A 110,921-nucleotide genomic window follows, 5' to 3' on the forward strand; every position below is an offset into this window, starting at 1 on the left:
ATATCACTATTTAAATGGAAGCAGGTTTTTTTTTAAACAAAAGGTCAGATTTTGGATTTTTCCTTGAGGCTCACATCATCCAATGAAGAAAGTATTCAGATGAAACTCGTGAACATGCAATCAAGGACTTTGATCCATGCCAGTTTGAGTGTGCACAGTCATTAAAGGGGGAAAAAAAGAGATAATAATAATAATAATAATAGGAGGGGGCGGCACGGTGGTGTAGTGGTTAGCGCTGTCGCCTCACAGCAAGAAGGTCCGGGTTCGAGCTCCGTGGCCAGCGAGGGCCTTTCTGTGTGGAGTTTGCATGTTCTCCCCGTGTCCGCGTGGGTTTCCTCCGGGTGCTCCGGTTTCCCCCACAGTCCAAAGACATGCAGGTTAGGTTAACTGGTGACTCTAAATTGACCGTAGGTATGAATGTGAGTGTGAATGGTTGTCTGTGTCTATGTGTCAGCCCTGTGATGACCTGGCGACTTGTCCAGGGTGTACCCCGCCTTTCGCCCGTAGTCAGCTGGGATAGGCTCCTGCGACCCTATAGAACAGGATAAAGCGGCTAGAGATAACAATAATAAATTCTGAAACTCATGTCCAGTAAATATTTCCAAGATTTGACTTTTTATTCACGTTGCTATGCTGATAACATAATTTGTAACAAAAAAATTTTGCATTAAATTACAAAAAAATGCAAAACAAGCCTTTTCTCTTGTGGTCTCAGACATTTGGACCTCATTGCATTTCTGTTAACGGTTATGATTTCCATAGCACCTTGATGACAGGGGAAGTGATATAAATGCAATTTGTTTTGCTAACCTACTCCTTAAGGTTACATTTTATTATGCATGTTAGTTTCCATCAATAATAAATGCACTTGATTTAAATAAATGGTGAATCAGGCGTTTACTAGCTGTTTTGGGGTACACCTATTTTCACTAGGTTATTAACCAGGTGTGTTCAAGCAGGAAAATCAGGAACACAACAACATTTACTTTAAACTTTGACCACAGATCAGACTCGATGCTGCATCCGTCCAATCAAATGCCTGAAACGTTTCGGTTCACATCCTGACTACATGGAAAGCAAGAATCGGCACAATCTCAATTTCTCTCTCAAGACAGTATGCAGTTTTTGTCCTTGTCTTTGTCCTTCGCACTGAAACTTTGTGTCCTCCTCCTCCTCAGACTCCTTCTCTTGCTTTTTCCCTCTGTCTCTTGTGTCTCTCCCTCCCTCTGTCTCTCCCCGGTCAGCTGAGGAGGTAGAGGAATCCGCTGGCCAAGGAAAAAGCCCTCTTCTTCAGAGTCGGAGGAGGACGAGCAGGTTGAGCAGGAGTCCTCGTGTCTGTAGTGGGTGGAGTGAAGCGTTAAACGGGAATTTCCAGCTTCAGGGGAGGTGATGGAGGGTGTGTGTGTGGCGTGCTCTCTCTCTCCTCCTCCTCTCCACTCCAGAGAATCTAGGCGAGGTCTGTCGCGTCGGGAGCGACGGAAGTGTTTCTCCGTGCCCAGGTGGAGGGGGGAGTCCGAGACCACGCGGCTTCGTCCAGGTGGACTTGTGCGCCCCTGCCGGAAACTGCGACGGTACGAACCGTCTAAAAAGAGGAACAGAAGCATAAAAAAGTCAGTCATTCATTTTCTGACTCTCTTTAACACCATTTTTATTACGCCTTGTCACTCTCAGGTTAAAATATCCACCCACAACTACATTTTGTACTACAAATATGATTTTCAAAATGCGATTTCATGTCCACTAGAGAAATTGAGTCAACCTGTTGATAAAGTCTGCTTTAAATTTTTTTTTTTGCTTCTTTCATCAATTTTTATTACCCAAAAGGTCCATCTGAGGCGGCATTCCAGCTTGATGGTGTAGTCTGTGTCCCGGGCCTCCATCAGCTTCATCTTCTTCTTGCTCTTCCTGTTCTAACTCATCTTCCCTCTCTATTTCAACCCTTACTTCCTCTCCCTCCTCCTGCTCCTCCTCCTCCTCCTCCTCCACTGAGTAACTGGAGCTGATTGGCTCCCTGAAGCTGACTCTGGCTGTGCCGCTTCGCCCAAATTGGGGTGGAGGGGGCGAGGGATGGCGCTCATCAGGCGGGGGCAGGATTGGTAAATCATCAGGGCCGATAAAGACAGGGGGTGGAGGTGGTGGGAAAAAGTCTGCGTCTTCTAGCGAGTCAAGCTCAGGTGAAGGGTGGGGCTGAGGGAGTACTCCTAAGAAAAAAAACATGAAAAAGAAACATAGTGAAAAAGGAGGAAATATGAAGGTGTAAGTTCTGATTATTTGCTTTTATGTCCCTCATCAAAAACTTCCCATGCAGGGATTGGCCAAGGATGGCTCATGTGACATAAAATAGTTCCACCATTGATTAAGCAATGTATCTCATGATGTTAAAATAATTTTTTTAAAAAATGGGTATGATGAGAGTCAGTCATGGTATATCCTGGATATACCATGAACTGATGTCACAATTTCAAGCTATATGGCTGACTCGAGTCCCTGAGCATTTCTGTGTGTGTAGATCTATGTATCACGATCATGCCTAGCGGGGCAGGCGATAGCATGGTACACTGTGCAGGTCGAAGGTCGCGCCGACGTAAACAACAAACATGGCTGCCTCCAGTGAGTTTATGCCGAGGTTCAATCTTAACACTTTTAGTTTGGAATTTTTTGATGAAGGATATAAATCTAATATACCATGCACTTAGCCTAGTAAACTAGATCCAACCGCCTAGCGGCCAAAAATATTTTTTGCCTAGCGAGTGGGTCTAGCCTCGCAGCATATAAACAAAAACACCCCGGGCATCAAATCGTGCCCGCCAATCACAACGCAAGGTTTTTGTTTGGATTCTTTGGGCGGGCTTTTGCAGGAGTGACGACAAGGCTGAGCGACGCTGGAGAAAGCACAGCAGGAAAGATGGCTATGGCTATTGAACAGCGCGCGTTTGACTCCGCTTTGGAATCAGTTTTAGAAGAATTAGACTTGGAGTTTTCGTTGAAACATGAGCAGGAAGAGGCTCTCCGCTCATTCCTTTTCAAGAAGGACGTTTTCACTGTTTTGCCGACCGGCTATGGCAAAAGTCTGATCTACCAGCTGGCTCCGCTCGTAGCCAAAAGGATGGGGCTAGTTTGTGCAGTGCGAAGAATTAATAAACAGCTTTGAAACATTACTTTTTGATTGTTTCTTATTTTCCCGTTATTTTAAATTTAAGGGAAATTATTTCACCAAACACCACTAAATAAAAACTCTCAAAAACAGTTTAAGCAAACCCTTGAAAAACACTTGGAAAAAAAATGAGTGTATGTGGTACAGACTCCAAACTTGTGGTCATTATCTCCAAACTTCTTAATATCTAGAACCTGTTTATTAATTAATACACATTTTGAAAAATTATTTATTTCAAGGTCTCCCCCACTGCTTTCTGTCGCTCTGACTACGTCACAGTCACTGTTGCGCTGATTGGTCAGAGCGTTGGCCTATACGCACAGAGACAGTTTGAAAGACAGCGGTTTGTTCCTCCTACCCGCTTCGGAAATGTCTACGGATCGAGGTCAGACTAAATATTCACATTTAGTCTGGCTTGCCAGGCTACCATGCACTGAGAGGAACCAGGAATTATGGATTCTCTTCGGTGACTGGCGTAGTACTGTTTTCTTCTTCACAAAAATAGTACTATACCAGTCACCGACCAGAATCCATAATTTCAACCGGAGCCTCTCAGTGCATGGGATATTTGATTAATATTCATTCAATCATACTTTTGTGTGTTCGTATGTATGGGACTAGAAATGAGTTGAACTTGCCTGAGCTGCTCTCCAGGCTCCCATTGTCCTTCGCTGTCGAGGTTCCTCTGGAGGTACAGCTGGGTGGAAAAGGCCCAAATTCAGCGTATCCATTCAGCTCCACCGTGTACTGCAGCCCTGAGTGTTCATCCGTGTTTGTTTGGTCTCCGTTTGGGAGCGGATCCCAACCATTGGCTACGACAGGAGAATGTGAGCTTTGAGGTTCAGTTTGTCCATAAGGTGGAGGTGAAGGGCCACCATTTTGTAAATGGAAAAGTGTAGTGTGCACGCCTAATAAACAAGACAGAACAAAATACCTTACCATTACATCTTTTCTGCAAGCAAATCTAAAAATCACAAAAAGGACATGACTTTTAAAAAAAAATAGATCAAAACGTCAAGCTGAAGTTTCTTTGTGCAAGTAACAAACCAGTACTGGTTATACTTTATACCTCTGCTTTCTGATAAAGGGGCTGTTTTGGTTGCAGTAGAAAGTTTAGCAGTTGCAGTGGTGAGATTGCTGCCCTCCGGTGGACGCAGAGGTGAATTGCGTCCTTGCTGCTGTTGATGTGCGAGTTTGTGCGAGGATGGTTTGTACTGCAGGGCGGAGTCACAGGAGTCAGAGTTATTGGGGTCTTCCCCCAGTGAGCAGGGTCGGGAACAGAAGATGAGCCCCCCACGAGGGAGGAAGGGTCTGCCAAGCAGGGGTAGATGACAGCGGGCACAGCAAAAACACGCCTCGGATGCGTGCCAGTGCTGCCCCTCGTACGTCATCTGCCCCTGATCTATACCTGCAAATAAAACATGTTAATGTAGCTGCTCATGAATACGGTTACTATACACAGGGCCCTTCACAATTATTGGCACCGCTTGTAAAGATTAGAAAAAAAAATCCACGTTTTGGTGAAGTCGTTTCATCTCACACTGAAAAAAAAAAAAAGAAAACCGTAACCTTTAATTGAAAAATTTATTCAGAGAAAAACAAATCCCTCATTAAGAAATCATTATTTAAAAAAAAAAAAACGTATGCTACTATTTTGGCACCCCTGCATTTAATACTTTGTACAACCTCCCTTTGCCAGTAAAACAGCACTGAGTCTCTCCTAGAACATTTAATTAGGTTGGAGATACAGAGCAGGGCATCTGAGACCGTTCCTCTTTACACAATCTCTCCAGATCATCCAGGGTCCTCGGCCCTCTCTTGTGCTCTCTCCTCTTCAGCTCAGCCCAAAGGTTTTCAATGGGGTTCAGGTCAGGGGACTGAGATAGCCAGGGCAGAAGCTTGATTCTGTGCTCAGTGAATCATTTTTGTGTTGATTTGGACATATGCTTCAGATCATTGTCCTGCTGGAAGATCCAATGACGACCTGGTTTTAGTTTCCTGGCCGAGGCAGCCAGATCTTGATTTAAAATATCCTGGTATTTCACGGAGTCCATGATGCCATGAACCTTAACAAGGTTTCCAGGGCCTTTGGAGGAAAAACAGCCCCAAAACATCACAGAACTTCCACCATATTTTACAGCTGGGATCGGGTTCTTTTCATTATAACCATCCTTCTTTTTACACCAAATACACCTTGAGTGTTTATTGCCAAAAAGCTCCATTTTTGTTTCATCAGACCATCGAACACGGTTCCAGTCAAAGTTGTAGTAACATTTCACAAACTTCAGGTGCTTATGTTTGTGGTTAACGGACAGAAAAGGCTTTTTTTCTGGCAAACCTTCCAAATAATCTGTTGGTATGGAGGTGGCATCTGATGGTGGTTTTGGAGACTTGGAAACCCCAAGATTTTACTTTCTCTTCTAATTCACCAACAGTGATCTTTGGGGGATTTTTTTTTTTTATTTGCCTCACTGTATGTTGGGCAAATTAAAAAAAACTTAGGTCCTCTTCCAGGCGAGTTTGTAACAGTTCCAGTTGGCGTCCAATTTTTTTTAATTGCCCTAACAGTAGAAATGGACATTTTCAGGTGAGTAGCTATTTTTTTAATAACCATTCCCTGATTTATGAAGGTCAACACACTACTCCTTCATTTGGTTTGAGTGTTCTCTTATCGTTCCCATGTTGATGGATGACTAAGGGAATTTGGCCTCTGTCTCACCTCATATTTGTACCCAGTTAATCAGGACGTCATGGATTAAGGCCCGGTCGCACAATAACTATAACTATACAGTGGTGCTTGAAAGTTTGTGAACCCTTTAGAATTTTCTATATTTCTGCATAAATATGACCTAAAACGTCATCAGATTTTCACACAAGTCCTAAAAGTAGATAAAGAGAACCCAGTTAAACAAATGAGACAAAAATATTATACTTGGTCATTTATTTATTGAGGAAAATGATCCAATATTACATATCTGTGAGTGGCAAAAGTATGTGAACCTCTAGGATTAGCAGTTAATTTGAAGGTGAAATTAGAGTCAGGTGTTTTCAATCAATCAATGGGATGACAATCAGGTGTGAGTGGGCACCCTGTTTTATTTAAAGAACAGGGATCTATCAAAGTCTGATCTTCACAACACATGTTTGTGGAAGTGTATCATGACACAAACGAAGGAGATTTCTGAGGACCTCATAAAAAGCGTTGTTGATGCTCATCAGGCTGGAAAAGGTTACAAAACCATCTCGAAAGAGTTTGGACTCCACCAATCCACAGTCAGACAGATTGTGTACAAATGGAGGAAATTCAAGACCATTGTTACCCTCCCCAGGAGTGGTCGACCAACAAAGATCACTCCAAGAGCAAGGCATGTAATAGTCGGCGAGGTCACAAAGGACCCCAGGGTAGCTTCTAAGCAACTGAAGGCCTCTCTCACATTAACTAATGTTAATGTTCATGAGTCCACCATCAGGAGAACACTGAACAACAATGGTGTGCATGGCAGGGTTGCAAGGAGAAAGCCACTGCTCTCCAAAAAGAACATTGCTGCTCATCTGCAGTTTGCTAAAGATCACGTGGACAAGCCAGAAGGCTACTGGAAAAATGTTCTGTGGACGGATAAGACCAAAACAGAACTTTTTGGTTTAAATGAGAAGCGTTATGTTTGGAGAAAGGAAAACACTGCATTCCAGCATAAGAACCTTATCCCATCTGTGAAACATGGTGGTGGTAGTATCATGGTTTGGGCCTGTTTGCTGCATCCGGGCCAGGACGGCTTGCCATCATTGATAGAACAATGAATTCTGAATTATACCAGCGAATTCTAAAGGAAAATGTCAGGACATATGTCCATGAACTGAATCTCAAGAGAAGGTGGGTCATGCAGCAAGACAACGACCCTAAGCACACAAGTCGTTCTACCAAAGAATGGTTAAAGAAGAATAAAGTGAATGTTTTGGAACGGCCAAGTCAAAGTCCTGACCTTAATCCAATCGAAATGTTGTGGAAGGACCTGAAGCGAGCAGTTCATGTGAGGAAACCCACCAACATCCCAGAGTTGAAGCTGTTCTGTCCAGAAGAATGGGCTAAAATTCCTCCAAGCCGGCGTGCAGGACTGATCAACAGTTACCGCAAACGTTTAGTTGCAGTTATTGCTGCACAAGGGGGTCACACCAGATACTGAAAGCAAAGGTTCACATACTTTTGCCACTCACAGATATGTAATAGTGGATCATTTTCCTCAATAAATAAATGACCAAGTATAATATTTTTGTCTCATTTGTTTAACTGGGTTCTCTTTATCTACTTTTAGGACTTGTGTGAAAATCTGATGATGTTTCAGGTCATATTTATGCAGAAATATAGAAAATTCTAAAGGGTTCACAAACTTTCAAGCACCACTGTAAATAAATCGGTCCCCTGCAGTTTATGTGGTTGGTGGTCACGCCAGCCCGATAACGATACCTATAGCCCAGGCCTGGGTTTATCCGTATCGGTGAGATTTGCTTCTGGAGCCATTTTTCCAAGCCTGGACCTGATCCGATAAAACATCTGATCTGACCAGTCAGGTAATTGTTTACATGTGACATTGTCTGAGCACGTGCTGTTTTTCCCCGGGCATCTTTGCACATCCTTGTTGCATAATGAAGTCACGGAATACGGATTCACAGAAAATAAAAAAATAAAAAATACAAAGCATGGAGCTTTTATTTCACGGATATGTGATTTTTTTTTCCGTGAAATATCAATAGTAAATTAATAAAGTAAACATATAAATGCAGGTAAGATATTTTAATTATGAACTTCGGTAGTCCAAACATTTAATTGTTTTAGACTTCTTAATTTATTTTACCTGTGATCTGTATGAAATCGGCAACTGATCTGTAAAATACTGAAACATCCGTGACCAATCCGTAAATTATTAGCATCCGTGATGCATCCGTATGAAAATCCATAACCACGCCGTATTTTGTATCCTTTCTTTCCCCCTTATATTTCCGTAGGGGCGGCACGGTGGTGTAGTGGTTAGCGCTGTCGCCTCACAGCAAGAAGGTTTTGGGTTCGAGCCCAGTGGCCGATGGGGGCCTTTCTGTGTGGAGTTTGCATGTTCTCCCCGTGTCCGCGTAGGTTTCCTCCGGGTGCTCCGGTTTCCCCCACAGTCCAAAGACATGCAGGTTAGGTTAACTGGTGACTCTAAATTGACCGTAGGTGTGAATGTGAGTGTGAATGGGTGTCTGTGTCTATGTGTCAGCCCTGTGATGACCTGGCAACTTGTCCAGGGTGTACCCCGCCTTTCGCCCGTAGTCAGCTGGGATAGGCTCCAGCTTGCCTGCGACCCTGTAGAACGGGATAAAGCGGCTACAGATAATGAGATGAGATATTTCCGTAGTCTGTGACCTACCCGTATTATATCAACCACCGGAGCATGTGTATGGGTTGTTTTGAAGTCCAAGCTGTACAGTATGACCCGGAATAATGTGCTACTACTTGGAAAAAACTTCCATGACTATTCCTAAGCTGCATGTATTTATTACCCTGAATGGCAGGACCAAGCGACATTATAGTCGGGGTTATAGTTGTGGTGTGACTGCTCCAGACTGGAACTAAATTCAGGCAGAGGGATTATCAGAATTGTAGGTATAGTTATTGGTGTTGTGGGACTGGGCCCTTTCAGTTTGAAAGTTCCTACACACTCTAATTAACTCAAAAATGTACAATTTAAATGGGAAACATGCTTCAGTCACAGTTACGTTGTGTTCACAATCATTTCCAGGGCTGCCAATAATAATGACACCCCCCCCCCCCTTTTTTTAAACCAATCTTTACTGGGGTGCCAATCATTTTGGAGGGCACTGTAACCTTACATGTTTACTGTATACTATAAAATAGTATGCAAATGAAACAGAAATGAAAGTCTGGTAACGGTGCTGTTAATTTGCTAAGGATCCTCTATCGAATGGATTTTAGCATTCAAGAGTTCCTCAGAACATACAGATGTTGCCTGGTATGACGTCGTTTATTTTAAATACAGAAAACAATACAACGTAGCACATGTAAAATTTATCTGAAGATGTCAGCTCCGATACTGCAGCGTTGGTGGCGTAATACTGTTGTTTTAGGTTTCCTGACTGCATTACACCATCATACTGATATCTTGTATAGTGTGCGTGTGTGTGTGTCTGGGGTGGGGGTGTGTTTCCATTCCTGGAGCTCTAGAGCATTACAGAGTTTAATTCCAGCTCTAATCCAACACAGCTGATCCGGTTCATCATCGGCAGACTGTGAACATTAGATCCATGTGTGTGGGGAAGTAAACTCTCTACGGTGCTGGATCTCCAGGAATGAGGTTGGACGTCTTTAGTCCTGTGCATTAGATTCTCGTTCCTTTGTCTGAGCTCATCATGTGTGCATCAGCGCGTTTACCGATGTGCTCTCCGCAGGTATCGCAGTACTCGGCGTACAGAGACTCGTAACAGGTACAGCAGTACGGCCGGCTCTCTCTCATGATGTAGCGCTGACCGCCGAGTGCCGTCTCGCATTCAAAGCAGCAGAAGTGCCTCATGTGCCAGTGGCGTCCCTCCGCCTCGGTGCACTCATCCGCTAGAATGATCTAATCATAAAGACAGGGAGATTGGCATGGTTTGGAACTCATCACTTCATGGTGCTTGGTAAAACGAGTTGAATCAGGAGCATTATTGGGTTAGGGAATTACGGCTGACCTCATCACAGGCCTGACAGCGCGGTTTGATGCGCTCGGCGTGGTGACGTCCGCAGTAGATATGGCCGTCCTGGTAGAAGTAGATGAGGTCGACTAGCAGCTCGCTGCAGGTGGCACATTGGAAGCACTGAGGGTGCCAGCAGGTGCCATGACCCGCACGGGACGCAAACACGGCTATATCACCTCCATAAATCTGCCTCCCACACTGAGGGGGAACGGAAAATAAAACAAAAGGCATGAAATTCATAGCTGCTTTTTTAAAACAATCATACAGGCATGCAGACGATCCTAAAAGCACCCGATATTGGCAGAGTTTTTAGTAACTAGGGCTGTCAATCGATTAAAATATTTCATCACGATTAAATCGCATTATTGTCCATAGTTAAGTCATGATTAATCGCAGATTAATCGCACATTTTGTATCTGTTCTAAATGTACCTTAAAGAAATATTTTTCACGTTTTTGGGGAGTGGGAGTGGACAAACTATGCTTGCTTTACGCAAATGTACGTGGCTAGGTCAGGAAGGATAAGGCTGGACACAGCAAAAATTATTTTTGTGGGTATTTTATTCCCCCACTGCATTTAAAAAATAAAGCAGTGTTAACTTCATAATTTGGAGGCTTTAGTACAATTCAGTGTGAACAAAACAATATAGTATTTTCCTTTAGTTACCTCACCCGGGACAGAGTCCACCAGGGGGCGGGGTATTGTTTTCGGTGGGGTTTCTTTGTTTTTTTTGTTAGCAACATTATGGGAAAACGGCTGGACCAATCGTCATGAAACTTTCAGGATAGATGGGCATTGGTCTCAAATGCCCCTTTTCCACCAAAGCAGTTCCAGGGCTGGTTCGGGGCCAGTGCTTAGTTTGGAACCGGGTTTTCTGTTTCCACTGACAAAGAACTGGCTCTGGGGCCAGAAAAACCGGTTCCAGGCTAGCACCAACTCTCTGCTGGGCCAGAGGAAAGAACCCCTTACGTCAGCGGGGGGGGGGGGGGGGGAGTTGTTAAGACCAACAACAATAACAAGACCGCGAAAGATCGCTATTTTTAAGCGACGAGAAGCAGCAGCTGTACAAACACGAAGTCATCCATTATTATTATTATTGTTGCTGCTGCTGCTTCTTCCGTGTTGTTTTTGCTTCAATATTCGCGCCAACGTTTATGCAAACGTAGCGACGTAACTGACGTATACAGTGACGTAACTGACGTGTCGTGTCTTCCCTTAGCACCGCGAGCTATGGAAAAGCAAACTGGTTCTCAGCTGGCTTCCAAGTTGAACGAGTTGTGAACCAGCACCAGCACTGGCCCCGAACCAGCCCTGGAACTGATTTGGTGGAAAAGGGGTAAAATAGGACCTCCAACATTTTTAGGGTCATCCGGTCAAGGTCACCAAAAAGATCAAAATCTTTTTTTTTTGCGATATCTTCCTTCATCTTCATCATATTTACTTCAGCTCAATTCCAAAATGTTCATCTTTCGATTCTGCTTCTATTGATATGCTACATGATTGGTATCGCTCATAGTTTTCTTTCAAACTTTCATTTGTTTGTTTGTGTGTGTGTTAACAATCTAGTGTCTAGACGGTTGCACCGATTGACTTCAAATTTTCAGGGTAGGTGGGCAATGGTCTGTAGATTACCTTATTAAATTTGGGGGGTAATCGGGTCAAGGTGAAGGTCAAGGTCAACCTTTCGGTCAAAATAACATTTTCCATTATAACTCAAAAACGGTTGCTGATGGACAGATGTTTACTATTATGAGCATATAGGAACTCCCATATGGCCTTTCATTTGGCACCATGATCTTTGACCTTGAGTGACCCTGAAAGGTCAAACTCAAGGTTACGGATTTTCAGAGGGCTGTAACTTGAAAACGGTTGATGGTAGACAGATATTTACCGTTATCAAACTTATAGGAAGTGCCATATGGGCTTTCATTTGGCACCATGACCTTTGACCTTGAATGACTCTGAAGTGTCAAACTCAAGGTCATGGATTTTCATAGAACTATAACCTGACAGCTGATGATTCAGAAATATTACCATTATCAACATATAGGTATAAAATAAGTGCTGGCGGGTGAGGTTTGTTTTGCCTGGCAACACTTGTTCTGTATTTAACTTCCAGCCTCAAACTATGCAATAAAATAAACTAAACACACTCGGTGATGACAACAGTACTGGCCATCGTTAAATAAAGAGAATAAAACCACAAAACCCAAAGAAAGACATTTGTTAAGCCACACAGCTCATAAAGATGTTTTCCAGTAAAATCCAATAACTCAATGCGAAAGACAGAACATTCATGAACAAAAACTGCATTTATAAACACTTTTATATAACTCGCACATTTTTTAGAATAAAACAAGAACTGTCTCACTCCAGTGTGCAGCCTGTGTGCTTACACACACACACACACACACACACACACACACACACACCTGGACCTTAACACGTCTTCTTTTCTCTCCTTTGGATCATCAAAAGCATATTAAAAAAAACCCACACATTTTATGTAAAACAGTAAAAATGCAACAATACAAGTTGATTCTGTACATAAGTGCACGTCATCACAACTTATGCCGACCAGCTACTCACTACATCGCTCGCTCACGCTATGTCACTTCCTGATTTCCTAAACTATAGTGGAGGGAGCATAGAACATCCAAGCATTAATCATGCATCAAAAAAAAAACCTAGTGGCTTTAAAAGGAATTTGCGTTAACACGTTATCATCGTGGGCGGCACGGTGGTGTAGTGGTTAGTGCCGTCGCCTCACAGCAAGAAGGTCCAGGTTCGAGCCCCGTGGCCGGCGAGGGCCTTTCTGTGCGGAGTTTGCATGTTCTCCCCGTGTCCGCGTGGGTTTCCTCCGGGTGCTCCGGTTTCCCCCACAGTCCAAAGACATGCAGGTTAGGTTAACTGGTGACTCTAAATTGACCGTAGGTGTGAATGTGAATGGCTGTCTGTGTCTCTGTATCAGCCCTGTGATGACCTGGCGACTTGTCCAGGGTGTACCCCGCCTTTCGCCCGTAGTCAGCTGGGATAGGCTCCAGCTTGCCTGCGACCCTGTAGAACAGGATAAAGCAGCTACAGATAATGAGATGAGATGAGACATTATCATCGTGTTAATTTCAGCAGCCCTATAAGTAACAAGTTAAAATATGATTTAAAGCCAAAATACCTTGTGTCACTTAAGGCTCTAAATAAAACTATCCTGTTTATGGCACGCTTTTTCCATGTCCTCCTTTTTAAAATGATGCAAATGGAACAAATAAAATGTTTGTCCCAGAACTGATACTGTATACAAGTAGGTCATTTCTCACCAGACACCTAGAGTGGTTGTTACCTGTGGTCGTATCTCAAATGCTCATCTATTGGGTTCAATATGTAGCGAGCACATCTAGTGAATAGAAAACCAATTGGGACTTAGCTAACTTTGTGTTACAATCTTAAAAAAAAAAAAAAAAAACCTTGACAGATACCGTAACTAAAGTCACAGTAATTTGCGCTAGCTGTTACAAACCGGAACGTCTTGTCCCCGTACCCTATAGATCTGGAACGGTAAGAGATAGAGAATGACGCTTAGTGAGGAAAAGTTGCGCCTTGCTGCCCTGAACAAAATCTCATCTCATCTCATTATCTCTAGCCGCTTTATCCTGTTCTACAGGGTCGCAGGCAAGCTGGAGCCTATCCCAGCTGACTACGGGCGAAAGGCGGGGTACACCCTGGACAAGTCGCCAGGTCATCACAGGGCTGACACATAGACACAGACAACCATTCACACTCACATTCACACCTACGGTCAATTTAGAGTCACCAGTTAACCTAACCTGCATGTCTTTGGACTGTGGGGGAAACCGGAGCACCCGGAGGAAACCCACGCGGACACGGGGAGAACATGCAAACTCCGCACAGAAAGGCCCTCGCCGGCCACGGGGCTCGAACTCGGACCTTCTTGCTGTGAGGCGACAGCGCTAACCACTACACCACCGTGCCGCCCCTCCTGAACAAAATAATAATAATAATAATAAAAAAAAACCTGATTGAAAAAAGCATGAAAATTGACAGGGTTAAAAGTGACTGAAAAATATCCCGTTTTTCATGGATCATTCAGTCTAGTCCATTTATTTATAATTTATAATTTATAGTCATAAAGCAACAGAGTGGGGAAGTTTTTATCAATGGGGTTTAAAAGTGGGCGTATGCAAATAAGGTAAGTAGTGATCCAATCAGCATGTTTGTGGGCGGGGTCTTTCCGAGGCAGCAGTCCTACAGTCTGAGCTCAGAGTTTTTCTTTTTTTTTTTTTAACCTTTTTGGTTACCATGACCTTGACGTTGACCGGATGACCCCCAAAAATTTGGAGGTTCTACTTGAGACCAATGCTGAAAGATTCATGAAGATTGGTCCAGCTGTTTTCCCGTACCATTGTTTACAAAAACGAACCAACCAACCAACAAACAAACCCAACCGAAAACAATACCTCGCCCCCTGATGGACTCAGTCCCGGGCGAGGTAATAATAATAATAATAATAATAATAATAATAATAATAATAATAATAGAAGAAGAAGAAAGTAGAAAGATCCTGAGTGAGAGTAACAATTTGCGCCAGTGTTGCTAGCGTAAACTAACGAGTTAAAAATGCTCCAAGATGTTTACATGGATCAGTAGGTTGTTGTTTCGCATGTCAACTTTTTTGTTTTGTGTCGAAGATCTTCGATATTCTAATACATACGTCTTAAGCAATTTTGTCAACACTAATACACAGTGATGAGTATGAACACATTCTCAGATTTATTACAAAACAAATCTGAAGAAAAACATCAAATCCAGTTGGAGTACTATAGCCTGCTGTCTGAATGTAACCTGCACGCCACAGCTGAAATACGTTCTTGCGAGAGGTAAATAATCCGCATTACGACTTCGCTTATACTTAACACAACACTCCCACCCTTTTAAATGTGCCCTTGTAAATGTCACCTGTACAGCCTTATCACAAGTCAACTTTAAAGCCGAGAGGAAAAGAAAAAAAAACCCCTCTTTCGGCTTTCTAAGACTTAAGAGGTCAAAATGTTCCTTTTATGAACACTGAAATGACTCAAGCACTCACTGCTCTCCGGTTTGTTTTACTCCACCTGGGTGCAGATCAGTCAAAGTCACATGCGTTTGCTAAATCCATAAATCAAGACCAGAGGAAACAAACAAAGCGTCCCGCCCAGGTTCTGACACACCCTCTTGGCAAGAATTCATCAGTGAAAGGTGCGTTCACAGGGCAATGGAACGTGGCACAATTCTTCAAATGCTGTAGCTCGGGCTGGAATGTAATGTACGCATATCGTTTAAGGTCCTCAATCGTGTCCACTCAACAGATGAGTCATCTAATGCAAGGCTTTTCAAAGTGTGGGGCGTGCCTCCCCTGGGGGGCGCCAGAGTTCTTAAGGGGGGGCGCAACGTGAGGAAAAATAAACCAGAATAAGTTACTATTGCGGACATTTAGCGAACTTCAGCTAGCCTTTACCAGAGACAAAATGGATCGATTTTTAGTACCTAAAGCTACAGTGAGTGAGGAGACAGAGTCTGGGCCAAGCAAAAAAACAGAGCCTCTAGGATGTTGCGATTTGCAACTTCAACGCAAATTCGACCAATCCCCGTGAATTCAGGGCGGTGTTGCAATTATATCCAATCACCGCAACTTTCCCGCAAATTTGACCAATCGTTGGCGTCGTCTTGAGGTGACATCGACAAACTACCTTCCGCCTTACTTCCGTGTATACGTTCAAGAGAAGCAGCATGCGCGCAGTGTTGCCAGATTGGGCGGTTTCAAGTGCATTTTGGCGGGTTTTGAATATATTTTGGGCTGGAAAACACAGCAGTATCTGGCAACATTGCATGATGTATGAGTCAGTGTTTATATCGGCTTAAATTCTGTTACTTAAAGTGTGTTATGTTTACAGTGAAGGACTGTGTGCACTTTACATTATTTTTTTTTACTTAATACAAGAAATTAATGGATGCCAACATTTTTGCCAAAATGGTATTTTATTTTCCATTGTTTAGGCAGCTTCAGCATCATACTGTGAGATTCTGTTCAAATTGTTTTTTTTCTTCTATGAAGCCTGAGCCATTTATTTTATTAGTTTATAATTATTGTTTAATTTAGTCTTCAGGAGAGACTGCCTGCACACAGTACTAGTATTAATAGTTTTTTTTTTTTCTTACATGAAAGCTGAGGCATTTATATTATATTTTAAGGTAACTTCATGTTGTGCTGTGAGGTTCTATGCACTTTAACTTTTGAACCAACAGGTGCATTTGGATAAGTAAAGCCTATTTTTCTGCATTTTTGTAGTCCTGGTAATCTTTTATATTGGTAAAGTTGTTTATAGGACCATTTCTCAGTGTCTTTGTTTTTTTAATCAATAGTTTTTCGGTAATAACTTAATATTTAACATATCACTCAATTTTAATCACAAAAAGAGAAAATCGCAACAATTTCTCGCAACTTTCACTTCCTCCCGCAATGTAATCGCAACAAAAATATAAAAAACACCGCAACTTTCATGGCAATTTTTTGGAAACCCCCCCGCAACATCAGACATTTTAGCCCGCAACAATCACAAAAAAGGCCCGCGGAATCCTGGGGGGACTGAAAAAAGAAGGAAGTATGACCACGATTATTTAAAGTTTGGATTTTCATGGACTGGATCTGAAGATGCTCCACTGCCACAGTGTGTTGTCTGCCAAGAGGTGCTAGCTAACGATGCTATGAGATGTTTAAAATGTGTAAAACAAGATGTTTTAAAAAGCACAGATGTTTAAAATGTGAAAAAGAAAAAAATAAAAATGTGTACAACAACCATTTTTTAAAAATACGAATGGAACATTAAGTAGAGCAACAACAAAAATTGTAAGGGGGGCGCTGTTGTTTATTTGCTCTCTGAGGGGGGGCTGACTCTCCCACACTTTGAAAACCCCTGATCTAATGGTTACAACCTGTGTATGAATGCTCGGTATTTGGTGCCATTTTTCAGTAACTGCTCAGAATAATAAACAAAAAAGTTCTGTTTTTGAAAGAGCCACCTCTTCTCTCGTTCCCTGTGTACCTGTTGGCAGATGGCGCCGGTCATGGTGACGGGAAAGAGGCGCACAATGCCGCGGCCGAGGTTCTCTCTCTTCCGCTGCTGACTGAACAAGCGCAGCTCCTTTTTCTCCTCCTCATCCAGAGAGTTACAATACTGCGGCTGCACAAAGACACACACAGAGTTACAAAAAATTCACACTTCAAGTATTCAAAATCACGCTCATCATACGGACACTGGACAAATTCAATACGTTTTCAGGTGCAAAAATAGTATAAATAAAAAAGTTTTGTATTCTTGCGAGGTAAACTTTCCTCTGGTCAAGTTCATCAGAGGCTGAATAATGGGACGCAATCATACTGCTATTTCTATAAAGATTTTAAAGGTACTGACTGCAAAGTCATCTAAAATTACATTTTCTTTTTTAAATTGTGCATGGCATTTTCCTACGGTATGTCCTGCAAGAACAATATCATGTAGACGAGATGTGATCATTTTGATGTCCTGTGGGTCGCTTTTCTCCGTTTTGGAACCGTTTTCCTCCCTCTTGAGGTAAACAGTACAGCCCTACGGAAACAGCAGAACGCGAGGAGCTTTAACTAATTAGCATAACTATGGAGCTGCGTCACACTAAGATGGCGACACATGGAAAACATCATGACTCTGCATCGACCTCGGAGATTTTTGAGTCGCGGGGATGTTAATTTGTGGTCGACGTTCGCGAATAGATCCGTGAAACAAAAGCTGAATATACAGTATCTTTTCTCTGTTACTGCTTTTGTGTTCTCGTTTCTTTCTCCGTAAGATCAAAATATTAGGTGTTTAACTCCATACTCGCTACTGTGGAGTCGAGCCCATGCATTCGAAGGCTAAGATAGCTAAGCGTTAGCTAGAATGATTTAGTTATCTGTCCAGGAAAATGACACGTCATCATCTAACCTCGCTCTAGCTTGCAGTTGCAGTCACTAGGCAGGCTTTCCTTTTCATTTCCGCTGGCAGGAGAGCCGAGTCCATCATGTTTGCCCACGCCGACTTGTTTTGGTTAAAAGTAGATTAAAAAAAAAAAACACGCCCCACGGTAGTTGTTGCGGCGACCTGCCACAAGGAGTGCCTGAACGCAGGCTCACATGATTGACAGCTGCCTCCGCCGCTTCCTGCTACGCTGAATCGCTGCGCTACCAGCACACGCACGCTGCGCTGAACAGGCAGCCAATCACAACGCTAGTTAGCAGGGCAGCCAATAGCAGGACAGCGGTCGTTCTAGAACGCTAGGCAGAATTAACCCTGCATTCATGTGCTCTGGGAAGATGATATTTTCCAGTTGGGAAGTGGTATTTACCAGTGTGTTGTGTTCACATGCTTTTGTTGTGGTTGACAAATTAAAGATGGTGGACCAGATTCAAGTTAGCAATAGTTAGTTAGCTATCGTTAGCAATAGCGTCTGCTCTGGATAGGTAAAAACAAACCATAACAACGCATTTTTAAAGGAAACGGATTTCTAATGTATTATATTACACTTGTTAATGACGCAACATTGCATAGACACCAAAAACTACCCACTAGTACTAGTAAAAAAAAAACTTTAGTAGCGTACAATGCTTAGCATTCAAGTGTCTTGTACCGCTCGCCGCCATGTTGAAAAGGTTAAAGTTCATCTCATCTCGGCAACTCGTGTATCAAAATTTTCTACGAGTTGCCCAGTGGAAAATACCACAAGAGGGGGCGTTCATGTGTGTTTTCCATGTCGGCGTTTGGTATTTACCATAATTCCCATAGCACATGAACGCAGCATAACATTCAGTTTGTAACGAAGCAGCAGCGCAGCAGCTGCAAAGAGAATTCGCTACTAACACAAACTTTACAGCACATCAGGGGAAAAAGGACAAAAAAGGCTACCGGTAAACCCACTGAACTTTTTTATATGCAAACGCAGTAATCCATGGGCATGAGAAATGTTTGTTCCTTACCTGTGATTGGTTAAATGATTTAAACTTTCTTTATCAGTGGCGTGTAGTAAAATATCTTCAGTTAAACTGTCTGTGAAAGGGCTAATGGTTAAAACAGTTCTTAGTTTAAAACTGGTTTTCTGTTCATTTATTTCGTTCAGCAACATATTACCTGAATGATTAAAAATGGTAAAATATACTTAATTTACCTTATACATAAATATTTATATATTGTTGCCTAATTAACTTGGGCTTAGTTATAGAAAAACAAGCATTTATTCGCACATGCTTTGTTGTAGAAATACAGGCATTTATTCATACATTTATTTTATGTTTGTATGTTTAAAGGTTTTTCACCTTCTAGCTTCGGCTTCAAGCTCCAAGCTTCTACTTCTGATTCTACCTCTGATTCTACTTCTGATTCTAACGTCAGTTCCACTGAAAACCAATAAAATACAAGAAGAGTGGAATCCTGTGTCCAAGTCCTTCCCTTTCAAGTGTGGGAAACCCTGATGCTCACATACACTTGACAGTGAAAAACCGATGCACCAGTGGAAACTGACGACTGCCAGACGACTGCCAGTGAATCACCGCTGCACCAGTGCATCAAACCGAAACCAGTGACCAAGAAGCAAGACTCCACTCGTGCCACAACCCAACAGAGAGGGAAGACACTTCACCTGGGGGCCTGGAGGATAAAGCTAGAAGTCATCTGGAAAAAGAAACGAAATGGCGAAGTCATTAGAAGAACTGAAAACAGAGCGAACCACAGCCAAAAGACTTTTCTCCCGTCTTGCTAACTGCATTGCAAGAACACACTCGGAGATGACTGTGGAGGAGCTAAAGCAAAACTTAAACAAGCTTACAGCAGAAAGCTCGAGACTCATGGAGGCGAACGAAGAGATTGAGGCCGCCTACATGGCAGAAGCAGCCGCTGTAGAGGACCTGGGCGCCGAGAAGAAAGCCGACCTGGAGAAGATAGAGGCATACTGTAAGCAGAGGACTAAAGAAGCAAAGCTCCTAATTCAACAAACACTCTGGGAATCATATGGGGAGAAAGAGCTGCCCCTTGCTCTATACATCGCTGAAGCTGACTGCAAGAATGTCTCCTCTGCCCAGCTCGACGTGACTCTGGAGGCATATGAGTTCATGCTGAAGCACTTTGAGATGTTGGTGCTGAAGGCCAAAGAAGCGCACCGTGACTGGAACCGCTGGGCTCCCGCTGCAGAACAAAGAGACTTTGATCACCGCATGACAGAGCTCGAAGTGCAACTTCCCCAGCTGGTGTCGCGCAAGGCCACCTTCATCAAAGCTGCAAAGATCAAGACAGAATCTGAAGAGCCCACTGTCCACCGTACAGCTCCAGTGCCAGCAATAAAACTGAAAGCCACAGCCCTTCCAAAGTTTGCTGGCAACCAGCGAAGTTACTACAGGTGGAAGAAGGAGTGGGAAGCTCTACAGAAGCAGGGTGAACCAACAGGGTCTAGAGAGGTCAAGAAATTCCAGCTGCTCGAAAGCATCGATGAAAAGGTGGCCGGAAACCTACACCTGTCGACCTACAGCTCCTCAAACGAAATCTTCAGAGTCCTGGATAACCGGTTTGGGAACCAAGCCAACATTGCTCTCGAGATCATTGAAGATCTACAAGCAACTCCTGCAGTCAAAGCCGGCCAGCCGAGAAGAGTCATCGAGCTCATCCAAACAGTGGAAAAAGCTCTCTACGACTTAAATGAACTGGACAATGCCGAGGCCATAAAGAACCCCATTGTGACCAAATCCATTGAGGGCAAGCTTCCAGAAACTTTAAAGAAAGACTGGCTCACCTATGCTGCTAACATGAGTAACGCTGTGGACCATCACAACCGCTTTGACAAGCTGCTGGCTTACCTAAAGTCACAGGAAGCCATATATGAGCAACTTGACCAACTGAAAGATGGCGTTGAACCTGCCAAGGACAAGACCAAGTTCCTGAAGCAAGCCAGAACAAAAGCAACCAACAGTCCGGCAGTGTCATCCAACGGTGACGCAGCAGGCTGCATCGTCTGTGGTGACCCAAAGCACAGAAGAAAACTGTACTTCTGCAGAAAGTTTAGAACCAACCTAAAGCCATTGGAGAAGAGGGATGCAGCACAACAACTCGGTGCCTGCAAAAGATGCCTCGAAGTCCACGCTGGTGAAAGCTGCAAGAAAACCACTTACCTGTGCAGGAATCCAGAATGCAAAGATCAACACCACTACCTCCTCTGTCCAGTTACCAGACCCCAGTCCCAAAGAACACCCAAGTTCAGTCCAGCGAGGGCTGAGGGCAGAAGACTCACTGAAACCCAGGAGCAGTTCCTCTCCAAACTCACACCAGAGCTGGCACAACAGTGTCGAGATGCCTTCTGCAACATAGCGTCCAGGGCATTCAACTCCAGTGCTGCTGAGAGAGGTCTTCTAGATGAACACTGCCTCACCGAGTACCCAGTCATCCTAATGCTCCTCAATGTCACTGCTAATGACGGACAGAGTGTCGGGACCCTCATCGACCTGGCATCAGACACAAACTACATAACGCACAAAGCTGCAAGCAAGTTGAACCTGAGAAGTGAAGACGTTACACTGGTGGTTCATGGCGTTGGAGGGATGAAGGTGTCTGTTGCAACCAAGCGCTACCTGCTTAAGATACGTGTCAGCACCCCAAGAGGGACACTCAAAGCACACCAACTCATCTGCTATGGACTTGACAAAATAGCGGAAGTCCACAGACATGTCCCGGCAAAAAAACTGCAGAAAATCTTCTCAGACATCTCCCTGGAAGATCTGGCAAGACCAAAGGAGATCCAACTCCTCATCAGCCACAAAGAAGGGCAGCTGGTACCCCAGAAGGTTCGTTCCGTCGGTGACTTGGTGCTCTGGGATGGCCCGCTTGGCAAGACCATTGGAGGCACACACCCGGACCTCTTTGAAGAAGTCACCTTAATGGCCCACAACTCCAAGACTCATTTTGCAAGATCCATGCGCACTGCAGCTGTCATTGGAGACAAGCCTGCTGGTTGCATAGCCCAAGTTGCCATGCGAGAGACTGCCAGCCTGCCTTCATTCAACCACTTCAAAGAGGAGAGACGTGTCCTCGAAGAGGATGCCCATGTCGATGACATATTGACTTCCCACAACAACCTCGACCACCTGAAATGCCTCACATCCAACATTGAGCAGATCCTTCAAGCAGGAGGGTTCTTCATGAAGCCCTGGATCTACTCGGATCAAAGTGGGAGGAGCGAGTCGAGAGGTGAGAAGATTGAGTCAAACACCATGATCCTGCCAAACCAACTCACCGAAGAGGATAACAAAGCCCTGGGCCTCGGCTACACCGTCGACAATGACAAGTTACATGTCATGGTTGCAGTGAACTTCTCCAAGAGGAGGAAGAAAATGCGCCTCGGCCAGGACTTGTTGAAAGAACAAGTGAGAGAACAAACCCCCCTTGACCATAAAGGTGACCCTGTGAAAGCAGAAATGTGCGGAGCAGTCTTTGCAGCACGGCTGAAGAATTACTTCCAAAAGCACTGCCGAATCGAGGTCAAGAGGTGGTATCATCTAGTCGACAGCCAGACCATCTTGGGTGCCATACAGCGTGAAAGTTATGGATACCAAACCTTCTACGCAAACAGAGTTGGTGAGATCCAGAGCAGCACTGACATCCGAGATTGGTGGTGGATTCCAGATGCCGAGAACATTGCAGATATTATCACCCGAGGGGCCAGTCCTGATGACCTAATCGAGAAATCCAAGTGGCAGTCAGGTCCGCAGTTCCTTCAGCTTCCTGAGAGTGAGTGGCCAAAAAAGTCAGCGAAAGATGTTGCTGCACAGGCAAGAGACAACGTCATAAAAATGCAGAAGAAAACATTCACTGCTGTACTCACCCGAAGTCAGCTGAAGACACAAAGCCCAATTGCAGTCCAGGACGAAGCACAATCCAAGTCCAGAAACCCGCCACCAACAGTAGCAGCAGTCCAAAATCTATTGGACGAAAGGCTCTTCAGCAGTCTAAGACGGCTGGTCGGGACGGTTGCATGGATTTGGAGGGCGGCTAAGAAGTTCTTGCGTGCCAAGAGGGGAGATGAAGCAAAGTGGGAGGCAATACCTTCATCTGGCGTCATCACTGTCAGCGAAAGGAAAAACGTGTTCCTGAAACTATGTCTGGCAGCGCAAGAAGGTGTGAACTTCCCAAATACAACTACTGACAGGCTTGTTGTATACAAAGACCAAGTAACTGGGATCCTGATGTGTGGAGGGCGGATACAGGCCTTCAAAGAGGACCATAATGCTGTTCCCCTGCTACCATACCAAGCCTGGGTCTCCACTCTCCTGGCCCGTGAAGCACACAGTGAGGGACATGACGGAGTGGCAGGAACCCTGCTGCGGATGCGAAAGAGAGCCTGGGTGATCAGAGGAAGAATTCTGGCCCAAAAAGTTGTCGACAACTGCATCATCTGCAAGAAGGAAAGAGCAAGAACCTGTCAGCAAATCATGGGTGACTTACCTGAAGAGCGTGTCAATCCAGCTACGCCATTCCAGTTCACATCCGTCGACCTGTTCGGACCATATCAAGTGAAGGATGACATCAGAAGGAGAGCAAGCATGAAAGTATGGGGCGTACTATTCTGCTGTATGTCAAGCCGAGCCATCCATGTCGAACTGGCAAACACTCTAACAACAGAGAGCTTCCTCCTTGCTTACCAGAGGTTCACTTCAATCCGTGGTCATCCGCAGAAGATCTGGTCCGATCCTGGAACAAACTTCATTGGAGCGAAACCTGTCCTGGAAGAAATGTATACTTACCTGAGACAACTGAACAAAGAATCACTTGAAGAGTATGCTGCCAAAAACGGTACCTGCTGGACGTGGAAAATCCTTCCAGCTGACTCACCCCACCGGAATGGTGCTGCCGAAGCTGCTGTCAAGGTCACCAAAAGAGCTCTGCAAAGCCTTGGTGGCGGAGGAGGCCTTACCTTCAGTGAGTTCCTGACAGTGCTTAAGCTAGCTGCTAACCTTGCCAACGAAAGGCCAATCGATGCCAGAGCTCAGAGCCGTGAGGACCGCATCAACTACGTAACCCCAAACACACTGTTGCTTGGCCGAGCCACACAAACTGGAGACTTCAAAACAGTAGACTACACCACCTACCCCTTCAAGAGACTGCAAGAAATGCAAACACAAGTTAGCCACTTCTGGAGGTCCTGGAGCCAACTTGCAGGTCCGAACCTGTTCATCCGCAGCAAGTGGCACACTGCAAAAAGGAATGTTGCCGTTGGAGACATAGTGTGGCTCTGCGACCAAAACGCACTGAGGGGGCAATTCAAGCTTGCAAGAGTGGTCAGCGTGAATGCAGACTCCAAAGGCATTGTCCGGGATGTCCATGTGAAAGTCCCCCTAGGTGGACGTGCTCAGGTGAAGACTCCAAAGCCAACCGAAAAGTCCTGGGACCCACAGGGTACCACACTGCATCGGGATGTGCGACGCCTCATTGTCCTCCTCCCAGTGGAGGAACAAGTCAGCAGAGACCAGCTCGCCTGATGGGTGCGATCTTCCCGTGTCGCGCCACACCAAGATCGAGTGGGAGGTGTTGCGGCGACCTGCCACAAGGAGTGCCTGAACGCAGGCTCACATGATTGACAGCTGCCTCCGCCGCTTCCTGCTACGCTGAATCGCTGCGCTACCAGCACACGCACGCTGCGCTGAACAGGCAGCCAATCACAACGCTAGTTAGCAGGGCAGCCAATAGCAGGACAGCGGTCGTTCTAGAACGCTAGGCAGAATTAACATTCAGTTTGTAACGAAGCAGCAGCGCAGCAGCTGCAAAGAGAATTCGCTACTAACACAAACTTTACAGCACATCAGGGGAAAAAGGACAAAAAAGGCTACCGGTAAACCCACTGAACTTTTTTATATGCAAACGCAGTAATCCATGGGCATGAGAAATGTTTGTTCCTTACCTGTGATTGGTTAAATGATTTAAACTTTCTTTATCAGTGGCGTGTAGTAAAATATCTTCAGTTAAACTGTCTGTGAAAGGGCTAATGGTTAAAACAGTTCTTAGTTTAAAACTGGTTTTCTGTTCATTTATTTCGTTCAGCAACATATTACCTGAATGATTAAAAATGGTAAAATATACTTAATTTACCTTATACATAAATATTTATATATTGTTGCCTAATTAACTTGGGCTTAGTTATAGAAAAACAAGCATTTATTCGCACATGCTTTGTTGTAGAAATACAGGCATTTATTCATACATTTATTTTATGTTTGTATGTTTAAAGGTTTTTCACCTTCTAGCTTCGGCTTCAAGCTCCAAGCTTCTAGCTTCTACTTCTGATTCTACCTCTGATTCTACTTCTGATTCTAACGTCAGTTCCACTGAAAACCAATAAAATACAAGAAGAGTGGAATCCTGTGTCCAAGTCCTTCCCTTTCAAGTGTGGGAAACCCTGATGCTCACATACACTTGACAGTAGTCATGTGATATTGCTGCTCACTTGCTTCGCCAATCTCTGGAGTCGTAAAATGCAGGACGTTTATCTCGGCAAAACATTTACACATAGGATACACGGTGTGTGTGTGCAGCAGCGAAACATCTCGAAACTCCAATAGAAATAGAACATTTTGCCCAGAATTAAACTTTGCAGTCGGGACCTTTAAACTATTTTTATTTTGATGGTAGAATATATGCATCCCATCCAGGGTATATTCCACCCAGTGTTCCTTGGATAGACTCTGGATCCATCATGATCTTCCTGAAGATCAAGGAATATTGGAAATGTGGTTATTTGTATTACTTCACATTTCATTTCATTTTTCTTCCCGTTTGTCATCTTTTGTGCTTGATTTTTACACATTGTGTAACATTCGGAACTGGCTGGTAATTCTGATGATTGATCACAAAAAGTGTGGATCGAAGGTGTGACCAATGTAGCCTCAGAGTGCTGAGATACTTTTCTGCTCACCACAGCTCAGCTCATCTAATCTCATCTCATTATCTCTAGCCGCTTTATCCTTCTACAGGGTCGCAGGCAAGCTGGAGCCTATCCCAGCTGACTACGGGCGAAAGGCAGGGTACACCCTGGACAAGTCGCCAGGTCATCACAGGGCTGACACATAGACACAAACAGCCATTCACACTCATATTCACACCTACGGTCAATTTAGAGTCACCAGTTAACCCAACCTGCATGTCTTTGGACTGTGGGGGAAACCGGAGCACCCGGAGGAAACCCACGCGGACACGGGGAGAACATGCAAACTCCACACAGAAAGGCCCTAGCCGGCCCCGGGGCTCGAACCCAGGACCTTCTTGCTGTGAGGCGACAGCACTAACCACTACACCACCGTGCCGCCCCTCACCACAGCTGTAAAGAGGAATTATTTGACAGGGACGGATCCAGACCGATGCAACCGATGCATGTGCATTGGTCAGAAATACATGTATATGTGCACCACTTGGCATCGGTCACGGGGCGTTTGTTTACTTTACCGCGAGCCGGCTACATGGGCTACATCCACGCTCAACCAACAGACCAATGGTTCAGGATCGGACCACCTGTGGTAAGCAATGATGCTTACCTGACCTCATCTCATCTCATTATCTCTAGCCGCTTTATCCTGTTCTACAGGGTCGCAGGCAAGCTGGAGCCTATCCCAGCTGACTACGGGCGAAAGGCGGGGTACACCCTGGACAAGTCACCTGGTCATCACAGGGCTGACACATAGACAACCATTCACACTCACATTCACACCTATGGTCAATTTAGAGTCACCAGTTAACCTAACCTGCATGTCTTTGGACTGTGGGGGAAACCGGAGCACCCGGAGGAAACCCACGCGGACACGGGGAGAACATGCAAACTCCGCACAGAAAGGCCCTCGCCGGCCACGGGGCTCAAACCCGGACCTTCTTGCTGTGAGGCGACAGCGCTAACCACTACACCACCGTGCCGCCGCTTACCTGACCTAATTACCTGTATTCTTACGATGCTTTGTATAGCATCACCCGAGACAAAGAATCTAGGACAAACCAATACAAAATGCTCCAGAAATTCGCCATGAATAACGAGCTGAGCTGTGGTCATAGCGGGTTGAGACCTTTCGAAAGGTGTCGAGGAAAGGTTATGTTGCCTGTAAAGTTTGGCAGGGCTCGGACTTATGGTGGCCGAGTTATGAATTTTTAAATCCCCGCGTGCGCGGCTGGAGCTAGGGCTCATATGAAAGCACGGCGAGTCACGCTTGCGCAGAGCTTCAGGGGTAAATAATGAGCCGAGCCACGGTCGTAGCGGGCCGGGGCTGCCTTCTTCAGAAAGGGTGTGCTCTATGCCCCTGTGAAAATCCACAGTGATCTGGTAAAATTTACTGAAAATATTTCGGCAAACGTGCATCTGTCAGATTCTTGGGCTGGATCCATCCCTGTTTGAGGAGTTTTGCTGTGAACTTGCGCTAATCTGGCTGTTCATCATCATCGTCATGCCATCTCTTCCCACGATGGAACATTTTTTGTTTTTCACACCATTCTGTAGGACTGTTCAGACCGTCGTGAGTGAAAATCCCAGGAGATCGGCAGTTTCGAAAACCACCTCATTTGGCACCAATAACCGTGTCACAGCCAGTCAATGAGATCATGAGACACCCCCCACCCCACCTCCGTTTTGATGCTTGATGATGAACATTAACTGAAGCGCTTGACTTCTTGATTACTTTCATGATTTTACACACCGTGGTGCTGTGACATGTGTAGAGGTGTTCCTAATAAACTGGACGGTGGTTGTGTAGTACATCTGGAACGGCAATTTGCTGATCCGTGTTAACCGACACGCTAACTTGGTGCTAAATTTGAAAGTGATTAAACTTAACTCTTGCCCATCAGGCCTGATTAATATGCAGAAACTCCTGATTAACATGAAGCCGAAGCTGAAGGCTTGGATTAGACCCAAGAATGTCAAAGCGTGATGCTCTGGGGTGAAGAAGTGGAGAGGATTCTGACCTCACTGTCATGGGCTGGGAGCTGATGAAGGAGCTGTTTAATGCGGTATCTTTCTCCGGGGCTGTTCACATAAGGTACCTTGTCCTCAGGAATACAGCTGAAGTACTGATATACCTGCAGACACAAAGGCATTGGGAGAATTATATACAGACGCAAGCCATTATTAAACGGTGGGCAGTAAAGGCAGCGTGTAAAGGCAGTGTGTAAAGGCAGACGAATAATGAGAATGTTCAGCACACTGTAACATGAGTCTTCTGCCTCTGTCCATACAGACTGGCTCCGTGAAGAGAAACGTGAGCTCTGAGAACAACACACAATAGACAATACACACTCGCTGGCTCAGTTACCATCACTACACTGTTTTGGCTTACTACAGACTTCAGACTGTTAGCACACAGCATACGATAAACTGTCCTCGCCATCGAGCTGCATGGAATATTAGAATTGTACACTGTTTATATTATATTTATATTATTTATTATATTGTCCTCTTTTGGCGGATGCTTTTTCTGTAATTGTAAAGCGACCCTGGGTGTCAGACAGGCGCTATATAAATTAAACAACTACTTCTTCTTCTTCTTATTATTATTATTATTAATATGAAGACGTACCGTATACAGTACGACAGGACAAGTTCCAAAGAATAAAAATACCGCATTAGAGTCGTTTTCTTGTTTAAGGTTTTGGACTGAATCGAATTATTTTCGAAAAATGCACTTGTATTTTATTCACGTCGATACGTCATAAATAATCCATCCATAAGGAAATTAAGCTGTGTGTTTGCTGCCTTGTAAAGCAGCCTCGAGTGTGAGAAATGGCCTACACTTAAAACCTTATCACTGAATACACAAAGCAAGCATTAACAAAGCAAGATCTTTACCGTCCTTCTGGTTAAAATAACATCTGATTTAAACCATTAAACAAAAGGTTCTCTTTGATTCATTAAAAAGGCTCATATTTTAATGAAATTCACTTCGATAAATATAATAATACGTCCAGTGGAAGATAAAGATTTCTATTTGTAAAGCAACCTCGAGGCTGAGGAATGGGCTAGAACAACAACATACCGAAAGAAACATTTATTTAAAAAGAATCAAATCGATTCTGATTCAGAATCGATTCGGATCCTTTACAAAAAGGAAGTTTTTTTTTTAGTAACATACGGTTGTGCTCATAAGTTTACATACCCTGGCAGAATCTATGATTCTTTGACCATTTTTCAGAGAATATGAATGATAACACAAAAACATCTTTTCCACTCATGCTTTGTGGTTGGGTGAAACCATTTATTGTCAAACGACTGTGTTTTCTCTTTTTAAATCATAATGACAACAGAAACTACCCAAATGACCCTGATCAAAAGTTCACATACCCTGGTGATTTTGGCCTGATAACATGCACAGAAGTTGACACAAATGGGCTTGAATGGCTACTAAAGGTAGCATCCTCACCTGTCATCTGTTTGCTTGTAATCAGTGTGTGTGCATAAAAGCTGAGTGAGTTTCTGGGATCCAGACAGACTCTTGCATCTTTCATCCAGCCACTGACGTTTCTGGATTCTGAGTCATGGGGAAAGCAAAAAATTGTCAACGGATCTACGGGAAAAGGTAGTTGAACTGTATAAAACAGGAAAGGGATACAAAAAGATATCCACGGAATTGATAATGCCAGTCAGCAGTGTTCAAACCGTGATTAACAAATGGAAAATCAGGGGCTCTGTTAAAACCAAACCACGGTCAGGTAGACCAACACAACTTTATGCCAAACAGCACAGAGACAAGCCTCAAAACTTCTGGAACAAGGTAATTTGGAGTGATGAGACCAAAATTGAGCTTTTTGGCCACAACCATAAACGTTACATTTGGAGAGGTGTCAACAAGGCCAATGATGAAAGGAACACCATTCCTACTGTAAAGCACGGAGGTGGATCGCTGATGTTTTGGGGATGTGTGAGCTACAAAGGCACAGGAAACTTGGTCAAAGTTGAAGGAAAGATGAATGCAGCACGTTATCAGCAAATACTGGAGGCAAATTTGCACTCATCAGCCCGGAAGCTGCGCATGGGACGTACTTGGATGTTCCAACATGACAACGATCCAAAACACAAGGCCAGGTCGACCTGTCATTGGCTACAGCAGAACAAAGTGAAGGTTCTGGAGCGGCCATCTCAGCCTCCTGACCTCAATATCATTGAGCCACTCTGGGGAGATCTCAAACGCGCAGTTCATGCAAGACAGCCCAGGAATTTACAGGAACTGGAGGCTTTTTGCCAAGAAGAATGGGCGGCTTTACCATCTGAGAAAATAAAGAGCCTCATCCACAACTACCACAAAAGACTTCAGGCTGTCATTGATGTTAGAGGGGGCAATACACGGTATTAAGAACTGGGGTATGTAAACTTTTGATCAGGGTCATTTGGATGTTTTTTGTTGTCATTATGATTTACAAATAGAAAACACAGTTGTTTATCAATAAATGGCTTCACCCAACCACTAACCATGAGTGGGGAAAAAAGTTTTTGTGTTATCATTCATATTCTCTGAAAAAAGGCCAAGAAAGCAAAAATTCTGCCAGGGTATGTAAACTTATGAGCACAACTGTACCCGTTCACTTATACACATTATAACTATTACATACACTCCCCGGCCACTTTATTAGGAACACCCATCCACCTGCTGTCTGATGCAGTTCTCTAATCAGCCGATCCGTTGACAGCAGCACAGTGCATCAAATCGCGCAGATCTTACAAATCAAGAGCTCCGGTTAATATTCGCTTCAAACATCAGAATGGGAAAAATTATGATCTCAGAGTGTGACTTTGACTGTGGTGCCGGATGGACTGGTTTGCGTATTTCAGAAGCTGCTGATCTCCTGGGGTTTTTCACACACACAACAGTCTCTAGAGTTTACACGGAATGGTGCGAAAAACAAAAAACAATGAGTGAGTGAGCGACAGTTCTGTGGGTGGAAATGTCTTGTTGATAAGAGAGGGTCAGAGGAAAATGCCCAGATTGGTTCGAGCTGCCAGGAAGGATATAGTGACTCATAGCAACCCTTTACAACCGTGGTAAGCAGAAAAGCATCTCAGCATGTAACAGTAGAAGAACACATTGGGTTCCACTCCTGCAGCCAAGAACAGGGACCTTAGACTCAAGAACAAGTTCCTATTAAAGTGGCCAGTGAGTGTATATACAGATAGAAAAAACCTCTGGTGATTGCTGACACTACTTTGTATTATCATTAAAATAGCACCTTTATATATTTAAACAAAGTAAGCTTTTTTTTTTTTAATAACCACTGTCAGTTTGTGATCTCATTCCTTTGGTGTCTCTTTTAAGTAATCATATTTCATGTGTGATCAAAATATCAAGAGTTCAGCTGAGGTCATTTATTTGGTTAATGTGAGAAATACATTGTATTGCGTTAAATCACTCTGTGATATATACTTTTATTTTTTTCGCAGTCCGGTTTCCATCAAATCGTGTGCTCTGATTGGCTCGCGAGCGGTCTGGAATCCTACGATCCGGACCCCGGTTACGGACCTTTGGCGACTCGGTCGTTCACAACAACAACAAAGATAGTAGCAATTTTTTGTCAACATTTATTTTCGCATTTCTCAGTATAATAGCATTAATTTTATAGCATGGATAGCAATAACGACAGTGTTCACAGCGAAAGTGAGTTTACTACCCTGATGAAGACGAAATAAAAGAAAACATTTCAGGAGAAAGCCGAAAACGAGCTTGTAGCAGATTTGTTCTAAATATGGTTTCCCTTTCGGGCGCTCTCATTTTCTGTTAGAATTTGGTAAAGAAAAAAAATATATATATTATTTACCAGCTTAAGGTCGGTCCGTATCATGAAATACCGTGACCTCGGCCTTGAATACTGACCTCGGCCCAGAGGTCTCGGTCAGTATTTTCAAGACCTGGGTCACGGTATTTCACAATACGGACCTCCCAGCTGGTAAATAATAGATATTTATTTTTTTCGCGGTCCGTTTCCATCAAATCCTGCGCTCTGATTGGCTGGCGAGTGGGTCCGTATCCTACGGTACAGACCCCAGTTATGGACCCCAGATACGGACCTCTGGCAACTCGCTCGTTCACAACAACAACAAACATAGTAGCAATTTTTGTCAACATTTATTTTTGCATTTCTCAGGAGAATAGCATTAATTTTACAGCATGGATAGTGATAAGGACAGTGTTCACAGTGAAAGCGAGTTTTACTACCCTGAGGAAGAAGAAATAAAATAAAACATTTCAGGAGAAAGCTCAAAACCTGTAATTTGCTAACGCCGAGCAAAAACATGGCTGAATCCTGAATGACTCAATTTTGTATAAATAGGGGACTATATAGGTGGCAAAATGTAGTTTTTTTCCTGCCATGGAAGTGCACTTGTATACCGAGGAGGAAGCAATTTGCATTACAGCCGTGAATGAGGATTCAAAATGAATACTGACCTCGGCCCAGAGGGCCTCGCTCAGTACTTTTAAGACCTCGGTCACGGTATTTCACCATACGGACCTCCCAGCTGGTAAATAACATATATATATATGTGACTTGTGTGGAACTCGAGGAATTGTTTTGATAAATTTGAGTACTTTTTATTTGTGAAAGTGTTGATATAATAAGAAAATCACACATTGGCTTGAAGATATGAAGTTTATCTTCTCGTGTTGAAAAACTCGCATTTTTCATATGAAATACATCACGGATCTGAGTGACATATTTCCCAATATTTCACTCTGATGTCACTCCCAGTGTTTTCCTGCTGACCAGACGCGTGTTGGCAAAATGGTGAACCGGTTCAAAATTAAAATTCTTTTGATTAACTTGCATATTTTTTTTGTGGATGTGTCCATATAATATAAAAAACATTACACGGTGGTGCGAAGACATGACATTTATCTTCTCATGAATATGTTCACCACTTGAAGATAAACTTCATATTTTCACGCAACCGACGGTCACCTCACGGAATCCAGGGACACATGTCGGCTGAAACGAATCCAAGAAAATCGCAAAACAAGCATTTTTTTTTTAACTTGTGATTTTCGGTTTTTTCCATAATGTGCAAGTTGAGATCTTGAAGAATGCAATCAGTATTTCAGATAATAGATTGTTTTGTTGGAAAAGCATACATTTTTTGTTGCAAATTGTCTCGTTTTTGTCAGGACTGTAGCCTGCTGGGGGTGTGTGGGTAAATTACCATATGGGCCATTCACGTTACGATTTAAGTCTTTTTTTTTTTTTTTTTTGCCAATCAGCTGTATGATACGAGCTGAGCTCGTGGCTACTTAAGCTGCATACAGGCATGTAATTTCACTATGGAATGAATATGGAGCAAGCTAAACAGAGCGCAGAGGAGCTGAAACACCTCGAAGCAAACAGACGCACGGTAGTTACATCGGAGATGACCATTTCTAGCAAAAAAAACCCAACCAAAAGATAGTGTTCTAGGACTACATATTCCATCGGAGGCATTGATGTGTGCAAGGCGACGTTTCTCTTTCTGATGGGGTAAGTTTATTAATCTAAGGCTGTGTGGTTATTTTTGCATGTAACGGAGAGTGTTGTGGTTTGGTTACATGAAACTAGCATTGTGTTAGTTGTGTTATCATCGTGCTATCTTTCTTTCTTACGGTGTGAGTAATTTTTCAACCACAAAACGTTAAAGTATACTTTAGGACTTATTTTTGTACTTCATAATTGTTTTGGGCATACTTTGCATGGAAGGAAAATTGACGTGATGATCTTTGTTTACATGAAAGTAGCATCGTGCTAGCTAGTAGGAGGTAGGGCTTTCCTTAATGTCATGCAAATGAGCACTATTATGTGCCCGCCCTACACCCAGAGTAGCTGAGAAGGAAAACTTTGAGGGCGATTTTCTCCCTTTCCTGTTTTAAGAGGTATGCACTTTCAAAAGGCCACACATTCTTCAAATATTGTCAGATCTCCATATGGAAGGCATCATTGGAAAGCTTAGAAACTGTACTTTCTGAATCTGTCAATAACTCAAAATGCCCCCGGGCTGACATGTGTCCCTGGATTCCGTGATCTGACACGGAATATAATTATATATACACACACACACTGGGGCAAAAAAGTATTTAGTCAGTCACCAATTGTGCAAGTTCTCCCACTTAAAAAGATGAGAGAGGCCTGTAATTTTCATCATAGGTACACTTCAACTATGAGAGACAAAATGAAAAAAAAAATCCAGAAAATCACATTGTCTGATTTTTAAAGAATTTATTTGCAAATTATGGTGGAAAATAAGTATTTGGTCAATAACAAAAGTTCATCTCAATACTTTGTTATATACCCTTTGTTGGCAGTGACAGAGGTCAAACGTTTTCTGTAAGTCTTCACAAGGTTTTCACACACTGTTGCTGGTATTTTGGCCCATTCCTCCATGCAGATCTCCTCTAGAGCAGTGATGTTTTGGGGCTGTCGCTGGGCAACACGGACTTTCAACTCCCTCCAAAGATTTTCTATGGGGTTGAGATCTGGAGACTGGCTAGGCCACTCCAGGACCTTGAAATGCTTCTTACGAAGCCACTCCTTCGTTGCCCGGGCGGTGTGTTTGGGATCATTGTCATGCTGAAAGACCCAGCCACGTTTCATCTTCAATGCCCTTGCTGATGGAAGGAGGTTTTCACTCAAAATCTCACGATACATGGCCCCATTCATTCTTTCCTTTACACGGATCAGTCGTCCTGGTCCCTTTGCAGAAAAACAGCCCCAAAGCATGATGTTTCCACCCCCATGCTTCACAGTAGGTATGGTGTTCTTTGGATGCAACTCAGCATTCTTTCTCCTCCAAACACGACAAGTTGAGTTTTTACCAAAAAGTTCTATTTTGGTTTCATCTGACCATATGACATTCTCCCAATCCTCTTCTGGATCATCCAAATGCTCTCTAGCAAACTTCAGACGGGCCTGGACATGTACTGGCTTAAGCAGGGGGACACGTCTGGCACTGCAGGATTTGAGTCCCTGGCGGCGTAGTGTGTTACTGATGGTAGCCTTTGTTACTTGGGTCCCAGCTCTCTGCAGGTCATTCACTAGGTCCCCCCGTGTGGTTCTGGGATTTTTGCTCACTGTTCTTGTGATCATTTTGACCCCACGGGGTGAGATCTTGCGTGGAACCCCAGATCGAGGGAGATTATCAGTGGTCTTGTATGTCTTCCATTTTCTAATAATTGCTCCCACAGTTGATTTCTTCACACCAAGCTGCTTACCTATTGCAGATTCAGTCTTCCCAGCCTGGTGCAGGTCTACAATTTTGTTTCTGGTGTCCTTTGACAGCTCTTTGGTCTTGGCCATAGTGGAGTTTGGTGTGTGACTGTTTGAGGTTGTGGACAGGTGTCTTTTATACTGATAACGAGTTCAAACAGGTGCCATTAATACAGGTAACGAGTGGAGGACAGAGGAGCCTCTTAAAGAAGTTGTTACAGGTCTGTGAGAGCCAGAAATCTTGCTTGTTTGTAGGTGACCAAATACTTATTTTACTGAGGAATTTACCAATTAATTCATTAAAAATCCTACAATGTGATTTCCTGGATTCCTGGATAAGTGGGAGAACTTGCACAATTGGTGGCTGACTAAATACTTTTTTGCCCCACTGTATATATATATATATTCTCTTGTATGTGCGATTCATAATTATTATGCAGGCCTGTCGCTCTGTTTTATTCTTGTCCAGTCTTTCACTCACTTCACAACATGTGAAAATATCAAATATTGTCGAATTTATCTAGTATTTCCTGATTACGATAAGTCAAATGTAAATCTATTTCTAGATTTAAAAAAACAAACAAACTAACTTCAAGCTTGAAATAGTCTTTAAAGCATTTATTTCTAGAAAGAAGCAAAAGTATCTACCAACAGAATCAGGAAAGCTTAAAATAAGTCACAAATTATTAAACCAATCTTATGTTTGGCTTATCATAATCTTCTAACAGGAAGTGAACGGTCACATCTAATATGGTTTAATTCTAGGAAAAGCAGCCGTGCGTTTTCTGGTACCTGGCTAGCTCAGCCACAAGTTATTAGTCTGAACATGGGAAAATTTAATATTTCCTGCTGCTGACCTGTTCGGGCTTGAGACCAGGCGGCACCCAGGCATACTCCTCCGAGGCGCATCCCGAGTCATCGTCCGAGATGGAGTGCCTCTGGAAGTCAGACACCAGCTTCGTCATCATCTTCTCCAGCTGCCCGGGCACAGAGCGCACCGCATGCTCTTCACGCACACACTTGCAGTGCACACAGATCTTCCTGTGGAAGAAGGAACAAAGCAGAGGAGGGGATTTGTGAGGAAATGGCAACACAGCATGTCCTTGGTGAATTATAGACTTTCGTGTGGGCCAACAAAAAAAGGAGGGATTTGTAAAAAGTACAAGAACAAAATGCTGCTGTAATTATATGGATGTACTGCAGCTAGTAAAAAGCCTTGCAACTTTCAGAGGTAACCTCAGACGTCACTGAATATAAAAAGATCAGTTTGGATGCCATTATTGAATCTAACTCCGAGAACAAACGAACATCGCACCATTTTCCTCATCTGTATAGATTACATTAGTGCGCCTTTCCATGGGTGGATAGACACAGTATCTGTCAAAACATGTCAGACTAGATTGCTAAAGTGCTCGTAGAAAGAGAAAATCCTCCTTTTTTGGCACAAGAGATGACAGTAATGTTGCTCTGCATGCCTCCAAAAAGATCCTCGCTAGCAAGAGGAGGAATAATGAACCCAAGGTTACAGGTTAGTATTACTTAAAGTAAAGCTCAAGCGATTAAAGGGATACTTCAGGCCTTGTCAATCTAACCCTCAGTCTCTTGTATCTGTAATGTATGTGCGATTCCTACAGACAAGAATTTCAACATATTTGCTTGTGCTGAAATAACAGAAACCCTGTTGGATTAAAACTCGTGTACAAGTCTAAGGGCACTTGTTGAAAGCTGTAAAAGTTGCAGAACACAAAGCAAACAGTTCTTACACTGGAACAATAAAGGTCTCTGGATGAGAAACATGACAGGAAGTTTAAGCAGAAAAAAAAATGTTAAAGGTTGAATTTATAAACACCTTCAACTGAAGACACCAACAACTGCCCTTAGATTTCCTTAGAGCAGGTTTACTATCCCTCCCCCCCATCCTTACGATGAAACGTATTGAAATTTTGTTTGCGCTTAAAGGGGTACCAAATATAATATATACAGTTGCTGATGTGACAAAGTAACGTATTCTTAAGTATTCTATCAAATTTATATACTAGAAAACAACGAAATATCTTGGTAATTGTAAATATAATAGTCGGTACGCTAAACGGCACAAGAGTCGCCATTTTTAAAAGACCGTGACGTCAGCCCTACCCACTGCACTAGGAGAGAAGCGTGTAATCATGGCGTCGGGCGCATCAAGTGAAAGCGACAGCTCTGTCGAATCATACGAAGAGATCCCGCAAGACACACTGCAAGCAGGCTATGGCTTAGAAGGGTACCAGTTTGAACCAGTTTGTGTAGCCGATCACTTACAATTCAGGGTTTTTTCTAGAAAAATTTAGTATGAGGGCGCTCACCGTGGCGAGGGAGCGAGGGGGGGGGGGGGAGATGGTGCCGGTTGTCCCCCCCCCCGCCGTGCAAAGCCTTTGAAAAATGCTCCAATGGGACATTCTGAGTATCTGAGAGGGAAATTGGAACAAATTGTCTGTCGACATTGAAAAAGAAAGAAGTAATCTTCTTCTGCCCCGGACAGTCTTTGGCTTTCTTCCGCTTCGTGCCGCGGGACGACATCTTTAAATGCCCAAGTGTCAACAAAAACAACTCGCGAACTACTTCTGTCAAAAGCTCCCGCGCCGGTGGGTGAAAGGTCATTCAGTCTCGAGAAATCTCGCTCTACAAGTCAGCTGACCTTGTATGTAACCCATGTCAAAGGTCGCGAGAGCAGCCGCGACAAGTAAACAACTAAACAACATGGCGCCTCAGTCTGGAAAACGCCAATTCGGATTGTTTTTGCACCGTCTGGCGGTGTATCTACTATGATTGGAATATTTTTGGAGCAATTATAACGTATTTGATGATCAGACACATTGTCACGTAGTGTTGCTGGGATGTTTTCACGGAGTCGGTAAGGGGGCGCACGCCGAGAGTAAGAGGGCGCAGCGCCCCTGTTCCCCTGTTTAGACGAAAGCCTGCAACTCATCCTACTTTCCGATTCGCACGTGCTAGTCCCAACCTCAATGAGCCAACACAACTGGGCACATACATACGTCATGAGTGTTACGCAGAGAAAATGAACGTGCATTCTGATTGGATAAAATTAATATCATGGCGGGCTGTTCAAACTGCGGAAATAGTTTGCTCGAGCTACTTTCAAAACACTATAACTTTCCAACCTTAGAACAAAAAACTTTTGCAAGTCTTGAATAAGGTTCGTTAATGTGTGTTTTATTGTTATATTTACTCTATATATTGGCCTCTGTTCCCCTTTAGTTACACCTTTGCTACAGATGTGTAGATAGAGATCAGGTCAGAAAACAACAGAGTATTCCTTTAATGATCTGATTTGTGCAGATTTTGATTCCTCCACTTTATCGTTACAAAGCAAGACTCCTAATGGGGCATGTAACAGCTGGATCGGTGTGCAGCTTGTCAGTGCAGAAACACAATGTCACACTGATGTGGTGGAGACGTGACATCATACGTAAGCCCCCTTGGCATTCCTCAACACTGTCTGACTCAATCATGACTCCTAAACCTTGTTATTACTCCTCTACTCCTCCACTCGCACCCCCCCCCAACACACACACACAGTGATATCTGTAGGGTCATCAGCTCAACTACAGAGGGATGACAAACTATTTATACACATTAATATTCCCTTCAGCAATTTCTCTACCGAAAAAGTGACTAATAAACTGGTAATGTATGAACAGTCCATCCTTTTAAAAAAAATAAAAATACACATTTTCTGCAACACAAAGAAAAATTCTCCAAATAAAACTGAATGATAGAAATGATCCTTTCCTCCGATACATTTCTACCTAGTAACCCAGATGTTCGCCACTCGCGCATACATGCAGCTGCAGGAGGATATGAACCACGTGAACAAGTTGGGCACGTTTCACCATCAATACCACAGCCTCCAGACCACACGCACATTTACAGCAGAAATTATCCGCCTCAGTGACAAGAACAACACAAATCAGTCAGTCAGTCAGTCAGTCAGTCAGTCAGCATTCTCACATGACAACAATCTCACTGGCATCCTGAACCGGTTTCAACCGTATCATTCACAAAACTACAAGTGCAGGATAACCGTTCTATAAAAAAGTGAAACGCTGATAAATAAAGAGGACATGAGAAGGATATACGCACTGAATGGGAAGCGGCTTCGGAAGCAGAATCAGTTTGTCAGGAGAAATACTGTTCTGGCTTCATTCTCCTCTGCCCTGCCTGTGACCCGGCAAGATCCGTCACTCTGTAAGAGCTGTAGTGTACTGACACGCCACAAGACCGATAGAGAGAGAGAGAGAGAGAGAGAGAGAGAGCGAGAGAGAGGAAAGGAGGGAGCAAGAAAGCTGGTCTAAAGATTAGTGGATGAGTTTTACACACCTCTAAAATGACAAATCCAGTCTCCACCCTGCTTTAAAACAGGAAATGACCAGTCCTTCTTTTGAGAGGAGTTTCTACTTCCACTTTTACAGTATTACATTTGAGAGCGAGCAAGCGTGAGAGAGAGAGAGAGAGAGAGAGAAAGGAATGTCAGGTAATAATGGTAAGCAGATGCCATGCTCCAAATAGCACTCGAGCACTCCATATCTACTACACTGGAGAGTCAGGAGCTAATACACAAAGTAAATATTTTCGTAATATGCTTGCTCATCATTCTGCAATAAATCAAGTGGAAATGTCGGTTCTCATGCTTTATGTGTCCGCCTGCGACTCACCAAAATTTCTGCCTCGCCCTCCCTCTGGACTCGCCTCAAATCACACAACAGCAGCCTCTGTTTCTTGGCACTGCGATGTGGCCGCCCTGAAAACCCTTTGGCTATGTAATCCACTATCTCTATTGCTACTCCTAGCACGTTTGTAATGTTATCACAGATGACGACTACCAAACACGCAGAAGAACATGTTGCTGAGCAGTACTAAACAAAGTAATGATCTATTTTTGGCTAAGCAGCAGCACTGAGCAACGTACTTGGATAATCTTATGGCGCTGACGGTGGCCTTTCCTCACAGTCACTTACTTCTTCAGCTTGTCAGATAAACATGATAAAATACTGACAATGGAGGAGATTTTATGGAAAACAGTGTTAAAAATATTTTTCTACAAAATGAGAACAATTTGGGGATTCCCCCCCCCAAGGTTCTCTTTTGTTGTTGTTGTTACCGGTACACTTGTGCATTCATGGAGTTATCCAAATCAACCAATTGTCTTGCAGCAGTGCAATGCAAAAACAAAAAACAAAACAAGAAGACAGAGTCATCTATATCCCCCGCCCTATATACCAACTATATACCGAGTTTCAAGATATTATTTGTCACATTTTTCAAGTTCTGCTGCAGTTAACCAATCCTACCTCATGGCATAAACCCACCAGACCTTTGGTCCAGGTGAACTAAAAATGAAAATTTCTTAGTATCAAAAGGCACATATTCATTACTTAATCAACACGTATACCAACTTTCAAGAGCATACCACTCATAGTTTTCAAGTTCTGCTCCGGAAACAAAACCTACCCCTAAGACTAACCTGAGAGACTAAGTCTGAAATTGTTTCCATGGAAACATGAAAATTTTAAATTTCTCAAATTTCTTCGTTTGAAAAGGCACATCTACATCACCTTGCTAACATGTACACCAAGTTTCAAATCCGTATCATGAATAGTTTTGGATATATGCTCCGGAAACGAACAATGCTCTTAGAAACTAAGTCAAAATCTATTTTTTTATGTAAAAATTTGAAAAATCCTTTTTTTTTTTCAAAAATCCAAAATAGCAAAAAGCACCAGTTCACATGTTGCTTGATATGTAGGTATACAAAGTTTCATGAAGATATCTTCAATAGTTTTAAAGATATGGCCCGGAAACAAAAACATGACCGGACGGATGGATGGACGGAACCCGTTTCTATATCCCCCGCCCGGATAAAAAAAATTAAAAAATTAAAAAAAAAAAAATCATGCAGATAGAGGAGCTTCAGGTAATGTTCAAATGGAAACGGCTTACTGATAAAAGAAATCAAGAGGAAAATATCCAAATTGGTTCAAGCTGCCAGGAAGGATATTCATATAATCACTCTTTACACCTGTGGTGAGCAGAAAAGCATCTCAGCATGCACTAAACATCTACCCTTGATAGCAGTGGTCTAGTCACTGTGGCACCTCCTCCTCACAGAGTAAGAACACAAAAAAAAACCCTGTCAACTTCCAAGGTATGAACTTTGCCCATGTAATTTCAATGATCTGTATGTGCTAACCTGAAATTCAGCACCTGCACAACACAATTCTTGATACAGATACCCACCCCAGTGAAAATACTAACATACGAGGGTACTTCAAAAAAGTTCTTGGATTCACCCAGAAATAAGGGGTGTAACTGTACACCGTAAAGCCTTATATCGCTGTCCACAAAAACTCAAATGAAAGAAGCAATCAAAGAAAAGAGGAGACGAAAGAAAGCTTCGAGCTGGTGTGCCATTTCTCCAGCACAATGCACCCGTCCACACAGCACAGGTGGCAGGGGCAGAAGCAGCCAAATGTGGCTTTGAACTGTTGCCCCATGCACCTTACTCACCCGACCTGGCACTGTCTGACTTCTAGCTGTTTCCCAAACTGAAATCCCATTTTCAGGGTGATGATGAAGTCATCCATGCTGCTGAGGAGGACCTGGAGGCTCAAAGTGTGACCTTCTAACGTGAAGGACATAGTGAAGCTTGAACATCGGTGGACCAAGTGCACTGAAGTTAAAGGAGACTATGTAGAAAAATAACGCAAGAACAATCCTTCTCCTGTGACATTTTCTGTGTGAGGCCGAGAACTTTTTGAAGCACCCTTGTAACTCTTGAACTTGAATTCCTGACTTAAATTCCCAGTAATTTATCCTATCCAATTTAGAAGTTGTATCTAGGGCTTGGGATTTCTAAACATCACTGTATTCAGGATAAATGATCAATAGCATGTGTTTTATAGAACCATAAGCACTTTGTAGTTCAAGGTTTAGGGTTTTTTCCCCAGACTTTTTTCACTTGGGGAATAAATAAATAAATAAATAAATAACCAACCTCAATGAGCCTGTAGCTCATACCGGCCAAGACGCTCATAAAATTGAAAACATGACAGGGGGCACCACCATCTTGAAAACTTTTATGTACACCCATCTGGGGAACGCTGTATACGAGTTTGATCGAAATCCGATCAACCCTGTAGGAGGAATAGCGATTTTTGTAAAGTGTGGAGAGATGACGATGGACTATGAACGGACGATGGACAACGCATGATCGCATAATCATGGAGACTAAATCTCATCTCATCTCATTATCTCTAGCTGTTTTATCCTTCTACAGGGTCGCAGGCAAGCTGGAGCCTATCCCAGCTGACTACGGGCGAATGGCGGGGTACACCCTGGACAAGTCGCCAGGTCATCACAGGGCTGACACATAGACACAGACAACCATTCACACTCACATTCACACCTACGGTCAATTTAGAGTCACCAGTTAACCTAACCTGCATGTCTTTGGACTGTGGGGGAAACCGGAGCACCCGGAGGAAACCCACGCGGACACGGGGAGAACATGCAAACTCCGCACAGAAAGGCCCTCGCCGGCCACGGGGCTCGAACCCGGACCTTCTTGCTGTGAGGCGACAGCGCTAACCACTACACCACCGTGCCGCCCGGAGACTAAATATCAGACTAAAATGAAGAAATATCTTTAAAAGTCCCAGGCATTTATTTAGTTAATCTTTCAATGGAAAACTGCTACTCGCAAGTACAGCTTTAGAAAAGCTGCTTAGGGATAAAAACAAACAGCTTCATCAAGAACAACACCTTCCTTGGTGGTATTGAAAACGGCTCATTTTTGTGTTTAGAAAAAGAAATTCAATGCAACACTTAAGGCAACCAAAGCTATATCTATTTTACCCATCCTTTACACATTATTGCCATTCAGTTCACCTCAGAAGCTGCTTCGCGACCAACAGGAAATGGGTTCTTGAACCAGTTCCATTCAGGATTTTTTGAACCTTGGTGCCTGCTAGCGAACCAGCCCGTGTTTTCACCAGTTTTGAGTGGAACCATTGTAATCAAGGACAAGCGACGTATATTGTACATCGCTCTTATCCAGAGCGATGTACAATATACCCAGAGCAGCCTGGGGAACCAGTTGGAGGTTAGGTGCCTTGCTCAAGGGCACATCAGGCACTCTTGCTGGTCCAGGGAATCAAACCCTGGTCCCAAAGCTGCTTGTCTAACCTTTAGGCCAATGCACAACGGAAGTAAACAATAGTAGCAAGATGGCAGAGCGCAATGATTACCTGCGAGCTTTTGTTCGGTTATTGCAGATATTTGTTTTCATTCCATTTTTTCTGTTCCATCCTCTTCCATTGTGTTCTCCAATGCTACGCTCTGCTTCCTCTCCAAACTAATGACACGCCCACTGATGTCACGGTTTTCACTGCTATATTTTGGTGCCAGTTGGGAACCAACTTTTCAGGCTTGGACTAATTTATTTTTGCTGAAATGCTCTGAACGGTTCAAAATTTGGTATTTAGTGCACGAACCAGAAAGGAACCCGTTCCCTGTTGGTGGAAAAGGGGTAAAAATGAAGGAGTTGAATACTAGCTGTATTCAGAGATCTTTCGACCGCAATTGAGTCCGAAAACAAAATATCTTTGAGGACTTCCTAAATAGGCAGCACGGTGGTGTAGTGGTTAGCGCTGTCGCCTCACAGCAAGAAGGTCCGGGTTCGAGCCCCATGGCCGGCGAGGGCCTTTCTGTGCGGAGTTTGCATGTTCTCCCCGTGTCCGTGTGGGTTTCCTCCGGGTGCTCCGGTTTCCCCCACAGTCCAAAGACATGCAGGTTAGGTTAACTGGTGACTCTAAATTGACCGTAGGTGTGAGTGTGAATGGTTGTCTGTGTCTATGTGTCAGCCCTGTGATGACCTGGCGACTTGTCCAGGGTGTACCCCGCCTTTCGCCCGTAGTCAGCTGGGATAGGCTCCAGCTTGCCTGCGACCCTGTAGAAGGATAAAGCGGCTAGAGATAATGAGATGAGATGAGACTTCCTAAATAGTGCAAGACGTCACTGGAAAGGTTAAGGGTCAGTGACTGAGCTAGCCTGTGGGTTGTTGTTAGATATGCAGCAAGAGACGATCCTTGGGTATCAAGCAAGTCAAAGGCCTTCCTGTGCCAGGACATGGTCTTCCCAGGCAGTCTCCCATCCCGGTACTCACCAGGCCCTTAAAGCACACTGGGTGGCACCAATCTGGTCCTCTGGTAAGTGTCAGAGTTTAACTCCCCACTCGCATCCGTCTTGCAGTGTGCCTTTCCAGATAGCAGGAGGTACCAATTTCATGATGGTCTTTGGTATGGCCCGACCGCAAGTAAAAACTTCTTAATGATAAGCTAAAACTAGCACACTAACAGAACACATGTAATGACTAATCAATCAGACATAGCTTTGCCACAATTAATGCCAAATAACTAAAAAAAAATACATACATACATACATCGCAAATAATTAGCCAGAATATGAGTACTGGGATAATTTCATCCAGGACCATCAATGCAACAATACATGACTCCAATTCAAGGTTCCTACACTAAGAATCATTTGAAAATTAATGACATTTAATGACATTTTTACACTCATTTTAATGACTTTTTAATGACAATTCTATATGAATGCTATGCTAAGTTATATTCCAATGGACCAGTACATGATGAATTTAACAGTAAATAAAGCAAAGCACAAGACATGTTGTACAATGTGAAAAAATCTTTATTGATTTTTTTAGAATTCTTTTTTTTTCAAGAACTGTTCAAATCCCTGAAGGATTTTGTCTTTTCGTCCAACTCTTTTTTGGTTTCAATAAGTTCCTCCTTTTTAGACTTTCTTTTCGATCTAAGTGCGTTGGCCTGAGCAACTTTCTCTGCCATTTTCTCTTTGGATTTGGCATTTTCCGCCTCTTCAGAAAGATGATCTGCATTTGTTTCAAGAGTGTCAATGACGGACTCCAGTGTTTTGCATTTTTTTCTTAACGTATCTAATTCATCTTCCATGTCTTTTCTTTTTCTTTTCTTCACTCAATTTTTTTCTTTGATTTTCTTCAAGGTAATTCCTGTATCTCATTCTGGCAGCTGAGGCTGACTTCAACATATCCTTTGTGATCGGTACCTGAAGTGGCCCCCCATAATCCTGAATAGCATCATACACTATGCGCTGTGCCACTACTGTGTCCTGATGTTGGTTATCCTCCAGTACCTCTTTGTTAACAGAGAAACCTCTTTCAACGCATTTTTTCCCATGTTTCCCAACGAACGTGTTTTTTTACACACACGGCAGTAGAAAGCGTATTTATCTGCATTTACCGGCGTGACCCACGCTTTGAATGGTTCATCTTCCACCCAACCTTCGTTGAATACGCACTTCCGTGCCAGTGGCATTGTTATCGCGTGTTTACTGTGATACGGGTGAATGATTAACTATAATAGCGCCATTTATCAAACACGAGGTGAAATAGGATGATTGCGCATCATCTTCTGCGCATATTGAGATATTGAGAAATTCCGCTCTGTGATAGCCGCTCCTATTTTAAAGATTTGGCCAACTACGTAATTAATGACTTTTAATACGAAATTGTGGATTTTAATGACTTTTAATGACCTTAAAAAGAGAAAATTGGAATTAATGACTTTTAATGACGCACAGGAACCTTGCAATTACATGCTGATTTCAATGCTTGCTGTGTTTACATTCAGATATGATATTAGTCTTTGTTATGTCATTTTTAAATAGTCGCTTGCTTTTATTTTACATCGTATTATGTCCAAGAGCAAAAAAACCCCACACGATTTCCTTCTTCAGTCCGCATTTTCTATCCCCGATTGCTCTCATGTAGAAAGAAAAGACCTTGTATTTAAAGTAATCAGCAGTCTTGATGCTACTCAAAACCCTCTTTTCAGGTTCTTGTACTTGAGGAAAAATAAAAAATCGATTGTCGCCAGATGATTTGCACAATCTGAACGGGGCAAGCGTGAGACGCTGGAGCAAGTGTGTAACCCAAGTCTGAACACAAGCAACTTTCCCTGCCTAAATATTTATCCTTTTGGACTTAAGTCCCCAAAAGTGAATACAGCCCAAACTGACTAAAACAGGCATTTTATAAAAATAATAAGCTTCCCATCATAATCAACTTCAGTCATTAAAACTTTCTTGAAAGCACAAATGTACACGACTGTGGTCTTTAGAACCCCAGTTTCCAGAAAGCGCTTTTTAATTTGCGCTAAACGTAAACCTCGACAATCTCCTTAGACCTAAAATAGATTGGGAGAAAATCTAAACATGTTGTTATTTCATTATTTAAGTGGAAGTTGGTATCCTTAGTTAAATATAGTATTGTACGTGTGTGTGTGTGTGTGTGTGTGTGTGTGTGTGTGTGTGTGTGTGTCGTGCACACTGAGCGCTGGTGCCTCATGGTTACAGAGGGAGCACAACAAGCTGCTTTTCATCAGTGTCTCCATCTCGAGAGCAACCACACACACACACACACACACACACACACACAATAGCCTCTTCCCCGTTCCCGTGCTTCATATGTGTCAAAGCAGACCAACGCTTGCCATGCGGTATACAACACTCGCAGCTTTATTCCATGTTGTTCATCCATCATGTACGAATTAAAGAATTATGGGAGTCATTAGTAAAGCAGCCGGAGATACACGAGAGGCTCAATGTTCACAATGTCAGAGGGTTTAACAGCCTGAGCCTGAAATTATTCAAACATTACTACAGCCCATTATGCGCTTGCTCTTAACAGCGCAACTCATTCCCCCCATCCATTCGCTTCATTCTGCATTCAGAATGCCCTTTTAAGGGAAAAATAATCACAAGATCTTTGCACCAGATCGTTCAGGCCAAAAATGTGCCAGAGAATCCTATAACACTGGATCAGTGACTCGAATAACGAGCGTCAAGCAAAGGGTGAATGTAAATTAACTTGGCTGCAAACTGAAGCTGTCATGTCAGCGTTACAGGCCGCTCAAGATAAAAATGTATAAGTCAATTTTACATCACGCACACACACACACAAAGGCGTACAAAAGCTCAATCCAACAAGGAGACTCAAACAACTGTACAACATCAGACAAACAAATGAAAATTAACACACTCCGGGACATATTCGGTGCGAACACACACTCAGGATCAGAGCAGAGCCGTGAAAATTAAGCTGTGCTGGCAAAGGATCTCGAGCTCCAGTCGGCAAACACGGTCTGTGTGCATTCGGGATGGTGTGTGTTTGGTCATGTGGTACAGCAGCAGGCAGTAATGCTACTATTAACAGCTACACATTCACACACAAATAGTGCACACACACACACACACACACACACACGTATGTTTGGGTGAGTATCTTTGTGAGGAAGCATCCATTGATGTAATTATTAATACAGATAATTAATTCTATGCTACATCTAACGCTAACCTCAGCAAACAAAAGGAAACCTTTAAGTTTGTTTTTTTTCTTCTTCTGGGAGCAAGTAAAAACGTCATTTCTGACTTTTTCTCCACAAATTTTATATATATCACATATATACACAGTACTGCGCAACAGTCTGAAGCACATGCAAAGAAATGCTGTCGACCAAAAATGGCTTAAAAATAATGAAATTAAATGTTTCAACATTAAAATATCTCCTCTCATCTCATTATCTCTAGCCGCTTTATCCTTCTACAGGGTCGCAGGCAAGCTGGAGCCTATCCCAGCTGACTACGGGCGAAAGGTGGGATACACCCTGGACAAGTCGCCAGGTCATCACAGGGCTGACACATAGACACAGACAACCATTCACACTCACATTCACACCTACGGTCAATTTAGAGTCACCAGTTAATCTAACCTGCATGTCTTTGGACTGTGGGGGAAACCGGAGCACCCGGAGGAAACCCACACGGACATGGGGAGAACATGCAAACTCCACACAGAAAGGCCCTCGCCGGCCATGGGGCTCGAACCCGGACCTTCTTGCTGTGAGGAGACAGCGCTAACCACTACACCACCGTGCCGCCACATTAAAATATAAACAGCAGGAAGCCATAATAAATGAAACAAAAAGTCAATATTTGGTGCGAGACGACCTTTTGCTTTCGAAAAATAGTAGTCTCAGGTCCAATGAGTGCAGTTTTATAAGGAAATTAGCTGTAGGTTTTACTGAGCGTCTTAAAGAACCAGCCATAGTTCTTCTGGACACTTTGACTGTCACACTCCCGTCTTCATTTTGCACCAAAACCCAGCAGCCTTCATTATGTTTTCTTTTTTAATCTGAAAAGCACTCTCTTATGTAATATGCTGCTTGGATCTGTGTTGTAGTCGAGTCACTAAACCTCGAGTCCGAGTCCAGTCTCGAGTCCCCAGTGTTCAACTCCAAGTCAAGTCCAAGTCATTAAAGAAAATTTCGAGTCGAGTCCGAGAACAAGACTCCAACTGCACCATTTGACACTGGCTGTTGCTGCCTTTATGTGAAAGTGTCTCTGCTACTGTGTTGGACTAACGTTACTGCTCGACTGCCCCATTTTAGTTAACAGGCTACAGATAAAAAGCTTGTTCATTGCTCAGCAAGCCCCGCCCACTATCAGCGCAAATAACATGAAAGAGGGTTAACACTAGCTAGCTCATCGCTCAGCAAGCCCCACGATCAACAGAGCAATGAACAGAGCGTGTCACTTCCTTCTCTGGGCGGAGTCTTGCCAAATGACGACTGAAGTTCAAGGTTGTCCCCGTCGTCTCCTCAATAGTTCTTCTACATACGGAACACATAGCAGTGCATTTTTATTCCCCCACTGCACGAGAAGTCTGTATAAGCAAACCGAACAATCCTCGGGGCTTCTCTCCAGGCATTTTAGCGCCATTAACGTTAATTTGTTCCTGAACATGACGTATGAACAGGTGAATGTGCATTCTCTTGCACGGAATTAGCATAAAATTAATGTAGATATAAATATCTTATGCTCAGTTATCATGGCACGTTATAAAAAATAAAGAAAAAAAATCAGAGTCCTTATCTCCAATTTGCAAATCTGAATGCAGTCAATGGACGAGTCCGAGTCATCAGTGCTCAAGTCCAAGTCAAGTCCAGGATGTTCTTGTAAAAGAGATTTTTAATCTCAATGTGTTAAATAAAGGTAATTTAAAAAAAAAAAAGTACTTTGTGCTGGAAAACCAATGTCTGGAACTCTGAAATGTTTTTGTACCGACTTGATAATGTAGAAGTCATAAACTCGAACTCTATAACAAAGTTTGTACGGAAAAAAATAATAGGCGGCCTAAGACTTTTGCACAGTACTGACTGATACATATCAGAATATCGCCTCCACCTCAGCTGTGTGTTTTTTTTTTTTAAACCTACGACGCCCCTAATATGCCATAGTAAAAATATCTCCACAAGGTCAAAACTGTTGGGAGGGAAATCACTGATGTTCAGTTTTGGTGATGTTTCTTGACAGCATGTCAAATTCAATTATGTGAACCTTAATATAACAATATAACACAAAACACGCGCACACAATCAGCTGATGTGTCAATCACCACTTCCAACTTCCTGTTAGTGCCCCAATATGGCAACCCTGACATGAATGTGAACACTTCTCAGGGTATATTTAGCTTGGCAACACTGGACAGCCTTGTTAGGTGAATAAGCCCTGTCTCTCACACACACACACACACACACACACACACACACAAGATTAGAATGCAACTACAGCTGGACAATTTGTCTCCAGATTATATCGCAGCTCTTTGATACATGAGGTCAGTTGTGGAAAAAACAGAGCACACGTGATTTGTAGCTGTTAATCCCAGCATGTCAGGAGAACGATCTGGGTGACGGGAACAAAATAGAGAGGAATGTCGTCAAACTGCTAAGGGCATTAACATAATACAAACATGAAAGCCAAAAAAAAAAAAGGAGGAGGCATTTTAAATACTTAAATCCTTTGTATTCTTAATAATGAAACTGAAACACCATTCCATTCGTAGCACTGAAATTTGCTATTAACCTCCATAAAATTCAAACCTGAGGATCTTGTTCCTCATTTTAGGATTATATTAAGCCGAGAATCTTAAAACCCAGCCCTAAATTACTAACCAACTCCCTCATGACTAAACAGTTCCAGTAAAGACGGACAGTTATGGCCCTTTTCCACTACCCTTTTTCAGCTCACTTCAGCTCGCTTCAGCCCGACACGGCTCGCGTTTCGACTACCTTAGAGCAGCACGACTCGGCTCGCTTCAGCCCTGCTCAGCGCCCAAAACTCGCACGGTTTTGGAGTGAGGCTGAAGCGAGCCAAACCGAGCCGAGTGAGGCTAGGGGCATGAGCAGACACTCCCCTGTGCACTGATTGGTGAGGAGGAGTGTCCTCACACGCCCACACACGTGCACGCTGGGATCTGTAAACACCGTAAACCCGGAAGAAGAAGAATTACGAATTACGAGAATTTCTGAAGCCTTATGCACCTCGCCTCATCTATACGCTCTTGCCAGTATCTGTTGGCGTTGTCGGTGACAACAAGCCACAGCACCAAGACCAGCAACACTAACGACTCCATGTTTATTGTTTACTATCCGGGTCGTGAGACTACCACTTAAAAGGTCACTGATGTCACTGTTTGCGCCGCCTAACGACATCACGTGACGTCCACCCACTTTCGCTAACTCCACCCAATGTGTCCACCCACTTCCAGCCAGCACGGTTCAGCGCGGTTGTAGTCGAAATGCAACTCCAACAGCCCCACTCAGCTCGACTCAGCCCGACTCAGCCGCGTTGGTAGTGGAAAAGCGGCATTATAGTATTCTTAGTGCATTTTCATTTTAACAACCTTTTTTTTTATGATCGTAGGTATTATTACTATTAAAAACAGTGTTCAAAACCTTGAATCTTGAGCCTTGAACAAAAAAGTGTTTTGTGTTATATCAGGACAGTTCTGAGGAAGGCGGAAGATTCACGCTGAAACTGTTAACAAGGTAACGATCTTAAAATCCTTGTCTAAGAAACGAACTTAAAAATATGTTCAAAACCTGGTCCAAGGCAGGCTTTATATTGGTTCGTTAGTCTCTAGAGGAGACAGGAAGCAGATTGGTGTCTCTGTGGGTCTAATTGTAGTCACTAAATGACAGAAAGTAAGCTGGCTAAAATTAAACGCCGGCTCCGATTAGAACCCCACTGAGAAAGGAGGAGTCCCATTATCGTAGCATGACGTAAATATGAGCAGGATATTCTAGTCTCATCATCATGAGATCTAATTAATTCGATTATTTACCAAAAAAAAAAAAAAGAACTTGGAAACGTTACTGGGTTATGGTTCGATTATATTCATTCCAACATCCAAGTACATAATAACAAACAGAAGGAGTGTGAACACTTGTGTCTTGTTAACAAGAACAATCTATAAAGTCAGAAGTTGAAATGTTGTTTGAAACGTGACCCGAGACAACGGATTTATATCATACAACAATAAACGTCTCTTGGCAGGATGGCTGCACTCAAAATATACCGGGAACACATGTTGAGAACGTTATCATTAAACCCTCAAAAAGGGGGTCAAATAACATCATCATCATCATCATCATCATGACAATGACAAAACATCAAGTGATACGATTATTACCTCAGATCCCCAGAACTCCCCTCATGCATTCCTTGCTCTCCAAAACTCTGGTGATGAAAAAATCCTTAAACCTGAGATGACTTTAGTGAGCGAGCCATTCTTCAGCGGAGAGCAGGAGCGTCAGAGCCTGTTGTGCTGACTCAAACCAGACACTTTCCCTCTCCCTCGGTTCCTTTTCTTCCTTTCGCGCCCCCAGGCCTCGGCAGCTACACCGAGCCTCAGACAATAGGTGACTTCGCTCAACTTGCACAAACATCACCCCTCCCCTCTCTTCTTCTTCTTCTTCTTCTTCTCTACAGCCCTTACATTTTTCCTCTTCTTATCATCCGTTCTCTCCTCCCTCACTCATACCATGTGTCAACAAGCCTCTTTCACCGCCCTCCAATATGGATCAGAGGTTATGCAGGAGGTTATGGTAGATGTGTGTTTAACTAGAAGACGACACTAAGAGAGAAGCGCTTGGCGCATACGTATATCACAGACGTGCACTCAAGTAACATGTCTTACAGTATTAAGGGGATTAAAGAAGAAGCCTGGCTTATAACTTAGATTTTGTTTTCTTTTGCGTCCTGGTGACGTGATGATGTCAGGATGATACAATTCAGTCTAGACTTGAAGAGGTGCACTTAAATAATTGAACATCTTCAACAAGCTATTTGAAAGCACTCTCGGTGATAAAAGCCGAACGTCAGACTTAAAGCAGATACGCAGAACCTTTATTTTTAAATACTTTTCTGAGTGGATAGTATCTCCATCCTTGACTCTTGTATGCTGCATAAATGGGAATAAAATTATATATTTTTGAGAGTTAAAATCGATCGCAAAGTTGGCATTCGAGCTGCCCCGCTGAGCCAGCCAGCCCCGAATGCGTGACGTCACAGCGGGAACCGGTTTTAAGGCTGACGCCTTTTACAGCTATAGACCAAAGTCTTATAAATAAAAATTTATGGTGAAAGTAAGAAATATCGTTACCAACTTGCTCAACTAAGACTGATTTGACTTCATTGATTGTGGGTTGACTCTCATTAAAACAGGACGGGTGTTATAACTTATGCAGCATACATGTACATGCATGCATTTTCACTGATAAAACGTAAAAGGCTAATTAAATAATCAGATGAACTGAGACAATCACATTCAGAAGCAAATTAAATCATCTTATACCGCTAACTTAACCACACAACACAAGTTACATGTATTAATCTAAATGCAGGTAAACAACGAGTGTTGTTGTTTTGTATCCAAATGAGAGTCGCGTCTTACCAGTCTGTGTTCTCGCTTCTTGAAGGCCGAGCTTGTGGCCGGTTGGTTTGAAACAATCTGACTTTGAGTTCTCCGTTCATTCGCTTCTTCCACGTAAGGGCGAGATATTGCTGCTGAGGCGAGCATATCCAGCGGAGAAATCAGACGGCTGCTCCGCTCATTCTCCATTTTCTCCATACTGAGTACGCCGTCATTACTGCTCGGCTCAGGCAATTATTAAAACCCAGGACGGGACGGGACGTCACGTCACCGGTTTTAGCAACAACCGCAGGGAGGTCACTGCCCGAGCAATAATATGTCCCGTCCCGGGTTTTACCAACAACCCTCGGCTCACACTCCGGGAGAACTGGTGCAACTGAACTTACTTTCCTTTTCTTGTAGTTTTCTTTTCCTTTAATTGTTGGTACTGCACCCTCTTTCAATACGGGCTTATAGCCAACACTCCTCAACAGATCAGAGGTCTCGTACGAGTCTTCAGTAAAATGTGCAGAGCAGAGGAGAGACCACTTCGTAGGCACCCAATGTGCCTGTAAACTTCTTGCAAAAAGCGTCCAAATCTTTGCAGTTTGAACATTCTTGGGCCGTGAATGCAACGTAAATCCACCTTCTGTCATGTTGCTGCACCGGCCATGGCAATAAATTAGCTCACTATAGGGGTATTCACACGGCACATATTTGCATCGATGCTGCACCGATGTATTTTGTTCCGATATATCTTACACCGGTGTAAATTTTGTGGAGCGTTCACACGTCACAACCCTGCTTACTAGAGAGAAGCGTGGTAGCACCGGGGCAGCCCCACTTGCGGTCACACGGCAGTTTTTGCGTCCGTGCTATACGATAGTAATAATGCGGAAATGAAATATGCGCACGCGTGAAAATGTACTTACTTTTCCCGGTTGTCATGGCATCACCAAGCGTCGGGAAAACAACGTGGATGAAGACACCAGTGTTGCCAGATACTGCTGACGTTTTCCAGCCCAAAATATGTTCAAATCCACCAAAATGCACTTAAAACCGCCCAATCTGGCAACACTGGAAGACACGCCGTTCTGTTGTTGTTGATATTCGCCATTTTGGAAGCGCAAAATACCAGGATGCAAATTATGCAATGCCCATATGTAATCAACTCTCCTCACGCGTAGCGAGTCTACCCCTGTAGCATTCAGACGTCCCATTTTATATCAGTGCTGCCCCGCAAACTAGCATTTACTCCGGAGTAAATTTCTTAAACCACCTCCCGAGCAGGGTTAGATTTGCACCGGTTTAAGCAGCTTTCAGGGGCTACACCGGTATAACTTTGTACCGTGTGAACGCTCTACCCGGGCAGCCCCGGTGCTACACCGGAGTAAAAGTTGCCGTGTGAACACCCCTAATGGAAGCTCAAAGTTGCAGTCAGCTCTGTATTTTAGTATAGCGGAAATGGCGATGAGACCGATAGCCTTCCTGCGGTGACGTCACAGATGTCAAGGTCATTCACTCAGACCGCTACCTATATGAATCATTTTAATCGTAAAAATTACTATATTAGATTTATTGTTAACGCTTAAAACTATTCCTGTGCCATTCTTGAAGTCTCAAGGCATTTATAAACAAAAAGTGAGGCCATGGTGCTGCGTATCTCCTTTAACCTAACAAACTGTCGATTGGTCCATCAACATCTGTTGGTAAAGCAAGTTGACTGGAATCCTGTATGCTTTGCTCTTTGTTTGCAAGCTTTTTCCCCTTTTTTCTTTATAATTCTTTACTGACTAGCTTGTTGCTGCTGTTGCAACTGTGAGGTGACAAATTAAAAGAAGAAGAAAACCACCACCACCACACCAGTGGCATTCTAGGCTGTAGGGGGCACTTATTTTTGCTTGCATTTCTTGAGTCTACTTCTTCATGTAGAGGGATGTTTTACTGCAAAGTTCTTGTGCCTGCTTTCTCCGTATCAATCAATCAATCATCGATTAGCATGAAACTAGCCAATCACGGACATCTGTGAGTTCAAGTATGTGGAAGAGGGTAGATAGCGCTTTCCTCCGAGTGCGTTACGCTGCCCTGTGATGTAGCAGGAGCAGCAGTTCAAAAACATACAATTGGTTGGTTTCACTCATTATGTAGTAAGCCTGGGAATTGACAAAACAACGCTGGAGGAAAAAAAAATGGGGGAAAAATATTTTCAACAAAAACCCATGGCTGTTAATTATTTTCTATATTACGTCTAAAAATATAGACTCTAACATGCAAAAGCCAAAGTTTTGAAGCTTGTAGCTGCTAAGTTTACAATATATAGAAGATGCTAAATAATGTGCTACGCTACTTACCACAACTTTACATTGTAGCCTCAAATTCATGATTGCCAGTGAAATATTGATATTTTAGCACGCAGGAAAATGAAACTACTCACAGAACTCTGTCAAAAGACAACAACAACAATCAGTGCGTTTACATGCACATTCAAATCGAGCTACTGTCGGTAATCGAGCTAAGGGTCCCAGCAGGGGTGCCAGAGAAATCCAATCCTACATGCACACAAGGAAATCGAGCTATTGTGTGAGGTACATTGTGCACCCGAGCCACAGGTGGCGCTACACGCCCCATCGTGTTGGTACACTTCCGGTTGTCGTCATGAAGAAGAGCTATTCAAGAGTATAAACAAAGTTATCAGTTCCGTGTTCACAAGAAGAACGACGACGAGGACTACTGTTGTCATGCCGACCGAGGCTGTTGTGTTTCCCGCTTGTGGTCTCGTTACTCCCGGAAGTGGCAGTAGCTCGACTACGTAGCTCGATACGGTTTACATGCACTAAGTAGCTCGGCTACAATCGCATAATCTAGGTCGCGTAGCTCGATTACGAGAAATCCAGTTCGGTTCGATTTCAGCCGAGCTAAGGTGTTTCCATGGTATTTAGAACTTCGATTTCAGTCGAGCTACGGCAGAAATTCGATTTTCTCTATGTGCATGTAAACGCACTGAATGTATACTTGCTGCTTTAATGACCCGTCAGAAACCGAAAGGAAAAGTTAAGCCTAGGTCACAACCCAACGTACGATTTTTTGGCTGTGAGATTTTTGGCGTTTCCCAAATCGCTGCGTTTTTTTTGTTCGTGGAGAAAGACGCACGTTGGCCGTAAGTTTGTCTTGCAACCTGAAAAAAACGTAAGCGCCCGTAGAGTTTGTTTGACATGACAAAGAACCTCTGCGGCCGGTCTGCGGCCGGTCTACGGCTTGAAAATCAGCACGTCACACGCGCACCCTCCGTGCGTTTCACGCGCGCCCTCCGTGCGTTTCTTGGGTTTTTTGTACGTAGACCGGCCATAGGAGCACGTACGGCCGGTTGTGACCGAGGCTTTAGCCAGGTCAATAACAGTAGCAGCTACGCTAAACAGCATGTAGTGGACAGATGGACAATCGATTGAGGCGTGTGGTGGCAGCCATTAGCGAATGACTAATCACTTTTTGAATAAACTATAGAAGTGTCTTATATAGCTGTGTGTTTTAACATGAGGGGGTTGTGTGTAACTCAATAGAACACTCTCGCAGGCAGGACAACCGTCTTTACAGCATATGCTATAAACCAACTCTGTATGTGTGGTCATGACAAGATGGATCGGTCCTCTGGCACCTTATCCAGAGCAGCCAATTTGGCGTGTTAGCAGTAAGATAAGATTTGATATGGGGACCTTAACTGAGTCGCCCCGTCTGGGAAGCCCCATCTGTCATTGTCTTTTCTTACTGAAGAAAAAAAAAAAAAACTTTTCATGTTAACAAAACAGCCTGAGCTGGCTCACCAACTGACCAAGTATGTTTTTGTCTAGGATAGAACGTTCCAGGAAAATAAGCTCTGCCACTCCAAAATAGATAGTCGCCTCAGAGCTTTTAGAAAACACAGCTGGTTTGTATCAGGACTTTCGGATTTTGTACGGCGACTAGCGTTAATCCATGTGGACTATTGGGGGGGGATTTAAGTGAACCAGGCCTCTATTCCAGATACATTATGACCACAGCAGCAGAAGACCAAATTACCTTGATGTAAACACGTATAAACATTCAACATCCTTTCAGGTTAATACACATCTGCAACTTGTGGATTTCCCCGTCCACTGGGGGATGAGTTGTACCCTATAAAGCTCAAGTTTCATTTTCACACTGGCTTTTTTTGTGTGTTGCCCATTACGGGCTCTTAATGAGAGTCAGGACTAGTAATGAGTACGTTAATGAGACAGATACAATATGTAAATAAAAACACCATGTGTGAGAGAGAGAGAGAGAGAGAGAGAGAGTGCGAGCAAGGCAAACTGTGTCAAGAGTCGATGGTTCAATTGCTGAAAGCTTGGCAGCAGAAACAGACCTTGAAAGGACTAATCTTATTAGTGTGACAGCCTAGACTAGGACACAGAATGAGGGGCCAGACGGACACCGAGGGGGGGCCGGAACAGAGGAACCCAAAAGAAAAAAAAAATCTCACGAAAAGAAATGTAAGGAATTGAGAGCGAGAGAAAGTAAACAAATTTTGGTGCAATATGGTGCTTGGGCCTCTCAATCATCAGGACTTAAGTTTTTGTTTGTTTGTTTGTTTGTTTTGTTTTTTAATACCCTGAATAAATTAATAAAAAGTTTAGATTTTAAGTAGATTTAACAAACCCCTCAGACACAACAAGAATGATTTTCAATAGAAACTCAGTCTAAAATGATCATTTGGTGTCCACCAAAGTGTCCATGTAGAACAATTGCTTGATGAAATGTCTTTCATTTGGATGCTCCAAGGACCCGTGTTAGACATTTTAGATGTCTTGGACTTCTTTTAAATTTAAAACTGCTGAAAAACAAGACAGTAACGTGTGCCTGTACTGCATTCTGGGTTTTTTGTTTTGTGTTTTTTCCTGACAATGCAATTAAACAACTTCCACAGACACATCCGGTACTGTCTATAGAAGACTTACAACCGTGTGATCAAAATGTGCTAGCGTGTCTGTACACAATGCTGAATTTTCTCAGTATTACCATGATTTGAACGGTCGAGCGAAGATTCGATACAAAGAGAAGATAGATATGCGTGGTTTTGACCCATATTAAGATCAGATGCTTCTACCGACAAACCCAGAGATCACGTTCTATCTGGTTCGGCTGCCGAAGAATCAAGTCCAACCTTGGATGAAACATAGCCCGTTTTCTGAACGGGTGCCCAGTCTGGATTGTTTCTATCATATAATTTTGCTGGCGCTCCTAGAAGCGAAATGGTAATACACGTGTTAAAATTATAACAACGACCGAGTGAACCACGACAAGAGAATGCTCATTTTACGGGGCGGCACGGTGGTGTAGTGGTTAGCACTGTCGCCTCACAGCAAGAAGGTTCTGGGTTTGAGCCCAGCGGCCGGCGAGGGCTTTTTTGTGTGGAGTTTGCATGTTCTCCCCGTGTCTGCGTGGGTTTCCTCCGGGTGCTCCGGTTTCCCCCACAGTTCAAAGACATGCAGTTAGGTTAACGTGGGGTGGCCTCGGGCTGAAGTGCTCTTGAGCAAGGTACCGAACCCCTGACTGCTCCCCGGGCGCTCTAGTGTGGCTGCCCACTGCTCTGTGTGTGTGTGCGTGTATTCACGGCTTCAGATGGGTTAAATGCAGAGGATGAATCTCACTGTGCTTGAAGTGTGCATGTGACAAATAAAGGTTTCTTCTTCTTACAACAAAATTCTCGCAACACGAAATAAAATTCGTCCATGATACTACTGAGAAAGCTTTTGAATCTCTCTCTCTGTGGGTGCCATAGTCAGTCCGACCCTTGGCTACTCATGACGACTTGAAACGAAGCACTCGATTTCTAGCAGCGTCCCAGATGGCTCGCGTTGTCTTTAATCCGGTGTATTCCTTGAGTTTATTGAGGAACAGGAGCCTCTGTCTACCGCGCGCCTTCTTTCCATTGATCCGGCCAGCGAGACACAGTTCCTCCAGTTCGCCTTTCCTTATGACATGGCCTATGAATTTTGTTTGTCGCTCTTTGATGGTGTCGAGTAGATGTCTCCGTTGACCCACTCGCTGAAGCACTGAGATGTTGGTTTCGTGTGCAGTGTACGAGACGCGGAGCATGCGACGATAGAACCACATTTCTGCGGCCTCGATGTTTTTGCTCGTCGCAGTTGACAGTGTCCAAGACTCGCATCCGTACAGGAGAATCGGCCAGATGAAACATTTGAGGACTCTGACTTTCAGTTGCAAGGAGAGCTTTCGATCTTTGAGGACTGGCGACATTTGGTTGAAGTTTGTTTTGGCTAGTGCGATGCGTCGTCTAATCTCTCTGGCGCACCTGCCGTCGGATGTCAACATTGCCCCGAGGTAGTTGAACGAGCTGACCTGGTCGATTACAGTTCTGTTGCATATAAGGTTGCACGTTGGAGGCCTACTGTCTTTTGACACCACCATGCAGAAAGTTTTCTTGCAGTTGATGTTCAATCCTTCGTCCAAAGAAGCGTCCAAAATGAGATCCAAGAGCCTTTGCAGGCCTTCTTCGCTGTCGGCGATCAAAGCAGTGTCGTCTGCATATCTGATGTTGTTGATACGGACACCATTGACAAGAACTCCATCGTCAGAATCTTTCAAACATCGAAAGATGTGCTCGCTGTACAAGTTAAAGAAGTCTGGACTCATTACGCAGCCCTGACGCACACCGCGGTTGATTTCAGTCCACTCGGTCAAACCACTCGAAAGCTTGATGGTGCTCTTTTGTAGACGATAGAGGTTGCAAATGATTCTATGGTCTTTTTCGTCTAGTCCGGTGTTCTGGAGCATGTCGAAGAGCCGTTCGTGGCGAACTCGATCGAATGCTTTCTTGTAGTCTATAAAACAGATGTAGATGTTTTGCTGATGTTGGATGCTTCATTCGCTAAGCATTCGCATTATGAAGATTGCGTTCCTCGTTCCCCGATCTAGCATGAAGCCGTACTGACGCATGGCAATCTCCGGATGAATCCTGGAGCGACAACGTTCAAGTACAATTTTGAGCAACAGTTTCAGTGTGTGACTCATGAGATTGATTGTTCTATGTTGGTCACATTCCAGTGTGTTCAGTTTCTTGGGTATGGCAATGAAGACAGACTTGAGCATGTCATCAGGTATGTCGCCTGAATCATAGATCTTGTTGACTAGACTGTGTAGAGCGTTGATGCCTGTGTCACCGAGAGCTCTCAGCATTTCGGTGACTACCTCGTCCGGGCCAGCAGCTTTATTTGCCTTCATCTTCCTAAGGGCCCAGCGGACTTCGTCTTTGGTGATTGGCGAACTGGACAGGTCGGTGAGTGGCGTAACTACCTCCTCGGATCGAACATCGTCGAACAATTGATTGAGGTATTCCGACCAACGTTTTGCGACATCTTCTGGTTCGTACAAGACTTCGCCAGACGAGGACTTTATACACGTCGAGGGGCGCGACGACCTTTTGCCTGTGATCTCTCTGATTCGTTGAAACATTTCCTTGGAGAATCTCACCTGAGATAAAATGATTACTGCAAACACGAGCTGTTTTGGTTTTCGCCTCTGTTAGATCAGCCCTGCTCGTCTCCTCTCCATACTAAGCCTCAGTTTCCTCGCCCTCTTTCCGAATCACGGATGGAATTCAAAAAAATCGGAACGTGCCACGGTCACGAGTACTATTGTGACCACAACTATATACAGCACAAAGATATGGCAGAGCTAAAAGAACGCTTAAAGCAGTGGAAAAACAAAGAGTCGTGCACGCGTGACTATGTTTTGTATGGAACGTCGCTTGACCCCGCATTTGTGTATCCACCAACATGGCCGACATCCGGGTTTGTATTTTGCTTTGACGTCACTTGCAAGTCAAGGATTGAGGATTTAAGCGACGTCTTATCCAACCTGACTGCGAGGAAATGATACTAAAAAAATGCCTTGACTAAATCTTGATACAATCCTACTGAATGCTGACAGATCACTGAATGAGAGAATGTCCATTTAAAAGTACGTAGTATTCTGCTCTCGTGTGAGTCTGTGTAATGTTTATCAATGCTGTCCTGCTGAGACTGAACATTTGTACGCTTTCACTATGGTGTCAGTTTAAAGCGAGATCGCACACTGATTAAGCAGAGATCTGATTAAAGCAGACACTGATGTATGACTTTGGAGAGAGAAAAGGGGGGACTTGGCGGCTTTTAGCAACACTAATTCAGTAATCACAAACACACAAGTACACACACAAAAACACACTCCGCTCTCCTTACACTCCCGAATTCCACATGCGTCCAGCAGCACTTTCTCCATTGTCTGCCAGGCTACTTCGCCGATATATCCATGTTTACACATCCAACACATCCATCATGCCACTGTGCAAGCGTGTTTGCAGTATTTCCACGTTCTCAACTCTAAACAGGAAGTCGGACTAAATTTTGCATGGAGGTTTGAAAGAAATCGAAAGAGTGAAGATTGCACTGACCTTTAACTGTAGCCGAATCAGTGCAGAATACTCATTCCTAGTTTTCTGTATCTGAATAACGCAACCTGATATCACAAATAATAACACAAGCTCAGCTGAGGTGACGAAGTGATTGAACATGTCTCATGAAGATGTTTTACTATCAGTAGAAAAGGCTTTGGTACTTGGTTTGGACGCAAAAAAAAAAGACAGCTTGTGTATGTTTGCAAAACACTGCATGTACGCACTCTATATTGTAAATACATGAATATATAATAAACTATGTATAATATCAGTCAAAAGTTTGGACACAACTTCTACTGTAATTCAATGGTTTTAAGACACTTCATGTCTTAAAGTAATGACGGATGTCGGTTCTCTTTACTTAGTTGAGCGGTTCTCGACGTAATATGGATTACTACAGTTGGTGTTGTCGGGAGATTGCGAGTTCAACTCACGGTGGGGTCGTACCAAAGACCATCATAAAAACGGTACCAACTGCCGTCTGGCAAGGCACGCTGCAATACAGATGCGAGTGGGGAGTCAAACTCTTGCGATTACCAGAGGACTAGCCCCCCACTGTAACCCTAGCTATGGAAAAGGCGTAAGGGTCAAGGCCGGAAAACCATACTGGGTGCCCGTGATTTTCAGGCCCTTAGACGGCACTGCATCACATACAGGCATGCTTCTGTATTGGAAATCACAAAATGGGCTCAGGAATATTTCCAGAGAACATTATCTGTGAACACAATTCACCGTGCCATCCGCCGTTGCCAGCTAAAACTCTATAGTTCAAAGAAGAAGCCGTATCTAAACACGATCCAGAAGTGCAGACGTCTTCTCTGGGCCAAGGCTCATTTAAAATGGACTGTGGCAAAGTGGAAAACTGTTCTGTGGTCAGACGAATCAAAATTTGAAGTTCTTTATGGAAATCAGGGACGCCGTGTCATTCGGACTAAAGAGGAGAAGGACGACCCGAGTTGTTATCAGCGCTCAGTTCAGAAGCCTGCATCTCTGATGGTATGGGGTTGCATTAATGCGTGTGGCATGGGCAGCTTACACATCTGGAAAGACACCATCAATGCTGAAAGGTATATCCAGGTTCTAGAGCAACATATGCTCCCATCCAGACGACGTCTCTTTCAGGGGAGACCTTGCATTTTCCAACATGACAGTGCCAAACCACATACTGCATCAATTACAGCATCATGGCTGCGTAGAAGAAGGGTCCGGGTACTGAACTGGCCAGCCTGCAGTCCAGATCTTTCACCCATAGAAAACATTTGGCGCATCATAAAACGGAAGATACGACAAAAAAGACCTAAGACAGTTGAGCAACTAGAATCCTACATTAGACAAGAATGGGTTAACATTCCTATCCCTAAACTTGAGCAGCTTGTCTCCTCAGCCCCCAGACGTTTACAGACTGTTGTAAAGAGAAAAGGGGATGTCTCACAGTGGTAAACATGGCCTTGTCCCAACTTTTTTGAGATGTGTTGTTGTCATGAAATTTAAAATCACCTAATTTTTCTCTTTAAATGATACATTTTCTCAGTTTAAACATTTGATATGTCATCTATGTTCTATTCTGAATAAAATATGGAATTTTGAAACTTCCACATCATTGCATTCCGTTTTTATTTACAATTTGTACTTTGTCCCAACTTTTTTGGAATCGGGGTTGTAACCGCTGGTCACTTTGAAGAATCTCAAATATGAAACTTTTTTCTAACAATTTTGTTTACCACATAATAATACACTCACCGGCCACTTTAATAGGAACTTGTTCTTGATTCTTAGCTTCCTGTTCTTGGCTGCAGGAGTGGAACCCAATGTGGTTTTCTGCTGTTGCATGCTGAGGAGCTTTTCTGCTCACCACGGTTGTAAAGAGTGATTATACGAGTTACTATGTCCTTCCTGGCAGCTCGAACCAATCTGGCCATTTGACCTCTCTTATCAACAAGACGTTCGTTTCCACCCACAGAACTGTCACTCACTCACTCAATGTTTTTTGTTTTTCACACCATTCTATGTAAACTCTACATACTGTTGTGTGTGAAAACCCCAGGAGATCAGCAGCTTCTGAAATACTCAAACCAGTCCATCTGGCTTGTAATGCCAAGTCAGCTATAAGCCATGTACGATGAGATTGAGTGGAATAACTGCTTTATTCTATCCACATTCACTGGATATGAGCAATCGCACACCTCTGATTGGCTACTCTGCTACTACGCTATCAGCTCATAAACCGTGAGTAGAGAAAAGCAAAATGGTGGCACGCATAAAGTTAGATATATTACGTATTAACACGTTGATACCAAGTATTTATCAAGTAACTGATAAAGTATTTAAAACAAACAGAAATAGCTAAATAAAAAAAATATAGTTCCCCCCCGTCAGCACGGTGGTGTAGTGGTTAGCACTGTCGCCTCACAGCAAGAAGGTCCTGGGTTCGAGCCCCGTGGCCGGCGAGGGCCTTTCTGTGTGGAGTTTGCATGTTCTCCCCGTGTCCGCGTGGGTTTCCTCCGGGTGCTCCGGTTTCCCCCACAGTCCAAAGACATGCAGGTTAGGTTAACTGGTGACTCTAAATTGACCGTAGGTGTGAATGTGAGTGTGAATGGTTGTCTGTGTCTATGTGTCAGCCCTGTGATGACCTCACGACTTGTCCAGGGTGTACCTCGCCTTTCGCCCATAGTCAGCTGGGATAGGCTCCAGCTTGCCTGCGACCCTGTAGAACAGGATAAGCGGCTACAGATAATGGATGGATGGATAGTCCCCCCCAAAAAATATCTCCTGTTCCACACTCCAGCCCAGTCAATGGCAGTCAAAATCCTTCCCACGCCATGTGGCACATACTGTAGGGCGGCGCCGATCTCCATTTCCGTAGCCCTCAGCCTCTCACCTAATACATAGCTAGGGTGACAATGGGGGGCTAGTCCTCTGGTAATTGCAAGAGTTTGACTCCCCACTCGCATCTGTATTGTAGCGTGCCTTACCAGATGGCAGTAGGCACCATTTTTATGATGGTCTTTGGTATGACCTGACCATGAGTAGAACTCGCGATCTCCCAATCGAGAGGCGGACACACTAACCACTATGCTACTCGCTGGTAGTCGGTGGCAGTAATGCACCTTTAAGTTGGTTTGCCAACCATCAAAACAAGAACAAAATGGCGGCGCATTTTGCTGAACCAACTGAGGACGAAATAAAAGGTCTACTCAAAAACAAAACCCCCCAAAATACACAAAAAACGCACCCAAATATGGACTAAAAGTATTTGATGATAAGAACGTATCTTTTTTTATTTGGCAAGAATTATTATTATAGCATTTTTCACAAATTGCTCCTGCCGTTTCGCCGGTTTGTTTACATTCTAAGCGGAAATGATTTTGTCGGACGTTTTGTATAAAGTTTTTATTTATTGAATTTGCAAAAAATAAAAATAAAAATGCTCTGTTTCTCAAAATCCAGTGAATGTGGATCGAATAAAACAGTTATTCCATTCAAGCTCGTTGTATATGACTTGGCTATCAGCGCATATCCAACTCAATTTTGTGGAATAACTTGTTAAAATACAGAGACGTCACAAAGAAACAAAGCTTGGAAGGAAGTTGATGAGTGTATGTACCTGGTATAGGTACATAGTTTTGCTAATCTGCTTATGAAACTAGTATGAAGTCGAGCACGTAATAAAAAAATTAAACAGACAGTTTTCACAATGATTAGTGTGGCCACTACACGCCTACAAGAGACAAGCTACAAGTGACGAGCCAATTTTCACTCGCTAGCATGTACCTAGGGTTAACCTACATCCTCTGGACTGATTGAGGTGTGGTCTTTTCAAAAAATAGTTTCAGTTTTATTTAATAAATTACACTTGCATGCTTTCTTTGAACAAATAACAAGTACAGGTAGAATCTGTTGAGCAGCTATTCTGCTTATGATGCGAGTGCTGTATTCGAATTATAGACCCTTTTCAGTCACGTGACCTTCGTAAATGCGACCGCCATTTTGGACATGTAGTGGACTTCGGCTCAAATCGGTTTGAATGCGAGGAAGACGACAAACATAAAAGAAAAAGGAGCGAGATGCAGAAAACTGTATTTACTAGTTTACTGTAATTATGATCTGGCAGCTATTTACACCGGATCCAGTGTAAATAGCTGCCGGAGCCAACGTCCGAGCTTGCCGGAGCGCGCTCCGGAACCTCGGACGTTGGCTCCGGCAGCTATTTACACTGGATCCGGTGTAAATAGCTGCCAGATCATAATTACAGTAAACTAGAATGGAATGTTAACAGCAATGTAATGCCTTTTATGGCTAATTTTATTCGTCTTACCTCCAACAAAGTGGTCACTACACAAGCGTTGGTATGCCTCTATCCATCTTCTCCGTCGGTCAGCATCTACCAGGATCCGATAAAATGATAACCCTTGCCTTGTTTGTTGATGGTTACTACATCCAGGTGCACAACAATATAGTGGCATGATGGAAGTCTTGCTGAAAATAAACACTTTCTTTGCTGCCGTTCCTCAATGTTGGCTGTGGTAAACTACTGGTAGTACATGTCCAAAATGGCGGCCGCGTTTGTCGTGACGTCACGTGAAAAGGGTCCATACTGTATATTCCACACTCACTTCACTCCAATCCCTGTCACCTGTGATCACGGGGAACCCTGTCATGATGCTTCTGGCGGCAGCGTGCGGCACGGGTTGCGAGTCCAGCCTCACAGCTGGCTCGACCCCGTTGCAGGTTCTGGCGCCACTTGTCTTGGTTTTGTGCGTCTTCATACCAGGTTGTACTGCTGATGGCAAATAGCTTCAGATCGACTTTCGCACAATCTTTCCATCTTTTTTTTTGGCCGTCCACGCTCCCTGGTGCCATTCTTTAGTTCTCTAAACAAAAGTTGTTTTGGGATGCGGTCCTCTTCCACCCTTGATACATGGCCTAACCACCTTCGACGATTTATTCTCAGCATTGTCTCCACAGCTGTTGAATTGGCTCTTGACAGTATCTCTTGGTTGGTGATATATAATGGTTATAACTGTATATTAATGGCTGACTAATACACACACAGGTAAAGGAGTGACTCATGCATGCATGTATGCAGTAGGTGTGCAATATTTCATCTGTTGCCCAACATTTTCTTTCTTACTTCTGCACAGAAATCCAGAATCATTAACGTCCAAAGAATCCTTAAGAAGCCTTATTGGTTTTTTTGCCCCTAGAGTGTATTAAGGACAATCTAATAACTAAAGAGATCCCAGTACTGAACTGGGAATGTGTATTGGCTGTATGGAGTGCGAGTGAGTGTGTGTCCGTCTACTCCGACGGCATGGCTTATCGACTCCCGCTGATCAGATCTAGTAGGTTCACTCAGGGCACAATGGTGTGCGGTGGTGTGTCAGGGGGAAACTTCTCATCTGTTCTCTACCCATTTCAGTGTTTATAGACTAGCTTTAACAAAACCAGATGTGCATCTGGCTATAAAAGGCCATCGTTAAAAAACTAAGAGTCAGCACTCCGACTGCTAAAACTTGCTCTCCCACAGCCTACAGAACTTGTTCCTTTCTCCGTAGCAAAATCGCCATCTAATACGCAGCTAAAACAAACATACTGCTCTGTCCATGCTCGTGATTTTGCGCTGAGCGTTCACCTATCCATGTCCTTCAAAAACTCTCACGCATTATTAAATACAAGTGCATGAGGAACGTTTAACAGTACATCATCCACTCAAGGAGGAGAGGTTCTCTTACCTCCAGCCGTGCATGCGTAAACCAGGACACTGCTCTCCACATCGCATGCAGGGCTGCCCTCGGTCAGGATCTTCCTCCTGCGTGAAAGAACGAAAGAAGCTCCATTATAAATAAATCACTGCAAGAATCAATACTTGTGCTGATGGATCCCCTTTGGCTCCTGACAGATAAAAAGCAAGAATGTGCAGCACATGGGCTGAATTTACACAGAACAATAATATGCTGCTTTTCGCAGTCTTCACAAGTGCGATCAGGATCAATTGCTGAGTGACACATGAAGGCATCCATATTCTATCTGGGTGCATATTGTACAGTCAGGAGTTAAAAAAAAGGCAAAAAAGGCATCTATCCTAGTTGTGTTTGGTTAGGCTGAACCACATATATTCACTTTATACGCTCACTAGTAGGTATGTACCGATTCACCCAGTTCATGATTTTCCCATGATGTTTTTGAAAAAAATTAAATGAAGAAAATTTTATTACCAAAAAAAAACCGAAGCCAATTTATTTTCCCGTTCTTTATCAACTTAAAGCGAGACGGCCTTTCGATTTCATAAAATCGGCGAAATTTAGTTCCCTCTGAAATTTGGTCATTGTGATATTTCTGTAATATCTCACAAACTATCAGGCCATTCTGTGGCTGGGAAGTTATTTAATTTGAGGGGATTCCCGAGCAAATAATGTGCATGAAATCGCTCGCTTTCTGCAGTCAAGCAGACAGACGAAGTCCGTGTGTGCATGCGCAGGTTTACCTTTGACCGTGCACTGACAGTTCCATCGTTCTGTCGCTAAACGGTCGTTTCTTCTCGCTTTCCGTTACTGTAGTCGGTCTTTCACGTTTCATTCGCACGTTCGTGTCCTCCATTTTTCTCTCCTGTTTCAAATTTGTATCCCACAATGCCTTGCGCGAACAGGGAAAGCCCACCATGTGATGCATGATGTAGTATCTTGAATTGGGTCATGGTGAAGCAGGAAAAAATAGCAGAGAATTTAAGGCCACATGGCTCTAAATTCATTAATACAGGTAGTTCTATTTTTTAAAAACCTAATAAAATTGGAAGTCTGTGATTTGAATTCAGTAGCTTTCAGTCCACTAAACAAAAATAATTGGGTGTCGGGAAAATTCTTTTTATGACTTGAACTTGAAAAATCTGAAAGGCAGTCTACCTTTAAATATTCTTTTTCTTAAAAAAAACCCTCTTTCATTTTCTTAATAACCAGCAATTATTTACGCACGCTTATGAAGGTTGGAGTAAAATATAATAGCTTATTAACCAAAATATTCCTTTTATTAAAAATGAAAAGTTAAATCACAAATAAGCCTTAATAAACTTTTCTAAACATTTGTACTGCCTCCATTTTCTTCTCTTTTCTTTAGCTTTCAGTAGTCTGTAAAGAGAAAGCTCGGATTTCTTGTTAAATTTATTTGTACGGTCAGCCACACAACAGCTCTCTACCATTTTAGATCCGTTTGTGTTTTATCAGCATTAGAGCTCCGTTACTTCCACCTATGGTAAAGTCAAGTGTATTCCCGCTATTGTACATTATTCTACCCACATTCACTGGATATGAGCAATCGTGTGCTCTGATTGGCTACTCTACTACTAGGCTATCAGCTCACATACTGCGAGTAGAGAAAAACAAAATGGCGGCATGTTGCTGAACTAACCGAGGATGAAATAAAAACTCTACTCGAAAACAAAACCCCAAAACTGTTATCAAGTATTTAAAAGAAAATATATAGCTAAAAGAATATAGTCCCCCCCCCCCAAATATCTCCTGGTCCACACTCCAGCCCAGTCGGTGGCGGAAATGCACCTTTAAGTTGGTTTGCTAACCACCAAAAATCCCTGAAGAAGAAGAAGACCCCAAAAATACAAAAAAGCAACAAAAAAATGGAATAAAAGTATTTGATGGTAAGAATATATTTTTATTTTTCAAGAATTATTATTATTATCGCATTTTTCACAAATTGCTACTGTCATTTCGTCGGTTTGTTTACATTCTAAGCGGAAATTATTTTGTCGGATGTTTTGTATAAAGTTTTTATTGATCGAATTTGCGAAAAGTAAAAATAAAAATGCTCTGTTTCTCAAAATCCAGTGAACGTGGATAGAATAAAACAGTTATTCCACTCAATCTCGTCGTACATGGCTTATAGCGCCATCAGCTCATGTACGACTCGATTTCGTGGAATAACTTCCAATTATTTGCACCTTCTGCTGTCTAAACAATGTTATTACAGCTAGGAAAAACTATTATGCCCCCTGCTAATAATAACGATTCATTTTTTTATTTCATTGATTCGAATAGTTATAAATTTGCATCATCGCACAACACGTCATTACATGCCTACTCACTCCATAGGGCAAAACATGACTAGGTTGTACAATTCATGTAGGCCATTACGAGGCCAACGAGGCTGGCCATCAACGAGGCTGGCTTTGTGTTAGGACTGTTGATGTTGTGGTCGTGTTGTCTGTTGTTGCCCAGGTGAGGATGGGTTCCCTTTTGGGTCTGGTTCCTCTCGGGGTTTCTTCCTCGTGTCGTCTGGGGGGGGGGTCCTTGCCTTGCGTGCTCATTGGGGATGAAATTGTCTCGTATTTTGGGTCGTTCAAATTCTGTAAAGCGGCTTTGCGACAATGTTTATTGTTAAAAGTGCTATACAGATGACTTGACTTGACATTACATAGAGATATCGTCAAAAAGCGACTGCAGTGTGTGCTTGTTGGAAATGGATTTTTAACATGAAAAAAAATCAGAGCAAATGGGAAAATCCATTTACTCATACTTTAATACCAAGTATAGATGTGACCTTTTTATTGAGTCAAAAGGAAGGAAATGGCTGCAGAAGAGATGCTACACACCCTTCCTCTCGCCCTCTCTTTTGTTTTCCACTCCATCATCCTTTTACCTTTGGTGCCAAAATAACACCCTTCTGTTTTGGGCCCCAAGTTTGAAAACTGACCAAAGCAGTGCATCAGTTTCAGGCTGTACTGGGCTATAGTCTCCTTGATCTCATTCAAAATGAATAAGGAGGGGGGACCATGCAAACATAGCACGCTGAATCTGCTCACGAGAATCATTTATTAATCATTAAGCTTAAATAGTTTATTGAGACAATGTAGTGCTGCTGTTTTTCCAACAGGTATAATCATTATCTGTTCTTGCGAGCCAGTCTTCCAGCTTTCTCCAGAGAGTCTGAGATATTTTGTCCGTAAATGTGGCCAAGATCCGCCTACTTTTACAGAAGCCTGACAAGGAATTTTCCCATAGCCCACGATGATCTTGTTTACTCACGATTAACTGTTTCAATCAAAACCTGTTATGAACATTTAATGATGGGATTCCATGGACAATTTTCAGAGCCTCGGCTTGATTTGAAAAGCTAATTATGTCATCGTGTTCCTGGAAACTGGTGCACAGAAATGCATGTGCATGGATAAACAGAATGCAGCCCTTAAGATCCTGAAGCTTGTAGCCAGAAAAGTGTACAAAATATCTCCTAAGCTCTACGGCCTGGAGGCAGAGCATCCGAGTCTGGGAATAATCTTCGACTTATTCGCAGAAGGCCGTGACATTTCAGCTTAATCCAAAAGTTATTTTGGTCAAGTTGATGGCGAGTCATCTTGAACTGTCATAGTTTGTTTTATTACATATTACGATCGCAATGCGGATAATTATCATCACAAACAGCTCGCTGTGCCCATGTGGTACAGCTTTGGCATGCAACACCTAAAGGTTGTTGGAGTTGCTCCAATGACCTTTAACTAACGGAAAAGCCTGATTTAATAAACTTTTTATAAGTTCATATCTACGGAAACTGGAAAGTCGGCAGGTATTGTAATTTCAAGGCGCATAAATAAAGTGCGTGCTTCGACAAATAACAGTTCCGAGTATCAGTTTAACTACCTACAAATCTTAAATACGAGCCAAAATAGAGCCATAAAACGAAGAACTAGTTCTCCTGCACACAAGTAGTTCCAGATCCTTTACATGCCAGGACACAGGTGTTTGTGTCAAAGCATGCAGACAGAGCTTGTAAAGCTAAAACACAGTCTACACCTCGCTCACACATTCCACCACACACAGCGGCAGGGATGAGGAGAGTATGTGCTCGAGGACATCATCACAGATGCCTAAACAATGTCTAAACGCTGGTCTGCATTTAAATAGGAGTGGTAAGAAGCATAGCTTAAGGCAAAGGCATTGCTGGCTTTTGTAGCACTGCCCATTGTTCAGCCTGCTGGCTCGTACAGGGAATCCTTTCAGCGTGCCGTTACAGTAGCTCACTGGAATTTATGTCACCTTCTTCTTCTTCTTCTTCAAATTGGGATGGTTCCAAAAGCGTTCCAAAGACATAATCCAGGTCTCAGGATGGGTTACAGAAAAGATGTGTATATAATAAAACAAGATTTAGTTGTAGAGGTATATGACATTTAAGACTCTTATATATAATTTGTTAATAATACTGTACACAACGCGGCCTCATTTTGGCACATCGGCATTCCCCTTATCAAAAAGAAGTATACTTCAAGTTCATTTTATTAAGTATACTTAAGTAAAGTTAATTTCCTTAAGTATACTTTTGTGTACCATCCATCCGTTATCTGTAGCTGCTTATCCTGTGCAGGGTCGCGGGCAAGCTGGAGCCTATCCCAGTTGACTATGAGTGAGAGGTGGGGTACACCCTGGACAAGTCGCCAGATCACCGCAGGGCTGACACATAGGGACAAACAACCATTCACACCTACGGTCAATTTAGAGCCACCAATTAGCCTAACCTGCATGTCTTTGGAGGAAACCAACGCAGACACGGGAAGAACATGCAAACTCCACACAGAAAGGCCCCTGTTGGCCACTGGGCTCGAACCCAGAACCTTCTTGCTGTGAGGTGACAGTGCTAACCACCGGGCCGCCCTCTTTTGTGTACCAAGTATACCGATATCAATGTACTTACAGTAAACTAGTAAGTAAACTAATCTAATATTCCTTGGGACTAAATTGGCCCACTTTTAGTTTATAAAAGCATACTTTAAGTCTAAGAGAAGGAAACTCTGAGTGTACAATTAGTATTTTTTATTTTGTATTGCAAGCATACCACAAGTAAACTTATATACTAATAGTTTACTAGTTCTATACTTGTAGTCCACTCTTTAGTTTACAAAAACCGCGAGTTGGCCTAGTGGTTAGCGTGTCCGCCTCTCGATCGGGAGATCGCGAGTTCTACTCACGGTCGGGTCGTACCAAAGACCATCATAAAAACGGTACCTACTGCCGTCTGGCAAGGCACGTTGCAATACAGATGCGAGTGAGGAGTCAAACTCTCGCGGTTACCAGAGGACTAGCCCCCCACTGTAACCCCAGCTATGTAATAGGCGAGAGGCCGAGGGCTACGGAAATGGAGATCGCCGCCACCCTATGCACCACATGGCTTGGGAAGGGACTTTGACTTTAGTTTACAAAAGCATACTTCATAGTGTACTGGAAATATACTATGAGTTTACTTGTTTTACACTTTTAGTCCACAAATTTTTTAGTTTACTAAAGTATACTTTGTAGTATACTGGAAATACGATTGGTTTCCTCGTTACACACTTCTAGTCCACTTTTTAGTTTATAAAAGTATACTTTATAGCATATTGGAAATATGCCATTAGTTGGTTATAATGATATTAGTTACTGTCACAATGTTCTCACCTTTGCTTTCAAATTTGTTAGCAAATAAAATAAGAGAAACGTTTATCTGTCTCTTTGTGGGTTAATAACACGATGTACATTAAAGAGAAGTTTAAGTTCCAACACTGTTTACTCTTAAGCTATTCCACCCCAGAGCTGACCACAAACTTATGGTACATGTAGGTTTAAAAGATGGGATTTAAAACACGCCGCCGTATATCACAAAGAAGCCAATATGTGTGAAAAGAAGAATTGTATAGGCTACTATCAAAAGGATAAGCACAACTACAGGGCAAGTACACTTAAACAAAAGGCACAAATATGTTAATACTTGATTACACTTTTGTTAAGTATATCTTGATCAAAAGTATAAGCTTAATATACTTAGACTTTTCGATATACTTTTCAGTATAAGCCAAGTATACTTATGTATAACTTTATTAAGTATACAACCCCGATTCCAAAAAAGTTGGGACAAAGTACAAATTGTAAATAAAAATGGAATGCAATGATGTGGAAGTTTCAAAATTCCATATTTTATTCAGAATAGAACATAGATGACATATCAAATGTTTAAACTGAGAAAATGTATCATTTAAAGAGAAAAATTAGGTGATTTTAAATTTCATGACAGCAACACATCTCAAAAAAGTTGGGACAAGGCCATGTTTACCACTGTGAGACATCCCCTTTTCTCTTTACAACAGTCTGTAAACGTCTGGGGACTGAGGAGACAAGTTGCTCAAGTTTAGGGATAGGAATGTTAACCCATTCTTGTCTAATGTAGGATTCTAGTTGCTCAACTGTCTTAGGTCTTTTTTGTCATATCTTCCGTTTTATGATGCGCCAAATGTTTTCTATGGGTGAAAGATCTGGACTGCAGGCTGGCCAGTTCAGTACCCGGACCCTTCTTCTATGCAGCCATGATGCTGTAATTGATGCAGTATGTGGTTTGGCATTGTCATGTTGGAAAATGCAAGGTCTTCCCTGAAAGAGACGTCGTCTGGATGGGAGCATATGTTGCTCTAGAACCTGGATATACCTTTCAGCATTGATGGTGTCTTTCCAGATGTGTAAGCTGCCCATGCCACACGCACTAATGCAACCCCATACCATCAGAGATGCAGGCTTCTGAACTGAGCGCTGATAACAACTTGGGTCGTCCTTCTCCTCTTTAGTCCGAATGACACGGCGTCCCTGATTTCCATAAAGAACTTCAAATTTTGATTCGTCTGACCACAGAACAGTTTTCCACTTTGCCACAGTCCATTTTAAATGAGCCTTGGCCCAGAGAAGATGTCTGCACTTCTGGATCATGTTTAGATACGGCTTCTTCTTTGAACTATAGAGTTTTAGCTTGCAACGGCGGATGGCACGGTGAATTGTGTTCACAGATAATGTTCTCTGGAAATATTCCTGAGCCCATTTTGAGATTTCCAATACAGAAGCATGCCTGTATGTGATGCAGTGCCGTCTAAGGGCCCGTAGATCACGGGCACCCAGTACGGTTTTCCGGCCTTGACCGTTACGCACAGAGGTTCTTCCAGATTCTCTGAATCTCTTGATGATATTATGCACTGTAGATGATGATATGTTCAAACTCTTTGCAATTTTACACTGTCGAACTCCTTTCTGATATTGCTCCACTATTTGTCGGCGCAGAATTAGGGGGATTGGTGATCCTCTTCCCATCTTTACTTCTGAGAGCCGCTGCCACTCCAAGATGCTCTTTTTATACCCAGTCATGTTAATGACCTATTGCCAATTGACCTAATGAGTTGCAATTTAGTCCTCCAGCTGTTCCTTTTTTGTACCTTTAACTTTTCCAGCCTCTTATTGCCCCTGTCCCAACTTTTTTGAGATGTGTTGCTGTCATGAAATTTCAAATGAGCCAATATTTGGCATGACATTTCAAAATGTCTCACTTTCGACATTTGATATGTTGTCAATGTTCTATTGTGAATACAATATCAGTTTCTGAGATTTGTAAATTATTGCATTCCGTTTTTATTTACAATTTGTACTTTGTCCCAACTTTTTTGGAATCGGGGTTGTATATCTGAGAAGTAAATAAAAAGTAAACGGAAAGCATACTCTCTTATTTTTAGTTTGAAAGTATACTAGATGCGCACTTGAATAAACTTCTTTTCTGTAAGGGTCAGCATGGGTAATAACACAGAAATAAGATATTTAAAAGACTGCTATTATATTATTTATTAGGAATACGTGTAAGACTGGCGGCACAGTGGTGTAGTGGTTAGCACTGTCGCCTCACAGCAAGAAGGTCCAGGTTTGAGCCCCGTGGCCGGCGAGGGCCTTTCTGTGCGGAGTTTGCATGTTCTCCCCGTGTCCGCGTGGGTTTCCTCTGGGTGCTCCAGTTTCCCCCACAGTCCAAAGACATGCAGGTTAGGATATAGTCGGGATTATAGTTGTGGTGTGACTGTTCCAGACTGGAACTAAATTCAGGAATAGGTATAGACGTACATATATGTTATTTACCAGCTGGGAGGTCCGTATGGTGAAATACCATGGCCGAGGTCTTGAAAGTACTGAGCGAGGCCCTCTGGGCCGAGGTCAGTATTCAAGGCTGAGGTCACGGTATTTCACCATACGGACCGACCTTAAGCTGGTAAATAATATATTTATTTTTTTCTTTACCAAATTCTAACAGAAAATGAGAGCACCCGAAAGGGAAAACCGAGCCGAGCCGTCATTTTGAATCCTCATTCACGGCTGTAATGTAAATGGCTTCCTCCTCGGTATACAAGTGCACTTCCATGGCAGGAAAAAAACTACATTTTGCCGCCCATGTAGTCCCCTATTTATACAAAATTGAGTCATTCAGGATTCAGCCATGTTTTTGCTTGGCGTTGGCAGCAGTTAGAGGTTTTTAGCTTTCTGCTGAAATGTTTTCTTTTATTTCTTCTTCCTCAGGGTAGTAAAACTCGCTTTCACTGTGAAGACTGTCGTTATCGCTATCCATGCTGGAAAATTAATGCTATTCTCCTGAGAAATGCTGCCAAAATTTACAAGATTTTTGATAATCTTATAAATAAATCTTATTTTTTAAAAAAGATAAATGTTGACAAAAAATGCTACTATATTTGTTGTTGTTGTGAACGAGCGAGTCGCCAGAGGTCCATAACCGGGGTCCGTATCGTAGGATACAGACCCGCTCGCCAGCCAATCAGAGCGCAGGATTTGATGGAAACCAGACCGTGAAAAAAATAATTATAGTTATAGGTGTTGTGGGACCGGGCCCTTACAACCGTGTTGTGCATAAAAGCATCTCAGAACGCACAACATGTCAAAACATCGAGGTGGATGGGCTTCAATAACAGAAAAGCACACTGGGTTCTACTTCCATTACCAAGAAGAAGAAGAAGAAGAAGAAGAAGAACAAGAATCTGAGGATCCACTGCACACAGGTTCACCAAAACTGGCCAGTTGAAGATTAGAAGAGACCAGGAGACTTTTTCCAGATAGTTTTCCCCGCCATTCTGATGTCTGAAGTGAACATTAACTGAAGCTCTTGACGTGCATCTGCATGATTTCATGCATTGGCTTGCTGCCATATGATTTTTGGACAAAAGCCAAAAAAAAAAAAATTGGGAACATACGAGAACATACAAACACCATATAAACCAACCAACAAGTACCTGATATCGCAAAGTGTGAAGTAATACTTCTTCAGATAAGCACTTCTTTTTCCCTACAGAACGTGCAAGACAGAGGGAGGAGGAACAAAAGCTCGTGTGTGAGCCGGCAGCCTTTTGAAGCCTGGAGCGAGAGATCTATGGAAACGCGTGTGCTAAAACAAACACAGCTAGTAGGATCAGTGAACTCTGCCACTTCGCTGAACCAAGACCAGGGCAAAACTATTCGCTTATGAAAGAGAAAGAGATAGAGAGATAGAGATAGAGGCAGAGCAGGAGGAGGACTGTTTTCAGCTCCTTTCTTCTTAACAGGTTCTTCTTAACTAAAGGTTTAACTGCTTCGGCTTATTCAAAGGGAACAGCGCGAGAGAGAGAGACAGAGACGCATTTATTTTTAATTACACCTGCCCATATAGTTATGAGCTAGAAATTTATGTCTAAGCTAACAGCCATTATAACATTTAAATATTGAGGTCACATCCAACACACAGTCACGCACGAGCAAACCAGTCAACCTGGCTCTGGAATGTACGTGTTTAACCGTTCAAGGGTCTTTCTTGGATCATTTTAAGGCCCGTCGGCATGCAAAACTGTTCATTCATCAACACTACAGACAAACCATTAAGTGTCATTAAAAGTGACCATTTAAATACAAATATAGAAGTTGAAAAATATGAATCATTGGAATCGAGGACCATTTGAATATTTTAATTTTGTAGAAAAAGGATATCAGAGAGAGAGAGAGAGAGAGAGAGAGAGAGAGGGGTGTAAATTTGTTAGTTTTTTTAAACTGTTTTACATTTGTAACTGAAGTTTTTTTTTATACTTTAAACTGATTTTATACTTAATATTTTATTTGTGGATCTTTTTTTTTTTTGCTTAATACATTTGAAGGGGGGGCGGCACGGTGGTGTAGTGGTTAGCGCTGTCGCCTCACAGCAAGAAGGTCCGGGTTCGAGCCCCGTGGCCGGCGAGGGCCTTTCTGTGTGGAGTTTGCATGTTCTCCCCGTGTCCGCGTGGGTTTCCTCCGGGTGCTCCGGTTTCCCCCACAGTCCAAAGACATGCAGGTTAGGTTAACTGGTGACTCTAAGGCCCTGTTTACATTATTTCGAATCAGCGGATCATCAGATTAACGTTTTTAAAATGATTCGCGTACACACACAAATAGCAGGAAGTGAAGTCCGCGCCGTTTTTCAGCAGTCGCGTCACATGACCAATGTGGCATGACCAACGCCAACGAATCAGGAAGGTGGATGTCACACCAGCGAATCAGGAAGGTGGATGTCACAGTGACGTTGTCCAATGACGACGTCAGCTAGAGCTCAGCACTGCGTATCCTCGTTCCTCAATGTTTACACAGCACCGGATCAGATACGTACTGGGTTGAATACGTGGGCCCTGGCGGATTCAAATTGTTCCGCCTGTGGAGTCGTTCCCCGGCGTTTTAATGTGCACGGACAGTGCATAGGGCTGCTCGATATTGGAAAAAATCAATATCACGATTTTTTCAGTAAATATCGATATCGCGATTTTTAAAACGATATTTATACACCTTTTTTTAAAGCCCTGATCATCAACACCTGAGGCACCGGGCCACATTTTTATAGTACAGGCCTCATAGGCTACCTGTCAACCCTTCCCGTTGTACCCTGAAACGCCTTTTACTTAAACTATTTACTGTGCAAGCGCGTACTTTGCATAGGTCCTATAGCCTGCACAGGGCTCACGTTCTCCTCACTCAACATTTCCGATCACAGAGTTTGGAGCCAGCGCTGCTATTACCAGTGATTACTGCGTAACGTCCACACTGGCTCGTAGCCAGCCAAGGATAAAATCTCTCTCTCACACACACACACTACAACGTAAGCTTGTGTGTTGTTAAGACACCAACATTAAAACACGCACACACACGGACTGGCCATTGGGAGTAGCGGGAGTTTGTGGGCCGGCGGAGAAAAAAAAAAAAAAGTTGCGCGCTGGCCTTTAATATGATAAGCAATGTTAACAGTTTCTTTGAAACTGTTAACATTGCTTATCATATTAAAGGCCAGCGCGCAACTGTAATAAACAATGTTAACAGTTTCTTAAAGAAACTTAACATTGCTTATCATATTAAAGGCCAGCGCGCAACTGTTTTGTTTTTTTCTCCGCCAGCCCACACTGAACCACCGGGAAAACTCCCGCTACTCCCGATGGCCAGTCCGTGTGTGAACACGCACAATATAGAGACAAGTCCTTAAGAATTAACATACATGAAAATAGCTCAGCGGCATGTAAACATTCCCTGAAAGTGTAGGTGGCACTGCGGCTAGATGCTACGTGAAATGGCACAAGGCAAACACCATGCGTCGCTCAGTCAACAGACAAAATCCACGAACCCAGTAGTCCTCCTACTACTGTGGGTTAGTGTTCTGTGGCCAAAAACACCCCATGCACAGTCATTCCAAAACATCCCCACTAGTTGCAGGTTATGTCTCAAATACAGATATGCGTTGTGGATTAAGCGATCTATTTTCAAGCATCAGGCTTCTCTTCCTTCATCTTCCAAATGTGGACTCCGCTATCTTTTTGGCATGTCAGCATTGAAATACCATTTGCAGAGATATTTCACTCGAAAAGTAAAAGCAACACATGATTAGGGCTACATGATTAGCAGGGGGACACCGTTTTAAGCGCACGGAATTTTAAAAACAATGTAATTACATCTGAGTCCGTCTACATCGCGCAATAAACCCGTCCTTAGCAGAACCTACTTCAAAGCATGATGCTAGCTGCAGATGCACAAGTCAAAATCAATGAACCCAAGTAAACATGCCGTGGCGGGCAACATTAATAACCAAATTGCCTTACCTTAAAACGCTGCCTTGACCACAGGACGACTCGCAATTATTCCACTTAAATCCACACGGTTTAACACATCTAACACAGCTAGCAAGCTGGATATGTGCTAATATTGTTGTGCTTGTTTTCTTCCGTAGATGCCATTTTTACATTACCCAGTCCCACATCCAAAAATATGACGTAAATATGTTAATTGTATTATTATAACTATTAGCAAGCAAATCAAACAACATATTAACAAATCAATATATCAAATCACCCGACACGTATGAAAACAGAATCATTGATTTTTTACTGTTGCGGAGATATCGCGGGAGTAGAATGGATGACGTATGCAAGGCTACGGTGTGCCTTAGGGGACAGAAGGGTTCGTTTTACCTTACTGTCACGTCAAGGTTATTGTTGTTTTATTGCCATTGTAGAAATATTGTGCACGTCCCTTTCGACAAATGACAAAAAATCGTTTCATATCGATATTATGAATTTTGATATCGTTTGACACCAATATCGATATCGCGATAAAAATACGATATATTGCACAGCTCTAGCATCCGCAACGAAAACGATACGGATACGGTCTAATGTAAACACCACCTAAATTGAGCGTAGGTGTGAATGTGAGTGTGAATGGTTGTCTGTGTCTATGTGTCAGCCCTGTGATGACCTGGCGACTTGTCCAGGGTGTACCCCGCCTTTCGCCCGTAGTCAGCTGGGATAGGCTCCAGCTTGCCTGCGACCCTGTAGAACAGGATAAAGTGGCTAGAGATAATGAGATGAGATGAGACATTTGAAGGTCTAGATTTAATAGTAAATAATCGCAAATGCTTCCATTTTAAATAGCTTTTGCTGTTGCTGAATAACCGGATGTACGATTCGTATAAAAACAAAACCTTTGTTGATGGCCGATTTATAACCCAAACAAAATGAGCAAAAAGTTACTGTGAAATTTGTTATTAGCACATTCATAATTATGCTACAACTCTTCTAGTGCTTTCCATCACTTCATGTGACCAAGAACCAGTGTTGTAGTCGAGTCACTAAACCTCAAGTCCGAGTCATTTAAGAAAATTTCGAGTCGAGTCCAGTATTCATCCGAGAACAAGACTCCAACTGCACCATTTGACGCTGGCTGTTGCTGCCTTTATGTGAAAGCGTCTCTGCTACTGTGTTGGACTAACGTTACTGCTCGACTGCCCCATTTTAGTTAACAGGCTACAGATAAAAAGCTTGTTCATCGCTCAGCAAGCCCCGCCCACTATCAACAGGGCAAATAACATGAGAGAGGGTTAACACTAGCTAGTTCATCATTCAGGCTACGTTTACATTAGACCATATCTGTCTCGTTTTCTTCGCGGATGCACTGTCCGTTTACATTAAAACGCCTGGAAACGCCGGGAAACGGGAATCCGCCAGCGTCCACGTATTCAATCCAGATCGTGTCAGCTCCGGTGCTGTGTAAACATTCAGAATACGCGGATACGCTGTGCTGAGCTCTAGCTGGCGTCTCATTGGACAACGTCACTGTGACATCCACCTTCCTGATTCGCTGGCGTTGGTCATGTGACGCGACTGCTGAAAAACGGCGCAGACTTCCGCCTTGTATCACCTTTCATTAAAGAGTATAAAAGTATGAAAATACTGCAAATACTGATGCAAATACTGCCCATTGTGTCGTTATGATGGTCTTTAGGCTTGCCATCCTTCCACTTGCAAGTGGTAAGTGATATGTGCTGGGATCACACACACAGCGGCTCAGTCCCGAATCGTGGCTTGTGCACTTCACTCGCGTGCTCTGTGAGCTGCGCAAGGCCGGAGTGCGCACCCTCCAGAGGGCACTCGCTGTTCAGGGCGGAGTGATTTGGAGCGCAGGATGCCTGCGGAGCCGAGCGTATCCGTGTATTGGTGTTGCTGTGTGCACGCAAATCGTGTATTGGTGTTGCTGTGTGCACACTAATCGTTTTAAAAACGTTAATCTGATGATCCGCTGATACGGTCTAATGTAAACATGGGCAAAGCAAGCCACGCTATCAACAGAGCAATGAACATAGCGTGTCACTTCCTTCTCTGGGCAGAGTCTTGCCAAATGACGATTGAAGTTCAAGGTCGTCCCCATCATCTCCTCAATAGTTCTTCTACATACGGAACACATAGCAGTGCATTTTTATTCCCCCACTGCACGAGAAGTCTGTCTAAGCAAAGCAGACAATCCCCAGGGCTTCTCTCCAGGCATTTTAGTTTGTTCCTGAACGTGATGTATGAACAGGTGAATGTGCTTCTTTTTGTCAGGGAGTGTGAAGTATTCTGTCAGAGATGGTTGGGAGACGGATGTAAGTGCAGAAGGTGTGTTTATTAATACAAGTGAAGACAGGTAAACAATCCAGAACGGCCGGCGAAATCGTAAAACGGTGAAACGGGCAATAGGTCGAGCGAGGCACAAACAGGCTATCGTAGACTCGGCAGAATCAAAGGCAAGAAACAGGAAAACAAACAACTAAGGCTTGGTAAAGTGTCAGCAACACAACTCAATACTTGGCAAAATAAGTGTGTCTTTATTTAGGCACGCTGTTTGCGCCTTAATCCTGTGCAGGTGCGAGTCGTTTACAGCATGCTCGAGAGTCTGCTCAGTGCGCGTGCTGTCCGGAGTGCGCCCGAGAGTCTATCTGGTGCACGTGCCAAGGTGTGACACTCTTGCACAAAATTAGTACAAAAATTAATGTCACTATAAGTATCTCATCTCATCTCATTATCTGTAGCCGCTTTATCCTGTTCTACAGGGTCGCAGGCAAGCTGGAGCCTATCCCAGCTGACTACGGGCGAAAGGCGGGGTACACCCTGGACAAGTCGCCAGGTCATCACAGGGCTGACACATAGACACAGACAACCATTCACACTCACATTCACACCTACGGTCAATTTAGAGTCACCAGTTAACCTAACCTGCATGTCTTTGGACTGTGGGGGAAACCGGAGCACCCGGAGGAAACCCACGCGGACACGGGGAGAACATGCAAACTCCACACAGAAAGGCCCTCGCCGGCCACGGGGCTCGAACCCGGACCTTCTTGCTGTGAGGCGACAGCGCTAACCACTACACCACCGTGCCGCCCAGCTGCATCTTTCACTGCATCTTGGTTGAAAAAGACCTTGCTATCAGAATTAAGGCTGCAACGATGGTTGTTATTGTAACAGGGAATAAATCGTTCGGGATTAGCCCTAGAGAAGGCTGTTAGTACAGAAACAAGGTGTTAAATGCTTTGTCTCACATGAATAATTGGCTATGAGGTACAGTATTAGGTTTTTTTTTATTTCGCTTCCAGTCATATAATTGGGCGGCACGGTGGTGTAGTGGTTAGCGCTGTCGCCTCACAGCAAGAAGGTTTTGGGTTCGAGCCCAGCGGCCGATGGGGGCCTTTCTGTGCGGAGTTTGCATGTTCTCCCCGTGTCCGCGTGGGTTTCCTCCGGGTGCTCCGGTTTCCTCCACAGTCCAAAGACATGCAGGTTAGGTTAACTGGTGACTCTAAATTGACCGTAGGTGTGAATGTGAGTGTGAGTGTACCCAAGTCTGTGTCTATGTGTCAGCCCTGTGATGACCTGGCGACTTGTCCAGGGTGTACCCCGCCTTTCGCCCGTAGTCAGCTGGGATAGGCTCCAGCTTGCCTGCGACCCTGCACAGGATAAGCAGCTACAGATAATGGATGGGGAGTCATATAATTCAAAATTTGTTTTCTTGTAAGGCAGACACAAAAACCACCACACGGAAGCACATACATGATGTAAATTCTGGCCAAACATTATGATCATATTTCAAAATCTAAAATTGGTCTAATAAGTGCATTTCTTTTTAGTTCCACAGCATATAAAAGTGCAATTGGGTGATGAACTTGCATAGAGTTCATTTAGAAATCAATCTGCACGACATGCAAAGCATAACAGCATTTTTCGCACCAATAACGCAGTTTGTGTGGATTCAGAAAGGCAAATGCTTTGTATGACGCTTCGGGGAAGAAAAAAAAAAAAAGAAGCTACAATTAGATTCTGATTCTTTACCCAATACACAGGTTCACTGAGGTTACACATGATAACGTTGACATGCCCATTTCCTGTTTCTACTGGCTTAAACGAAGGGTGTCAATGGTATCTTTGCCCTCATTAAGTCACCCAGCTTTATTTAATTCACTGCTGGAATCAGATAAAAGCCACAAAGTGTAAAGCTGTGCAAGCATAATTCACACACCTGGCCAAACTGTGAACTGATATGCCATGATGCGAGCATTAAACATGCACGAACCGAGCCTAAATACCCTCCAACTGCACATAATGCCGAACGCTAACATATAAATTATACAAGAGGAAGATGGATTTTGAGATCAAATGCAATGGATCCGTTAAAGAGCTTCGTTGCACGTTAACTTGTCTTGGCAGGATGTGGCTAGAAAGAAACATGCTGAAGAATTGCGAAATCAAGATTTCTGCCAACCAGAGTGCGAGAATATCCGTTTCCCACTGCTGCTATCAGTGTACTGATACGAGAGGCTCGTGTTTACCTGAGATAAGCTTGAGCGAAAAGTTAAGGAAGATAAACAGATGAAAAGTATAGCGATGTGCTGCGGTATAGAGCGGTGAAGAATTTCGCCGACACTGCGTTTTGTGGCTTAAAGGAAGATGGCCTCCCTCCTCTCACTGTGCGACAGGATGCTCCCAAGGTTTTCTTCCCATCCGCACCCTCGGGAAATATTTCCTCTCGGCAGCCACCTGACCAGGCCAAAATTTCACAACACGACACTAGACGTGCAACAATAGTCTGGTACAAAGCTCTGTGCAAAAACAACACCACTGCTGAGCGCTGTTACTTTTCAGCATGTGATAAATATTAATATGATAATGGTACAAGATTTACTCTATGACTGAGCCTCGGTAAGTGTTCGCATACCGTAGGACTAGCTTGTTATACATTTACTGGCTAGAAGTCACAAGGTCATGGGCGTCTGGCACTGTGGCATGCTGGGAGAAGTGCAGTCAGATTGTCTGGTCATGATTAAAAAAAATATATGAGTGATTCCACGCTTATGGGTACTGAAATGGGGACATGAACTTATTCACCTAAAACCATTTCTTTTTTTACCATCAGGTCACAAAACATGTAATCTTTAATGAATATGTTAAAAGATAACTTTAATTTTCTGAGATGTAATAAAAACATATTTATATGCCAAAGTCAAGCCTATGAGTTCCAAAATGATGTCTGTTACATTACTTCTGTTACGATTGTCCATCCCGCGTCTGTTACAAATTAATTACAATCTAGCTATATACCATGTTAATCTTATTGAAAGAATGTGTATGTTTATTCTACTACACATGTTTATTAATTATATTTGCTAAAACATCACCTTCCTATGTTTCAAAAAGTAATTCTACATTGTTAAAATTGAGAATATATATGTCCACAACACTTCTGTTACGTTCTGACTTTGGCATATAAATATGTTTTTATTACATCTCAGAAAATTAAAGTTATCTTTTAACACATCATTCATTAAAGATTACATGTTTTGTGACCTGATGGTAAAAAAAAAAGAAATGGTTTTAGGTGAATTTTTAAAAATAAGTTCATGTCCCCATTTCAGTACCCATAAGCGTGGAATCACTCATATATCTTTATGCATGGGGGGAAATAAACCCATCAAATTTCAACGTCCCACTGAACCATAAGTGTCCATGACACGTGATTGCTTTTAAAATGTCCTCCGAAAACACCATACGCATACTAGTTGTGTCTGCAGACCTTATTTCTACGTGAGAGGAGATGCAGAATTTACTTTTAGGTCTGTTCCTTTTCCTGCGTGCGATTTCTCGGCAGTTAAGGAACTCTCACTGAATAGAGAGCGCTTCCTCTAGGAAAGGAAAGCAGACAAAAACAATCCTACCGACTCCGTCCACTGTTTGCAACACCAAAAATCACAAGTTAATGAAAACTCAAGAGGTCGTCCGACCTCGCTGTGTGTTAAATCAGAAGAATCGAAAGGTTTTTGAATAAACCCGTGCTGAACTTTCCACGACACTTGATTTTCATTCAGTTTTAAAGAAACTTCCGACTTCATCTGCCTTAATGAGAAGGCGATTCAGACAGTCAGCACATGAGCATTACGCAAATGATTTTGTCCCACCAGGTATCTACTTAAAGTGATGGTTCTCAAGGTGGGTTCCAGGTACCAAAGGAGAACTGAAGTCATTTTTAAACTTGCTTTATTTCTTAATTAACGTGTTATTCAATGACGTTTTCCGTTTTAGTAACCTTATATCGTGACTTGTATTGGCAACTAATGCCGCTTTTCCACTACCAACGCGGCTGAGTGGGGCTGAGCCGTGCCGTGCTGAGTTGGGCTGAGTCGAGCTGAGTGGGGCTGTTGGAGTTGCATTTCGACTACAACCGCGCTGAACCGTGCTGGCTGGAAGTGGGTGGACACATTGGGTGGAGTTAGCGAAAGTGGGTGGACGTCACGTGATGTCGTTAGGTGGCACAAACAGTGACATCAGTGACCTTTTAAGCGGTAGTCTCACGACCCGGATAGTAAACAATAAACATGGAGTCGTTAGTGTTGCTGGTCTTGGTGCTGTGGCTTGTTGACACCGACAACGCCAACAGATACTGGCAAGAGCGTATAGATGAGGCGAGGCGCATAAGGCTTCAGAAATTCTCGTAATTCTTCTTCTTCCGGGTTTACGGTGTTTACAGATCCCAGCGTGCTCGCGGGGCGTGTGTGGGCATGTGAGGACACTCCTCCTCACCAATCAGTGCACAGGGGAGTGTCTCCTCACGCCCCTAGCCCCACTCGGCTTGGTTTGGCTCGCTTCAGCCCTACTCCAAAACCGTGCGAGTTTTGGGTGCTGAGTAGGGCTGAAGCGAGCGGAGTCGTGCTGTTCTGAGGTAGTTGAAACGTGAGCCGTGTCAGGCTGAAGTGAGCTGAAGCGAGCTGAAAAAGGGTAGTGGAAAAGGGCCATAATTGCAATAGGCCATTTGCAGGAATTGGTCACGTGTCAATTTTCCCTATAGCAACAAGCCCGTGGTGGGCAAGCTAACTTGACATTCCTTGACAACCATAAGAGTTTGACTGGCGATGCGAAGCAATCCATTTCTATAATAGCCATTTTTACCTTTTCTACTGTCTTTTTTGACCTGAATTTTCGTGTGCACCTGGAAAAGGTTTGTGGTTTTAACTTCTGTCATACGTTAAAGCGAATCATTGGCTGTAAAAGAGAGTTTTTTGGACTCAAGTTGGTCACCGCTGAAAGTGCAGGATCTCATGGTCAAAAAACCTGGACAGGGTGCAAACTATAGTAAGCGAATGATAAAGGTAGAAAAGGAGAAATTATAAGTTATAAACATACCTGAGAAATCCGCCATTTCGCACGTGAATTTCTTTCGGCGGTGACCAACTTGAGTCCAAAAAACTCTCTTTTACAGCCAAGGATTCGCTTTAACTTACGACAGAAGTTAAAACCACAAACTTTTTACAAGCGCACACGAAAATTCGGGTCAAAAAAAGACAGTAGAAAAGGTAAAAACGGCTATTATAGAAATGGGTTGCTTCGCATCGCCAGTCAAACTCTTATGGTTGTCAAGGAATGTCAAGTTAGCTTGCCCACCAGGGGCTTGTTGCTATGGGGGAAAATGGACACATGACCAATTCCTGCAAATGGCCTATTAAATATTATCCTTATCGGCCTATTCGGTTTTTAGCCATGTTGAATTTAGTTCGTTTGGTCCACGGCAGGCGTCGCTTATCCGCACGATCTTCACGAGACTTGTGCGAGACTTTGAAACGTGAAGTGTCAGCCAGGTGTCAGTGCCGCCATTTTGAAAACTGTTTTCCAAACGAAATATTGCACAAAAACGAGTTTAAATGACGATTACTGCCTACTTTTTTCAAACTTTCCTGATTGCTATCAAAACTTCCGGCTTGATTACATCAGCATTCGAAAGAGGGCGCGCGCGTCTTTTGACAACCCCTGTATCCGAAATCGCTCCCTACTCACTATATAGAGCACTATATAGTGAGGATGCCATTTTGTAGTGCTGTCCGAAACCTTAGTGAGGATTATTTACACCTTATATAGTGCACTCAAAGTATCCCACAATGCATCACGAAAAGTAGTGTACAACCGATGGTCACGAATCAAAGCAATATATCCCATCATGCATTGCGGTCGTGCTGAAAGAAATCAAATTAAAAGTCTCAAATTTAATTTAATAAAAGGCAGCGGCAAAGAAGAAAGTATTTAGCCTTGATTTTTTTTTAAACTGAAAGATGCAGGTACTTTGTATTGATTAATGTGGGAAATACTCTCAGTATAATATGTATTTCTCACAAATGTATTTATTATTTTGAAAACCCACCAGCCGCCTGATCTGGCACGTTTTAACTGTGCGACAGTAATGATGTAAATACCAGCACGATGGACTAGTGTCCGAAAGCGTTTTTTCATTTTACCAATGAGCTCACTATATAGTCCTCTATACAGTGAGTCCCTAAATAGGGAGTAGGGAGTAGTGAACAAGTGAGTGATTTCGAACAAAGAGAATGTTGGCAGATGTCGGTCACTTTGATTTCCGCTGTACGTTTTACTTCCGTCCTACGATGTCTTGCACAGGTCTCAGCGAATCTCGTTTACGGCCGTTGCTTTGACATGTGGACTGATATATCACATAGCGTATTTCAAACACTCATAACTTGCTATAGCAGTGACCAAATAGCTATCAAAAATGCATTCCTATATTTAATAAAATGAGATAAATAGAATTTTGATAATAAAAAAATTGCCTTCAGTTCTCCTTTAAATGATTAGGGGTCCAAGCAAAAAAATGTGTTCCATCTCTGGGAAGTTCAGGAATGGAAAAAATATTGTTTGACAAATTTAAATCATGTTCAGACAAGAGCGCTCCAAGAGCACAATATCCCCTGCTGGCAGTGATGCCATAACTCTGGTAAAATGCGACTGAATTGAACAAAATTGCAATATGCGTATTACCGACATATAACAAAGAATCCTGCCAAGTTTCGTGAAATTCCTCCAAAAATTGTGAGATGAGTTGATTTCAGAAGGCGAGTACCCTTCCCGGGACGGACAGACGGACATCGCCACGACATAATTCCCCTTCAGGCCTTTCGGCCAGCGGGGGATAAAAATTGTGAGGGAAGTTGATTTCAGAAAGCAAGCACACCTTGATGAAATTGCCAAAGTACAAGTTTGTTAATAATCAAGGGCATAACTCTGGTAAAATCTGCCCAAATTAAACGAAATTTCAATATGCGTATAACTGTCATATAACAAAGCCTTTTGCCAAGTTTGGTGAAATTCCTCCACAAACTGAGAGGAGCTGATTTCAGAAGAACGTACACCCTCATGAAATTGTCAAATTACAAGTTATTTAATCAAGGGTCAAAACTCTGGTAAAATTTTCACAAACTAAATTAAATCGCAATATACGTATTACCATCATATAACAAGGCCTTTTGCCAAGTTTGGTGAAATTCCTCCAAAGATTGTGAGAGGAGTTGATGTCAGAAGGAAAACGCACTCTCGTGAAACTGCCAAATTATAATTGTGTTAATCAAAGGCTGTAACTCTGGTAAAATGTGACCGAATTTAACGAAATTACAATATGCATATTACTGATATATAACAAAGAATCCTGCCAAATTTTGTGAAATTCCCCCAAAAATTGTGAGAGGAGTTGATTTCAGAAGGTGAGTACCCTTCCCAGGACGGACGGACAGACGGACATCGCCATGACATAATCCCCCTTCGGGCCTTTCGGCCAGCGGGGGATAACAATAACCAAGTGTGTCAGTGGAATTTGTTTTACAGTTAAAGGTGTCCCTGGCTGCAAAACATTTGAGAACCCTGACTTGAAGGTAGATGAAGCAGGAAAATACAGAACGACAACACTTCTTATAGCATCAGAAACACAAAACACTAGTTTTAGAAACTATATTGCAATATATGTGTCCTTCACGTACAACACTGTTTGCCTTCCAAAACTAAAATGTATTCACCTAGTTTACTCAAAGAGCTATTAAGTGTTTAATAGACGTTATTCTATCTACATTCACTGGATATGAGCAATCGCGTGCTCTGATTGGCTACTCTACTACTAGGCTATCAGCTCATACACCGTGAGTAGAGAAAAACAAAATGGCGGAGCGTTTTGCTGAACCAACCGGGGATGAAATAAAAACTCTACTCGAAAACAACCCACCCAAAAAACAAAAAAAGCAACAAAATATGGAATGAAAGTATTTGATGGCAAGAACATATCTTTTTTTTTTTCAAGAATTATTATTATAGCATTTTTCACAAATTGCTCCTGTCATTTCACCGGTTTGTTCACATTCATCTTTAAACGTTAAAATTTGTTGATTTTTTTAGACTGGTTCAAAAGAAGTTTGAAATTTACATAACTGAAATGTCCAAGGAAGAATTAAATAAATGTCTAAAGCTAATCTATACCTCGGCACAACAGCAAGACGGCACTTTCTACAAAAAACAACACTATCGATTCATGCAGCCATCGATAGGTTTTTAAGAAGTCCGCCTAAGCGGAAATGAGTTTGTCGGACATTTTATATAAAAGTTTTTATTTATCAAATTTGCAAAAAATAAAAATGCTCCGTTTCTCAAAATCCAGTGAATGGGGATAGAATAAAACAATTATTCTACTCAATCTCCTCATACATGGCTTATAGCCGGGCTATCAGCTCAACAAAGTACACCACTCTAGCTTACCATATACCGTCAGCAAAAAAGAAAAACTTTCTGTGCAGGTATATGTTTGATCCCCAGATTACTAACAGTGTAAACATCCCCTCAAAGGGTACAACAGTGGACCCAAAGTTCAGATTCTTTTATTCTTAATTCATGTTCAGTACCTACTTTATCCCAGTCAGGGTTGTGTTGGATCTCAGGAAGAGTGGATTAGAACAGATCCTCGATCCATCTCAGGACAAAAGATGTGATTTTAAGGGTATTTTCACAATACACCTTCTGAGCATGTTCTAAGAGGTTTGATTAGTGTTGATTCTGGTGTGGTTGAGTTCAAAAGTTTGCATACCCCAGCACAAAATGAAGCAGACAAAGAAAATATTTTTGCTTTAAGCTCTGAATTGTTTGGATTTCCTTGCAGAGGTACATTTGTCTTTTTTTCATAATGGAAAACTTTTTTTTTCCCCACTCCACTGTACTGCTTAAAGGTGTATTAGGTGAAATTACTACCTTTTTTTCCCCAAGATTAGGTCTGGGTTCGACATCCACATACATATATAAGTATGAATGATTTTCATCTGGATGATTTCCCTGCCCCAAGAAACAAATCCCCACCTGTGTTTACAAAGCTCCTACACCATGATCTACACCAAGTGGCCCGTTGAGTAGATTGTCCAGAAAACGACGGACTGCAGGAGGTCCATCCAAACACAAACTAGCATACCAACCTGAAATGCGCTTTTCCAAATGGATTTTTTCAGCCACAAAGGTGGGGTTTACGTTAGACCGTATCAGCGGATCATCAGATTAACGTTTTTAAAAACGATTAGCGTGCACACAGCAACGCCAATACACGATTCGCGTGCACACAGCAACGCCAATACACGGATACGCTAATCACATGACTAATTCGGCACTTAAGTTGAGAAATGTGTCAGTGCGACTCATCGCTGCCTCCTCAGCGGCTGCGCTCCAAATCACTCCGCCCTGAACAGCGAGTACCCTCTGGAGGGTGCGCACTCCGGCCCTGCGTAGCTCACAGAGCGCGCGAGTGAAGCGCACGAGCAGTGATTCGGGACTGAGCCGCTGTGCGCAAGTCACTTACCACTTGCAAGTGGAAGGATGGCAAGCCTAAAGACCATCATAACTACACAATGGGCAGTATTTGCATCAGTATTTGCAGTATTTTCATACTTTTATACTCTTTAATGAAAGGGGATACAAGGCGGAAGTCCGCGCCGTTTTTCAGCAGTTGCGTCACATGACCAACGCCAGTGAATCAGGAAGGTGGATGTCACAGTGACGTTGTCCAGTGACGACGCCAGCTAGAGCTCAGCACAGCGTATCCGCGTATTCTCAATGTTTACACAGCACCGGACCAGACATGATCTGGATTGAATACGTGGACCCTGGCGGATTCCCGTTTCCCGGCGTTTCCAGGCGTTTTAATGTAAACAGACAGTGCATCCGCGAAGAAAACGAGACAGATACGGTCTAATGTAAACTTGGCCTTAAAGTGCATATCACGGGTAAATTCAGGAGCAAGATCAATGTAATTCTCCTATTTTATATTAAACTTTGGTCAAATATCTGTCACATTTTGCATTTTGTGCAATTTTTTTTTACCTTGCGCAATACCAGAAAAATTCAGTTGAAATCAAGCCATTTGAGGCGAACTGGTCCGCCTCTGAAAAAACTTGGCATTTGGATTTCCCGGGAAACACTGATTTTCGTGACGTCGCATGCGGGACACCTCCGTCTGAATCCTACGTCAGCGCTGGCTTGTTTATGAGAAAACGACCTGGTGGTTTTCTGCAAATTTCTTCAACGTTATCACGTAATTATTAAAATGGTTAACAGATGTATCGTAGGAGGGTGTAGCAACACCAATCTTGATGGGATTAGTACTCATCGTTTTCCAAAAGACCGGACAATGAGAGAGAAATGGGAGCGCTTGGTGTACACAGGCTGTGCACTGAAACCGTGCAAAGCTCTCGCAGCCTGCTGGCGCTTCCGCAGGTAACGTCACGAATGTGGCTCCAGACTCCCTTGGGATTTTTCCAGATGCGTTTTGTTATTTTATTTTTTTCTGCTGTAGACAGATGGCCTTGTGCAAAATTACCCTTCTGGATGAGTGTGTAAAGGGACATACTTTCATATAAAAAACAAAAAAACAAAATTGGTCCAGGATATGCACTTTACACTTTATACACTTCTGCTGAGGCCATGGCTTAACTTATATTCTTATTTTTTTTAAGTGTGTTTTAGCCTATATAGTAGAGAGCAGGGAGATTTGGAATGGGGAGAATTAGGACAGTTTGCGTTCCCATAAATTAGTTTCAACCAATCAGATTTTAGATGTTGCCCCCAGCGTAATCTACTTCCTTTGGAGTCACAAATCTGGACACTGCAGAAAGGTTTATGCAATTCAATATTTTTGTCAAACAAAACTTGTATTTTCTACTTCACCTCTACCTCCATTCTAGGGTGTAATGTACGGTGAACGCAGGATTTGTTAAGCTTCGGTCACAACCAGCCGTATGTGCTCCTACGGCCGGTCTACGTGCAAAAAACGCAAGAAACGCACAGAGGGCGCGCGTGAAACGCACGGAGGGCGCGCGTGTGACGTGCTGATTTTCGAGCCGTAGACTGGCCGCAGAGGTTCTTTGTCATGTCAAACAAACTCTACGGGCACTTACGTTTTTTTCAGGTTGCAAGACAAACTTATGGCCAACGCGTGTCTTTCTCCACGAACAAAAAAAAAACCCAGTGATTTGGGAAACGCCAAAAATCGCACTGCCAAAAAATCGTACGTCCAGTTGTGACCTAGGCTTTAGGAATTAAAGTATGTAGCCTGGAGTTACCATATATAGAGAACATTACACGGTGGTGCAAAGATATGAAGTTTACTTTCAGGTAGTGAACATATTCACGAGTGAGTGAAGCAAACAAGTGATATTTTTCAACACGAGAGATAAACTTCATATCTTTACTCCACTGTGTAATGTTCTTTATATTATAGACATATCCACAAAAAATTACACAAGTTAATCAAAAGTATTTTAATTTTGAACCAGTTTGCCATTTTGACAGCGCGCGTCAAGTCAACACTGGGAGTGACGTCATCGGAGTGAAATATCGGAAAACATTTCACTCAGATCCACGATGTATTTTGTTTGAAAAATGTGAGTTTTTCAACACGTGAAGAAGTTAAACTTCATATCTTCAAGCCAACATGTGACGTTCTTTTTAATATCTATAGGCACATTCACAAACAAAAAGTATCCAAATTTATCAAAACAATTCAGCGATTTCCTCACGACCGACATATAGAGATTTATGTCACGGTTTTGGTTCTCTATGTCCCAGACGTAACTCGTATGAAAAATACAAGTAGCATATTTCTCATTAAAACACTCGTGTCCATGTAATATACGAGGGTAAGTCAAAAAGTTCTAAGACAAATGAAAAAAAATCTTTATTTATGAAAATAACAAAGCTATTTCTCGACATATCCTCCATTAAAGTCTAAACACTTCTGCAAGCGATGTTTCCATTGGAGAATTCCTTCTTTGTATTCCTTTTTTGAAATTATAACATCTGTCTTAGAACTTTTTGACTTACCCTCGTATAGTATTATTTATTAAAACTTAAATTCTGGGGGAAAAACATTTAAGATTTTTTTTCCCAAAATGGCCAGATGGGGAGAGTTGGGACAGTCCATCATGTTACAGGTTTTTTTCTTGTGATTTACAAATATAAACTTGTTTAAAATATTGTTAAAAATGTGGGTGTGTCCCTGCATGAGGATTAAACTTATTTCATTCCTTCTTGAGAATGGAACTGTTTTGTCTCGTCAGGTTTTGGGTAAACTGACTTTTTTTCTATTGCTATACCAGCACTGTGTGTCATACAGTTCATATGTAATGAGTTTTTATGACGAATAAAAATTAAAACATTTAGGCCTAGGTATTTTATTTTTGTCCCATGTCTCCCCACAAAAAAAAATTAAATAATGACAAAAAAAGTGAAACCTGAAGGCCGGTATACAGTATGTGACAAGTTGAGAAACTAATGTTGTGGTAGGAGGGTATAGTCAATACTCTCTAATGCAATATGAATGTGGCTGATACCTGCAAACAATTTCACACCATCTATCCTGTACAGGCAAGCTGGAGCCTATCCCAGCTGACTATGGGCGAGAGGCGGGGTACACCCTGGACAAGTCGCCAGGTCATCACAGGGCTGACACATAGGTGGTGTTTACATTAGACCGTATCAGCGGATCATCAGATTAACGTTTTTAAAACGATTCGCGTGCACACAGCAACGCCAATACACGATTCGCGTGCACACAGCAACGCCAATACACGGATACGCTAATCACATGACTAATTAGACGTCACGTCACATGATCCCAGTGCATATCGGGCATGCGCAAGTCACTCACCACTTGCAAGTGGAAGGATGGCAAGCGAACACCTTCTCCAGCAGATAAACACACCTGGCTGTGATGTTCATGTTCTCACTGAGCTTAATCTCCTGAAGGAGGTAAATAAGTTGAAATGTGTAAATAAACCTCAGCGCTTCCTCCTGCGCTCCAAATCACTCCGCCCTGAACAGCGAGTGCCCTCTGGAGGGTGCGCACTCCGGCCCTGCGCAGCTCACAGAGCGCGCGAGTGAAGCGCACGAGCAGTGATTCGGGACTGAGCGGCTGTGTGTGTGATCCCAACGCCAGCGAATCAGGAGGGTGGATGTCACAGTGACGTTGTCCAATGACGACGTCAGCTAGAGCTCAGCACTGCGTTTCCTCGTTCCTCAATGTTTACACAGCACCGGATCAGATACGAACTGGGTTGAAAACGTGGGCCCTGGCGGATTCAAGTTGTTCCACCTGTGGAGTCGTTTCCCGGCGTTTTAATGTGCACGGACAGTGCATCCGCGACGAAAACGAGACGGATACGGTCTTATGTAAACACCACCATAGACACAAACAACCATTCACACCTACGGTCAATTTAGAGCCACCAGTTAACCTAGCCTGCATGTCTTTGGACTGTGGGGGAAACCGGAGCACCCGGAGGAAACCCACGCGGACACGGGGAGAACATGCAAACTCTGAACAGAAAGGTCCTCGCCGGCCATGAACCCAGGACCTTCTTGCTGTGAGGCGACAGTGCTAACCAATACACCACCGTGCCACCCCCACACAAATAATAATAATAGTAGTAAAAAATTACCTATTGTCCCTTTAATATATCCATCCATTATCTGTAGCCACTTATCCTGTCCTACAGGGTCGCAGACAAGCTGGAGCCTATCCCAGCTAACTATAGCCGAGAGGCAGGGTACACCCTGGACAAGTCGTCAGGTCATCGCAGGGCTGACACATACAGTGCGTTTACATGCACATAGAGAAAATCGAATTTCTGCTGTTGCTCGACTGAAATTGAAGTTCTAAATGCCATGGAAACACCTTAGCTCGGCTGAAACTGAACCGAACTTGATTTCTCGTAATCGAGCTACGCGACCTAGATTATGCGATTTTTGCCGAGCTACTTAGTGCATGTAAACCCCATCGAGCTACGTAGTCGAGCTACTTACTTCAGCACTGCCCCTTCCAGAAGTGACGAGTGACGAGACCACAAGCGGGAAACACGACAGCCTCGGTCGGCATGACAACAGTAGTAGCGAGCAGCAGAAGTGGTCAGGAGGAACAAATGAAGAAGAGAAAATGGCGAGCAGAAACGTGCACTTCTGGAGCAATGAGGAGACAGAGTTCATGCTCATTCAGCTTAAGGAGTTGAATATATTAAAATTCATGGACGGGAGAAAAACGCGCAATGGAGAACACGGAACTGATAACTTTGTTTACACTCTTGAATAGCTCTTCTTCATGACGACAACCGGAAGTGTACCAACACGATGGGGCGTGTAGCACCACCTGTGGCTCGGGTGCACAATGCACCTCACACAATAGCTCGATTTCCTTGTGTGCATGTAGGATTGGATTTCTCTGGCACCCCTGCTGGGACCCTTTGCTCGATTACCGACAGCAGCTCGATTTGGATGTGCATGTAAACGTACTGATAGAGACAAACAACCATTCACACCTACAGTCAATTTAGAGCCACCAATTAGCCTAACCTGCATGTCTTTGGGCTGTGGGGAAAACCGGAGCACCCAGAGGAAACCTGCGCGGAGACGGGGAGAACATGCAAACTCAACACAGAAAGGCCCTCGTTGGCTGCTGGGCTCGAACCCAGACCTTCTTGCTGTGAGGCGACAGTGCTAACCACTACACCACACAAATAATCATAATAATAATAATAATAATAATAGTAGTAGTAGTAGTAATAATAATACACTACCGTTCAAAAGTTTGGGGTCACTTTGAAATGTCCTTATTTTTGAAAGAAAAGCACTGTTCTTTTCAATGAAGGTCACTTTAAACTAATCAGAAATCCACTCTATACATTGCTAATGTGGTAAATGACTATTCTAGCTGCAAATGTCTGGTTTTTGGTGCAATATCTCCATAGGTGTATAGAGGCCCATTTCCAGCAACTCTCACTCCAGTGTTCTAATGGTACAATGTGTTTGCTCATTGCATCAGAAGGCTAATGGATGATTAGAAAACCCTTGTACAATCATGTTAGCACAGCTGAAAACAGTTGAGCTCTTTAGAGAAGCTATAAAACTGACCTTCCTTTGAGCAGATTGAGTTTCTGGAGCATCACATTTGTGGGGTCGATTAAATGCTCAAAATGGCCAGAAAAATGTCTTGACTATATTTTCTATTCATTTTACAACTTATGGTGGTAAATAAAAATGTGACTTTTCATGGAAAACACAAAATTGTCTGGGTGACCCCAAACTTTTGAACGGTAGTGTAATATGCCCCTTTTCCACCAAAGCAGTTCCAGGGCTGGTTCAGGGCCAGTGCTTAGTTTGGAACCGGGTTTTCTGTTTCCACTCACAAGGAACTGGCTCTGGGGCCAGAAAAACCGGTTCCAGGCTAGCACCAACTCTCTGCTGGGCCAGAGGAAAGAACCGCTTACGTCAGCGGGGGGGGGGGGGGGGGGGGGGGGGCCGAGTTGTTAAGACCAACAACAATAACAAGACCGTGAAAGATCGCCATTTTTAAGCGACGAGAAGCAGCAGCTGTACAAACGCGAAGTCATCCATTATTATTATTGTTGTTGTTGTTGCTGCTGCTGCTTCTTCCGTGTTGTTTTTGCTTCGATATTCGCGCCGAGGTTTATGCAAACGTAGCGACGTAATTGACGTATACAGCGACGTAACTGACGTATACAGCGATGTAATGACATGTCTTCTCTTAGCACCGCGAGCTATGGAAAAGCAAACTGGTTCTCAGCTGGCTTGCAAGTTGAACGAGTTGTGAACCAGCACCGGCCCCGAACCAGCCCTGGAACTGACTTGGTGGAAAAGGGGTAATAGTAGTAGTAGTAAAAATCGCCTATTGCCCCTTTAACATACATGTCAACCTTTGGTCAATCAAACCTGTATAACCAACCTCCAAAATCCGTATTTCCCTTATAAAATCTGTATAAGATGCAAATTAAAATAATTTACCTAAAATTTGAATGATAATTAACAATGATATATCCCAGTTACTTTTTATTCAATATTAATAACAATAAACCTTCAGAATGAATACAAAGCTCCAGTGTTTGACAAAAACACAAAGTGTTATCAGCGTAGTTACGAAGGAAATACTTCGTTGTTTGGAGACAGGTTTCACCGAGCGGCTATTATGCGCGAGACTTCATATTAGCCACAAAGTCAGGAAAATTTGTTCGTAAAATTACGTTATAATGACCAAATACAATGAAAAGTATTTTTCCAATCTCACCTGTGAAAGGTAATCCCATGTGATCTTGTTTGGACGGTAAACCTGGCGGCGAGGATGACGTATGATTCTACGCAGAAGGCGGCGTCTATTGGCCCTTTTCCACTACCCTTTTTCAGCTCACTTCAGCTCACTTCAGCCCGACACGGCTCGCGTTTCGACTACCAAAAAACAGCACGACTCAGCTCGCTTCAGCCCTGCTTAGCCCCTAAAACTCGCACCGTTTTGGAGTGGAGCTGAAGCGAGCCAAAGCGAGCCGAGTGAGGTTGGGGGCGTGAGCAGACACTCCCCTGTGCACTGATTGGTGAGGAGGAGTGTCCTCACATGCCCACACACGCCCCGCGAGCACGCTGGGATCTGTAAACACCGCAAACCTGGAAGAAGAAGAATTACGAATTACGAGAATTTCTGAAGCCTTATGCGCCTCGCCTCATCTATACGCTCTTGCCAGTATCTGTTGGCGTTGTCGGTGACAACAAGCCACAGAACCAAGCCCAGCAACACTAACGACTCCATGTCCTCCATGTTTATTGTTTACTATCCGGGTCGTGAGACTCCCGCTTAAAAGCTCACTGATGTCACTGTTTGCGCTGCTTAACGACATCACGTGACGTCCACCCACTTTCGCTAACTCCACCCAATGTGTCCACCCACTTCCAGCCAGCACGGTTCAGCGCAGTTGTAGTCGAAATGCAACTCCAACAGCCCCACTCAGCTCGACTCAGCACGGCACGGCTCAGCCCGACTCAGCCGCATTTGTAGTGGAAAAGCGGCATATGTTTATATGTCTATGACTTCCCGGTTAGCGGGATACTCGCAATGCGGTGTGCGCATGATCAAAAGTGGAACGAAGTCTCGCTACCACAAGATAACGCGCGATTTCATAAGACTCTTTACTGGCTGTCTGTGGTGTACAGTACATTTGTAAATGTTATGCGTTCATCGTGGGAATTGATTATAGCTCTAAATAAATATTGAAGTTTTTTTAAAGAATCCGTATAACTTTATTTATACGCCCGTATACTACGTTTATTGAATCAAATCTGTATAAAATACAGACATTCCGTATAGGTTGACATGTATGCTTTAATATCTCATTCTCATCTCATTATCTCTAGCCGCTTTATCCTTCTACAGGGTCACAGGCAAGCTGGAGCCTATCCCAGCTGACTACGGGCGAAAGGCAGGGTACACCCTGGACAAGTCGCCAGGTCATCACAGGGCTGACACATAGACACAGACAACCATTCACACTCACATTCACACCTACGGTCAATTTAGAGTCACCAGTTAACCTAACCTGCATGTCTTTGGACTGTGGGGGAAACCGGAGCACCCGGAGGAAACCCACGCGGACACGGGGAGAACATGCAAACTCCGCACAGAAAGGCCCTCGCCGGCCACGGGGCTCGAACCCGGACCTTCTTGCTGTGAGGCGACAGTGCTAACCACTACACCACCATGCCGCCCGCAAGCCAGACTATAACATGAAATGTACAAGCAAAAATAATTTCTGCCACTAGGTAGGGTTGTCTTGGTGAAATTTCCTCTCTGCATTTAACCCATCTGAAACGGTGAACACACACACGAGCAATGAGCACACACACACATCCAGAGCAGTGGGCAGCCATGCTAACAGCGCCCGGGGAGCAGTTGGGAGTTCAGTGCCTCGCTCAAGGGCACCTCAGCCCAATGCCGTCCCATATTAACCTAACCGCATGTCTTTGGACTGTGGGGGAAACTGGAGCGCCCGGAGGAAACCCACACAAACTCCACACAGAAAGGCCCTCGCCAACCGCTGGGTTCGAACCCAGAACCTTCTTGCTATGAGGCGACCGTGCTAACCACTATACCACCGTGCCGCCCCAAAAATGCTATTATAATAATTCTTCATTCTCATCTCATTATCTCTAGCCGCTTTATCCTTCTACAGGGTTGCAGGCAAGCTGGAGCCTATCCCAGCTGACTACGGGCGAAAGGCGGGGTACACCCTGGACAAGTCGCCAGGTCATCACAGGGCTGACACATAGACACAAACAACCATTCACACTCACATTCACACCTACGGTCAATTTAGAGTCACCAGTTAACCTAACCTGCATGTCTTTGGACTGTGGGGGAAACCGGAGCACCCGGAGGAAACCCACGCGGACACGGGGAGAACATGCAAACTCCGCACAGAAAGGCCCTCGCCGGCCACGGGGCTCGAACCCAGGACCTCCTTGCTGTGAGGCGACAGTGCTAACCACTACACCACCATGCCGCCCCCCTTTAATATAGTTGTATTTAATTTAAGAGGTAGCCATGATTCGGCTCAGGTAAATATGACGTCAGAGCCTATTGGCTCCGCCCCATGTGGCATACAATGGTCGCATAAAGTTTAAAAAAAAAAAAAATACTAACAAGCTACTTAGGATTTAAAGAGTGAAACCTAAGCACATGTTGCGCGCACTGCCGAGGCCAGTAAAATAAGTTAAAGAACACAAAGCACAAGTGCGGAACTTTAGATGTCCCGGGGAAAAAAAAAAGAAAAAAGGTTCCCCAGGTAAACCGTAATGTGGCAAACAAAAGCAGACCTTCACACCGCTCAAATGAACCTGGGACAGATTGAAAAGAAAAGAAAAGGAAAAAGAAAAGAACAGAACAAAGTCCCACCTGGTGTGTGGGCGCGCGCGGCTCGGAGCGCGGTGATGTAAGCGATATAAAATGTCGAATCACTTACCGACCGGTTGGAGCGGCGCTTTCTGGAGCCGCGCGTGAACATGTCGAGGGGCCGAATTATAGCGCGAGCGTCCGAATGAACTTCCTCCGAGGAAACTGAACCGAGTCGCTCCACATGGATCCGCTGCTGCCCAGCCCGCGCGCGTCTGCACGAATTCCTGTCTCGCTCTCGTGCTGTTTATCTTTAGCCCCGGATTCCGGTACGTCACGTCATGTGGAGCAGCTCGCGGAGAGAAGTTGCCCGAGGTGAATAAGTAAACGGGCTACACCTACAGGACCGGGCTGTGCTCTGCTCTCTCCCTGTTCCTGTATGAACACACACACACTTCAGCTGCCAGAGATCCCTGACAGAAACCACACGGCTTGCTGCTCTAAACACTTTTGTAGCCTCCACTCTCCTTCAGCCTGGAACATCTAGACTCTCTGATACTTTCACCACATGTTGTCACAGCAAGAAGGTTCTGGGTTCGAGCCCAGCAGCCGGCGAGGGCCTTTCTGTGTGGAGTTTGTATGTTCTCCCCGTGTCCGCGTGGGTTTCCTCCGGGTGCTCCGGTTTCCCCCACAGTCCAAAGACATGCAGGTTAGGTTAACTGGTGACTCTAAATTGAGCGTAGGTGTGAATGTGAGTGTGAATGGTTGTCTGTGTCTATGTGTCAGCCCTGTGATGACCTGGCGACTTGTCCAGGGTGTACCCCGCCTTTCGCCCGTAGTCAACTGGGATAGGCTCCAGCTTGCCTGCGACCCTGTAGAACAGGATAAAGCGGCTACAGATAATGAGATGAGATGAGATGAGATGAGACGAGATCTCGACTCTCTGATACTTTCACCACATGTTGTCACAGCAAGAAGGTTCTGGGTTCGAGCCCAGCAGCCGGCGAGGGCCTTTCTGTGTGGAGTTTGCATGTTCTTCCCGTGTCCGCATGGGTTTCCTCTGGGTGCTCCGGTTTCCCCCACAGTCCAAAGACATGCAGGTTAGGTTAACTGGTGACTCTAAATTGGCCGTAGGTGTGAATGTGAGTGTGAATGGTTGTCTGTGTCTATGTGTCAGCCCTGTGATGACCTGGCGACTTGTCCAGGCTCCAGCTTGCCTGCGACCCTGTAGAACAGGATAAAGCGGTTAGAGATGATGAGATGAGATCTCGACTCTCTGATACTTTCACCACATGTTGTCACAGCAAGAAGGTTCTGGGTTCGAGCCCAGCAGCCGGCGAGGGTCTTTCTGTATGGAGTTTGCATGTTCTCCCCGTGTCTGCGTGGGTTTCCTCCGGGTGCTCCGGTTTCCCCCACAGTCCAAAGACATGCAGGTTAGGTTAACTGGTGACTCTAAATTGACCGTAGGTGTGAATGTGAGTGTGAATGGTTGTCTGTGTCTTTTACCCCTTTTCCACCAAGTCAGTCCCAGGGCTAGTTCGGGGCTGGTTCACAACTCATTCAACTTGCGAGCCAGCTGAGAACCAGTTTGCTTTTCCATAGCTCGGGGTGCTAAGGGAAGCCATGTCATTATGTCGCTGTATACGTCAGTTACGTTGCTGCATTTGCATAAACCTTGGCGCGAACATCGAAGCAGCAACAACACGGAGAAGAAGAAGCAGCAACAACAACAATAATAGATGACTTCGCGTTTGTACAGCTGCTGCTTCTCGTCGCTTAAAAATGGCGACCTTTCACAGTCTTGCTATTGTTGTTGGTCTTAACAACTCCCCCCCCCGCTGACATAAGCGGTTCTTTCCTCTGTCCCAGCAGAGAGTTGGTACTAGCCTGGAACTGGTTTTTCTGGCCCCAGAGCCAGTTCTTTGTCAGTGGAAACAGAAAACCCGGTTCCAAACTAAGCACTGGCCCCGAACCAGCCCTGGAACTGCTTTGGTGGAAAAGGGGGCCTTTCTGTGCGGAGTTTGCATGTTCTCCCCGTGTCTGTGTGGGTTTCCTCCAGGTGCTCCGGTTTCCCCCACAGTTTAAAGACATGCAGGTTAGGTTAATTGGTGACTCTAAATTGACCATAAGTGTGAGTGTGAATGGTTGTTTGTGTCTATGTGTCAGCCCTGTGATGACCTGGTGACTCGTCCAGGGTGTACCCCGCCTTTTGTCCGTAGTCAGCTGGGATAGGCTCCAGCTTGCCTGCGACCCTGTAGAACAGGATAAAGTGGCTAGAGATAATGAGATGAGATGAGAGCTAGACTCTCTGATACTTTCACCACATGGGTGGTGTAAGTTGTTAGAAGTTGTCACAGCAAGAAGGTTCTGGGTTCGAGCCCAGCAGCCGGCAAGGGCCTTTCTGTATGGAGTTTGCATGGAGTTTGCTAACCACTGCACCACTGTGCCGCCCCTCAAGGTCCCTAGGCCAAAAAGGTACATATATGGTCCCAATCAGTATATAAAGGGTACAAATAAGTACCTTCAAGGCTACTGCCCCAGTGACAAGCCAGTGTACCCTTAAACATACAATAATGTACTTTATTTTTTCTGAGTGTATGGTATGAAGGAAAATTGTAACTAGCTAACACACTAACAATGAATCAAAATGCTATCCTGTGTAGCAGCTTATCCTGTGTAGGGTTGCTGGCAAGCTCAAGCCTATTCCAGCTGACTATGGGCGAGAGGCGGGGTACACCCTGGACAAGTTGCCAGGTCATCGCAGGGCTGACACATAGACACAAACAACCATTCACACTCACACTCATGGTCAATTTAGAGTCACCAATTAACCTAACCTGCATGTCTTTAAACTGTGGGGGAAACCGGAGCACCTGGAGGAAACCCATGCAGGCACATGCAAACTCCACACAGAAAGGCCCCCGTCGGCCACTAGGCTCAAACCCAGGACCTTCTTGCTGTGAGGCAACAGTGCTAACCACTACACCACTGTGCCACCTCAAAATGCTAGTTTCTTATATACAACCCCGATTCCAAAAAAGTTGGGACAAAGAACAAATTGTAAATAAAAACAGAATGCAATAATGTGGAAGTTTCAAAATTCCATATTTTATTCAGAATAGAACATAGATGACATATCAAATGTTTAAACTGAGAAAATGTATCATTTAAAGAGAAAAATTAGGTGATTTTAAATTTCATGACAACAACACATCTCAAAAAAATTGGAATAAGGCCATGTTTACCACTGTGAGACATCCCCTTTTCTCTTTACAACAGTCTGTAAACGTCTGGGGACTGAGGAGACAAGTTGCTCAAGTTTAGGGATAGGAATGTTAACCCATTCTTGTCTAATGTAGGATTCTAGTTGCTCAACTGTCTTAGGTCTTTTTTGTCGTATCTTCCGTTTTATGATGCGCCAAATGTTTTCTATGGGTGAAAGATCTGGACTGCAGGCTGGCCAGTTCAGTACCCGGACCCTTCTTCTATGCAGCCATGATGCTGTAATTGATGCAGTATGTGGTTTGGCATTGTCATGTTGGAAAATGCAAGGTCTTCCCTGAAAGAGACGTCGTCTGGATGGGAGCATATGTTGCTCTAGAACCTGGATATACCTTTCAGCATTGATGGTGTCTTTCCAGATGTGTAAGCTGCCCATGCCACACACACTAATGCAACCCCATACCATCAGAGATGCAGGCTTCTGAACTGAGCGCTGATAACAACTCGGGTCGTCCTTCTCCTCTTTAGTCCAAATGACACGGCGTCCCTGATTTCCATAAAGAACTTCAAATTTTGATTCGTCTGATCACAGAACAGTTTTCTACTTTGCCACAGTCCATTTTAAATGAGCCTTGGCCCAGAGAAGACGTCTGCGCTTCTGGATCATGTTTAGATACGGCTTCTTCTTTGAACTATAGAGTTTTAGCTCGCAACGGCGGATGGCACGGTGAATTGTGTTCACAGATAATGTTCTCTGGAAATATTCCTGAGCCCATTTTGTGATTTCCAATACAGAAGCATGCCTGTATGTGATGCAGTGCCGTCTAAGGGCCTGAAGATCACGAGCACCCAGTATGGTTTTCCAGCCTTGACCCTTACGCACAGAGATTCTTCCAGATTCTCTGAATCTTTTGATGATATTATGCACTGTAGATGATGATATGTTCAAACTCTTTGCAATTTTACACTGTCGAACTCCTTTCTGATATTGCTCCACTATTTGTCGGCGCAGAATTAGGGGGATCGGTGATCCTCTTCCCATCTTTACTTCTGAGAGCCGCTGCCACTCCAAGATGCTCTTTTTATACCCAGTCATGTTAATGACCTATTGCCAACTGACCTAATGAGTTGCAATTTGGTCCTCCAGCTGTTCCTTTTTTGTACCTTTAACTTTTCCAGCCTCTTATTGCCCCTGTCCCAACTTTTTTGAGATTTGTTGCTGTCATGAAATTTCAAATGAGCCAATATTTGGCATGAAATTTCAAACTGTCTCACTTTCGACATTTGATATGTTGTCTATGTTCTATTGTGAATACAATATCAGTTTTTGAGATTTGTAAATTATTGCATTCCGTTTTTATTTACAATTTGTACTTTGTCCCAACTTTTTTAGAATCGGGGTTGTAATTGTGGTTCTATGAACACCAGATAACTGGCAGGATTGGTAATGCCCGCTTCAGACTACAAGCTTTTTGACAATATTTTGTTATGGCCAATAAATTTCCACTGAATATGAACACCAGGCCTTGTAGACTGATATAATCTAAGAAAAGTGATGTGGCATCTGGGACGTCTCATGATACCCTGAAGAAAAGTCTAGCATGTCAGAATTTTTTTTGTATTTTCACGCATCCCTATGACGTGTACTGTGATGTTCCTTTTGTAGCCATGGTTGACAATTTCTTGACCTTCCTCCCAGACGAAACGCAAGGCCATGAACAATGATTGGTCTGGATCAAAATTGTTGTGATTCCAGTCTCTCAACCAAGACACGGCAAGAATTTATGGCACAATGTACCTAATCTGATATGGTGACCATGATGAAAGCTAAAACTATCATGTAGTGTGATCCTGGCATAAGAGTCATTTGGATAGCTTGTTGTGCATACAGTATATGCCTGTATGATGAGGCTTTCAATAAAGTCAAAGAATGACTCTATAATAGAGAAAATAAATACCGTTGTTATGTGGCCTTAATTCCCTGGAACCTTCATGCTGAATTAGATTTTGTTCCAGTTGACAGGGATGCTAGTGGTGTTCATAAAACCATACGCATTGCATATGTAACTATCCTCTAAGAGTGCTGAGAATCATCTGAATAAACTATCTCACAATGTCATGAGGAACTGATCCACCTGAAGACTGACTGTTTGAATTAGGCAATGTTCACAATGCTTCTAAGCAATACCCATGAAGAGGAGCCGCTGCTTTTAAAGTGGAATGTCACAGTAGGGGCTGAGGACATGTTGATGAGGGAGAAACAGGTTTTGGACTGTAAGGAGGACTTTGCTGAAGAGTGTGATCTTCCACCGCCCATGGTTTCAGTTCCAGGATCAACAGTTTTAGCTGAGTCACATCTGACTCCACATTGTCCACACAACTAGAGATTATGAATGCTTTACTGCACCATCAATGCAGGAGACATCTATATTGCTTTTATAAGACGGTCAACCCAGAGCAGAAACATAGCTGGTGTTCATCCTCAGCTTCCAGAGAACTTAGACATTGGCTGCACCACTTCAACATGGAACCCAAATGAAGTGAGTAGCCACAGAGTGCTGAATGGCACCAAAATGTATAAAATACACTCACCACAAACAAAGAGCTGGAAGGAGATGATAGGAGTCTAAGACCAGTTTTGGAGGACAGGTTACATGTACCTCCAACTGCAGTCACAAGCTGGTATCTCCAAGGTGCACGTGTAAGAGTTGAGAAAAAGAAAGGGAACCCCGTCCATACAACAGTGATATTTATCAAATACGATGTTATACTATTTCTTTGTTGAAAGTCTTGGAATGCATGCACAAGAAGGTATCTAGGTGATTCTGTCCGCCCCTGGCAGCTAAGCGGGGATGTACATTTTGTTTTCAGTGAGTGACATGAGAAAAATCAAGATTCAAGACATTGTTGTGGGGAATGAATGTTTTAAAAAATGTCTGTCGCATTTTAAACTCTAGCCTACACATTCTAACTCTAACAAGCCATCATGAACTTGATAGAAATATATGTTCAGCATGCTTGAACTGGTACAGGCTGGTCTGATTGCTACTTGTTCTTGAAACTGTTACAGGCTGTTCTGATTGTTACTTGTTTTGGTTGGTTAAATCCTAAAGATTTATCTTCACTTGCACATTCTGCTCTCTGCTTAATGAAGGTTATGTTGACCAGTACTGTCTTTCTTCTTTTCATAAGACTACGATCCTGACAGGTGATGTAATGGTACATAACATCTCTCTTCTTTCATACAGTAGTGTAGTCTAAACCAGTGATGTAATGTTTCATCACCCATTTACGTTATACATAGATAACTTAATCAATCAAATCATCATCATCCTCCAATCACATAGCTACAACACACTCTTGAATGTGAATATATACACATTCAAGAGTGTGTCTGTCCTACAATAAACTGAGAAACATCTCTGAGCAGCTGTGTCTGTGTCACTTTGCTCCCGGATCGATCCGTGAGGCAGAATCTGGTTGGCAGCAGAGGTCGAAATTCCTAGATCGTACTTTGTCAATTCCTTCAGTACAGACAGATCAAAACGTAGCACAAGTCTAACAAGCCATAATCAGGAACAATCATATAAAATGGAACTTTGTTAGCTAGTTACTCTACTATCTGTTGTAAATCAGTGTAAAATGGGAGCAGGGACGTCACTAGGAATTAAGCTTTACTGGGGCACTGCCGCCCCCCCCCGCACAATGCACCTTAACATTCCTGATATACATCTACTGGTAAAGTTAAAAAGGGTGAGTCTGTTCAAGAATGCATTAAGGCGCTGTTTACACATACCCGGGTATTTTTAAAAACGCATATTTTCTAAACTCCGTTTTCCAAAATAACTTCGTGCACACAGCTGCGTTTTTTTAAAAATTACGTTTATATTGATCCGCATAAATACGCTGTCGAGAGCTGTTAAACTACGCCAGAGTGTGCAGGCAACTTTTTTGACGACATCGACAGAAGCGCGCATGTGAGTACACTCACCCTGTATGTACGGACGTACCAACTCTGCGAGTGACAGGAGTGAGGATCGTGACATTCTGAAATTTTCCTGCCATTCCTCCGGGACGACAACGCCATTCTCGAAATTCTCCCACCAGATAGCAGTCCGTCCAGGTCGAACCCAAAATCGCCTACGCTGGTGGTGGTACGGTCGGGGTCTTTTGGTCACCAGAAGCTCCGCAATTGCTGCCCTCCGAGCCCTAATGCGTCTCTGCTGGTCAATGAGCTTTATGAGCTTTATTCTCAAAAGCAAACAGGCGAATATAGCTCTTAATAACAGAAATGCTGCTACTCTGAGTGTTTCCATGCTTGTCATATGTACAATGGTCGCTCTTTTGTGGCGCGAAGATTGCTTAAAACTCCGTTTTGGTCTCTTTACACACAAACGCAAAACGGAATTTTCAAAAAATCTCCACTTTTGCCAGGGTTTTTAGAAAGAATCGTTTTCAGAGGAAAAAACTCCGTTTGTATATAAACGAAAGGCACAAATGAAGGCAAAGGTCTGCGTTTTTAAAAATACCCGGGTATGTGTAAACGGCGCCTAAGACAGGGGTTTTCAAAGTGTGGGAGAGTCAGCCCCCCCTCGGAGAGCAAATAAACAACAGCGCCCCCTTACACTTTTTGTTGTTGCTATACTTAATGTTCCATTCGTATTTTTAAAAAATGTTGTACACGTTTTTTTTTCTTCTTCACATTTCAAACATCTGTGCTTTTTAAAACATCTTGTTTTACACATTTTAAACATCTCATAGCATCGTTAGCGAGCACCTCTTGGCAGACAACACACTGTGGCAGTGGAGCATCTTCAGATCCAGTCCATGAAAATCCAAACTTTAAATAATCGTGGTCATACTTCCTTCTTTATTCAGTCCCCCCAGGATTCCGCGGGCCTTTTTTGTGATTGTTGCGGGCTAAAATGTCTGATGTTGCGGGGGGTTTTCCAAAAAATTGCGATGAAAGTTGCGGTGTTTTTTAGGTTTTTGTTGCGATTACATTGTGGGAGGAAGTGAAAGTTGCGAGAAATTGTTGCGATTTTCTCTTTTTGTGATTAAAATTGAGTGATATGTTAAATATTAAGTTATTACTGAAAAACTATTGATTAAAAAAACAAAGACACTGAAAAATGGTCCTATAAACAACTTTACCAATATAAAAGATTACCAGGACCACAAAAATGCAGAAAAATAGGCTTTACTTATCCAAATGCACCTGTTGGTTCAAAAGTTAAAGTGCATAGAACCTCACAGCACAACATGAAGTTACCTTAAAATATAATATAAATGCTTCAGCTTTCATGTAAGAAAAAAAACTATTAATACTAGTACTGTGTGCAGGCAGTCTCTCCTGAAGACTAAATTAAACAATAATTATAAACTAATAAAATAAATGGCTCAGGCTTCATAGAAGAAAAAAAAACAATTTGAACAGAATCTCACAGTATGATGCTGAAGCTACCTAAACAATGGAAAATAAAATACCATTTTGGCAAAAATGTTGGCATCCATTAATTTCTTGTATTAAGTAAAAAAATAATGTAAAGTGCACACAGTCCTTCACTGTAAACATAACACACTTTCAGTAACAGAATTTAAGCCTATATAAACACCGACTCGCACACAGTGTTGCCAGATACTGCTGACGTTTTCCAGTCCAAAATATGTTCAAAACCCGCCAAAATGCACTTGAAACCGCCCAATCTGGCAACACTGCGCGCATGCTGCTTCTCTTGAACATATACACGGAAGTAAGGCGGAAGGTAGTTTGTCGACGTCACCTCAAGACGACGCCAACGATTGGTCAAATTTGTGGGAAGGTTGCGGTGATTGGATATAATTGCAACACCGCCCTGAATTCGTGGGGGTTGGTTGAATTTGCGTTGAAGTTGCAAATTGCAACATCCTGGAGGGTCTGGTTTTTTTGCTTGGCCCAGACTCTGTCTCCTCACTCACTGTAGCTTTAGGTACTAAAAATCGATCCATTTTGTCTCTGATAAAGGCTAGCTGAAGTTCGCTAAATGTCCGCAATAGTAACTTATTCTGGTTTATTTTTCCTCACATTGTGCCCCCCCTTAAGAACTCTGGCGCCCCCCCAGGGGAGGTGCGCCCCACATTTTGAAAAGCCCTGCATTAAGATGTTTATTTAAACATACTCTATTTTCTTTCCTATGTAGTAAACCTGCCAAACATTTCATGGAACAGCTAAACAACTGAATAACCTAACTAATTTTATGTATTTGATTCAAGTTTTCTATTATGCAACCTCAACTCTCACGATTCACGAACTTAGCTCGTTAGTTATGACTGACGAGCACATACGGTAGCCTACAACCTTAATCTTACCTCTCTCACCCTCCTCCTCATCTGTCACTGTTTCCCTGCCCCGTCTCTGCTTCATGAGAAGAATTGTCTGATATCCATCTGGAAAAGTAATTTAATATAATTTAATTCAATGTAGTTTAATGGGCTTGTTAGAATATGGTTTGCTTAGTTTTGTTGCAAAAACTTCGCGCTACCTTAACTCATCCAGAGCCCGTTCTCTGACATCCAAAGAGTAGACTCATCTCTCCAGTAGGCTAAATGGACTCATGGCACGCCGCACGCACGCTATGTTTACAGTGAGAATCTCCCAGACCAATCAGAAAATTAGTTAGAAAGAAGAGGCAATAGAAGTTTGAAACACACTCTGTCCTACAACTTACAGTAGATAAACGATCTGCCAAAGAAACTAGTTTGTTATGAAAATCTTTCAACATTTTCTTACTGGGGCACAGCTGATTTTTACTGGGGCACGTGCCCCAGTAAAAAAGGCCTAGTGACACCCCTGAATGGGAGCCTAATAGTAATGTGCCTCCTGGATGATATCTCCATGAGGCGCTGATGAAGTTACAGATAGAATCAGAAAATTATAAACTGTTTCAGCATTCCCTATCCACATTGACCAATTCTCATCATTTTCTAACTGAAGGACAACACCCTAACAAGTATCTTTTTTGTCTTCCCTTCTTTTCTGCTTCAGATACTTACAACCCCGATTCCAAAAAAGTTGGGACAAAGTACA

At 43.3% G+C, this 110,921-nt stretch overlaps 1 protein-coding gene across 3 annotated transcripts; it reads right to left on the minus strand.

The window, feature by feature from the left end:
• Positions 1-598: 598 nt before the first annotated feature.
• prickle3 (prickle homolog 3) lies at positions 599-101,094 on the minus strand. Of its 3 annotated transcripts, XM_060931425.1 has the most exons (11): positions 100,764-101,094; positions 67,229-67,305; positions 36,012-36,195; positions 27,910-28,023; positions 16,972-17,109; positions 9,872-10,075; positions 9,576-9,762; positions 4,224-4,562; positions 3,793-4,062; positions 1,818-2,201; positions 599-1,582 (listed from the first exon to the last, which is right to left on the minus strand). In XM_060931425.1, exons 1-11 carry the CDS (start codon positions 100,803-100,805, stop codon positions 1,107-1,109), a joined length of 2,415 nt encoding a protein of 804 aa, XP_060787408.1. In that variant the 5' UTR covers positions 100,806-101,094; the 3' UTR covers positions 599-1,106. The 3 variants fall into 3 exon arrangements, with proteins under 3 accessions (XP_060787408.1, XP_060787409.1, XP_060787410.1); XM_060931426.1 differs by lacking the exons at positions 67,229-67,305; positions 100,764-101,094 and adding an exon at positions 51,806-52,032; XM_060931427.1 differs by lacking the exons at positions 67,229-67,305; positions 100,764-101,094 and adding an exon at positions 39,295-39,388.
• Positions 101,095-110,921: the final 9,827 nt, after the last annotated feature.

This window comes from Neoarius graeffei, chromosome 10 (genome assembly GCF_027579695.1).
Source record: "Neoarius graeffei isolate fNeoGra1 chromosome 10, fNeoGra1.pri, whole genome shotgun sequence".
Lineage (NCBI taxonomy): Eukaryota > Metazoa > Chordata > Actinopteri > Siluriformes > Ariidae > Neoarius > Neoarius graeffei.

Excerpts from the sequence above, each read along its gene's own strand:
- prickle3 (XM_060931425.1), bottom strand. The coding sequence starts at position 100,805 with ATGTTCACGCGCGGCTCCAGAAAGCGCCGCTCCAACCGGTCG. Across the intron at positions 36,196-67,228 it reads TTACGCATGCACGGCTGGAG|GAAGATCTGTGTGCACTGCA; the intron begins GTAAGAGAACCT and ends CTTCTTCCACAG. Across the intron at positions 9,763-9,871 it reads GCTGTCAGGCCTGTGATGAG|ATCATTCTAGCGGATGAGTG; the intron begins GTCAGCCGTAAT and ends CTTTATGATTAG.